This window comes from Diadema antillarum, unplaced genomic scaffold, assembly GCF_040938485.1.
Source record: "Diadema antillarum isolate AM-2024a unplaced genomic scaffold, OU_Dant_1.0 seq00000105_RagTag, whole genome shotgun sequence".
Taxonomy (NCBI): Eukaryota; Metazoa; Echinodermata; class Echinoidea; order Diadematoida; family Diadematidae; genus Diadema; species Diadema antillarum.
This window is the reverse complement of record NW_027271191.1, coordinates 845951-990129: the sequence shown is the minus strand read 5'-3', so window position 1 is coordinate 990129 and position 144179 is coordinate 845951. Positions and strand designations below refer to the sequence as shown.

The 144179-nt window shown below is 38.3% G+C and overlaps 3 protein-coding genes across 3 annotated transcripts; all 3 read right to left on the bottom strand.

Moving 5' to 3' along the window:
• Positions 1 to 48801: 48801 nt before the first annotated feature.
• LOC139726951 (scavenger receptor cysteine-rich domain-containing group B protein-like) lies at positions 48802 to 69008 on the bottom strand. Its single transcript, XM_071637938.1, has 7 exons — positions 68835 to 69008; positions 65933 to 66244; positions 61714 to 62034; positions 60319 to 60636; positions 58929 to 59249; positions 56510 to 56827; positions 48802 to 50892 (listed from the first exon to the last, which is right to left on the bottom strand). The coding sequence occupies exons 1-7, from the start codon at positions 68926 to 68928 to the stop codon at positions 50369 to 50371; spliced, it is 2208 nt and encodes a 735-aa protein (XP_071494039.1). The 5' UTR covers positions 68929 to 69008; the 3' UTR covers positions 48802 to 50368.
• Positions 69009 to 81539: 12531 nt separating this feature from the next.
• LOC139726952 (galactokinase-like) lies at positions 81540 to 104556 on the bottom strand. Its single transcript, XM_071637939.1, has 8 exons — positions 104381 to 104556; positions 95556 to 95745; positions 95427 to 95429; positions 93455 to 93710; positions 89200 to 89381; positions 86138 to 86288; positions 83515 to 83677; positions 81540 to 82560 (listed from the first exon to the last, which is right to left on the bottom strand). The coding sequence occupies exons 1-8, from the start codon at positions 104552 to 104554 to the stop codon at positions 82489 to 82491; spliced, it is 1191 nt and encodes a 396-aa protein (XP_071494040.1). The 5' UTR covers positions 104555 to 104556; the 3' UTR covers positions 81540 to 82488.
• A 12452-nt stretch (positions 104557 to 117008) lies between these two features.
• On the bottom strand, positions 117009 to 140981 carry LOC139726950 (scavenger receptor cysteine-rich domain-containing protein DMBT1-like). Its single transcript, XM_071637937.1, has 9 exons — positions 140617 to 140981; positions 134604 to 134924; positions 130125 to 130445; positions 129282 to 129611; positions 126668 to 126780; positions 125470 to 125671; positions 123008 to 123331; positions 120398 to 120715; positions 117009 to 118700 (listed from the first exon to the last, which is right to left on the bottom strand). Exons 1-9 carry the CDS (start codon positions 140687 to 140689, stop codon positions 117964 to 117966), a joined length of 2739 nt encoding a protein of 912 aa, XP_071494038.1. The 5' UTR covers positions 140690 to 140981; the 3' UTR covers positions 117009 to 117963.
• Positions 140982 to 144179: the final 3198 nt, after the last annotated feature.

The following is a 144179-nucleotide window of genomic DNA, read 5'->3' as shown; positions in this document are numbered from 1 at the left end:
TTGCTCGTGAATTGTTCTCGAAAGTGTCTTTAAAGCCTCGTCATACGCGCAAGACCTTCGCAAGACACGCGCGATGTTCGCAAAATGTTCGTGAAACTCGAAACAGACTCCGAAACTGTGGAGAATGTCTCGCGTATGTTACGCGAAATCTACGACGTAATCGCAAACTGTTCGCGTACCTTTTGAGACATTCTCGCGAACGTTTAGCGCACGTTTGGGGATGTATGACCTATACGTTTTCTACGAATAAAAATCGTAGCATACATCTAAACATCAAACAATTATTAACAACTATAGTAACAAAAGAAATTGAAGATTAGCAAAGAGAAAGAAATGTTTGATATACAAAAAAAAAATCGCAGAATACACTTAAAATTAATCTAAAGTATGTAAAATTTCATTAGAACTATAGAGATTATGTGTTGGAGGAACTGCAAAAAAAAATCAAATGCTTTCCTAGTGGAGATAGGTCCTAGAAAAAAAAATGTAGGCAAGCACACGATAGAGGAATGAGAGAAAAGAAAGGAGAAATAGAGGAAAGAAAAAAAAATCAACTCAAGACAGCTTCCACCTCTCCTTGGGTACATTTTCTCCCATGGTTAATGAAAATTTTTCGTTGTTCGCATTTCCGTCGCGTGTTCTTCGTGTACGTAACATGCTGTACTTTAGCAATGATACACACGACATTCGCACATATTATGTCGTGAAAACTTCGCACAAATTGCGCAATAGAAGAAGAATATAGTTTTCGGCTTCATTGTCGGAACACATTCGGAGAAAAACTTTTCCGAATGTTGGATTTTGTCATTCGCGTCCTTCGCAAATCGTTCGCGTGCTCCGTGAAATCCCACCCTTAAAGCCCAGCTCACACCTTTGCGGTTTTAGCTGCGTAGAGCTGCGTCAGCCGAACGCAGCCTTAAAGCAGCCTAACGCAGCACTCCGCGGCAAAATATTTTGTAGCAGTCACATTGTTGCGTTGTAGCTCGTATATTTTTTACAAAATGATTGCCTACGGTTGCCTTAGGTTGCTTTTCACCTCGCTCCAGCTCGCTTTTGCTCGTAACAGTACGATTCAATACGAAGATTGCTCGCCCCGTTGCGCGAGTACCTCGTTCGCCACTCGTTTGTTGCTCGCTAGCATCTCGCACTAGCTCGCTAGCAGCTCGCATTAACTCGTTTCTCCTCGTTTCACTGCTCATCCACTCGACTGTTGCTCGTTTCGGCTCGATCCGCTGCGTATCAGTTCGCCCTGCTGCGTATAAGCTCGTAGAGAGTTGCACTGGTATATAAATTTTTGACATTTTACAGTTAGGGGGGGGGGGGCACAAAGGACTTTTTGGTTCAAATTCTTCCAAAAGCACCAAATTTGGTACACATGTTGCCAAAACCATTTATTTCAAATTTTGATGGGCGCCAAGAAGGGCGCCCTCCGGCCATATTGGCCAAATCCAATATGGCCGCCATCTGAAATTCAAAAGTCACTTGTATCGTTTAAAAAGCTAAACATTTCACAATCATTTTCAAAAATCTATATCATAGGTCTTCTGGGTCAATAAAATCGATTCTGATGTTGTTTTCATTGTCTGAAGTCAACTTTTCCTATAGGGTCACCCTAAATGTCGATTTGGGTCAAGACATTATTTTCATTACAGGTTATTTCAAAATGGCTTGCCTATGGTCAGTATAGCAGGAATGACAACCTTGCTAATTACCTGCAGTTGTTTAGGACTGAACAGAGCATATTACTGTGTGTGTGTGTGTTCTTTGATTACTTTTCAGCGATATACATTGTGTGGTAATACAATTCGAGAAAAAAAAAAGATTCTCCACAAAACCTACAAAAACAGCTGGAAACTCAGTTTGAGGTGTTTTTAAAACTGATATGTTTGGATCTGATGTTGCTGAAAGAATACAATCATTACAAAAGCTTCATGATTTGATAAGCTATTTGTGTTTCTTACGTCAACTAAATTTATATCAATTAGATCTAACTAGATTTTGTTTTCACAGATGTATACGCAGTCATAGCGAGCTGAAGCGAGCAGCATCGAACAGGAACGAGGAGGAACGAGGGGGAGCGAGCGACGGACGAGCTAGATTCGCAATGTAGCGAGCTACATCCGCAATGGTCCTTGCTAATGCGAGCAGAGTACCAGAAATAGCGTGTGGTGATGCGAGCTAAAGCGAGGTAATGCGAACTAAAGCGAGGCTATGCGAGGTGAAGCGAGCAGGTATCGCAACCATACGCAGTGAAACGCAATTCAAAGTAAAACTGCGTTGGCCTGCGTTAAGCACCACGTTGTCGCTCGTACCTTGCTCGTCCTTGCTCGCATTTGCTGGTTGCCCCTCGTCTTAGCTCGTACGGATTTTGATCTTGCGTTCAGTTGCGGATGTTTGAAAAAATTTCAAAGCTAGAACGCAAAGCCTCTGCGTTAGTCTGCGTATTGACCTCGTATTAGCTCGTTTCATTGCGTAGTGCTGCGTTGGGCTGCGTAAGACTGCGTTCGGGCAGTACGCAGCTGAACGCAAGCTCGAAACGCAAAGGTGTGAGCTCGGCTTAAGGATTGTCGCCCCGTCAAGATTGTCGCCCCCGGCTCGGGGTGGTTGCTTCGGTGGGATGGGTATGACTGGTAAGATATGCGTATGTGTGTGTGTGTGTGTGTGTGTTTGTTTGTTTGTTGTGAGCTGCATGGTATGTGCTGTGTATGATTTATAGGTGCATACAATAAGTGACTCGTGTATGAGTTTCCGTATAGCTGTGTGTGTGTGTGTGTGTGTGTGTGTGTGTGTGTGTTTGGAGTATAATAACACAATATGTAGAACTGTGCATGTGTGGTGGTTGTATAGTGGTAGTGGTTTGTATGTCTGTGTGTATACGTGTGCCTGTATGCGTACGTGCGTATGTGGGTATAGTGGCGTATGTGTATATCAAAGGGTATGTGATGGTGCGTGTTTGTGGGCGCAGTTTTGTGCCTGCATGAGTATCTGAGGGTTTGGTGTTCGTGGGCTACGTAGGCTCTACGTATTTGTGTTGTGTGTGAGCGTTCGTGTGAGCGTTCGTAAGGCCCCAGTCACATAATGCTCTGCGTCCGGCGTTACGTCCAAATAAGTCATTTTTTTCTGCGGACTCCCGCAGATCCCTTGAGTCACCAGAACATTTTTACAAAACATACGAGAAAAATATGCGGGCGATACGGAGAGATACTACCAAATGCGAATACTTGCGTCCACTTGCGGATATTCTTACGAATTGGCACGTAATTTTGTTCTTCCAACTTGCATAAACTTCCGAATAGTTCGGAACACTTGCGGAGAGTTGCAAAAAAGTTACAAATGGCAATTCGAAACACAAACAAATCCATTTGTCAATTCATACTACAAATAATCTCACTTCAACATAGATAACTCTATTATAGACCAACCCTACTTACTACTAACAATTTCTTCACGAGAAAGTTTGGACATGTAGGGCCCTGCCAAACCTATATCCCTTGAATATATTGGTTTGGATCATGTAACCACCTTCTTACTTACAAGGGCATATACATAAAAAACCCCACAAATACAGTATACAAATCTAGAATGAAATCAGTCATAAAAAACCGACCAACTCCCCCCCCCCCCAAAAAAAAAAGGAAACAAATCTAGGGTCTACATCTATCCTAAATATTAAATCCTACCAAAATCTGTCATACCATTTATAACTATCCTTCTTCAAATCCAATCCCCAACCCGCCAACCCTTGATTAACCAAAACCTATCATCCCACATCCACATTCACCAACCCATATACATACACACACCCACACACACACACACATATATATATATATATATATATATATATATATACACACACACACACACGAAGGTTCGTTATTCCGAAGGTTCATTTATCCGAAACACACAATTCCCTATACCTAGAGGTTCGTTAGTCCGAAAATGAAAAAGGGTTCGTTCATCCGAACGTTTGTGGCGTTATTCCGAAGGTTCGTTGATCCAAAAATGAAATTCGGAATAACGAACCATCGGAATAAAGAACCTTCGGACTAAAGAGCCTTCAGAATAACGAACTTTTGCAATAACGAAATGTAACCCCCCTCCCCACATACACACACACACACCCGAACCAATACCACCTTCCTTCAAGTTCCTGATGAAACGACTTCCCAATGTCGATACATAAGACATAATGGACCGTCTGCATAAAAGCAGCATCCGCCCGCACGCAAGCACCACTCCGAATTCATATACAAATCCGTCAAACAAACTCATCAAAGTCAAAGCTGCTGATAAAATCAATATCAACGTTTATGCCAGCAACAGCTTATTAGGTATTCCTCCCCACGCGCAGCCAAAACACATACGCAAAAAGCTGACATAATAAACACATACACACACACACACACACACACACGCACAAACGGACACTAAATTATCTGGCGCGTGCGCACATACACACTTCCTTGAAACCTCACCATGACTTTTTACATGGCATGTTTGCATGGATGTAGCCATGTAAGTTATGTGTTGGTATTTCAATGACTATGTCAAGAACGACATTACCCAGCAAAATGTGCTTCGAGGGCGGGCGACAATGCTTGCCGCCAGCCCTCGTCACGGATTGTCGCCAGACGACAATCTTTGACGGGGCGACAATCCTTGACGCCAACTCCGTCAAGGATTGTCGCCCCCGAGCCGGGGGCGACAGTCCTTGTCGGGGCGACAATCCGTGTCGCAACACCGTTCATCATTAACAGAGTTAGATTTTTATAGTGGCCTGACTACTAAAATCACATACAGAAATGGCAAGTAAACTGGTCCAATGATATACATTGCATAGGTATATGCTTGCCTTGGTGTGCATTTGACATTGAGCTTTTGAGGATGTGTTTTACGGGGTGTTTTAGCTAATTTTGCTGCTGTGTGGTGTGTGTGATTAGTATTTTCATTAATGTTTCATTATAGGCGCACGTTGTGAAGAGATTGCAGTCATGTCGTTATAAGGTATAGTAGAGAGAGGATGACTGTTGCCCTTGTTGAAGGACGGATGAAGTAGACCAAGAGATAGATCAAGATCGCACAATAGTACACTGTACCAAGACTTGATATTTTGCGATCCTGCCAAATAGAAGCATTCATCCATTCATTTATTGCAGAACTAGATATATCGCTATGGCCTCTGATATGCCTCCGCCATAATGCATGGTTCTCCTAATAGGTCTATAGTACAATGTCTTGACAATGTGTGATGACAGTTTCACACAATTGGCAAAATATCAAAATGACAGGTTTGACACAAATGTGATGAATGTTCACTTTCCTAGAACTAGGTTCAATTGGATGAATGATTAAAATGTCAGAGTGCAGGTATTTGGGGAACTGATGATTTTAACTTGACTTTTGACCCTTTTATAAGTTTATGCATTGAGTAATTTTCAAGGTATTGAGAAAAAGTATAATTTCAGTATCAAATGGGAAAATAGCATTATCTAAACCTGGCCTTTGACCTTTGACCTCACAGTTCCAAAGAGAATCCCTGTTAGGTTGAACATGCATAAATATGTAAGTTTCAAGATGATACCTTGAGTTACTTTAGAGATATGGAGGAAAAAGTGCAATTTAGCACTTTCACTTGACCTTTTACCTTTTGACCTTTGACCTTTTGGCAAGAAACTTCCCCAAAAATATATATTGGGTAATACATGCCATACATCAAGTTAAAAAAAAAACCTTCAGGCATATTGCATTCTAAGGAAAGTAGTGATATTTTGAAGAGTTGACCTTGACCTTTGACCCCTGACCTTTGACCCATGACCCCCAACTTCCCTAGATAATCACTGCCCATCGGTACAAGCATATATACTAAGTTCCATGAAGATACCTTGAACCATTTGCGAGATATGGAGAAAAACATGAAATTTCAATTTTTTTTCACAAAATAACCTGTGACCTTTGACCTTTGACCCTGTGACCCTAAAATCCACACAAAGTATTATCCCCCAAGGATATACCCTCATACCAAGTTTGATGTAAAACCACCACACGGTTCTTGAGATATCGACAAAAACAAAACGGGACGGACGGACGTACGGACGTACGGACGGACGGACGGACGGACGGACGGACGGACGGACGGACGGACGACCCGAAAACATAATGCCTCCGGCCACTTCGTTGCGGAGGCATAAAAATGGACACATTTAGTGCTCATATTACATTACACTAACACTGAGTCCATTTCACGATAGATTATTAACGCCTTTTATTGTCACAGCTTGGCGCATCAAACTACAATGGGTACAGACATCGAACAGCGTCTCTCTAGATCCATGAATTGGAATACCACACGCTTGCTGAAAATGCACGTAGAATATTGTTTCCAACTGTTGTTCGAACAATTTGTGCTCTTACATTTTCACTTGATTAGTTGCATTTCGTGATTCATAGTACCATTCATTTGCCTGAAATCCATCGTTGAATCAAGATGGCAGGCTAGGCTTTCTTCCAACCCTTTCATCTATTCCGCAATCGGCGTAGTAACGCATTATTTATAAAGCAGTGGTTTCTTCTTTCTCGATGATGACGATAAAGCCAACAAAGAAGGTCACAAGATATTTATCTTATCTACAAACAATTGGAACTGATTTTCTACATTATGATAAAACAAAAACATAAAAATATTTTAAAGCTGCAAATCTTATAACGGAAAGATGGCTTTCAATAAGGTTGATTATGCTAATGAACAACTTTCATACAGAACTCACAATCTAAAATGTAGATTAGCCTAGAGTTCACGGCCCAGCGAGCAACCACTGTAAGCACGAAGTATTAGGTGGGGATGACCGAATCATTTCTCGCACCGCAGTTGTATAAGCGAGAGTAGGCGTGCATAGGCTTATACCTTGGTACACGTGAAATTCACACACATTATGTTGATTCTGAAAATGCCGATTGAAAGCGTCTAATCACCCTCTTTATCTAATCCGAACGCATAATTATCTTGACAGGATATACTGAGGCCGATGGATGAAAACGCAGAGATCAGGAGATGATCGTATAATAAAAGAGACTTTATGGAACTTTGTTCGCTCTAAGCCTATGGTGGAAAATTGATTTTGAGCATGCAGTTTGACGAACATGTACTTCAATATTGACCAGTATCCCCAGTAAACTGTGAAATACTTTATTTTATGACTGTGGTATATGCGTATACATTGTTAGTAGCCATTTCCAGATTTCCTTCAGATTTCCTTCAGATTACAAGAAAGTAAAATCAAACGAATTTATACATTTTCTGCTTGATATTAACCATGAGTTGTTGACAAAGCTTTGGTAAGTTTTGTAAGTCTTCATATCTGTTCATACACTTTCAGTCCTTTGCAGATAAGTTCAAGGGGAGTTTTTTTTTTTAGGTGTAGGCCTACACACTAAAACAATAGTCTCGTATTCAGATAAGATCCTTTTTAAGCGTGACATTGTTTTCTCACTTGTTTTTATTAACCCGCTTAGGATGAGTCCCGAGTATACTCGGGCAGGTGTCTTAATTATATGGGAAATGCGTGTTGTAGCAAAATCCGTCCTCAATGGGTTAAGCAGTTATGCATGTGAAAATTTTGAAATCAAGTTAAAATCTGCTCTTGCTTTACAGCAATCAATATCAGATTGATAACAAGGCTAAAGCATGGCGCGACTTCTCAGCAGTCATATAGTATATATATATATATATATATATATATATATATATATATATACTATGCAGGACAGCGATGGCCCGGTGGGTTTCCAAAAAGTGACCCGATCCTGCAGGTGAAGATTTAAAATGAATTCTTATGCTATCCCTTTATGTCGGGCCACTACATTTCTTTTTCGGGCCATCAAAATTTCAAATTCAAAGACGGGCCACGGTCTGTGTCGAACACTGAATGCCCCCCCCCCCCCGGCAATCTAGATTTGTGTGTGTGCAGCAACTAAAATACTGCTGTACATGGGGTTGATTACGTACCAGAGAGCTTAGTCCCGGTTTAGATGATTGGATTGAAGTCCTTCCTATACTATGCATTCACGTGAGACACCAATTTATGCGAACTCGCTGCAATGTCATAGCAAGTATGACAAAAGCTGCTGTTGACTCTAGGGAGCTTCCGTAATCTGCTCTAGGTCGCTTGCTACCTTTCAGCAATTTTTGTTCAATCCCCACACTGTTGTCTCGTCGTGCCATATTTTGAAAGCACACATATGTTTTCCAAGTATGTTAGAGAAATGATTTTTTACTTTCTTTCAATTCCCTCGGGGTTTTTTTTTCTCTCTTTTTTTTTCTGCTCCGTACGACACAGATCATTGCAATATCATCAGGAATGTCAGGCGAACAGCCAGAATGCAAGTCAGAGTATAAGCTCTCTGTGTTTTCATTTTCTGTTGTATTAAGAACAATGCACATTACACTGGTTAGAGTATAAAAGACATCAATGTCATTAGATTATTATGGTACAAGTAAGACATAAAATTAATGATGACAACTCAAAGAGGAAAAACACGTCACAGGTACCCAATATTGTACATCTTTGTGCCTGGCTCGTTCAGGAAACTCTATTTTGATGAACATCTGTAGAGCGATTATAATATGTAAATTATTGATGGCAACCGAAGATATAGATACAAAGGCAGAGGCACAGGCTACCGTGTGTACATATTGCTCGTATAGGCCGAATGGATTCACGACGCTCTCTTGTCTGTTGCTCCTTCGAACCCAAGCTAGCAGGCATGCATGGATGTTCATTAGATGATTAAAGGGGAAACCGTTGCACTCCGCTTTCTTTTATATCAACTGAGGGTGTATCTCGTTACATGGGTGATAAACACCAGTCGATATCATGTCTAGCCTCCCCTTCCGTGTATTGCTATCACTCGGTACATAAAGCTTTTTTCCAATGCTGACAACGCTCTGTTGGCTCCTTTTCTTTCTGCTGGATTTTTTTAATACATGTGGCTGAAATCATAAACATGGGTGTATGAACGGGTGCTGTTCGTTATTCCGAAGGTTCGCTATTCCGAAGGTTCGTTATTCCGAAGGGACGTTAATCCGAAACACGCAAATTCCCTATACCTACAGGTTCGTTAATCCGAAAATGAAAAAGGGTTCGTTAATCCGAAAATTTGTGGCGTTATTCCGAAGGTTCGTTATTCCGAAGATTGGTCAATCCGAAAATGAAATTCGGAACAACGAACCTTCGGAATAACGAATCTTAGGAATAAAGAGCCTTCGGAATATCGAACCTTCGAAATAACGAGCTGTAACCGTATGAACACCTTGTTATATACTGGTGTGAACTTGAAATCTGCTTTAGTCATGCAGGATAAGCAGTATATAGACCTATATTTTGATGATCTAACCTCATTTCTTAAATACTTTCTTCAGTTGTTTTGACCATTTGTGTCCAAATTTCTATAAAACGAGTGGAGAGGTATTATACACCTATACAGAGTGAGTTTTCCAAATTACGCATATGATCAGTTTACACTTAATCGATGACGAAACGTTTTGTCACAACACAAGGATTATACGTTAACTTACTTGCCCATTAGAGTCTATATAAAAAACGAAAAAAACATAACAAACAACTGATTGACAATAAAACTCTGCCAGTCATTTATGTAAGATGATGCTGTGAAAGTTTTACTCCATCTACACTGTAAGGATCAATATAGATGCATGTTTGGAATTTAAGATATTGTGTATGTGTTTCCAGCCACATTTAAAATGAATTACTCCACTTTGTTACGAACCGGATATTTCAAAATCTGTGCGATATGCTATGTTCGGACTACGTACCACCAATCCATTTTTATTTACCACAGCCATACATTACAGTTTATTGTTTTATATTAGATTACATTGAATGGATACCTGAAAATATTGCGCTTATCTCTAGGCTCGTGCAAGGTATAATCGACCCTTTAACATGTGTTACATTTTATGGGAACTCCACGATGAATTCTTTTTCCCTCTTTAACCGTCTACATCCCATTCTTCACTGTTCAGCGATGCAAATCACCAGCTGTTTCTTGGTGTGTGAAAGTACGCGTTGAAATGTACATGCTTTAGCCAGGGTTGCATGCGAAAATGCAAGGACGTCCTCACTGCATTCACTGCATGTTGCTGAGCTGTTTTGCAGCGAAGTGGCCACCATGAAAGTAGGCCTACATTCTTTTGTGCACGTATGCGCACTTGAAGCTACTCAAATGATGCAGAAAATGCTGTAATATTGGACGCCAAATACGCGGAGGATGTACATTAGGGAAGAAGGCATGCAGGATGCAGACAAGCCGAAGAATCAAAACATGGATTTGTATAATGACTATCAAATGGGCTATATAAATATTACCAAATGAAGTAATCTTACATGGAAGGATTCAACTCAATAATTCGTATAAAGTTATGAAATATGCAAGTCATCTGAAGGAGCCGAATAATGATCATTGTTAGAGGGCTATAGGATGTAGTCTGACCGATTTATGTATGTACACGGATGTATTAATTTATTTTTTTTTATTTAATTTTTCTGCATTTCCCTAATCTTAGTCTGGATCATCAATTTCGTTAAACAAAGCATTTATCAATTGATCATGATTCTAAACAATGCATTTTGCATTAATTACCAACTCAGAACTTTGGAATTGTGGGCCTGCAGCAAAATGATTAGCATTAGCATCAGCGCTTGGAGCTTTCAATTTCTTTTTTACCCGAGCATGCTACCCTATTATTTTCCCGTTTTTCATATCTTTAGATTAAGTGTTTTCTAGGTCGTACAGCTTCTCCGTCACCGGCGACTATAACTGTTGTTGTTGTTGTTGTTGTTGTTGTTGTTGTTGTTCTTCTTCTTCTTCTTCTTCTTCTTCTTCTTTTTCTTCTTGTTCTTCTTCTGGTTAAGTCTGCCTCCTTCAATAAGCGGAAGATTCTTGCAGACAATTTATATATAGGCCTCGTATCAGTTTGAGTTCCTGACTTGTACAATATATTCAGCAATTTCCCTGACCTCTTCAATTAATCCTTTTTAACATTACAATAAAAACAAATACACTGAAATAAGTACATTGTTCGCAGTTATAGTCATCAAATAGATAAATACAATTATTACATAAATTGTCATTTTGGGTCATACTGACTTGGACGACATATGATCTAACCTCTGACAGGCATTACGAACAACTTTCCACTTTTTCTTGTCTTGAGTATTTCATGCCTCTTATCATAAGTTTTCAATATCAATTCCAACATCTATCACTTCACTGAAGCGTAACGTAATTCATTATAGTAATATAGACTTTAAGAATTTTGATATACTTCTCTTTAAAGTATTGTTCTTTAAGGCAAACCCGTTGAAAGTTATTGACATGGTCTGGATTGTATTGTAAGTATTTGATCTATTATAACATTTTTAAAAATATATACATTACATCACTTTGTGGTCGTGTATTTCAGACAACTATTATACAAAAAGTATATCCGCAGACTTTTTAAAACCCATATCTTATATAGGAAATTTATCATTGTCTATGCAAAATATATGAGAATACTATACGGTACAAAGGTTCAAAAAATACACTAAAAGAAAAGATAAGAATTGAAGAGATGTTACATCGCACATTATTGTTGGATTTCACAGTATTTAACATAGGTGGAAAAAGTACGATAATGTACATTTTAGAAACATACAATGCGAATATAACATGAGATCAAGCCTATAGAGTATACAACCTAAAAGCATATCTAAACAGATGTGATGTTGTTCGATTACGTATTGAGAACAGTATTATTGATAATAAAAGAACAATTTCGAGATGCCACTAAAATTGAGTAATGAAATGTACGTTTTGAAGTAGTTCAAAAGGGTTGAGCATAGTTTCAAGCGTATCATCACCAGCTTTACGCGCGCAGCATATTTTGTTATCTCAAAACGCATTAGAAGTTTCGTCAATAATTGATTTTACAAATCCTTCATATTTTGTACAAGTGGTAAATGGTAAAAATTCATGTCTAGAGACAATTGCCTACTCTGTTGTTTATTGTAAAATCCACCATGACCTCTATTGTAAAGCCTTTTAACAATATCTTGTAATCAATCAGAAAAAAAATTAGGCTATCCTCCTTCATAAAGCTAAATGGGCTATAGTCATTGAGATATGACAAATTGATGCCCAGCTTATGACAAATTTGTACGTAATATACATACCTTGACCTCTAATTCTTGTTTTCAGAAATTCTGAAAGGATTGTGCTATGCAGTGTTTTATATCAAATATTCTTCCACAATGGCTTTCGCAGAGGTTGCTTTAGAAAATCTGTTTTGATATCTATGACAGAATGCGTATTCATATAGATTATAACCTAAACAAGCATACTCTCATTTCTCTGGACTTACCAAACACATTTAATGATCTGTCTTATGAAATTGTATCAGTTGCAGGTGCAAGCTAGGAATTAGAAGCGCCCCCTTACATCGGTTTCGAAATTAGCTTGCTGATGATGCATCTTAGTTCATGGTCATAATAAAGAATGCAAAATTGTGTCTCATGCAGTATCACAGGTCTGAACCTTATGGCCCCTATGTTGCCTTACGCATGTTGAGTAAGTGCAAGTCTACTGACATTGTAAAAAAAATGCAATAAAATCTTTGAACTTGACAATATTGTAATATTGTAATATTGTTGTTGATTCTCAACTTTTTAACGAACTTTGGCATATCATCTCAGCACGTTTTAAATGTAATATGAATGTCGAGTAACGGAACTGAATATCTTTTAACTGTAATAGACATGACGATTTCGTTGCGAAATATGATAATGCAGAATACCGTTTAAAGGCCTACGTGTAATCATAATAATGTACATGTGAGGTGGTGGAACTTGATCAGTCACATTCACGTGGTTCAGTCAAATTGAACATTCTGAAAATCATTGGCAAGTGCGAGTTTTTGTTGTGCTCCTATAGAAGAATTCGATGGACATGTTGATAATTGATATTGTTGCTAAGCACGTATGTTTGACATTTTGCATGACAGTGATATCCGACAGGGCAGGTTTAGAATACATCATTTCCTTGCACCTTGGAAAGCGCAGAAGGTGCTCCGCTTTGTGATTATAAGTTATTTCTACTCAGATCCCAAGCGGCGAACTGCGAGTAGTAGACGGCTGGATTATCGATTAGACTTGTAGTGCAGCGAAGTGCACGCAGGCATCGGCGATGTTTACCTTCTAGTGCTTCCCTATTTATCAAATCTTGTAAAGGTCAGAGCCGATCTTGCGTTTGCATTCCACGGCATTAATTTTGTGCAGGAAAAGATGGCGCGTAATTCCATTGCTGCTTGGCATGCAATTTCGTCGCAATGTATTGTTCGGTCTTCTTGATTCGGAAGTTGATGAGAAATGCGAATTTCATTTCATGCTCGAGACAAAACTAGGATTAAAGCGACATAGGTATGTGTGATGGCGAATACAACTAGCTGGTGGGTCACCTTTATGCCAAAGCCCTGGTGTTGCTCTTCATCGGAGAGGGGGAGATGATTCATTTGCTGTGTTTGAGACCATAAAGAGGTAAAGAGAGTTAAGGTAATCTGAACAAAATTTGTAGAACACATGGGGCATTACAACAGGTACAGTCCTGTATCAAGATCAGTTTTATACTGTCACATATCATGCTAAATATTAATAGGTGTTTTGGGTGGTTTTTTTTCCCGCAAGAACGATGACTCAATATTATAAGGACGCTGACCACGTGTGGTTGTGATAGTATTATACTGACAAATCAGTCGGATACTGATAACACCGTGGCACAGAGAAAATGTCTCGTAATCACGTACAAGCATCAGGAGGAAAGGAAGAGGGGTTTGAGCGTTCTTCAACACAAGAATGTATACAAAGCTGTGGGAAAGGTTTCGGTCATTGATAAGCTGCTTCATACATTTCGTGTCAAATTCATGCCAAATAACCAGTAATTTAAGAAGAGAAGGTATCAATTCTCCATCTGTGGTAACAGTTCGTTATTCCGATCGAAGGTTCGCTAATCCGAAAATTGAAATAAGGTTCGTTATTCCGAATATTCGTTAATGCGAAAACGTATGAATATTTGCTAGTTCCGACTTTTCTTTCATTTTGTGATTAACGAACTTTGTCATTTTCGGATAAACGAACCCTCAGAGTAACGCCACAAAATGTTCGGAATAACGAACCCTACTTCATTTTCGAGTTAACGAACATCCACGTTTATATATAGGCACCTACGAAATTCGTGTGTCGGAATTACATACTTTCGGAATGATGGACCTTCGGAATAACGAACCTTGGGAGTGACTAACATTGCCCACATCGATCAAAATGATGCCATCGCTCTGCAGGGTAGCGGAAGATTTATGTTTCCGGTTGTCCATCAGTCTGTCCGTCCGTCCCACATCTCGTCGCGATTTCAGAAAAAAACAAAACAAAACCAGCTCAATCGAGTTTCCAGGCCAAGGTATGCTACTTAAAATGTAGATATGTTGATTACACTTATCCTCTACTTCAACGGTCAAAAGTCACAAAATATTGGCTAAATGGCATTATGAATGCCTAAAAGTGTAACGTCAGGGTCTACGGTCACTACTTTTGCCAAAATGTATCTACCTGCGTCGTTACTTCAGCTAGGAATGTCCAATGGTGATATTAGTTGATGAGCAGGAAAGAGTTCAATTGACATCTACTTGCATGAACATGGTAGTAGTAGACCAAAATTCAAGGTAAAAAATCACTGTACGTTCATCAAAATGTCATTTTCTATTCATACTTTCAATTGATATTTCCTAAGGTAGACATCAACTAGGACCTTGACATTTTCCCTACAGACGATGAGATGAGGAAGGTATAATTATAGTCAAGCAATCACTCTCCTGTGTCAAATCTTAATTATGCCATACAACACTTGCTTAGGCATACGGAGCAAGTACAGGTTTACCATAATGCCAAATTTAACTCAACCCTTCAAGTCCATGTCACCCGCATGTGGAGCGGGGTGATGTTCGTTATTCCGAAGATTCGTAAATGCGGAAATGAAATAAGGTATGTAACTCCCAAGGTTAGTTAGTCTACATGTACCTAGATGTTCGTTAATCCCTGCATTTGTGGCGTCATTCCAAATGTTCGTTAAACCGAAAATAAAATAGGGTTCGTTATACCGAAGGTTCGGTAGTTGTTATGAAATAGCATTCTTTCATCCAAAAATAAAAAGGTGCGTACTAACGAACCTTTGGAAGTACGATTCTCATTTTGTTTTCCTATCAACGAACCTTGATAGCGAACCTTATTTCATTTTCGGATTAACGAACATCTGACATAACGAAGTGCAAGAGTGGAATGAGGGTTAGGTCAGACGACAAAATAATGAAAGATGCCAGCATACCCACACGATTACAGACGGCAGGAGACATCTCCCCCAGCCCTTGTCCGTTGCTATAGCAAGATTGCTGTATACCTGAACAGCTCAGTCGCCTGTCCCAACACATTGAGCAAGTTCTTTTCTGCAGAGGTAATCTTTTGCTGCAACACAAGCTCTAGAAATATGGCAAGAACAACATCCACGTGACATCTTACTGATGTCATCACGATCTGACCAATGTCTCCAACACAGTCAGCAGAGAAGGGTCGTGAGGATCTTTGGCGATCAAAGCAAATTTATTTTGTCTGGCTATTCTATGACAGCATAATGGTGAAAGTTCTAGCTGTCAGTGATGGGTCAGAGGCCTTTCCAGTAACATCTGGACTTTAAGCAAGGCCGCCTTCTCTCATGTCTCTCCCGACTCTGCACAATATGGTCGTCCTTGGATGGTAACAGATGCCTTCCGTGGACTGTCTACAGTAGGTACGTCAAACATCTCAGCCATTTCCAACTGAGCTGTCTCCGCAGACTACTCGTCATCATTGTGGCAGGACGGAGTATCCGACACGGAGGTCCTAAAAAGAGCATCGACGTCCTCCTGCAGAAAACCCAAGCCGGGTAGGCTGGACATGTCAAAATGCCGATAGTCGACTGCCCAAGCAATAGCTGATACTGACAACTGTAACAGGGCAAGCGCTCTGTTTGAGGGTAGGGGAAAAGCTACAAGGTGTGCCTGAAAACATCCCTTAAAGACGCTAGCATTGAAAATGGAAGACATTTGCTCTCGACCGTTGCAAGCTGCAACCAGGCACATCACCAAGGCGCAAGGAAAGAGTATATGCGCAAGGCTCGAGCAGCACCTATCCACATGAGTTCCACATTGTGGACGAGCCCTCAAGACCCGGTTTGGTCCCCTAGTTACCTCCAGACTCACACAACCACCGATGGTTATTACTGACAACAACAATATCGAGGTTTGAATTTTCTTCAGTTTGTCTCCCTCTAACAAATGAAATTTGTACCATCAGCAGTTGCGATCTTACAAATTTCATTTGTTAGAGGGAGACAAACTGAAGAAAATTCAAACCTCAACCTTCACCTCTGTACTTAATAATTCTCAGCAACAGTATCCACCGTTAACATGATCTGGCAAGAAGAACAGAATGGAATTCACAATTAGCTGCCTGAAATAACAGGATAATCGTTTTGGGTTCTTTAGTACTAAGTGAAAATGTCAGTTTGTGGCTATAAACTTAAATTTTGTATCACTGGTCGAGTCCAATAATATTGTTGGAATATTGATACAGGAAACAATTCCTTTGTGCGGAGAGAGTCAAATATCAGTTCGTGGTAAGTGGCAAACACGGCTGAACTTCATCAAAATGTAAATAAAGGGATACGTACTTATGGCACACACACACACAAAAAGGGTTGCGTAAAAAGTGGGGGTATCCGAGTCGACTGCGTGGTAGACGAATCCCTGTAGTCATTGATTTGATTTTCAGTCTTGTCGGATACTTCTGGCATTTAGTAATTCCTCCTTTTGTTTTGCCCCCCCCCCCCCCTCCGACCACGGCTTATTACATGTTTCCTGAGCTATACTTCAGAAGATACCGGTCTTATGATGTGGAGAGATGTTTTCAAATACTGGCAGATATGATCAACGTCAAGTAGCACTGTGTGTAAAAGTTGTATTACACTTATCATTTTACCACATTCAATAATACATACACGATACTTATAAATCATTTGTCAGAGAACTTGTAAGTTGTGAATAGAGTTTGGTCATTGATATACATAGTACTAGTATATAAAAGGAATGAATTGGCAGGGAGGTAAATAATGATGATTATTAATGATCTATGAGCAAGCAAACATGGCACGATTATCTAATGATAATAGAAACCGGTGATGACTATAGACAATGGATAGGAGTGTGACAGATACTCATTCATATCTTCGTAGCATTGTATTCACAGCATTCAGAGCTTTAACTTCTAGGGGAAAGAACGACCGAGAAAGGCCTTTAGGGAGACCAATGTCAACTTGGACTGAAAACATTTAGTACATAGTTACGCGGCTGCATCATTTAGGACATTCACAAAAAGGGAAGGTTGGCCTGAACTCATCCATGTCTTTGGTGGTTATGAGATTACGTCATCATTTTTTTTGGTGAAGACTATACGCAATGTGTGCGTACTTATAGTATTAGTGCTTCCCATTAAAAGTATAATCCCTGCTCATCAGCCGTATCCACCATTGTCCACCCGGCGCTGTACTAAACATCATCTTCTCTCATGTCGCTGCACATCAAACAAAAAATATAATGATTCGTACACACTGTAAAACGAGGAGTAATTTGGTGTGGAATGAAATTATGAGCTAAGTGAGTTGCTAATGAACGTCAATGTCTCAACAAACACTTGAGCGAATTCCTTATGATTTATTTCATTATCGTCCAGGGATTCCCAAGTCGCCAGGCCATGACATAAAACGGGCTGATGACTGTTTAGAATGTTGCCTATCCTAGGACCTTATGGCACAGTTGCCTTCGACTAGCACAGTATTCCAGTTTGATTTTGGAGAAAACAGTTTTTTCCCCCGAAAGGTGCGCTGAAATAAAAGGTAGCCCTAAATCGTACACACACACACACACACACACACACAAAAAACACATTTTGGGGTTGTTTTTCCAGAAAAAAAGAGCCGGAAATAACACAAAGGGTTCGCTACTATAGTCATGTAAAGAAGTAAAGTGAAATACCATTATTTCCACTATACGTCACTATTATGAATGATGTCATTATATGCTTCAATTATGTAATAATGAAATGAATTTAATCTTATTTCTCATATTTCATAACAACCAAATATAAGACACATCACTAGACCAAACAATATCAAAATCGTCAAAATCCAATTCAAAACACAGAATCTAGTTACAAAAATAATTGCAGTGATATAATTTATGAACAAATAGATAATACAAGGCTATGCTTAAATAAATAACGGAACCCATGCATGTTAGGTCCATAACAAACAGGAGTGTAAAATATGACGGACCAACTAAAAGCAGTGTTTGTAAGTACATGTAGTACAGTACAGTAGTCATTTCCTTCGGTCGAATGCGTCTTGAATTTTTACACAATAAAGAACAAAAAGTTGAGACATAATCATCCGCGAGGATAAAGATATATTGAGTTTATGCTTGGTATTGATGATAAACAACAAGAAGATCCCGGGGGAAAATATGAAAAAAAGGTAAAAACATGGACCTGCTACACATGGACATACATCGCTCGTTAATTAATTCAAACACCTGTTTCTACCAAAAGCGTCACAATAACATTTTAAACATGCTTTCCTGCTTTGATCTCATCACGACCGCCGACTGTCAGCCTGGATAAAAACAAAATGGCGCATTGAGAAATATAAGAATTGCATGCGCAGAAGATAATAACTCTCTAAAATCAAGAAAAGTGCATGTGCAGTTGTAGTGTGAATTGGGAAATCGTCGCTCAGCCAATTTCATTTGCGAATTGCACGTACTTTACGAGAAGCAAATATTTTGGCAGGTTGTTTGTGCTTTGCAATCTAATTTTTCCCGTCTTTCGCACATTGTTTCAAAGAAAACATGGACAGTATACGGTAGATAACATGTCCACTTCCGTATTACTCATTTTGTGACACAAACGTTCACATATTTTGAGGTTTGCTGCTCCCCGTCATTCACAGGGTGTTTATTTAAGGGCAGTAGAGTCTGAAAAGGCAATGAGGCCGAATCGAGGGAATCGGTTCTTTTGTTAGTGACAATGGACATCTAAATGTACTCATTAAGATGTACATAATCGGGTGGCGGCGGTGATGACGGGATCATTAGACTTCTGTTCATAGTCCTTATGTGTAGTAGGTCCATGCTTTAATATTCGTTATTCCGAAGGTTCGTTTATTCCGAAGATTCTTTAGTCCAAAGATTCGTTATTCCGAAGGTTCGTTAATCCGAAAATGTGATAAGGTTTGTTATTCTGAAGGTTCATTAATCCGAAAATGAAATAAGGTTCGTTATTCCGAAGGTTCGTTAATCCGAAAATGAAACAAAGCTCGTTATTCCGAAGGTTCGATCGTTACGGACCCTATTTCATTTTCGGATGAACGAGCCTTCGGAATAACGAACCCTATTTCATTTTCGGATTAACGAACCTTTGGAATAACGGACCTTCGGAATAACGAACAGCAACCCTTTAATGAACGCCTCTTTACATTTAGGGTTAAGGAAAAAAGAATATCAGAAATGACAAACGGAATCTCATTCTGCATGAACACCGTGGGACAACATTCTTGTTATCAACATGTAGCGGATGAAATGGTTTTGCTGTCGCACCTTTTTAACAATAAAGATTTTAGTCTGCTGTTGAATATGGGAAGAGAAGGGCTTATAGTGACGTTATCATGGAGGTCATTTCAGACTTTTGGACCATTGTACTAGATTGTTTTCGGGGAAAAACTGTTCCGGTTAGTAGTACATGTCGTGTTAAAAGCATGAAATTCCTATTCATATATTTCTTTTGACTATGGTATACACCAAAGAGAGGGTTAGTGGAAAATTTTGAATACTCTTTATTGAAAATGCTCTTTTTTAAATCAAAGGAAAATTAAATGCAAAGTATTCTTGTTATTTCTAGTGGCACGTTTCTTGATGAGAAGAATCTTATCAAGAAGAGTTTTTAGTGATGCTCTATTTCCCCACGATACACATTTAAGGGTAAATTACAGTACCTCACTGTGTGAGGTACTAATCTATATGTTAATATGAAAAATCTTTGTGAGTTTGTGAAAAATTTCCCTTATTTCTTGAAAGTAATTGTGGGGTTGCCAAGAGAGTTCATCATTGATGTATAGACGAAGAAATCAAATACAATCAATGTGCTGCAGATTAAAATTATTGCTTGTGATGTGACCAAGAAGGGTATTTATTTGATTGCTGTTATTGAATACGAAGTATTGAAAATTCTCGATTTTTAGAGATTTTTACTTGCTTGTACGTAATCATGACTGTATCAATGAATTGAAATTCTTGGACGAATTTCAATTCATTGTTTACAGCTTCTAGGAGCATCTTAGGAATAACGATGGGAAAAGAATATGTTAGAGTCATCTGCAAAGAGGATAAAAGAAAAATCAGATCGGACAATATTAGTTCGGGAAATCAACTAATATAGAGTACAAAAGAAGTGGGCCGATTATCAGGAACCTTGTGGAACACTCCACTATTTCGACGTCTAGATTCATGTTCATTAATAGCAACAATTGTTTTCCGTTTGACAAATAGCTTTGATCAAGTCCAAGGCCAGAAAACGGATTCAATAATGGCAAAGATGTTATGACAAAATATGATTTATCGTCTCAAAGGCCTTGGACAGCACCAACATGACCAACAAAATGCGAAAGTGTAAGATTGATCGTCGATTGCATTGGCGATCTTATCCATGAACGTTGGTAAAGCATGTGTGGGAGAATGTTTCTTTCCTCCAAACTGGGAATTGGTAAAAATCTACCTTATTTTCATTAAAAATCTCAATTATCGTGAGTACACTATTCTTTCAAGTATATCAGACACAAAACATGTTAACAGAGATATTAGACAAATATTATTGCTCAAATATTCTCAATTATCCTTCTTGAACGCAAGAATACCTTCAGCAATTACGATGCTGCTGGTACAATGCCTTGCAGTTATAAGGATATAGTAATGATAATGTCCAAAATACATGTTAAAGACAAGAGGATTTCATTGACAAAGCTTTAAGATTTTTTTTTCTACCGTCAAAATAAATATAAAAAAAATCTCGTATTTAAACTGTCTGTTATTTTCTTTACTTCTTCTTCCAAGACTGAAGAGAAGAATAACGACGATGAATTTGTTTAAACGACAACCAAAATGTTTTTTTTAGGTTGCACTATATTATTGGCAAGATCTGGGCATATTTTTAACAAATAAGTCGTTGACAGCTTCCGACATCTTACTCGGCTCTTGTAATTGTATATTGTGTACACAAACAACCGATCAAATGATTTCCCTTTGGATTTATCGTATTTTTTATTACTTCCCGGATGTTTTAGCATGATGTTTACAAATTCAAAGCTGTTTAGCAAAAATACTTTACAGGATGTTGCGATAACGCGTCTATCTCTGTTTCGATTAAGCAGTGGGGTTATGTTTGTACTTGTTAAAATACATTTTTACAATAAATGCACGTAAAAAGGGAGATATACTTATCGACGTCTGCGGCAATATCAATTATTTTTGTGATCCCATTAATCGATTCAAACTGCTGCTTTACAAAGGGAAAAAACCCTAAACTAACTACAAAGGTAAGAAACACAACTAACTTCATGGCAGGATAAAGGGGGAAAATGGGGAACACCTCTATTATAGCAAGGAGGGTGCTTTCTTAATGACAACTTTTTTTTTTCTGTCATTGAAATATAAGTAACGTCTGTCCCAGATATTGTCAAGTAATATTGTTGAGATGTGAAAGTAATCCTTCCTGTCAGCACAATTGTACAATGTTGTAGTAACTAATTCATTGGGATTCTGATCGAGAGATCGTTCTTTCTTCCTTATACGATAGGGTTATAAAAAAAATCCCCACCCCCTATAGAGACGCTATTGAAACCTCTTGAATGGTGAAACATTTGTCGGTGTATGAATGTCACTCACGGCTAGTCAGTAGGCCTAAAATACTTACTATACTCTAGATCAATATCATAGTGTAATACCGTGTTATTGTGACGTCACAACCTGGAGTAGTCTAATCATACAGCAATAGCTGCACCGAAAATTCAAAAATTCATAACTCTTTTTGTCCGGTTTTCCTTCGAATTTCACTGATGTTTTCTACTAATATTGCTGCCTTCACTTAATCCACATGTATATTTGGTCTTCAGTTCCTTTGATAAAGATCGTGTGCGTATCAATCACCAATATCGGGTTTGCAGCATGCATTCACGACGTACAGATTGAAGGCACAGATCCCGCTCTGCATGTTCTTTAAACATGTCCTGTGTACTCTCTTGAATTGTGCGTCAACAGTGCAATCGGCTCTAGGCTTTTAACCAGCCTTTCATGCTTGCATTTCGTTTTTACATGATAGAGTGGCAGGACCAGTATAGTCTGAGTAAAACGTTTCCGGCACTTAAATTACTATAAATTATAATGTTTATTGCATGAAGAAGATTAATGGAGAAATGACAATGGATAACTCTGAATTACGTTTCTATATGCCAAATATGTTTCTTGTTTTTGCTTTCTTTTAATTTTTTAGCATGATGGAATACTAGTAACTAATGACAGGCGTTTATTCTGCGCCGACTTGTTCTCTGATTTGTGTTGTTTTTGTGATATAAACATCAAAGCCATCCTCCTGTCGTGATGGTAATAGCTCATTGGTCTTCACCATACAATCATATTATCCATATCTTTACTATTTAATGAAATTGAAAAAGGTTAATAAAAAGTACGACTCAAGGTTGGAATGTGACTATAAAGTTTACGATAGGAATCAATATATAAACTAACTATACAAATTGTATAATCTTGAATTCGATATAATTTTCTGTGTGTTTACAGCACATTATGATTATAGAATTGTTGTGTAATCATCCCACCCCTTTTCTTTTGTTTTTATCAGATAGAGTGAAGGTATAATTTGGGTTAGGTTCTAAAATGACGATTGGATAATTTGGGGGTATTTTTTCATTAATATCCTGTATTTTAATATGATATTTTTTATTGTTGGTCTGTTTTGATAATAATGTGTATTTTATAGGTCCATTGTATATGTTTACATTAATACATTAGGGCTCACATGCCTAAGGGCAACAGTATAAAATAATTACTTTTGTGAGCCCCAGCCCATGTATTGCTTCCCTGTTCATTTTGTGTTATACGTCAACTGTGTATGTGTTATATAATATGTCAACTGAGCCATTTCCAAGTGAATGTACGCTATTGTCATTTTCATTTGGCTGAATAAATAGTAATTATAATGAATATCAAGGAAAGAAGCGACGAGATGACAACCACAAAGCTGGTCACCGTACAGCAACAGGTAGACAGCTCTAACTTCTCAGAATTACATCTAATAATTATAGGTCGTCCGAATCCACTGACGTAACATTATGCGCCATAAAGTCATACGCACGAATGGGGTTTGGAAAGCTCTATTTGTGACGCCACTTGGAACCGGTTCAGCGGTCATCATACGCTTGGGATGGACAAACTTATGATATGGCAAAGCTAATCCCATCCTGTCCGATCCGAACCGTTTGTGTGTGTGTGTGTGTGTGTGTGTGTGTGTGTTTTAATTACCAGTACAGAGGATGTGATTTAGCGTCTGTTCGATTTGTTTCAGGCTAAATTTTATCAACATGCCGCACAATGGAAGCGGCTTGACGAAAGGCTGCTTGTTGACCCCAGTGCTTACGTTTCAGTCACATGGCGTGGTATATACTCGTGCAAAAGCTGAAATGTTAACCCCACTGACATGGCCATCTGAATATTTTGCTTGCTGACGTACCGTTGAATCTAGTGTTTTGTTGTTGTTGTTGTTGTTTTTTACAAAGCTTTAGGCTAAAGAGAAACAATAATATCAGCTGAAGGACACCAGCCACAAAGCTTTTTCTCGCTTGCCTCATAAATATTCATGTACACTCTATACAACTTGAAATATCAATCATGATACAAAAAAAAATCTGATTAATAGTTAGATATGATTACACGGTTCCTAAGTCATAGAAATGAAGCTCACGTGATCACAAATAGCATGTTACAGCATGTATAGTATCCCCTCCCACACGAGGGAGCTTGTACATTTTTATTGCAAATGAAACGAACTACTCACTTCAGGTGGAATATCTAGAAAATTTTCAATACAAATAGTTTGTTTTGTAGGTATAAGTCTTTGGAGGTGGACGGGGGCGGGATATAGGATGTGGGATGCGTAACCTACTCCTTTTATGATGGAGCTGTTGCATGTTAGAATTGAAATTGAACGATGTGGTGAACACTTCTTGTGGAATACATGTATTTAGATTTTTTTTTTTGTTTTTAATCCCCACGACGTGCATGAAGTGCACTAAGTGTATGGAGGTGGACTGAGCGGAGGAGCTTTTGCATAATTAGAATTTGAATTCAAACATCAGGTGCACACTTTTTGTGAAATGAAATGTTTGAAAAATCTTTAATCAAAAAGTAAGAGAAGTAGGTTCAAAGTAAATGTGAATGGCTAAAATCACAGCATCTCTCACCTCTTGTTCCGTGTGTCCTCCTTCACTGTTATGTGGACAAAGTCTGTCTGAGGTGGACGGGAGCGAGAGGGTGTTGGAGGGGGCACCACCTCCCTCAGTAGGGAACTTTGGCTTTAGGACTCGAAATAACACGGTCTGGTGCACTCTGTCGGTGTAATAGTTGGTAAATTATAAAGCATTTAATACGTTTAGATAGCTAAATGCAGCTCTCTAAATTCCTTGGATTTAGATGAAGGACAAATCCAAAATTAGATTGAAAATCTCAATCTGATAGAGTTAGAAGTCAATCTAATTTTTAAGTCTAATTTTGGATTTGTCCCTAACCACAATCTCATACAGTGTTATATAGATTGATTTCCAATCTAAGGAATTTAGAGAGAACGTTTGCTTACAATTTGTCATTGATGTTTTAGCAGTCTACCTGTATTATCGGGTTTCTTTTTTGCACTTTCCCGGAATTACGGGGGGGGGGGGGGGGGAGCTGCCCCCAACATTTGCCCCCAACATTAACACTAGCGGGAAACTGCCCCCATCCCTCCTCCGGATCGACGCCCCCGTATAGTGCAATGCCCACCTCAAATGCGTATAGCTAGTCTTTCAAACCCGAAAACTTATTGCTTCTGCGCATGCTCTGTGATTGAAATCTATAAAAAGTAGACCAATAGACATCAACCATGTCGATCAATCCTTCTAAAGAAACGGGCGCAATAACAGCTGCCTGCTGATATACAGGTATTTTCAGGATTCATTTAGATTAAGAACCAAATATCTTAATTCATCAATGATGCATATTGAGTAAGAAAAAATTTACCTTAGGTTCAGGAAAAGGCATAAAGCACTCAATCGTTATCTAAATACTGTCATGTAGAGGGTCTCTTTGGATTTAAAAAAAAATGTTCCACTTGCCCCGAGGAACATTATGTTCCAAAGAAGATATTTCGTATTACAGATTGCAGTGATTACCCTTTTTAGCCCTGGGCATTGGGCATGACGAGGACTACGCATGGCGCACAATGGACACCGGACTACGATGATCGCAGTATCTCATAGCTTATGCAATGGACCCTGATGTGGCTCAGTAGTGAGATAAATGGAACTACATGATGAGAGATACTGTGATCACTTACAACATTTGAATACATGTAGTCAACTGGCAAAATAGCAATTTTACCAGCGCTCTTAGTTGCAGGGGATACTGGTTATCGGGGCAACAAGCAGAAACAACAGAAATGAAAACAACAACAACAATAACAACAACAACAGCAACCCAAAAAAGAGAACAAAAAACAACAACAACAAAACAGAGCGTGCACACAGCAATATTAACGGACTGAAACCCGGTTTACAGCGCTAACGCGGGTAAGTTTTGGATACATGCGTAAAGCTTATATTCACTGGAAATACATAGCCCGGGTGATTCCACCCCCCCCCCCCCCCCCCCCATCAATAAACAATAAAGAAACAAAGAAGGTAAAATTACAGTAATCACACATGATAATAGATTCACACGTACACACTGAGCTGGATGTTGGGCAATGGATTTTGTGTGTGTGTGTGTGTGTGTGTGTGTGTGTTTGTGAGAAAATGAGAAACATCTTATGAAAGATCATGTAATTCTTAGAGGAATTCAGTTTGTTTGATGAAAATGGCTGAGATATCCAAAAAAGCAATACTAATAAAAAGTGACAGGCCACGACTTTAGGATCTCTTTGTTTTACCTTGTTTTTGGATATCCCAGTCATTTCAAAACCGATTTTCATCAAATAAACTTTCAATTCCCCTTAGAATTGTAGGTTCTTTAACATTTCATAGAGTGGTTTCTATCTCGCAAAACGTTAAAAGCTGAATCATCACCTCAACCAGAACTATATCATCCCTTTAATCTTAACTCTTCTTTTCATTGCCTTGTATAGTATAGTGTGAGTTTCGTGAGTGATACGGGAACCGAAGTATATACCAGCCTCTCGCGTTGGTAATTCTAAGTGTTGACTGAAACAAAAGAGTACTCGTCAGTTCCGTCGAATTCGAAATAAGAGAAAAGGAAATGAACACCAAGCAATTACAAAACAATATTGATGGTTACAGATGGCTGACAACAGGAATAATGATATCTAACATAATTAAACAAGTCAGAGATAAATGGAACATTTTAGTGGTTGATTTAACATAGGCCTACAATATGCATTGCGAACGTGAAGACAAATGACAGCGCTGATTTTTTATTAACATTTCTTTTTAATCTCCAATTACTGAGTACTGAAATGAGTATCCTTTACCTGCGATTAAATACAACCATTATTTTCATCAGCCTTCCTTGTTATTGTTCTATAGGAGGGTAAGAGGGGAGGACACGAAGATGCTGTCTTGAGATAAGGTCGGCACGTGCTCTTCACAATGGTTTTAGAGTGCTCGGCATCCGCTATGAAGTCATCGTGCAGATAACGAAATACTTATATCCCAATTCCCATTATACTGTGATCTAGCATAACTTCTACGTTCAATGTGAACTATCCTTTTTATTCTCATTGACGCTTTTGGCAAAAAAAAAAAAAAAAGAAGGAAAAGAAACATATAGAATATGCACAAATTGGAGACTCGCTCCATAACTATTTCACGAAGGTTAAGTATAATGTAATATTCTTTCACCCTAAAATTGCAAGATGTACCCCTGTTTCATTCGACATGTTGGTGAATAGGACGGCAGGTGAATTGCTTGTCACGTGGACGATACGGGCGCCCCATTAACCTCTGTTTAAGTCGCCCTGCAGGTGTGTATTAAAGGACAACATCACCCTCATAGACGTGTGGGTTGAGTGAATGCAGCAATTTTATAGTAGAACACATCAGTGAGAGTTTGAGCAAAATCGGACAATCCGTTAAAAAGTTATGAATTTTTGAAGTTTCTACTCAGTCACGGCTGGATGAAAAGACTACCATTGGGTAGCTTGTGATATCACATGAGTACAATGATATAAAGAAAGAATAAAGAAAATTCAACATATCTCCATTTTTCTCGCATAACAAAAGAACACTGGACTTCTCTCTTTCAGAAGGCAGGGGGAATAATATTACCCTTAACATACGTCAGTAGCAAGTCGAAGAAATGTGCACTTTATTCAAAAAGTAAAGTTTTGTGAAATTCTCTTTTTATTTTCCTTATATAGTTGTACGCATGTGACATCATACAATGTAGTAGTCTTCTCTTCCAGCAGTGACTGTGCAGATGCTTAAAATATTCGTAACTTTTGAACGGATTGTCCAATTTTCCTCAAACTTTCACTGATGTATTCTACTAATATTCCTGCATTCTCTCAATCCTTATTATGAAGGTGGAGTTGTCCCTTAATTGTATATGCCTCAGGTATATAAGCTGCATCAGAACATGGACCTGTATATCAGTAGTGGGAAGCCCTGACCGAGACTGCTTGAATGTTCCTGCATGTTTCACACATGAAAAATGCCCCAAGTGGTCTTCATGCCTTTATTATACAGGTCTATACCCATGTCTGTATTCTATGGCGGATATACAATTTAAAAATTATGGATAATCACATCTTCATGAGAAAAATCGGAATGTTATGAATAAACTAGAAATCCTACATTTTGAAACTAACGTGTACATGTACCGCATTACTTATTATTCGTACATACAGTACATCCCCCGGATACATAAATACGTATGCATTAGGCCTACATTATCCATTCACGCTATTGAATAGTTGTCATTCAAACGTGAGATAATGTTCAGTCAAATTTGCCGTCATGGAGAAATCAAAAATCAAAAACCACCGCTTCACAGTAATTCCTTCTACTAATATTTCGACCATAACACTAGAGTGTACATTTTTCGTTTATTTGTGTCTATGTGTATTCTTTTAGGTATTTCCTTTTTTCCTTCTCACTTCAATGAATTCATGTGCACATAATCTTGAGTGAAATCTGAAGTGTTAATACTCTTTAAGCTCAGTCTGCAATTCCAAGGAAAACGGACACACAAGTACGCCGTATACTGCAAATTGAGTTCTTCATTAGAGGCAAAACAAAACAAAACAAAATGCAGGCACTCACCAATATACTTGTAGTAGTCTTTCAGTAGCGACACGAACGGCTGAATTATCCTTCCTTCGCTGCCCAAACTGAATGAGATATCCCCAACAAACTAATGCATTAAAGAAAAGCTACCAAGCCTCAACACCGCCTTGTTAAGTTGTTTACCGCCGAATCTGTCTGTAGGAGCTCTTCCTATCCACTGTAGATTGCAAAACACCGCTCCTCCACCACCGGTAAATTGGGCCTGGGTATGTACACTCTGAAGAACGAAATTCAACGGAGTACTGTCTCCAGCAGCTCATGTCATTGGCAGTGTCCTTACAAAGTGAGAAACCCGGGAAGCGCCGCGAAGGTATGTTATGGGCAGTTGGGGTAATGATATGAACGAACAACAAAATCAACCCATGTGAAGGATTATCGTCGTCAGCCCTCGTGTGTTGTGGGGTTTACGCTTGCTGGTGTTGACGTTGCATCGTGTGTTACGGAGTAGAGCGTAAAAAATAAAACCCGAGCCTGAGGACTCTACGCGCTCTGCCAGCCCTGCGTGTGCTTTCTAATTCTCACAGCATACTGGCTAATGCATCGTGATTTGAATCCCATCTGCAACGGTGGTGTGCGGATGCATTTTACGCTATGTTAAAAAATACATTTACTATGCACAGAACGCATTGATTTTAACAAATTTCGTATCCCACATTCTTCTTCATGTAGATTTCACTCTTCCATGTTGCCTTTGATTTTTTTTTTTTAGATTTGCATTTTTTGCTACTTTGATATAGGTACCTTCTCTTGTCGAATAAATGTTGCTTCACATAAGGCTTGACTAATTTCACTTTCTATTCATATCACGATTCATATCTCGATCTAAAACAGTGTATCCCGAACCACGAATTTCAGAAGAGCACACGCGAATATCAAAATGGACATCTGTCTTTATTGTCCTTTACCTGTTCCAAAGTGAGAAGCCGCCCCTCCCCCATTATTGTGTGTGCCGTCTGTTTGGTGGGCAGTGTGACACGTGTGACCTAATTATGGCATGGAAATTCAAGAGCAGGAGTTCCAAGTGGTTATGATTATTCAAGCAGCTGTCAATTTTGTATGGATGGTCAAAAGAATTTAACAGGTGTATTATTGTGCCTTTCATGATCGTAGTTTAAAGCCGCCGTCTTTCTTAGCAATCTGAAGATTGATTTTGAACTCTGACATAATGTTGGATGTTTTTGCCTTAATATTTTATGTGATGAATCACATGAAATGAAATTTGAACCATATCAAACAAAAATTCATCCCATCCAGAAATGACGTGGAAGTGTTTGAAACTGTCCCCCCGTGGAAAGCCAATCACTTTTCCGCTTCATTCCTCAAATTAAACTGACATGTTGTAATCTTCAGATATGAGTCTTTGTAAATCAGATATGTCAGATTAATGCCTGGACACGCCCAGTCGAATAATTTAGATTTTCATTTCATCAATCTTTATCCTACCCAATAATTCTCTTCGCACATTCCCGTGTCAATGACATTATGTATTGCTTAAGGTAAAAATGACGAAAAGTAAACATGGCATAATTCATCTTTAGAGAGTGGCTGATGGTTATATATACAATGCAATGCAATGAGACATGAATCAATTAATATCTTGTCTTCCTATTCATTACTCTGTGAAGCAGATCCAGTTTTGCACATGGCGGCTTCGAACATGGTCAAATTAATTCATACTGTGACCCCACCCGTCTCTGAAATTTCCTTGATTTTATGTAGTAAAGTTTCCTTTGCTGTCGACATTATAATGGCTTTATCTATATGATATAAAAAGCAAACAAACAAAAAGCAGCTGATGGCGTAAGTTCATCACTAAATTTGTCGGTAAAATTGTTTGAAGTTAAGCGCCAGAAGGAAGTATGTAAGGGGGAAAAGTAATACAAAAAACACGACCTAAACATCAGTCCAATCATTGTTGACTTATAATTTTCCCATCTGCATTTTCGCTAACCCGGCACTAGTTTTTAAGACCAGTACACTACCGAATCAACCGCTGATTTCTACTATACATACATGTGGTAGGGCCTATGTACCTCTGTCATTACACCTGTGACAGTTTGACCTCTGGTATTTTTGTAATAGTTGGATACTCTGCATGACCATTGACTATGTATGCAATCAAGCCAATTAATGTAGTTTAAATTGCATACCGTGTTCGCTCTATCCGCCCCCCCCCCCCCCCCCACAATGTCCATCTCCACATACTCCATGCAGTAGTTTTATTTCATGAAGAGACAACAGACTGGCAAGGAGGCGAGAGAGACGTATATCACACTTAGGTGTACAAACATTGTCTATTCGTGTTTTCTCTTGCTTTTTCCCCCTCGAGATATGTGCTCGGGCCTACGTCACTGTCAGAGCACATTTTCTTCGTTTTTAATACATATAGATAATTCAAATAGAAAAAAGGTATTCCAACAAGCAGTAAACACCCGACAGGGCTATTGTCAATTTGCGATGCAACAATCCCATTGCAATCCGCCCCGTGGTTGTACAGCTTGTGAATTCTATTTGCGGATTGCAAACGCTAAAAATAGATTTCGCGGCGACATAACCCGGGTCTCCAGCGCACTTCACGGTGGAGCACTCAATTAGTCTGATTACACAGACCTCATGAGCGACCATTATTTTTCATCATTACATTTTTTATTTCTATGATTCTTTTTTTTTTTTTGGGGGGGGAGGGGCATGGAGGCATAACGGGGTTATTTTAAGATGCATTTTGTGCTTAGACGGTACGATGCTTCAAGAGGAAAAAACAATACAAAAACGTTAACTGTTCTCAGTGTGACGGGACAGGAAAGTACGGTAATGTATACATTTCTGGATTTGCTGATTATATTTTTGTGTGTGTTCTTAAAGAGTCATTTATGTATTTGTATGTCGACCCTCCAAACAGGAAATACATCCCTATCTTTACAAATACTGAAAGAAAAAAGGGCGTGATTCAGATATCCTGAAATGCATCTTGTTTATGTTTTCTATCGTGTTGTTACCCTTCCATGTGAGAAATAGTCGTCAAGTAATGCCGTGTGTTTACACATGTTATAAGTAAATCTATGTGATTTCTCATCAAATTTAAGATTTGTATATAATATTGTGGTAAAACGGTGGTCACACCTCTACGCATATATGCGCTTGAGACGAGACAACATAATGATCTAATATGCTACACTCGTACGGTGGTCGGTGGGGTAGGCAGCAATACTAATACAGGCTATGCAGCACACACACGTCGCAGCACCACATTTTATCAATAATTAAAAAGCCCGACATTAAGTAATCAAATGCAACTGCTATCAATATTCCACTATATCATTTAACATAGAATGCTCATTCTGTGCACACATAATGACATTGATTGTGCATGAAAGTCTATATCTACTAAAAAGAATAGCTATTAGTATGAACAATCGAATGGCTGAATCCCCAAAATATAATGCAGGGGCGGATCCAGGAATTCTGTGAAAAAAAAAGGTGGGGGCGTGACTAATAGTTCTGGTGCCACTTCCGGGTTTCATTTCATTTCAGTGTTCTTTTTATTTCTTTCGTTTTTAACGAAAAATAAAGTGGGGGGGGGGGGGAGGGGCGTGCGCCGGTTGCGCCCCCTCTGGATCCGCTACTGTAATGTGTTGCTTTACATTATGTTCCAGTTGCTCGAGGTGCTGTAATCATTTCAGACTGAAGAGTTCTCTTATAGAGAAATACGACGTATGGATACCGAACATTTCTTATGTGTCTGAATGCTCGTGTATTGATACGTTGTATGGATATATGTCGAAAGGATTGTTTGAATATCGTTTCGATAATTATAGGTATATAATAGGCTCATATCCATACGCAAGGTTGATAAGCAGGACTCATTCGCGGAGCTCGGTAGGGTTAGCGCGAATTATTTTGGATGAGTAATTTTATCCCGAAGGGATTGGTTGATAGAGCTTCACTTGATTACATGCATTATACAAATACTAGTACTCTGCCCTGATATTTTCTGGGCAGAGGTGACTCCAAAATAGTACTCACTGAGGGGTGCAGCCCCAGAGTGAGCACTATTTTGGAGTCACCAGAAACTCATAATCAGGCAGAGTATATTTGCGTTGTATTTGGGATCGAACATTTTAAAAAGGATGGTATAGTATTGATGGATATGATTAAACAAAAGAAGAGGGAAATGTGGGGAGAGAGGTCGTGTGGTGGATGTGATGTTGTGGAGGGATTCTACAGTGACCGTATGAAGCAGAGCACGATGTCACTATTTTTATTTTAGCATTTCACAACGTGACCGGGGAGGTGAGAGTCACACCTCCCTGACGTGACCGACGAAGCAGCACGCGATGTCAGAATTGCTTTGTGATGTCACGATTGCTTTGTTAAAAATTGTTCATTTCACAGTGTGACCTTACGAAGCAGCGTGTGATGTTTGTGAAATGATGTCACAATGCAATTCTGGCATTCGCAGCTTCGTAAGGTCACACTGTGAATTGCTTTGTGACATCATTTCACAAATATAGTGCACTGTTTTGAAAATGCCGTCATAAGCTGTGACGTCATTTTCCAAATATTATAAAATCGAGTTTCAAACGATCCAACATTCTAAAGTATAGTTGAAAACACAAATTATAATTCAATGTGGTTAACCAATCACCTATAGAGGATCAATATTTGATCCCAAATATAATTTCAACCATGATAGAATGTTGGTCTGTTTAACACCTCATGATATATTTGGAAAATCACGTCACTTTTTATGTTGACATTTTCCAAACAGTTCATAATTTGTGAAATTATGTCACAAAGCAATATATGACATCGCGCGCTGCTTACTGTCACTGAAGAATCCATCCAGAACATCGCATCCGCCACAAGATTTCTTGCCCCATTTTTCCCTTTGACTTTGTAGGCCTATAATGTTTTTATCCAAAAACATAAAGCAAATATTCTCTGCTTTATTTCGAGTTTCTGATTAACTGTGTGCATCGGTGCCTCCAATAATATTCAATTCGGGACTGCTCCCCTCACCGAAAAGAATTATTTTGAGTTACCTCCGCTCATAGTTTGAACCATAGTTTTCTCAAGGGAGAATATATTTGTATACTACCAGATAAATTTACCGCAAAACATAAATACAATGCGCAAAGCCCGTGCTAAGTTCGTAATGCGCAAGGGAGAGACCCGAATACATATTCATGAGCTTCGCGTGAAACATGGGGGACATGACAGTAACATTTTGCTCCTGCTACAGTTGCTCCGGTCTCCCCCCCCCCCCCCCCCCCCACCCCCGGACTTAAGGTGAATTGGGTTAGGGTTGTGATTAGGTCTTAGGTTTAGTTTGATGTGAGGATAAGGATTAGGGTCAGGGTTATGTTTGTGGGTAGAATTTATGTTTGGTTTAGCGTGCTGATGATCTTGGGAGCACTTGTCGCAGGAGAAAATGTCATGGAACCCGATACATGACAGTGCGCGAGATCTATGCTGCCATACGATTAACATTATGTCGGGACGTTATGTCCGCAAGTTAGGTATTATATATATACGTCACGATATCCATTCTTCGTATATGAATACACTATACTACAACGAGGAATGTGCATTTTGATTTCGCGAATTTCGCGAAAGCCAAGATTCTCTAAATTAAAATGCACTCGAAAGTTCTTGTCTACACTACATGCATTGAATGCCAGTGGCAATTTGCGAAAATTTCATGCCGCGAAAAAGATCATCGGCTCATAATGTAATGATACATAATGTCCAGCTTGGATATACAATAGCAAAATTACTAACATTTTGGATAGAACATGGCGGTCGATGTGTCAGAGTTTCGATCAATAAGTAAAAATGCTGCAGAGAAATACGATGGAACATAATGGGCCTACTGAAAGCGAACTTGTTGAGCATAGGTCCCATCAGTAGCCTTATAGTGTAAAGAACAAGATAAGAAGCACGGATACAACTTGAAACCAAACTAAGGAAAAAGACCATGTACCCGGGGTACAGAAGATTCTTCTGGAATACAATCACAGAAGAACAGATACCCACCTGCTGCATGCACACAAATTACAGCGGTTGCTATGGAAAAAGAAAGAAAGAAAAACAAAGGCAGCAAGTGCCCTGCCCCGAAATCTTAAAGTAGAAGGAAAACACTGGTACGCTGGAATTCGAGAGTGCAAGCAACTATGTTCAAGTCTGCTCACATGGCAACAATCGAGCAGCACTAGAACATCCATATTATTTAAAGCATAATAGAAAAGAATGAAGTGCACTTGTGTGGTGTAACTATAGGTTTTCCCATTCATTTCGCACTTTTATCATTCAATTTCAAAGACTTATTATTCAATTTCGTCCCGAAAAGCAGGCGGAACGCATATCCTAACTTCAATTTCGTCAATAATTGTCATTGCAATTCGTTTTTCGTCAAACATTTTCGAAGACAATTGAATATGCATTCAGAATCGTCAATTCTCATTCAAATTCATCCCTCCCGATGACGGATCGCAGAATGTGAAGATCAAATTCGTTTTTGTTCACACAATTTCATGAATTTTCCTCATTCAAATTAGTCAGATGTTGTCGATTCTTTATTTTGATGGTGAACCAACTTTAAGCCGACATGTTTTTACTTTCTCTCGTAAATGGTATCGTTACACATTATTCCCTTTAACCATTTGCTTAGACAATACACACGACAAACATGACTGCCAACCAAAATTGATTGAAGGATAAACGACAGTCAAAGTCATAACCAAGGACAGTATGTCAGTGACACATTTCAGGTTTTCGCATCATAATGCATGAAGCAAACTTTTAATTTTGTACCCTGGAAAGCAGCAAACATAATCATGTTATCCATTCTGCACTTAGATTTTGTCTTTAATCATGTTTGCCTTGAAATCGTTTGTCAGTGTTTTCGTTTGCGAGACGGTACGTCTGTTTGTATCAGTGTGTACTCGGATTGCATGTGTGACTGCAAAAAGTCCGGTGTTAAATAGTTAACACCGAGCTGGTGTTAAATTTTCGGTGCTCATTTCTGGTGTTAAATTAACACCTCCGGGTGTCATTTCCAAATTTTAAACTGTTTTTTGTAGAGTTTCTTAGTAACTGCACTTCTTGTTAATTTTCAATTTAAACAAGACGATCAAGAATTTTACATTAAGATACTAGATTTTTGAAAAATGTGAAAATAAATTTACACCACAGTAACACCAGCTGGTGTGGTCACTTATTGAAGTTGGACGGGTGTTAAACCATTGATATTAACACCAACAAATATCAAATGAACACCATGTGGTGGTGTGTGTGTCTGTATCTATGGTTCTGTGTGTGTGTGTGCGGGGGGGCACTTGTGTGTATGTTAACTCCTTAACGTAAAATATGAACGGTTAGAGAAAAAAAAATACATGAATGACTGGAAAATCACACCGGATAGAGATATGAGACGAATATGAATGAAAGTTTAACGTAAATGATTGACAAAAGACGAAATCGATCCTGCTGTTTTGAGTGCTGCGAGTGAGACTGACGAATTTGAATTGTAAATGACGAAAATGTATGCCAAATGACTAAATTGAATGTACTTTTTTTTTTAAATTGAACGACAAAAGAAGAATTTGAAAGTAAGATTGGCCTATTCCCGACATCCTGCGACGAAATTGAAGTAAAAAATTGTGAAATTGAGATGGGGGTGGGCTCACTCAGTGTTCCCTCTAACACATGTTAACAGCAATTTACCCCAAACATAATTATGTGGATTCAGTGAATGCAGAAATCAGTGAAGTTTCAGGAAAGTCGGTCAATGCGTTGAAATCGTTCAAATGTTACAAAGTTTTGGTTAAATCGATGAACATAAACATGTACATATAGGCCTACAAACCCACATAGTTGTATATATATATATATATATATATATATATATATATATATACATGTATATACAAACAAACCCTTGAAAAATACCTGCAAGTAGGTCGAAAGATTGAGAGAATTAAAGGCAACTAAAAATTGATGACGGGCCACCAAGTTTCTGATTGGGCACTTCAGAGTCAATATTGATTGAGATGTTTCTATTATTTGTTTCGGGCCACTACATTAATTTCTCGGACTACCAAAATTTCAGATTTAAAGATTCTAATGGCCTGCACTGGCCACCAGATTAGGAATTAGTATCGAAATCTGATATATTATATACTATATTTGGGGCAAATTTCCAGTCGTTTCTATAGGTGCTATAGTAGCTATATAGTATAGAAAGCAAATCTTTCATTGGTGGATTTAATACACAATATACATTTTGAGCGATAACACACACTTTTCATGCTCACATAGTATTGCTTGGCAGTGCTCTTGGAATTTGACTTATTTTATGATCATACCCAATACCACCATAATGACCGACATCGGAAATTAAGGTGGATACATAGAGGAAGACTTTCGTATCGGCGCCTATAGACAGCACTGCTTTACAACGAATTATACATGACTGCTGGAGGCATGATGCACATTTATTTTTCATATGTCAATTTCGCCTATTGGGATTCGCTGATTGCAAAACCATTTTCAGACTGCCTACATCGTGCTTTCCAAAACCGCCGCAATCAATAGTATGCCACTTCATAATGATTACTGAAAAAAAAAAAGCTCTGTAAGTTTCCCCACTGCAATTGCTATGTTTCGTTCCTTTTCAGAATACCAATGAGAGAATCCCCTTGTAGTGAAGAAAAACTGAGGAAAAAGTCAAACTATGCCAATGGGCAATTCCATGGGAATGTGGACATGGCACTAAAATTTCAACTTTATCATATTGCAAAAGAATTACTCATTATGTATTACCCATATATTGAAGTTAAAGAAACTCAAAGAATTATATCAATCGGTCAAATATTTCCCGAGAAACAGCTACAAATGTTGAAGACAATTTTCAGTCATCGAAATTGCTAAAATGCATGCTTAACTTGATATAATTTGTTTTAATAGAAAAATTCTGCTAGCACTTCAATCAATTTATTTTAAAGAAGCAAATTGGTTCTACTTCAGTCTTCCATGAGGAAATTTTTATGCCACCTTCACAAAATTCTAATCACCACATAAAAGTTCAGCCCTTGAGCCATGTAACGCGAGTTACCGAAACAAGAAATATTTTTCATTCTGAAGGAAGCAGTGGAGGTAATTTGTTGGGAATCATAATTTTCTAAATTCATCACACCCTGATACTGTACACAGGATGTTGACTTGAATAAACACTGTTATCACATTAAAAAATGTCAATGAAAAGTGTAACGCGAGTTACCATGTAACGCGAGTTACCGGCATGTAACGCGAGTTACCAACTATAAACACAAGTTTCCCCCAACATAAGCAAATTTTAGCACTTAATTGAGCTAGATTGTGGTGAAAACAATCAAAATAATGCAGTGCTATACACACTATGCTGGACTGAAACAAAGGAGGGCAGCCTAATAAACTGTGATTAGCATCAAGGCCACTGATTACATGCCACATTGAAGAGTCTAGCCTGGCTTTCACTGCATACTGTACATGTATCCAGCAGTGAATGAGACCATAAGATTTATCTGTTGAATTTCCTGCATCAGTATTACAGAATTTTTATTACAGAATGCTATAAAGCACAGCAAGTGTTGGTTCTAATCCTTGTTCGGTGGTCTACTGAAGATGACACCTGTCCGGAGATCAAGAGGTTGTGGGTTCGAATCCTGCTCAAGTATGTATGCCCATGATTTTTTATCATGGCTACTAATAAAACACTGATAAATTCAGTGAGCTTATTAACGTTGATGTAGGGCAATTTGTCAATCAGTTGCAATGAAAACATCTCAACGGAAGAATTTCATGAATTTGAATAATTACGCAGTACCCACTGCATGTTATAAGGATTAGAACCAGCACTTGCTGTCGGGCGAAAGCACGGTGGTCTAGTGGAGATGACACCTGTCCGGTGATCAGGAGGTCGTAAGTTTGAATACTGCTTGAGTATGTACGCCCATGACTTTTTTATCATGGCTACTACTAAAACACTGATCAATTCAGTGCTTATTTACGTCGATATAGGGTAATAAGCCAGTTCGTATACACTGTAGCTCATGTACACATTGGTACAAATGACCTTTCTTTTTTCTCAGTTGGTTCGGCACTTCACTTGTTTTCAAAGCAGCATAATGCATAAGCTTGCATGACATAACAATTTATGGAACTTCTGTTCAAAAAAAGAATGAACTTGCATTTAGATCAGGGGATCAGAATACTCCCATCAGTTTATAATTTAGCAGGCATCCATTTCATTGTTTTGTATTGAATGCAGTAACAGCTTTTATTTCCGTTTATATTGCAAAATACCATTCTTGCTGTCAGGTGGATGTGCTGGCAAGCATCATTTAGATAAGGATCGCATGAATAATCGTCGCATCACAGATGCTTATGTCAGTGAATTTACAAACCAAAATGCCTGTTCGTACAAATGATCTTTTTTTGTTCATGCACAAAGTGGAATTACGAACTGGTCTTTTTGTCAATCAGTTGCAAAGAAATGTACTAGTTTTCACTCCTCACAAAGATAGGATTTGAATTTTTGAAAGATTGTAAGCTGTTTCGTAAACTTGTAGATAGGGTTTGATACTTTTATGTTTTGTTTTAAAAAGACTTTCAACATTTTTCATCTTTACACTCTGAAACTTACAATGTAATAATACACCTATATCATCTAGTATATACAAACATATTCAAGGTCTCTATGAGGAGTGAAGCTCTTATTAGTCTTAAACACACTCTTCTATTGGGTTTATTAGTAAAATATTTGTTTAACATTTATTCGTTTTACTATCTACACAAATAAGCATCTCTCAGATTATTCAACACAAAATTCAGTGCCATCAGAACAATTGTATGTCATCAATTTGTGTCACCCTGTGTTAGTGGACATAATGTAACGCGAGTTACCGTAACGCGAGTTACCGACATAAAGGCTCCCTACATTTTTCCAGGTCATTGTTACTCAACTTTGATATTGTTAATTTATGAGTCCTAACCCACTATCAATTCAAGGTAGGAAAACTTTTATCAAGATTGTCTAGTATGTCTACTTAACCCATGATGAAAAAAAGTAACTTGTAGATCCTTCCAATTACAAAGATATTGGCACATTATCCCAAAAATGTACCCATTATTTGTAACGCGAGTTACCGTGGAATTGCCCCAATAGAATATTCTCACAAGTTAAATTAGTACATCTTCGTTGTATCTAAGTCATTTGATTATAGTGATCGAACGTTAAAGCTGTCCTGGCCCTAGTAAGCCAATGGAAATACATCCAGAAATGAAGAGTATGCATAGTATATCAATAGTCGGTATACATAGCAACTTTATAATTTCAACGAGACAACGTGTTTTTAGAGAAGATGAAAATGTACGTTAAGTACGCCTCTTACGTTTACGGACGATGCATGACGGATGAAAGCAGGATGGATGAAAAGTGTTTGCAATAGCTCTCCTGACTCATGTTTGTCTTTATGATTAAAACACATGATGGATCAACGTAAATATATTACGCATAGGTACAGTACTAGTACTACACTATAACATGCTCGTGATTGACGCCTCCGAGATCTGCTCCCCTCCTTGATTTTCTCAGTACTTCGAATGCTTACTTATATACAACGAAGAATGTCTGTCAGACTTGCATATTATTACGTCTAACCGATGCATGCAAACTCTTTCCTGGTACAACTGTATCAACATCGTATCCCGTATAGAACCAGGATATTATATCGGTTTACTTTTGTAATATAATACACAGATTTTACTTTCCTTCGGATCCATGAATAATCTACATGTATACTGTATTTATCTTACATGCATTTACTTTAAATACACTAAAATGAAATCTCACACGATATCCAGATCGCTCATATTAGATGTTGCTATGTCGGGGAAAGATCAGACATACATTGTATTACATACGACGACTTGAATCATGTTTGCACACCGGTATATCGAGTTGGTCATCCAACGTTCTCAGAAGGGAAAATAATACAGACATATTATTAGATCAGTTTTGATGGTTACCGTTCCAAGTTATCAATGTGGCCATTTTACTATGGCAGAAACACAGACACCAGAATTCTTCCCTTCTACTGACCTTTTTTTCCCCATGCTATATAAAGTGGATTGTATATGCACCAATGCAGAAGGCCAATACTATAGTATTTGCAGAATTCTAATCAATTCTTTGTCTGAATACAGCTGTCCTCGCAAAATAATTATTGACCGTAAACTGTAATCACATTGGAGAACACCATCTCATAATTTCATAAAGATGTCGTAATCTGCCTACAAGCAGAAATGTCACTCGATACAAAGCCAGTCAATCAAATACACATACCTGTGCAGGAGTTGTTCTTTTTAAATCATCATTCTGTTTATTGGTCATTTCCACACCGCATTTAAATTTGATGTCCTGATAACCTCCAAATAATGAGAGAATACAGGGAATTAACAGAGAAAATAATGCATCATATCACATCACACAGTAAATGTCACATTTTGGAACAACTAAAAAGAGAGGAGCAAGTAACTTCTATATTTCAACTGGGTACGTCATTGTGTTCGAATAAAATAACCAGCAACCCGCATAGAGAGGGAGGGATAGGGAAGGGAGGGAAAGCACCTTCGATTTCTTCTTTTTTGACATTTATGGCGCCATACAAATGCTGTGAATTATCATCATCACTAAAATGTCGGAGAAGTACTGTAAGAAAGTCTAACCACCCCTTGCCTTCCTCCTTTCATTTTGTTAACTAAATGACATGAAAATTATAATCCATCAATCAGTCTCTAAACCAGAAATACAAGAAAAAAAAAAAGACCTTCACCTTCTTTACCCCATTTCTGTCTTCCCAACACAACACCACCTCAGCTTTTAATCCCAGCCATCATACACCCTCTATAAAACTGCTCATATAATCGTTTATCCACTAAGAGCACGAAAGAATGGAATGTTGAAATTTTTCATGTTTTCAAAAAATAGTCAAATCGGTCACAATCATTGTGCAATGAGGTGATGATGATTAACTCGGGACTACTCGAGAAATTCTGTCGAAAGACAGCATAACCGCATATATCCTGTGCATATCTACAACGGATATCATTAAGATGCAGAAGAGGTACCCAAAACAATTCCTGCTAATTTTTCAGACGTCAAATCAAGAATGTCATCCCAATGTAAGAAAGTAAAATATGAAATACGAAATACATGTACATGTATTTGTTATTTTTCGGTCGTAAAATCTAGTGTTCATGAATCTACATGAGCATGCTCTTGTTAATATCTGATTAATTCATTTGACTATTCACACAAGTGTATGATACTGAACATCACCAATGTTAGTCCAAAGGCTATGATGCATAAACTCAATTGCAGTTGTTTATTTTACATTTACCTCATTGAAAGTACATGTCTCAATAAAAACACAATCAAATGCCCTTTTTTATATCAGAGTTCGAAACTAGTCATTTGTTAATGAATAAGAATCGAAAGATTCATAAAACAATGAACCTGTCGCAATTGCCTTTCCAACATCCACTTTGGAAAAACTACTTCCTGAGCTACTTTCAGTCTCAATAGCGCTACAACTTTACTTGTCAATGTATTGTGAAATGTTTAATGCTGGACTCAATATAAAACAATGTGATACCACTGATGAAATTCTCAATTTCACTGAACCCCCTAGGGTACATATATTCTATTTGCAAAAAAGATAAAAATAAAAAATAAATGAAAATAAATGAAAATAAAATTGATAAATAAGCAGCAGTAGTGCATTTTGTGGTAGTATGTGAAAAGTCAGTCTTGGCATTGAAGGCTGTGTGTAAATTGTCTATATTGACTGCTTCACCCATGCTCTTTTGATCCAAAACTAGGGGTATGCAACTAGAAGCAGTCATTAAATGAAGAGCATTAAAAACAAGAGCAATTGGAGGATAGACACTCCAAGAATAAGCCAACCTCACCCTCTAGTACCCCTTCAGGTACCTTACATCAATGAATACATAGTCTTTACAATGTAAAGTACTGTATAGTGTATCTCCACATGAGACATGCCCTTCAGCAAAGCACTTTGTCCACATAGCTGCTCTTTACCCAGGAGTATAAATGGGTACCCCGTAGGATGAGTATTGGTTGATCAGAATGTGTGCGCCTGTAAGATGGCGACTGGCTGGAATGCTCCCCAGGGAGTGGAGAGTGAGCACTGTCAGTGCTGGTTGGGAATAATGCATGCCTATCCAGTGACTGGGGTAATAATGGTATGCACACACCTTGGGCACTTTACAGAGTGGATGCAGTGCAAAATGACACATATATGTATTTATTATTATTATTATTATTATTATTATTATTATTATTATTATTATTATCATTATTATTAATATCATTATTATTGTTATTATTATTATTATTATTATTATTATTATTATTATTATTATCATTATTATTATTATTATCATAATCATTATGATTATTATTATCCTCATCATCATTATTACTATTATCATTATTATTCTACCTGTTCTACCATATAGAAAGATGACTGAAATTTTACAGTGTTCAGGCCCTCAGTAGCTCTGCTTGTAGGCTCCCTTGGCTCTACATGTAACTTTTAACAACTATGTATTTTCTTATATTATACGGGGCTCCACACTAACTTTTATTTTTGGTGCCCCAAAGGCAAACGTCCGACCTTTTTGGGTGGCCAGATTAGGCCACCACATTCTTCATTTCTGAAATTTTGGTGACCCGATGTGCATTTTTGGTGGCCCTGGGCCACTGGGCCACCGTTAGTGTCGAGCCCTGTATTATATCAATTGTTCAATATTTCACATTTCATACAATTTCACATTGTATTTTATTTCAACACAGACGCACAAGACAAAACAGTCAATTTGAGATGGAAATAAACAAATACACATGTATACAAATATGAATGTCATATAATATTTGGAACTTACTAAAATGCAGAAGCTTGTAGAATGTACACTCAATATAGTAATGATTTGAGAGTTTAGTACTATATCAATGAAGAAACATGATCAAACTATAATGGAATTACTTAATGCAGAAAAACACACACAAAATATAAGGTTCATGATTAAACCTAAAATAGCAAAAGCTTCGTAGCAATTTTTTTTCCAAATAAATTTTGTCTTAACTATGCATTCCATACGTCTAAGGGTGACTTGTGTTAATTCTACACAGAATATACACTGTATCTTTAAACAAATGACAGGATGATGATATTTTTCCATCACTGAGACCACTTCACTACTAAAAATATCTCAATCTTTCCTATAAATACGTACATGTACCCAATGTCATCAGAGTTCCCTACTTCATCATTAGATGTTATCCTTTATCACTTCTCTGTACTTAAGAGCAATGCTTTGAGGCCATGTACAAATTTGGGTACCACCTCAGAATGCTACTTGAACCACTTGATCAACTAACTGTTCCCTATCTCTGGCCTCATAGGGGCCAACTCATCAACAGGACAGGTTGAGCAGTTTTACATCCCATATTCCTTGTATGTTCCAAACGGGCTACCACGGCTATTCTATCACTAGAAACAAATAAACAAACAAACAAATATATATATATATATATATATATATATATATATATATATATATCTTTAGAGCACGTAAATGCAATATCAAATGTTGATACTATTTGTGGTTTGCAGATTTTTTTTACCCTTTTTTCCAGTTTACTCAGTTTTGAGTCATTTTAGGTCCTATTACATTCTTGATGTCAATGGCATTCATTCCAGTCATTGCACAATTTCAAATTCCTTGCCTCTTGCAAGAATTCCTGCCAAGTTTGGTTACATTTGGACCATTGCTTCGACAGAAAATAAAACTGTACAAAGTTTGTGGAATTTGCTGAAAGACTTTTGGTCCTACATACTTAGGAGCTTGTGAGTAGTACATAAACCAAGTCATAAACATGGCTTTACACATAATGAACATCATTATACAGAAACTTAATTTGTTCTTTCATTTAACTGACCAAGTCAACTGTATTGCTATTAATGTAGAGATATTTCATATTGAGATAATCACAGTTGAATTTGCATTTATCAATACAAACCTGCAAAAAAAAGATTACACAGCTTTCTTCCCACCACATACAATAAATCAAAGAAGCTATTGTGAACTGAAATACTTGCCTGAAACAGTAAACACATTGGTTTTACAGCACAAAGTAATCATATGCAGGACATAATGAATGATGTCACTATGGATATGTGGCAACCAGAACAGATGAATTAAGAAGAAATTAAGACACAGAAAGGTGCATCCACAGAACAATTGTCACATTACATTGTACTTCATAGACTGACTGGAAATATTTATTCAAACACAAACTTAGGTCCACTAACCTTGAAGTCTGTGTCTAAATGTGTCTAGAAGTGTCTAAATCTGAAGTCAAAAGGTGTGTAATACACATCTTTATACACACAGCAAGAATGAAAATTCAATTACACAGCTGTAAGTCATTGGATTTTCTCTGCTCCTTACCATTCATTCAAACTCAGCATGTATCACACATACTCAGCTAATTTCAGCAATAAATGTAACACCTTCAAGGTTCTTGATTTTATCAGAGGCAACAGTGACTCAGTGGACAGTTATGAGGCTTACTATACAAGTGGGTGTGTGCTGCCTCAAAAAAAGTATTGGAGTACAAAACAGCCATGTAATAAAGCCATGGCTTGAAAGACATAGAAAAAAGACAGCATAGCATCATGATTGATATGGGCATAATTGACAGAAGTACTCAAAACATGCAGTAGACTTAAACAAATAATGTCACTACTGTTTTTCGCTCTTAACAATCTCAGATTTCTTTAACTGTAAGCCATGTTATAAATGTTATGACAATTGTGATTGAAGCAAAGGCAAATTGTCTTTGGTTAATTGTCTGAAGTATTCAGTATTCAATTTGATAATTCCATTAAAATTATCAAACTTGTCTCATATATTTGGACGGAATGTCGCCACTGCTTCGACATGGTCAATATACACATTCCACAATATACATCTGTTCTACTGCTGTCTGTCTATTCATGATATACTTTTTCTGAACTGCTAAAGTAATAACATGAAGGCAGGAAGCTGCATTATAATACATACATTTATCATTCTAAATATATTTATCTGCAAAAAATTGAAATATAAATCATGATTTCACACACCAAATATGCAGGCTGGCAAAAAAATAGTGACAAACTAGACATAATTATACTGCATATGTACTTTGCATTTGATTTTGGCCATTTTACACCATATTTCCGATACACCCGAGTACCTTTAATTTTCCTTTTTCCTTTAAACTTACGAAGCCCTGAATCTACAATAAGATTTTTTAAAATGAAATGCTTGTGAACAAAGATTACACTTACACAAAATGAAACTAATCAAGCATTGAGAATTAACATAAAAGAGACATCTACATCACATAGATCACTTCTTTCACTTGGATATGTTTTCTGTTACTCTGACTTTATATATGCATATAGACTAAACTATCATTTTTTGAATAAATTTCATGAAGAATATATGTGCAATATCTGCTGGTATGAAAGCAAATAATGCCTTGGTTATATTAAAGAAAATAACAAAAAAAAAGACTAAATCAATTCAAGAATAAATCTTTGGTAATTCAGGCACTATCAATAATAAAGCATCTTTTCAATTTTGTGATGTCTAAAAGTCTTGTGAAGAAGCCACCTTCAATTTAGTCAGGTGAGGTACGAGCTCACTGCCATTCTAACTAGAATTTTCTCCCAAGAAATGCTTTCCTTATCAAAGTGATGCATACTACAGAAGGGACGATCTATTATTCAGTTTACTGGGGGTTACACATGAATGAAATTTTCACATCTAATCAAAACTAACAATATCACGATATGGCATGTGAACAAAGCTTTCTCTGTATCTATGCCTCTAGACACCTTTCATGACTTTTTTCTTTCAAGTCTCCCGCATCTTTTGACACCAAATTTGCGACGCCCGGGCGCGCGGTTCCGAAGTTACGCATAAATATGTACATGCATGTCAGACCAAAAATTGCTCAAAAACGTGAATTCGTGTACAATTTCAATGCAAACTGTGCTTACAGGCAAATTTCATGAAAGCATGATTATTTTGGTGTTTTATTGATTAAAATCAATGAATAACATATTTTCTTGTTCGGAGTGATGTCGCGGACAAATTTCATCGAAAAAACAATGAAAAACATAAAGTCGAAAAAACAAAGAAATACATAAGAAATTCAAAAAATAATAAAATATTTAAGAATTTTTTCTGATATCACAATTCTTTGTTATTACATTTGCTTAGGACACTAAAAAGAATATTTACACAAAAAATGTGCCTGTTTTGAGCTTTACTTTGTGATTTATACCAAATAGTCTGATTTCATGCATCATTATGCATAAATTAGCATAATTTAGCATAAATGATGGTTTTTTAAAAATTTAACTTCAAGGAATTTTAGATTACATCATAGGCAACGTGTGTGTCAATTTTCTTCGCGATCGCGCGGTCGACGGCCGAGATCTGGAGGGGGGGCCTGGGAGGCGTATATATACAAACTTCAGTCTTAACATGAAATTTCTGTCTAAAATATACATGCACACATGCATGTCCTATTCAAAATAAAAACGAGAGAAGGAAAAGTCATGATTTGCAAACATTTTTGTCCCTCTCTTTTATAATCATAATCATGTCAGCTATGATCAAATTGTTTCTTGTTCGGTGGTAAGAAATAGAAATTCTCATACTGTATAAGCTCTCGTATCTTTTACTCATGGAATCAAAAAGATTGCTGAAATTTACAAATGATATATCTCCAAATTCCCTCATGTTAAGGGGATGGTACAGTATTCAATTGGTAGAGATGAGAATTTGGCTTAACTTTTTGCAAGATACTATGAAAACACTCATGAAATAGTACAGAGCATACCATTCTAAGAGGAATTCAAAGTTTATTTTATGAAAAACGGGTTTGGAATGACTGAAACATCCAACAACTAAGTAAAACAAAGCAATTGTAAAAAGTGTGGGTCCCACACTTTATTAGAATTGCACTGTTTTGGATATCTCACCCATTTCAAAACCAATTTTCATCAAATAAACGTTAAATTCCTCATGGAATTACATGCTCTTTCATATTTCATAAGAGGTTCTCATTATCTCACCAAAAAATGTTAGAAACCTGAAATTAGGTCTCAACCAAAACTATACGATCCCTTTAAGGTATTTGACGAAGAGCAACTGCATTACACTTCACCGACAAATTCAGAACCTGCCCCATGTGAACTGCAGATGGCATAACATGTGTCAACATGAGATATTGATTACTCTCATTCATCCCTGATGTTGGTTCTTCTTTCCTAACTGTCATCAAGTACTGTAAACGTGGAAATTTTCGCGGTACATTAATTTTCGCGGATTTCGCGCTACGTTCGGCTAGCGCGAATTCAAAAACGCGCGAATATATCTTCACAATTTTCTATGCACATTTTGAACGGGATGAATTGTGTGCGCTTCATCGATGATACTGCTACGTAGTACAATGTACAGGCATGTTTACGCTACTAGTACTGTGCGAAGAGACGATAGATTGCTGTGTACTGTAGCATGCAGTGTGCACCGCGCGCACCGATGCTACATTCCCCCGTGACTACGGTACTACAGTCACAGCTGTACTACGTATTTGAGTGCTTGTACTCGCAGTCGAGCCGCTCGCTACGTCGCTTGTCGTACGCTGGCATAGCAAGCTATGTAGCAGAGGCTTTGGATGAAAGCAGTGAATGTGTACTACAGTAAAGTAACCTGCTGCGGAGCGCGAATTTAAGAACCCGCGAATACGTTTTCGAGCCGCTCAGCGCGAAAAATTAATCGCGCGAAAATATTGACGTTTACAGTACATTGGAAACAAATTAATACACATTTGACACCCTCATCAATTTATCACATAACTTTAGCAATAGGCCTACATGATCAAAAACCTAGAATAATACTAAGATACATAGACATTATATAATCACACATTTTGGATGATGCTGACTACGATATCTAAAAATGTTGCTTGGGCTATTAAGGCAAAATAACAAGTTGTGCAAGAAATGGCCCTTGTCAGGGCAATATATTCGAGAATGATGTGAAAGAAAGCCATTCCTTTCAGTTTATATCTCCAGACTGAACAACTAACCCCTCTGTTTGAATTTTGTCTGATTCTTCATAGTTCAGCAATGGAAGCCATGAGCTGGTGAATATGCACAGAGCAACCATTGCTCACACCATGCAGTGAGTCTGTACATGCCACAATTTAATATTTGTGCTTTCTCATTAAATTGTGCAGATTCATAGTGACAATTGACAAGTGTTCATAGCGACATATGAAACGTTTTTGTGCCTATGCACTTCACAAGTTATGTTCTACTATTGAATACCTAAAGAGGAATTCCAGTTTAGTTATAAGTGAATCAGTGATAACAAAAAGTAAAATCTTACAAAATATGTTACAGTGAAAACTTAATCAAAATCGGACAAAAATTACAGAAATATGAAATTGTGAAGATCTGCTCATTTCTGCAGTTCTGCCGTTCTTGTACAGCTGATATGATCACCGATGGGTGTGCTAATGCTGTCATCATCTCACAATTTTCCGTTCATCATGTACAAAAAAACTGACAAAAGTTCAATGTATCTGTTATCAAAGTGTAAAATATGATGTAAGACCTATTCCTGTTTGAATAACTTCAGAATAGTGCTCAGTTAGATAAATCAGGATTTGAAACTGGGGTGTAATTTTGTTTGAATGAAAAACTGGAAATTTCAACATTCTATGTACAACATAAAGGGCATGTTGTGAGGGGATGATATTATCATTTCAATATTTGCATATCAACACTGAGTGCTCAGGAACTATTTCTTTAAAAAAATATCAAAACTTCAAAATAAAATAACTTACTAATGTTTCATCTGATTTTGGTGAAATTTTCATTGTTTTGCAAAAAAAAAAGTTTACTCCTTCTTTCCAGACTAATTTTCAACTGCACTGGAATTCCCCTTGAATGCAATACATGGTCTTTGGGGAAAAACAGCATGGTAATACAGCACATATTATAAAATGCAACATCCAAATTCAAATTAATATAAATAATGATTAACAATCAGTACAATCAATCAATAAGCCACCCTCTCTCACTCTCTCTCTCTCTCTCTCTCTCTCTATTACATTTACATGTATCCATATATATATATATCTATGATATGTACATGTATTGTGTAAAAATTAGAATGCTGTAGAAGCTGATAAAGAAAGAAATACTCTACATATAAAGAGATGCTATTTACAGAATAGGTACTCAAAAATAATTCTTAGAAGTGTTAAACACTCACTGTATTGACAAAAATATTTTACACCTATCATTCATAAATAGCAAGTACAAAGTTTGTTAAACCCTATGTCCCTCTTGGCACTCACAGTTGTCTATGTATTGATGGGAGCTAAGGCAGAGGGTGAGGTAGGATATGGTGCCTGGTCTGGAGTATGGTAGGTATAAGGAATGCTGAGGGGAGGAGGTGGGGGAACAAACTCCCCACCTGTAGAAGTACAAGTATATGGTGGTGGCTCCATCGGTGGCTCTGTTGGGGCATTATAACCCACAGTGGGTGTCACCCCAACGAGTGGGGAGACTGTATACTTTGAGATCGAGTCGTACGAGGGTGGTGGCACATCAGGAATATCATTTTGTGGCATGGGCATATGAACAGCATTGTTGGCTGTGGTAAACCCAATCCCACCACTCAATGAAAATACAGGTTGAGAATTCCCGTGCTGAGGTGGAGGTTGTGCCGTATTTGGGGAGACAGCAGCGGTAGGAACGGTGTTGCTGGATGTGACCTCATCCTTATTCTGCTCCTTGCAGTGCTTACAAATGTAATAGAGCACTACCACACCCAGCAGAGATCCAATGACTATACCAGCAATTTCTCCTGCAGTGAGTCCACCACCTGTGTGAAGAAAAGGATCAAGTATGAACACACAAATTGGAAATTACACACAAACGACACCTGTGATCAAACTTGCTCACTGCAGGATAACAATCACTACAGAAGCATCATCCTTCAATAACAGCAAAAAGTGAAGTCTGCAATACATTTCACAGCTTTCCTATGGATTTGATGTACTTTTTCTCCTGAGTGGTCAATAATTTGGAGAACACAATCTCTGGTATTTCCATAAGGAATCAGATATGTAACTATGAGAAAAAAGAACTAGAATCATCTCTGAAGGGGATTGATACACAACCCAATACATTGCTGTGTTAGAAGGGTGTTGGTGAATAACATGCATCTGCATTGCCACTCCACCATACTGATTAGTTACTGGGTTGGTGGCCAGTCTCACTGCAATCAATTGGTCCTAACAGCAGAGTGGGGGGGGGGGGGGGGGGGGTTGTCTTGTAGGGACAAAATCCTTTTTTACTGGGTGTGTGAGCAGTCAACAAGTCAACAATACATAAAGAACAAGGAAAAGTAGAAATTACGCGGTGCGTAAAACATGTCCCCGCCGGAAGTGGCATTTAGTAGCAAAATGTACAATATCGGTAAAAAATCAAGGTCAAAGGTCAAAGAAGTCAAAGGTCAAAATTCTGTGTAGAAGTTTTGAAGCCCTCACCTAGTGCCATCACAAAAAGCAAACGGAATCGAAATCGGGTTAGAAATGGCAAAGGAGTAGCATTTTGTAGCCAATGTACAATATAGGTAAAAAATCAAGGTCAAAGGTCAAAGAAGTCAATGGTCAAAATTCTGTGTAGAAGTTTTGAAGCCCTCACCTAGTGCCATCACAAAAAGCAAACGGAATCGAAATCGGGTTAGAACGGGCGAAGGAGTAGCATTTTGTAGCCAATGTACAATATAGGTCAAAAATCAAGGTCAAAGGTCAGAGAAGTCAAAGGTCAAAATTCTGTGTAGAAGTTTAGAAGCCCTCACCTAGTGCCATCACATAAAGAAAACGGAATCGAAATCGGGTTAGAAATGGCAAAGGAGGAGCATTTTGTAGCCAATGTACAACATAGGTCAAAAATCAAGGTCAAAGGTCAAAGAAGTCAAGGGTCAAAATTCTGTGTAGAAGTTTTGAAGCCCTCACCTACAGACTGTAGTGCCATCACATAAAGCAAACGGAAATGAAATTGGGTTAGAAATGGCAAAGGAGTAGCATTTTGTAGCAAAATGTACAATGCAGGTCAAAAATCAAGGTCAAAGGTCAAAGAAGTCAAAGGTCAAAATTCTGTGTAGAAGTTTTGAAGCCCTCACCTAGTGCCATCACATAAAGCAAACGGAATCGAAATCGGGTTAGAAATGGCGAAGGAGTAGCATTTTGCAACTGATTGACAAATTGCCCTACATCGACGTAAATAAGCACTGAATTGATCAGTGTTTTAGTAGTAGCCATGATAAAAAATCATGGGCGTACATACTCGAGCAGGATTCGAACCTACGACCTCCTGATCACCGGACAGGCGTCAACATCTCGACGGAAGAAATTCATGAATTTGGAGTAGCATTTTGTAGCCAATGTACAATAAAGGTAAAAAATCAAGGTCAAAGGTCAAAGAAGTCAAAGGTCAAAATTCTGTGTAGAAGTTTTGAAGCCCTCACCTAGTGCCATCACATAAAGCAAACAGAATCGAAATCGGGTTAGAAATGGCGAAGGAGTAGCATTTTGAAGCAAAATGTACAATATAGGTCAAAGGTCAAGGTCAAAGGTCACAACTGAAATTCTGTGTACAAGTTTCAAAGCTCCCATGTAGTGCTATCATATAAAGCAAACAGAATCAAAATTGGCTCATAAATGACAGAGAAGTAGCAAATTGAACATTTTGATCACACACGGACGCACAGACAGACAGACGGACAGACAGACACACGGACACACGGACACACACACGTACGGAGCCCGTTTCATAGTCCCCTGCTCGAACTCGTTCGGCGGGGACAATAATATCCAAATTGTTTATATTGTGCTGTAAATTCTACCTCATAGTGTCACCAGCAAGTCAGAAGTACAACATTTTGGAGAAACTTCATAACGTGATTAAAATGGCAAGTTTTTAAATATGGTTAGTGCAATATTTTACTTTCTAATTTTGCAGCCAAACATGACCCATACATACTAACTCTTTTAAAAACATGTGTTTTCTCACTGTCATATCATATCTGAATTTAATTATGTGTTCTCATTTAGACTTATCAAACCATGGCATGAAGCAACAGGAACATTAACATTGTTCCTGGGCCTGGGGGTGAGGCGTGGGTTTTGCTTGTTAGCGGATTAACCCTGGAAATTGTATCATAAATTTACACTGAAGGCCTTTTATTCATTTATTTTTACTCATTTTTTTCTTTTTGCTTGCCAGCTGATGGAACCATGAAGTGGCAGCAGAAATATAAACTGCCCCCCCCCCCCACTTTTACCCTGTTGAGGATGGGCTGATTTTGCTACAACACATATTTCCCATAGACTCCTGCCCCAGTATACTCAGGACTCGTCCTCAACGAGTTAAAAATGCGGTGCCAGCCCTGTGTGCAATGCAGAAATTGTAGCAGTATTTGTCATGGGCAAGTACTGTGCATTCAGCAAATGTCACTGTCAACAATCTTCCCACAGTCCTGCTCCGCCATACATTGCTCCTAACTATTAGGTAAGAATGCTAAAAATGTTAGCACGGAGCATGGAACCTCAAAGAGAGTACCGGTATCACGGGCACTGCCAATTGCCCCTCATTATGATTATTTGTGCTCCAGTGCTGAGAAAGAGCTATCATACACCAGTGCATAGTTGCAATGCCAATGGCACATTTAAAGGAAAACTATTGGGCTAATTTCAGACTTTTACATCTGAACAACTATGACCCCGTTTACAGTGCGGGGCTCAATTGCGGGGCTCAGCCCCGCAATTTTGTCCGTTTACACTGCCGGGCTCGGTCGCGCTTTTAATTTAAACCTTTCAATATTTTGTTGTAGTGGCGCTCTGCTTGTAAACAAACGCAATTTGGTATAGTCTGGTTTTCAGACCCTTTGCCAACTGGATTCTGTGGCGACGAAGTCGCCGTTCAGGCAAAGGCCTTTGCCGAAGGAAAAATCCTTTGCAGGACAAAACCACCTTAAACTATACTAGTTTTTGACGTTGAGGGGGTTAATATCCTGAATAACGAAATAGTACTGGGAGAGGGTTTGGAAGCCAGACTAAAATTGGCCACGCATTTGGCCCGAATGTGCCCAAAAGGCCCAAAAGGCCCAAAATGCCCAAAATGCCGGGCTCGGCCACGGCCGAGCCACGGCCGAGCCTCGCACTGTAAACGGGGTCTATAAAAGTGGTTATACTGGGAACAGACTTTCAGAATTTATATTGATTGGGAGAAGGAATAAGAATGTTTTCAGAATTTATGACAAATTACAATTATACGAACAAGGATGATGACATATGGCAGCCTCACCATAAGAATGCATGAGTGGGGGCTCAAGGAAGAAGAAACTAGAAATGTCGCTACAGCGACTGGTTATACCCCCGCCAAACAACATTTCATAAGCTTTGGTCAAAACAACATTTCATAAGCTTTGGTCAAAAAACTGAGGAAGTAGTTAAATCCGCAAGATCTTTCCTTGATCTTCTGCCATTAATATGCCGTTACCATGGCAACGTACTTTTGGGTACTGTCAAAAAATGCGTCTTGCACATCTACAACCCAAGGCACACATCTGTGCCAAGTTTTATGGGAATCGGTTGAAAACTGAGGAAGTAGTTCGCGACGCAAGATTTGCAACTGACCGACCGCCCGACCGCCCGACCGCCCGACCGTCCGCTGATTCCTATATACCCCTTCAAACTTCGTTTTGCGGGGGTATAAAAAAGGAAGAAAACATGCATAAATTCTACACAGGCGGCCTTGTTAAGCAAGCAATATTGTAATGGAATTATACTGCTACATTTCTGGAATATCTGAGCCCTCCTACTTGTGCATTCTTATGGTGAAGCTTTTAACATGTCATCATCCTTGTTCAGTGTAATGTGTTTTGGGTTTTTCAGAGTGTTGGACCCCGTTTACAGTGCGGGGCTGGGCCGAGCTGCGGCCGAGCCCCGCAATTTTGTCCGTTTACACTGCCGGGCTCGGCCGCGCCTTTAATTAAAACCTTTCAATATTTTGTCATAGTGGCACTCTGCTTGTAAACAAACGCAATTTAGTATAGTCTGGTTTTCAGACCCTTTGCCAACTGGATTCCGTGGCGACGAAGTCGCTGTTCGGGCAAAGGCCTTTGCTGAAGGAAAAATCCTTTGCAGGACAAAAACCACCTTAAACTATACTAGTTTTTGACGTTGAGGGGGTTAATATCCTGAATAACGAAATAGTACGGGCCGCGCATTTGGCCCAGATTGCGTTTACACTGAGAAAAGGCCGGGCTCGGCCGCGGCCGAGACCACCTCCAGAGCATGGCCAAATGCGCGGCCAATTTGGGCTTCGCATTTGGCCTTTTGCGCGTTTACACTGAAATGAAGGCGGGCTCCACCGCGGCAGAGCCTCGCACTGTAAACGGGGTCTTAGTATCCCTGGTCGCTCAAGGACCACAATTAATTCCACAAATCTTAAGCCGTTGAGGACGGTTTGATTTTGCTACAACGCGCATTTCCCATAGACACTTGCCTGAGTATACTCACAACTAGTCCTCAACGGGTTTAAAACATGGAGCTGTCGATTAATGTACTACAGGATGTGGAAGTATGACTTCCCCGTTAACCCATATCTGCCAATCTACGGGATATCCCATACTTCATGCAAATGCTGCGAATGACAATCTACGGGATATAAATCTGTAGCAGAAATGGCTTGGATAATGACATCATTTATATAGCTTATTATAGCCTGTGAACTCTGACCTGATATCTCACAGTCCTTTGCATCACTTCCTGTTACTGATATTTTCATTTGGATTTGTATTCAATTTTGATGTTTACAGCAGGCTGCTGACAGAATAGGTCTATATCTATGTGAGATTGAACACTGCTGTATGTGTACGTATTGGCCTACTTCACTGTAGTCCTATTCATAGCACTTATCAGTTTGTAGACCACATTAGTCCACAGAGCACTGGTCAATGAGTTATTATTCGATATTTCTTCATATTTGTAAGCATTATACCCTACGAGTTATATACCATCGGAAAGCTTACATTATGAAGATTTCAAAATTGATAGCTGTTTTCTGCATAAAGTTATGGAACGATTTTTCATTAGTGGTTTCTTTTGAATAAGCGATATGATTATTCATAAATATGTAAATCATACAAAAATATCAAAATCATATGACATCACGTAATTCATGATATAACACTGGCTTACATCTTATATGAAAGGCCATTTCTGTCTCTTTCAATTGATCTATAGTTTTCTATAGTTTTCTTTTTTCTTTTCATAAGTGTCGGTGACATCACCTTGAATTTGAGACGGTACAGTTTAGAACGTACATGAAATAGCCTCCAGCAATGACAGCTTCTGAACTGCATTATGCGATCAGCGGATATGGGTTAATGAAAGAGGCATTAAAAGAGGAAGGCACATTGTTAAACTCACTGCTGCATCGCACACCGACATCCTCACTATGAGAGCAATCATTGATGCCCCAACCATTGTGGGTGCAGTAAATAAGAGAGCTCTCATCTCCAACACAGTTGACATTGTCCAGCCAGATGGTCCCTGACGAGGCCTCAAAGCCATCTACATCAGCTGCTGCCACAGAGCTGAAGCCAAGATTGTTGCAGACCACTTTCGCCTCATTGACTGACCAGTCATCATCACACACTGTTCCCCACTCGCTGTTGTGGTAGATCTCCACACGCCCCTCATGGCTGCCACTGCCCCCACTGAGTCGTATGTCACCCTCTGACACACCTTGTTGGAAGAAGAGAAAGATGCATCATGGACTATGAGATTACTGATCTTTGCAGTCAGAATTGCAAAATTGTCATAGTAATCAGTCATTTGGTTGTGTAACATTGCAATGAAGGATATGTAAGGCTGCATTTCAAATAAATTCAGTTAAATTCAAATTTTATTTCACTTTTTTGGTAACAGAGAATAAGGTTTCATAAGCAAAACAAAGTAAACTGAGAAGAGTATACAATAATTATGGAACCTAATTATAATTTTACATTGTCATGAAAACTGAAGTGATGAAATTAAATAATACGCAAATTTCAAAAAATGGAGGGACCAACTAGTGGGTCCCTCAGGTACAGAATGTCAATAAAAAAATAAATTTGTGCACAAAGGACAAAAAAGCAAAATGTCTAGGAAAAAAAAAGGTCTGGAATCCCACTACGAAGACAGAGTAACAAACAGACACACATACACACATGTGAATGAATATAAAACTAGACTGGAACAACAATGAAACTATACATGTAATAAAGGAAGACTAAGAGACAGGACAAAATGAGACAAGACTAACATGAGAGGAAGAAAACATATCGGACAAAATGGCACAACAGATCCAGCAATCCTCAACAGAAGTATATCAAAACTAGAAATGTCGCTATGGCGACTGGTATGCCTCCGCAATAATGCATGATTCTCCTAATAGGTCTATAGTACATGTGGACAATGTGTGATAACATTTTCACAAAATTGGGAAAATATTAAAATGACATGTTTGTCACAAATGTATTGAATGTTTACTTCCTTGACCTATGTTTAATTGGATGAATAGGAGAGCATGTATTTGGGGATTTAAGAACTTTAACTTGACTTTGACCCTTTCATAAGTTTATGCACTGAGAAATTTTCAAGGTGTGGAGAAAAAGTGCAATTTCTGTATTGAACAGTAAATTGTTATCATTTTCATCTGGCCTTTGATTTATAAGAGAATCACTGTCAGGCAGAACATACATAGATATGTACTAAGTTTCAAGATAACGTGAGCCACTCCGAGATATAGAGAAAGAAGTAAGTTCAGCACTTTCACTTGATCTTTGACCTTTTGACCTTTGACCTTCTTGGCAAAAAAAAAATCCCAGAGAATCTCTATTGGGTTATACATGCATACATCAAGTAAAAAAAAAAATCATCCTGCATTGCATAAATATAAGGAAAATAGTAAAATTTTGAAGTATTGCCCTTGACCTTTGACCCCTGACCTTTGACCCATGAACCCTAAATTCCCTAGATAACCACTGCCAGTCAGTACATGCATATATACTATGTTCCATAAAGATACCTTGAACAATTTCCAAAATACAGAGAAAAAGTGAAATTTTAACATTTTACTTGACCTTTTGACCTTTGACCTTTTGACCTCATGACCCCAAACTTTCACCACAGAATCTTAATTTGGTAATACATGTATACACTCAGTTTCAAGAAAATATCTTCAGGCATTGCATAGATATGGGGGAAATAGTGAAATTTTAAGCATTTGACCTTGACCTTTTGACCTTTGACCTTAAGCATGTGCTTCCAAAAGTTGATAGGCACAACTTCACCCCCTAATACACATACATGCCAAGTTTCATTAGGATACCTCAAAAGGTTTTGGTAGTTACCCTGTCCACAAAATTCATTACGGACGGACGGACGGACGGACGGAAGGACGGACGGACGGATGGACGGACAACCCGAAAACATAATGCCTCCGGCACCACTTCGTGGCGGAGGCATAAAAATAATGAGACGTGTGATAAGGACACAGAAATATAGAGAAATAGATGCAGAATAGATGCAGATGCATTTTATCTTTAAGCTGAAGTCATGATTGGGAAATAAGAGTTCAGAGACCTGCTATTAAGATTTCATTTGAGTAATCTGCTATACAATCTTACTTTATCAGTATCAATTTCTTAGATAATTTCAAAATGAATAAATATTGATTATGCCACAGTAAATGTTTAATGTTTAACCATAAGACAATCTTTCAGATAAATCAAAATGCTTTTTATGCATTTACTCTCCTTACAATGTTGCAGAAATTGCAGCTGATACTTTGAATTAAACTTACCAACTGATGAACAAGAAACACCAGCATCTTCACCATGCCCGCAGTTGTGGTTCCCCCAGCCATTGTGTGAACAGTACTCCAGCCTGGACTCCCCACCCTGACAGTCCACATTGTCCAGCCAGATAGTTCCCGTCCCAGCGCCAAAGTGTGCATTGCTATGAGAGTTGTCCACACCCGGGAAGCCGAGCTCTCTGCACACTACCTCAGCATCACGTGTGTCCCAGTCGTCATCACACACTGTTCCCCAGATACCGTTGTGGTAGATCTCCACTCGCCCTTCCCTGCTGGTGCTCCCATCTACCAACCGAAGCTGAGACTCCCCTTTGATTATTATAAAAGGTAACATATAGAAGCTATGTAAGCCCCAAGTTTCACAAGCAAATCTGTTTCACAGGAAGGCCATTGCATTACCAATTACAAAGATTATGGTATCCCTATGCATTATGACATAAAGTTTGATAAGAATGCACACTGACATAGGAAGTTTATAAGCTGATTGCATTAAACAAAGTGCAGAGTTGCACTATTTAAGAACTTTTTTTCTCAGTGATCATAAAAATTTTAATTTGTATGCAATCTTCAATGCATGACCTAGAAAATCAAACATTACTCATGAATGTTCATCTACACATAAAACAAGGATATATTGTAATGCATATTATATACATATTTATATATAAATACATGTACATGTATGTATTACATATATCATATATATTTTATATATATACATGTATGTAAACATTTTATTAGATCCACATATTGGCAGTAATAGTAATAGAAATAGTAAAGTCACGATAGAAGAATGCAGTAAATGCCAGTTGGTTTTAATTCAAAATCCAAATTTTGGGGGGCTTCCCCCTTCATCAGGGATGCAACTGCTTATGAATTTTCACACTGATATCAACAGCATGGCATTAATATCCTATTAGCGTATTCGATGCAATTTCTATACATGTATATACAGTACCACTAGTATAAATAGGCACTATTATAAAAATTTGCGTGAATAATTTTGGCTGAGTAAAATGAATTTCGCATGTTTTTAATTCCATGGAATGAAGACAATACAAAGTGGCACATATAACCAGCAAAAATATTTACATGCTTTTGTTTTTGCACTAGTTTCTAGTTGCCTGAAATGCGCAAAAAATTTCCACAGTGCGAAAATTTCCATATTTGCAGTACTACAATTTTGCTCATGAGTCTATATTGTGCTAGAAAGTCTATTCGAAATCATATCATTACAAACAGCTTCTTTTCTAGATTTTTTTTCTTCACACTTTTGGGAACATATTTGCATTCGCACAATTATATTTTCATAAATGCTAGTCCTTTAGAGTTAAACAGGCTATTCCTGGCAACTGCCAATCATTACCACTGTACTTACTTGCAGCATTGGAACACCTCACACCAGCATCCTCTGAATGCCTGCAATTGTGATTATTCCAGCCACTATGGACACAGTTTGAAAGACTGGACTCTGAACCTGTGCACTGCAAGTCATCCAACCAGATTCTGCCAGAGCCTTCCCCAAAGGATGATACATAATCCGCTGTGGCAAAACCAAGCTGTCGGCAAGCCACTTGGGCATCAACGATATCCCAAGAGTCATCACATACTGTGCCCCACTCATTCTGGTAGTACACCTCCACACGTCCCTCGTAACTGTCACCTCCACCCACCAGTCGGATGTTATCATCAGATCCTAATGTGTATTCAGATCAAGAAAGAACAAACACTCATATCTCACATCAAGCGCTGTATAACTAAATGCAAAGTACCTATAAAATCAAATTCCTTGCCTTTACGTACATGTAACTGTGTCCAGCTCACTGCAGTCTTCTACTGATGAAGCCTCATGAACATAATATACTAGATAAAAATTTACTTTGTGCGGGGAAACAAAACTAGAAAGTTGGACAGAGTAAAGTTTCTCAGTTCCTTGAAATAGCACGTAACATGGTGTAACATAGACATATCAATGCTGCTATTGCTGTTAAGTATTGTTTGCCTCTGACCCAATGTCATACTACCAAGATGAAATAGATGTGCAGGACTTTTGTATTGACAAATCAGATTCATTTCTTCAATTGACTCTCTGACACTCCCTGCTCCTATAGAACATCTTGATGTTCACAAGAGACACAAGCTACAGTAACTTCCATTTAAAGTGATTTTCCTGACAAAATGAACCTCTTGACCATACACTGTCACTTGGCTACAAATGGGGGAAATCTATCTATTGACCATTAACTGACATCTGGGTTGACCCCTCCATACATAATCACCATGCATTATCAGGGCAATATAGCAGTTCACAATTAATCCCATGTTGGTGCTCAATAGATTCTGCAGAACTTGTAGGCCTACTCAAAGTGCAGCAGCACCACGGAATACCTGCAACACAGAATTCCCCTTGCACTAGAAAGGATCGACGATTGTTTGTAATATTCAAACATATAATATACAATTCATATCACCTGATCTAACATATCAAGAATTTAATCTTATCAATGTCACCTAAGCAAGCAATGATGTCAGCATAGTGCTTAAGTTCTCAAATCATTATTTGTATGTGAGAGTCAAGAAAATAAAACAAACAACAAAGAGCATGCAATGTTTATATCCCCTATGATAGATGTGTAATCAATTGTACTGAACCCCAACTATCAATCAAGCACTGTATTTGCACTTGCCATGTCATGGCTTTATCTCACAATTTCACTACCAAGTTTAAAAGAAGATATTGCAATTTTGCCATCTCCCAATATGTCATCCTTACCTGATATACACTTCACACCAGCATCTTCCGAGTGTCCACAGTTGTGCACACCATATCCAGAATGGCTGCACTGACTAATGGCTGTTTCACTTCCAACACACTCCACATTGTCCAACCAAATATTCCCTGATCCTTGGCCGAAGAATGCACTATCGTATGCGGCTTGTGCTGCTGTGTAACCGAGTTGCCGACAGACAACATCTGCATCAGTGACATCCCAAAGGTCATCACAGACTGTTCCCCATGAGCCAGAGTAAAACAGTTCCACACGACCCTCGTGTGCTACACTGCCTCCTACCAGACGCACTTCACCACTGACACCTGAGAGTGCTAAACAAAAAGAAATAGGGTATGATTTCTTTGATATCCATCAAAACAAAGTTATTGATTAATCAATCATACAATTGTAAAGTGTATCCTCTCTCCTGATAATTGTCTGTCCTCCTCATTTTGCAGGTTCCAAACAAAGAATGAAATTTAGTTCAGACCAGGGCCCCGTTTTACCAAAAAATATAATCGATTTTAAATTTCCTTACCACACAGGCTGCCAGAGATTTACCATAGAAATCAACTATAATCATTTATTTAAACTCTTCATAAAACAGGGTCAATGTGACCAGAACAGTACATCAGTTGACATTTTAGCAGGCATCCATTTCATTGCTTTGTACTGAATGCAATAATAACCTTTTTTTCTCTGGATATTGCCAAATACCAGGCTTGCTGTCAGGACCTGGTGGATGGGCTGGCAAGCACCATTTACCCTGTGTTCACATTGGTCCCCGCGACGCAGGGAAAGTCCCGAGCTGTTGGACTTTCTCCTCCAAAATCATAATGTGAACGCTCACTGGGACTTGTCCCCCCGTCCCCGCCAAGCAAGTCGGGTACGGGGACAAGATTTGGAAGGGAGAGTGACCTTGGGGCGAAATTGATAGCGTCCAGCTGTGGTCATCAAATGGGCGCATGCGCTATGTCTGGCAGAGCTCGCCCCAAGCCCCAATTGCCCCCACAGCTCGGGGACAGATGAGCTACCAATGTGAACAGTCAGTCATAAAAAAGATAAGATCTCTTGTGGCTGTCCCCGCGTTGCGGGGACGAATGTGAACGCGGGGTTAGATAAAGATCACTGTGAATAATCATTACATCACAGATGCTTATCTCAGTGAATTAACAAACCAAACTGCCTGTTGCTAGTACAAATGACTTTTTTCTGCTCATGAATGCACAAAGTGGAATTACACTTAGGTACTGTATGAGCTGGTCTATAGAGTGAATGCAGCAATATGAATCAAAATCATACATCTGTAAGTGAAGTTTGAGGAAAATCAGACAGTCCACTCAAAAGTTATGAATTTGTACAGATTTGGTGCTGCCATCCCTGGATACATATTAAAAGACTACAAAACTTTGCGATGTCACTTAAAAAAGAAGAAGATATTAAGAAAATAATTACACAAAATTCTATAACATGATAAATATATACATAATAAATATAAACATAAATAATAGATATATGAATTATAATATATAATAAATATATATATATATATTGTATGTTAAGGAAACTATCATTCACCCTTGCTTTTTGAAAGTTGCAAGTCAGTTGCCCTTTCATTATACTAGAAAAAAAAAATTCGGAATTGTTTATATTTTCTCTATATCCTTATTCAATATTCTGCAGTAACGTCACTAAATGCAGTCTTGTCATCATGGGATGGTGGCACCTAAACTGTTAAAAATTCATTACTTTGAAACAGACTGCTCACTTTTCCTCCAGCTTCACTGATTACAGCATAATTACTAAATCCACATGTACATACGTAGGCCCACAGTATATTGGGGGAAACTTCCCCTTTACAGACATGTACATCAACACACCTCATACATTGTACCCAATACAAAGTGACAGAGATAAGGAATATATATTAAATTCTCACTGACAACTCTACATGAAAATATAATAACCATACAAAATTTGAGTCAAATCCAGGACCCACTCACTTCTGGCATACAGTATTCTGGTTGTACACGTAGATTGCGCTCAAGTTTAGTCTATTGTACATGTACATCGCACAGTGTAGTAACTTTACTTGGATGCAAAAGTTTTGGTTAACCCTTTAGCAACTGAAGATTCTGTACATAATGGCCTATTGTTCCCTGGAAGGTACAGCAATATTATAACTCTCATTTTGACAATTTTCTAAATTATGCAAAATAGATCACTGCATGTTTAATTTTGTCTATTAAGTATTATGTATGTTTACTTGAAAGCCCATCAAGACTTTACCAAGAGACTTGTGTGTCACAGAAATAATTTTGACATACTTTTGTTGACCTTTGACTTCTTTCAAATTACATAATTATATTCTATATAAAAACAATAAAAATAGTAAAGCATAAAACTAGAAAAAAAAAAGTGGATGGGCGGGTTTGGACGGTTTATGGAGTAATCTCATGGGTGGTTTCGGGAGGTTCAGTTACAAACAAGTTAAAATTAGAATGCTTACAGTCACCACATTTTTTCGTAACACTTTTGCCAGCACACCACAGCTGACTCTAAATGCAACTTTCACACAAACTGTCAGGGGTCATCTGAACCATTGTTTATAACAACTTTCCGTCAAATTTTCGATTTTCAGATTTTCAGTCATTTTGATAGTGGACATTCCACTGAACATACTGTGAAATTTTCAGCTTCCAACTGAATGAAATTTTTGTGTAATCACCACTTTTATAGAGTGTTGTCATTTTATTTTGTTCATTTCCCCATAACTGTGCTTGCTAAAAATCAGCAATATACCATCCTCTCCTATACATGTACATGACCGTTTGGATGACCGAAAACACAGCGCAGGAGGTCAGCCAAACATCGAGTTCATTGACTTTGTGCAAAATATGAGTGTATACGACAGTTCGGTGACTGCAAGTACTATGCACAAGGTCAACAAAACAAGTCATTTACATGGTACTGTATGGTTTTTGCAAATAAAAAAATAAAACATACATGTAGCTATCTTGCGATTTCTTGCATATAGATAGATATATTTCCAAACAATGCTATTCGACGAAAACATTATACATTTAGAGTAAGAATTATAGCCTGAGGTTTTACACAAATATAATTGGAAATTCCACATATCAAATGTTGCAATCATGACTGAAAAATGGGTAAACATCAAACGTGATTACCTTGAATTATCATTCCTACGTACATAAAATACACAAAAACTGCATAAATGACAGATCGCACGACCACCGACGATATACATGTATTCCATGACTATCCCTCATTTGAAGAGGTATCTCAATCTGTCATGAACTTGACTGAGCTGGCAGCTTTGAAAGGTGCAGATGTGTACCAGCCCATCAAGCCACCTGACCAGGAAGAGTTGGTCAGGAAGTGATGGTGAATATCCCCCAATGACGGAAGAATAGTCAAGGACCTGAACAGAAAGCTAGTGACATACAACACTGATCTCAAGTGCCTTCTAAAATATCATGCGCTGTTGTATTTGCTTTTCTCTCTAAAGAGTGTGGATGGATTAAGCAGCATAACAAAGAGTGAATAAATGAAAAGACGAAAGTACATAGGTTATAGAGGAGATTCAAGATAAGAGGCAGTAGATCTGGAGATGGTCTCATTTGAATGTTCATGATGCTACTTTGCCAGTGTGTGGTGTGGGGTGTGCACATTTTGGACTCTTTACTTCTTGAAGTGAGTGGGTCCCAAGAGCTATAAAAAAAATAATGCATAGAGCAAAGAAATTGACATAATTTTACACTAGAATTCATGGCGAGATTTTCTTTACCTGTCTACAAAAGAAAAGACTTTATATACAGCATGACCAGATGTGATATACAAGTGTAGTGTATATATATATATATACATACAAACAAATGTGTATGTTATACTGGCTACACATTATGAAAACTTTTTTTTAAGCACTAGGAGAGTTTAGAACCTTAAGATTATATCAATTTGACTGCTATGCCATCATGTAAGTGTTACTTTCCTACATTTTTTTAAACAGGTCCACCTTAAAATTCACATAAAATCTTATTACACATAAGTTTCCAAATGTCCATGCAATCTTTCTCCATCACTGAATGTATGGTAGCAAAACAAATCAACAGGCCACATTTCCAACCATAAAAAGAAATAATTTTAATATTGTGGGTTTTCATTAAATCAGTTAATGAATTGCACTTTTAGACTCACCAGAATTGGAGCATGTAACACCAGCATCTTCATGGTGGCCACAGTTGTGCTCTCCCACTCCATTGTGTGAGCAATCATAGAGTCTGTTCTCACTTCCAGTACAGGCAACATTATCCAGCCAGATGAATCCTGTCGCCTCACCAAAGTAGGCATTGCTGTGTGCCTGTGTTGCCCCACTGTATCCCAACTGTCTGCAGACTACTTCTGCATCATTCAGGTCCCAGGAGTCATCACATACTGTGCCCCAATATCCGCTGAGGAAGATCTCAACACGTCCTTCCCACTCGTTGATCCCACCACGTAGCCTTACATCTGTATAATATATTGAAAACCACAGAAAATAAATCACAATCAACCTGGCAATTTGTCTCAGTGTCGTGTTTTGTTTTCAGCACTGTCTGCCTTTGCTTTCCTCGAACGAAGTTGAATGAGAATCTTTTTTTTTCTTCTTGCAGAGAGAGAGAGAGAGAGAGAGTTCACTGATCCTATTCAAGACTTTTTACACAATCTTTCTAAGAATCTACACTTACATCATATATTTCTTTGAGTCTCATCTGAGGTTCAAGACAAAATTAATCTTACTGTATATCAAGATCACTAGATGGTGTTTTATATCACCACATGTAGGTCATCAACTACATTTTTTAAGTTCAACCCTTCAAATTAGATCTCTTTCATATGCTGGTAAAGTAGTTAATTTAGACTTTTCCTCAGAATAATAAAACTGGAAACTTCTTTATGATGGAGAGGGAATAAATACCACAGATCAACACTTTAAATTCCTTTGATTGAAACTTTCAATCCAATTTTGGATTGGTCCCTGCATGCGATCTATTAGATTGACTTTCAATCTACAGAATTTAGAAAGTATGGTCAATTCATAAGAATGCCAACAAATTCCAACCATTATTCTTTGTACATAAGAGGAGCATAGTCTCTAGTTACAAGGGATAAGTTTTTCATTTTTTCTCTTTAAACTCTGAGGTGTATCTTTACTTTAGATCTTATAATGATCAACAACTTAAAACTACTAATGCTGTGACTATTCTTATCGGAATTGTCGAAGTCACACAGTGAACTACAAGTAACTGAAAAAAGAAGAAGAAAGAATTGTACATCCACATAAATAAGTACTGTCATAAGCATTTCAGTGCATTGTGTTTGAGTTCAATTAACTTTTTACTCTTTAATCAAGAAACAAAACAGTTAACAGCATTTTTGTAAGTATTGATCAGTCACACAAATGGTCATATTTCATCGTATTCTGCTTTTTAAAAAGATACGTATACATATAATCAATTGCCTTTCACACATACCTTGCATTCACACATAAAAAGAAATACATTGTAGCTTTAAAAGTACCTTGTGCAATGTGTGGCAGAAACTAGAACCAGAGGCCACAAATACACAGGTTTTGAACTTTCTGAAGTTATAAAAAGAAAAAAAAAATAAAAGACTGGGCCTACCAGATGTATGCCATCAATCTAATTACTTTAAATTCCTTCACTTACAGTTGCCCTGACACCAAGTCCCTGCTGTCCTTACTGACTTAATGACAGGCAGTTTACTCGTACCAAGTTGAGTTATTTCTACTGTAGTATTACCAGACCACAGTGCTTCCGCTTTCCACATGTTGATGATGTAGCTTATGCTGTCATTAATTCAACCCATAACATATATCACACTTGGTGAACATTAAAGTGAAATACCACAATTAGAAGCGAAATCAAATAATCAAGTTTCTCTCCAACAGTAGCTCTTTGTACTGCACAATGACAAAGAGATTATAAGTGAATTTTTGTATTCCTGGAAGGATATTTTTCACAGTCAACAGTCCTTGTATAATCATACACCCCAACAGAGTGACATAAGTAAATGATTTGAGGTACATATACCTACCTAGTCACATCAAATCATTACGTACACCACACAAAAGTGGAGCAAAATGGCTCTGACGCTGCGATAGTGAAGCCCCTCCAATCTCCACTAGGCTGTTTTACTGTCATACAAGATTCCCCTCAATTAAAGTGTGTTTAGAAGAGCATGTTCTCCTCTTTCTTTATTTGGCATATGTACCATGCAGGATGTAACTTATTACACCTATAAACCTTGTAAACTTAACTTGTATTTTTGTATGGCCTTGCTTGCCATAGGTACTGTTTACGTTTGACAGCAAGGATTTAAAAAAATGTTCGAGTTATCACATTTTATGCATATATTGTGTAGGTCAGTTATATGACAAAATATCCTACCATATAACAATTTTGCAATAAAGCCTAAAATATAAAGAGATAGACTATGTGATATATATCACTGCTTTTCTCAATAAACTTTCAAACAAGCTGCATGTAATTTTAAACCATTGTAGACAGTTTAGTCTGGAAACATTTTTACTATAGCCATTGTTCAAATTTTGTATATTTCACAATAGTTAACATTGACTATACTGATCCAATATTTACATTGCTTTTCATTGCCTGACAATGATTGTTTCTATACCTAACTAACATTTTAGAAAGTTCAATATCGAAACACTAATGCTGGGTTTTTGTTTCATCTGCTCATACAAGAAAGGCCACACAAGGTAGTAGTAGATGTACAGCCCTTAATGCTCCGTAAACCTCCTGACCTGGTCCGTAAATTTGTTAGTATGTTACCTTTTGTGGCTTTGGAAAATACATGGTGTATGTAAAGCTAAAAGTTCCTATATGATCGAATGTCACGTACAGCGCAATAGTACAACACGCTACACGCTCTCTCTCTCTTGGGCAATTGTGCACTCTTGCGAATGGTATCGTCACTCCAGTTCCACCAGCACCATTCACCACCTCACCACCTGACAGGTACAGTGTATCTTCCTCTTTTGGTGTGGTCTTCTAGGATCTCATCTACCAGTACTTACCTTGGGCGAAAACGATGCAAAACAGATTGACAAAAAATAACGACGCCAATGTGGGTAGTGGCTGTAATACGCTGAATAACGAAGTTTCGCCCATGTCTCGACACAGTTCGTCTATCCCTTTTCCAGTTCTAAACCTTGACCACCAGTCAATATGAAAAGTGGTCACGTTCTACGATGTTCATCAACGCACCTCTGCCCTATCATACCGCAGTACCGCTTGGTATCAGTGAACACTGCACTTTTCGTGCATATAATTATGACGTATGTTGTATTTTCCGCGATGCGGATTTCAGTGGTCTAGTGCGTACGTCGCGTCTTGTCGTACGTAGTAACGGCGATGACGTAATTCTGTTGTAGTTTCCCCAATTCAGGCAGCCTGTGCTCTCCCACTTCGCATCATACGGACCGCGATGGAAAAAGTTGAACCATCCTCCTTGTGCTCGTTGTTGCTGTTGTTCTCCCTAATTTTATGACATTGCCATTTCATTTGATTATTTGTTACTAGGACTTACGACATTTGATAATGGTAGCCAAATATGTTTGTGGTATATTCCAACAATTTTTTTTATAATACTTCTCTTTTTGCCATCAAAATCGTTATACGGCTACAATCATGCTGTGTGTGTGTGTGTGTGTGTGTGTGTGTGTGTGTGTGTGTGTGTGTGTGTGTGTGTGTGTGTGTGTGTGTGTGTGTGTGGTTAAAAGGGAAGTTTCTCCAAACTTTGTGCATGCGGAATGAGTGAGCAATATTAATAGAACACATTAAAAATGTTTCAGGAAAATCGGACACCCCGTTAAAAAAAAAAAACAGAAAAAAAAATGAATTTGTCATGGTGCCACAGTCACTGCTTGAGAAGACGATACAAGAGATCGTGACATCACAGCAGAACACTTTATATAAAGAAAACGTATTTCATAAAAAAAGAGACATTCCTTCGATTTGTTACTGATACCAAAAGGGCAAGACTCTCTTATTATGTTCTCTGAAAGAGGTAAGTTAATCGCTCTATACTGGATAAATGAAAATGTGTTCCATTCTCTTTAGGTTTCTTCATTATTATCTTTGTTTTGTGGTGATGTCACGATCTGTAGTATCTCCTCATCCAGCGATGGTGGCACCGGAACTTTGATTAATTAATAACTTTGGACAGCGATTGTCAGATTTACTTCAATCGTCAATGATGTGTTTTATCAACATTTGTGCATTTTCTCAAGCCACATGTATATTTTGTATATATCATAAATTTCCCATTAATTTCTTATTCAGACAGAAATTGGCGATAAAGGCTTGACCGATAAAAAAACCTAACAAACAAACAAACAAAATACAATCAATTGAATCCTCCAACCAGGGCGACTCGATAGTCCAGTAGAAGGTGTCATAGACCATATACATGACCTGGAAAAATTGTTAAGTTCAAGGTTTGTTGTTGTCGTTGTTGATTTGTGTTCTAGGGGGGTATTGAAGTAAATGTAGCTTGGTTGCCAACTTGACAACCTTGGGTAACTTTTTTTTTATTAACTCAATTAGCATAATCACTCAATAAGCATATCGTGGACTATATGTAAAATATTGCTAATTTTAATGCAGGAACTTCTATAACAAGGAATTCACAACGCCATTTGCCGATTTTCAAACGATGCAAGTGTCTTGAATATCGTAAGTAGCATAATAAGCTATAATTTGCGTAATAACAGGGAATTAGATGGTAACACAACATATTACATTACATGACAAAGTTGTTGAGTACTATATATATTTTTTTTTTGTCGATTCATATTCTAGATGGGTACTGAAGTAAATTATGCTTGGTTGCCACCTTGGCGACTTAAGCATTGACATTTGTTAATCTCATTAGCATACATATCAGTTAATTAGCGCATTTTATGTAATATATTGTTAATATAACCTCAGGAAGCCAGAAAACACAAATGATACAACTACCTTTTCACTGGTTTTCAATGACTAGGAGTCCAATTATAACACCAGTTTGTACTTTCAAATAATAGAAATGTCTTATATATCATAATTGACATAATGAGCTAATTAGCATACAATGTTTGTATAGTGCAATAGTCCAGTAAATGGTTTGGGTACTGTATTATGACCTTGAAAATTTGGTATGCAAAATATTTTGTTTTTGTTATTTTGATTTATGTTTTAGATGGGATCTTAGCAATACAGTAAACTAAACTTGGTTGCCACCTTCTTAACCTTGTGCAATTATCCTTGATTAGTCTAACAAGCATCTAATTCTGATCAGCTAATAAGAGTAAAATGTACGTTATCAATCTTAATCCAAGAAGCGTGGATATTGCTAATTTTGATACAGGAACCCTACAAAAAAACAGGAAAATACGCCTCTGGAGGGTATTCTAAATGATATAAAGAGGAATAAATCTGTGAAGCCGCTTTCAATTCATGAATATAATTGGTTCACGTGAATATCAAATGGGTGGGTTCAGTTCCTGCTTTCGACTAATGTATGTACCCAATACAACATACGACCAAAGAATGGAAAGAACCATTGTAGTACAATAAACTTTATAGATGCTCGTCTCCAATATACTCCTGGTTCCCGCACTTGGCAGTCGCTTATGGCGATTGTGCCTTCTCTGTTCATGCCCCTATGAACTTTGGAAGCATTTGCGCAATTCCACGTCACTCGCAAGCATATCCTGTTTTAACTCCCCTGACTTATGAATTGTTTCTCCCTCTTTAGGTTATTTGCAATAAGTAAATCTTTTTCTATTTACTTTTTTATGCTCGTTCACGTTGGTATAAAGAACATTTTTATGACTGCATTCTGATTTATTTACACGTTTATTATACTGTTATGTTGTATCATCAAAACGATTAATGTTAGATTTAATTTAGATACTTATAGTGTATGTATTTTATGCGGTTGCGCAAAGCGCTTAGAAACTTTTTCTTTTTCATGGAAGTGCAATATAAATGTAATTTATTTTTATCATTGTTATTATTGTAAACATTTGGGCCGACATAGTGTTATCAGAAGTATTCTATTCAGTAGATTTCAGTAGACTGCATGGTACTCCCCCCCCCCCCAACAACAAAAAAAAAAACCACGTATGAATATTCCTTGAAGCTTATTCGCCTTCTCGCATCTTCGTTACCAGCAATGGTTAAAATGCCTTTTCATATACAAATCAATATTATTCATGACTAATTGATTTAGGCCGCTGTGTATTTTAAGTATACCACCTTTTTGTAGAGAACAATCTTTGTAGCTCAAACATTTCTTTACCATTAATTAGTGGTCTGTATGGAATCCATTAAAATTGAAGAAAAAAAAAACATGCCCTTAAGTTGCGTGGTAATAATGTCTGAAGTTCACACACGTTTCGTCGGTTCTTCTCTCTCTCTCTCTCTCTCTCTCTTTTGCATTTTATGGCCTACAATGAATCATAATGTTACAACACCAGAATGCAAATTGGAGTTGTTGTTTTCTTTTTTATTTCTTTCAGCAAATTCAGGGCTACAATTTTTTACTGTAAATTGGGCTCTATGCATGTATATATTCTTAGGAAAAAAAATAAATGCATATGTATACAGATACTTCTCATCCATTTAAGCTATCTGGATGAATGTTGTTGGCTTGTTTGCTTGTTTTGTTTGTATAATATATATATATATATATATATATATATATATATATATATATATATATATATTCACAACAATATAAAAACTCCTTAAGAGACGTAGTTTTGACGAATTTTCGCCCATCCAGTATATAGGGCTTTGTCAAATAAATTTGACGTATACGAATTATTATTTTTATCATTATTATTATTATTATTATTATTATTATTATTAATGTCAATACATTTGAATTTTAACTACTTTTGTGAATCTATACTTTCTTAGGACTCCGAGCAGAAACTATTTGCTGTTATATATACAGTGTATATGTATATTTCCATATTCCACGTTTTACAAGTAAACCGCAATAACAAGAAAGTGAATGGTTTATTGTCGAATGCAATGTAACATATGAGGAATCTAGAAACAATGCTTATAATAGGGAACTTATTGTGTGGTTTAACATTTCTAAACTCGTTTCAAAACCCATTTTGGCTTGATAGTCTATAGCCTACTTGCATTTTATTTTCTTGCAGTGATAGGTCAAGTATATGCGTTTTGATTGCATCACGTGATCGCGTAACAATTTCTGTATTACTAGTTGGCCGGCCGGGCACGGCCGATCTAGTCGAGCCTAGACGTACGGAAAATGCATGAAGATCGAGTGGCCCATTTAGTATAGAACTGTACAATTAGTGCATGCACTGGACTAACTCCAAATCATTATACTAAATCATCCCTCGAGCAATTCTACTTCAATTCGGCCCGCGGCTTCGGTAAAACAAAAAGGCACATGGGATAATGTAGTGTAGAAAATTATGTCCGGTCGTTCTATAATCCAGTATAGTGCATGATAGAGCATGTGTTATTATATAGGGGAAAGTGGGGTGAACTGGGGCGCGGGAGAAATGGGATGCCTCTCATATCTCAAAAAGTTTTGAACTAATCGAATTTCAAGTCTTATTGCCTATAGGCTTTGGGTATCAGAGTACAAGTGCATGGGAACTGCTCTGCAGCAACTCTGCCGGAAATTTTGAATTATTCTTTCGGATTTTTGTTTGTTTGTAGTTTTTTGCATTCAATGTGAAATGCTTTCTGAATTCATCGTACGGTTTTAGCGGGCACTTAGCATGCTAAGTGTAGGCTTTATGAGTTCCAATAATTTGCATTAAAAGATTTTGGAAAAATTTGCTAAATTGTGATGTTAGCCGCCATTTTGGATATTTGGGGGTGCTGGGATGAACTGGGACAGCATCACTGTCCCAAGTTATGAAAAAAAAAAAATATCAAAGATTTTCTTAAGTTCTGGATGATTTTAATGTAACTTTCTCTGATGGACCATAATGGGTTAATCATGTTTTGCGATGAAACTCTTCATGTGTAAATATTCAAACACACACTCATAGGGCCTTCGCGCACACACACACACACACACACACACACAAAACATATACACACACACTCACACACACATTATTATATGATATGCTTCTAACATTGTTCAGCCTATAGTTACTGTTTGTCCTACTTCACCCCAACCAATGTCCCACTTCTCCCAGAGGGTGGCCAACTTCTTCCCGTTCAGAAGGCTTTTTAGAATCAATTATGACACAAATATTAGACTTTTAGGAATATAAAGTACCGGTAACAACCCATCAGGTGGCACAGCATTAGTTGTCTTTGGGTCCGAGACATAAGTACCCCATTCTAAATATCAGAAAAGTTGTACTAGAAAATTCATCAAATCAAAAATTTTTATCCCACTTCTCCCCACTGTCTCCTAATGGTAGCAAACTCAGTTGAAGCTTCTGGTGTCTGTAGAAGTGTAACGTCCTTCAATCGAATGACTTATTCCCATTTATCCTTTCTTTTCGTAACATCCGTTTTGAGAGGGTTTTCCCCTCATACATCAGAAGTAATACAATACTGTCAACAATACTTTAGTTCATTCGTTAAAGGGGAAGGTATCTCGAGTCAAATACATTTACATGTAGATTCAGTGAATGCAGAGATATTGTAGAACACATTATTGAAGTTACCCACACATCGCGTTCATATTATGTTTTTACTTTTCTAGAATAAATGAATGGGTAAAGCATTGTGACAGAAAGTATTGGTTAAAACCATGTGTCGTCATTGCTAGATATACGAATACTGCAACAATAACTTGTGATGTCACAGTATGGCATCGATGTGAATGAAATATACAGGTTTCTTTTTTAATGAAAAGTACACATTCCTTCTATTTGTTATACTGACATATTAAGGGAAATACATGTATCATTCCTCTGTCTTCTGAAAGAAGTACAAAGTCAAGCGTTCTTTTTTTTTTTAATTTCCTTAAACTTCACATGTATGTAGGCCCACTATATATACTCGTTGTATACTTCTGCATTAACTGAATCTGAATTACATTTGAGAAAAATTCCACTGTAACTTTCGGAGGATATTTATACTTAATGCGCTTCCTATATAAGGTCAACGCTCATCCTTTCGCAAGTCACTGGACCTTTCACCCACTTTCTCGGATCTTCTGTACTTGGTGATGTGCCAAATCTTCCACCAGAACATACCGAGAGGGATTGATATTGAACAGTATTCAAAATATGTTTAAAGGAAACCGAAAGCTAAATATAAGTTCGGATTGAGTGAAGGCATTCAGCAATATTAGTAGAACCATGGATCTACAGGTTCCGTTGTAGGCTCATGGCAGTACACATCAGTGAAAGTTTGAGGGAAATCGGACAATCTCAGTTCGAATAATCATAATGATCTTAAAAGTTCTGGTCAAAGCCATGTGCCGTCTTCAGTTGACATGATATAGCTAGCACAACGATGTAAAGAGTGTGTATTAGGGATTTCAACAGTTTTATTTTCTCAGATAATGAAAGCGCACTTGACTGATATCTTTTTCAGAAGTAACATGTTCAGTATTGATAGATACACTGTATCTATGTCAGTATCAAGTCCTATTTTTTATTGAATAACTTGTGAAATTCTCTTTATATATTCTTTATATCGCTGTCCTGTGACATGAACAGATGTATAGCCTTCTTACCCACGTGAGCGATGCGTAACCGATACAATTCTAAACTTTTGAACAGATTGTCCGATTCTTCTTTATTCACTGATGTGTTCTATGATGCTACATCCATTGAATTCACACAGCAGGGGCGTCACCAGCTTTTTTTCAAGGGGGTGCGTTTTGACACTAAATGATTACGAGATTTTTTTGACAGACATTTGGAATATAGGAAGCTCTCAATCCCTAGACTTTTACTGTTTTTTGAGGGAAGCTGGGATTTCATCTTTGGGGGGGGGGGGGGGGGGGGGTTAGTATGCGAGGGAGCGAGCAAGGGTGGGGGGAGGGTGTGGAAGTGCCGGAGAGGGTTATACCCCTTATTAATGTATTATGGAATGACGGTGTGAAACGACAAATTACTGGCAGCGATATCAGGGGAATGGCATCACGACTACATTCGAGCGAGCGGAGCGAGCGAGCTTGAAAATTTTGACATTTTACAGTCCCCAAACTGCCGTTTGTAGCCATATTTTTTGCTTTGTAAATTAAGGGGGGCTCAACGGGCGCAACTGCTGGCAATTACTGGCAGCAACATCAGGTGAATGGCATAATAATTAAATGCGAGCGAGCAATGAGAGCGAGCTTGGAAATTTTGACATTTTACAGTCCAAAAACTGCCATTTGGAGCCATATTTTTTCGCTTTGGAAATAAAGGAGGGGTGGGGGCGCAACGTGCGCAACTGCTGGTAATTACTGGCAGCAACATCAGGACAATTGCATAACAATTAAATGCGAGCGAGCGAGCGAGCTTGAAAATTTTGACATTTTACAGTCCAAAAACTGCCTTTTGTAGCCATATTTTTTTTGCTTTGGAAATTAAGGGGGGTGGGGGTCGCACCGGGCGCAACTGCTGGCAATTACTGGCAGCAACATCAGGGGAATGGCATAACAATTAAATGCGAGCGAGCGAAGAGAGCGAGCTTGGAAATTTTGACATTTTACAGTCCAAAAACTGCCATTTGGAGCCATATTTTTTCGCTTTGGAGATAAAGGAGGGGTGGGGGCGCAACGTGCGCAACTGCCGGTAATTAGTGGCAGTAACATCGGGAGAATTGCATAACAATTAAATGTGAGCGAGTGAGCGAGTGAGCTTGAAAATTTTGACATTTTACAGTCCCAAAACTGCCTTTTGTAGCCGTATCTTTTTTTTTTTTTTTTTTTGCTTTGGAAATTAAGGGGGGCGCACCGGGCGCATCTTACTGCTGGAAATTACTGGCAGCAACATCAGGTGAATGGCATAACAATTAAATGCGAGCGAGCGAAGAGAGCGAGCTTGAAAATTTTGACATTTTACAGTCCCAAAACTGCCATTTGGAGCCATATTTTTTCGCTTTGGGAATAAAGGAGGTGGGGGGAGGGGGGGAGGGGCGCACCAGGCGCAACTGCCGGCAATTACTGGCAGCAACATCAGGAGAATTGCGTATGTAATGCGAGCGAGCGAGCGAGCGAGCGAGCTTGAAAATTTTGACATTTTACTGTAAAAAAAAACCAAACAAACAAGCTGCCGTTTGTAGCTATATTTCTTCGCTTTAGAATTTAAGGGGGCGCATCGGGCGCAACTGCTGGCAAATACTGGCAGCAATATCAGGAGAGCATAATGATTACATTCGAGCGAGCGGAACGAGCGAGCTTGAAAATATTACATTTTACAGTCCACAAACTGCCGTTCTTTTCTTAGCCATATTTTTTCGCTTTGGAAATTAAGGGGGGGAGGGGCACCGGGCGGAACTGCTGGCAATTACTGGCAGCAACACTAGGTGAATTGCATAACGATTAAATGCGAGCGAGCGAAGAGAGCGAGCTTGAAAATTTTACATTTTACAGTCCCAAAACTGCCGTTCTTAGCCATATTTTTTCGCTTTGGAAGTTAAGGGGGGGGGGGGCGCACCGGGCGCACCTGCAGGCAATTACTGGCAGCAACATCAGAAGAATGGCATAAAGATTAAATGCGAGCGAACGGAGCGAGCGATCTTGAAAATTTTGACATTTTACAGTCCCCAAATTGCCGTTTGTAGCTATATTTTATATATTTTATATTAGCACCCCCCCCCCTCCGTAGTTACGCCACTGCTTTTGGGTGAACAGATTTCTTGAATTCTAACAAAAAAGCAAGAAAATCTTTTCAACGCGGGAATTATGATTATGTGGGATGGGGCAAACGTGTATAAGTGCTCCGTATCGTACGGACGTACAGTACGGTCGATAGATAGTAAACACTGTAGAATACTAATAGATATGTACAAAATCAGTGCTGCCAGAACCAGGGGTGCGAATTATTATTATTTTTGTGTGTTTGTGCGTGTGTGTATATGTGTGTGTGTGTGTGTGTGTCCCTGGTGCAAAATATAAAAACAAATTAGAAAAGAGTAATTATTTAGCGTCCGGCGTTGAGGTCGCTCGCAGACTGATTTTTTTTTTTTTTTTTTTTTTAAGGATCTGAAGGGGGGTGCGTTCGCACCCAACGCACCCCCCCTGGTGACGCCCATGCACAGTATATATATTGGCCTGTAGTATTTGTGGGTAATCTTCCCCTTGATTATATGATAAAGTATAACACATGTACAGGTAATTTCGTATAATTTGAGTTATATATCTTTTGTCATTACTCGATTGCGATAAAAAATTAATGACACATTGTAGAGCGTTGATTTATACAGGGTGAGTAAAAAAAAGAAAATGGTCATTTATTCTAAAAACTAGCCATGAACGAATGACTATCATGCATGGTTTGAAAGAGTTTTATCACGAATCATTATAGGCATCGTTTTTGTGTGGTATGTGCTCACGCTTGGATGAACAGGAGGCAGTAGTTGCGTGAGTGCAAAAATGGACTTGCGCCAACGTATTGTTTATTAAATAATATGAATGGGGAGCTTTAGATTTGCGACGCGGACGTTTAAAATGACGATTGCATTGTTGGCCATTCTCCTCTCTCCCTGCTTTAGATTACGCGAGCTATGAAAAGTGGAACAGCGCCCCCATATGATCAGTGCATGAAGAAGCTCTTCTGCGTATTGGACGCAAAGTTTCCCAGAACTGGAGATTATATAACACTAGTAGCGCTAGCTTCTATACTCTGACGTAAACACAGATGACGCGATATCGGTTTTTATAAGCAAATTAGCGCATGTGCAGAACATTTTTTTTTTTTCTGAACATCATCGTTGTGAAAATCTAAAGCTCCTTATCACATAAAGTGAGGGAACAAATTTAATGTAGGACCTCATCTAAGACCCCGTTTACACCGCCTGACCACTTTTAGGCCAGCCCAGGGCCGGCCCAAATTACGGTACTCGGTGTGCGTTTACACCGAGAATTTGGGCCGGCCTATATATAAATATTCTGATGGTAGCGGCGCTCTGCATGTAAACAATGATTTCATTGGAGCGTGCCCGCGGGAAATGTGTATTGTGTACGTATGCAATTCTGTGAACGTGTTTGAACCTCTATCGTATCGATTTGGATCTGGGTACAGCATGGATAAGTTTTACTTACTGGTCTTTTGACGAAGAATTACGATGGATAAATATCAGACCTCCGTCTCCGAATATCATCGTTTGAGAAGAAGCAGGATGTAAGCACTCATAACATTACACAATTACTAGTACGTCACGATCGCTGCGGAAAGGAAGCGGGACTCGCATTTGGTACCGCATTTGGGCCAGCGTGCGTTTACACTGAGAATAGGTCGGCCCAGGGCTGGCCCGAGACAACCTCCAGAGCTTGTCCAAATGCGGGTCCAAATTTGGTACCGCATTTGGGCCAGCGTGCGTTTACACCAATTTTTAGGCTGGCCCAGGGCCGGCCCAAAAGTCGGCGTAAACGGGCTAAAAATGAAATACATGTACATCGCATATACATGTACAGTACTTTTTTTTTTTTTTTTTAAAAAGTAAACTTGCGCGCGCACACATCATATAGCACATTAAGATGAAAACTAACTGGGTTATTCGGGGATCATGTTGTGAGGCACTGGGAAGTACTGTAAAACATGATATATTCACTGCATGAAATTTTCTCGACTTGGAGCATGAAATTTTCGCGAATTGCCAGTGGCATTCAATGTATATAGTGAGACGAAAACTTTTGTGTGCATTCTAATTTCGCGAATCATGGCGCTCGCGAAATTTGCGAAATTAAAATGCATGCGAACATTCCTCATTTTACAGTGCACTGTATATAGTGTGCCTCATATTTAACCATGGGTTTTAAAGAGAAAAAAAAAGAAAGAATATTTATGGATAAAGGATGGTACAAAAAAAAAAGTAGTCTCAATATCTCACATCGAGAGCTAGGAGAGAAAAATGCTTATGAAAGTTATGGTGCACGAACACGCACACACACACACACACACACACACATACACACACATCTGCACAACAAAGGAATTAACAAGAGTTACTTTAATAACTGACACAGTTCATGACACCTCTGGCACATGTAGGGATTTCTGCACAGCCTTTGTTGTACATTAGCACTAAAAAAGGAGGCAGATATGCATTTTAGTGTACAGGTAGTTCATCATGTGGAATGAGAATAAATCTGTGGATTCTATTACAAATCATCTACCATTGTCTCTGTGACCATACATAAGATATGGTTTAAAATTTCCAACTTCAATGATCATCACCAGAAGCACTATTGTGACGGTCATGCCATCTGTCAATGTCAGTTTTCACTCATAATGGATATAAAATTGTCCTTGATTAAAAAAAAAAAAAAAAATGTTCGAGGACTACAGGAAGTTAAAGTCACGGTTTAACACCATTGCTGAAAAAAAAATACTGAAAAACAGAAATTGAATTATTAACTCAGATTCATGTATGAGAATTAAATTTTGGCACAATTATTTTCAGAGTTTACCAAGTTCTCTCCATTTGAATCCATTCCTATAACAACCAATGTCTGCCAATAAAGTGTTACAAAGTGTACTGTGGCTTTTTAATGGTTGCCATCTTCAAGTTTTTCTGTTCATCATTCAATTTGTCATGAAATACATCAAAAATGCAGCTGTTCGTCTTAATGAGAACCATCAACTTCATTCAGCCATTCAAGTCATTATTCAGATGCAATAATTAACAAGCAAAATCCTGTTTTTCTAAATCTTTTCCTTTGCCAGAAAGAGAAATGAAACTCATGTATGGTGAGAAAGCATGAGAGATACAGGTGTATTACTAAAAAAAGTTAATCACATTGAGTTTGCTATTTAGAATGCAGCACAAACTTTGTGTTTGTGTAATTTCAAACCCAAAGATTCACCTCTTTGTAATACCAGGACACAGCAACTAAGATTAGCTGCCTCACAGTACATGCATTAAAATGCCTTCACCGACCTCATATCAGACTGCTAATACAAACAAAACAATGTAATAATAATACTCTTGGTATGACTTGAATAAACGGAAAGAAATACATCTAATAGCACAGCAAAGCATGAGATAAGTTATACCAAAAAAAAAAAAAAAAAAAAAAGAAGCTGAGAAATAAATAAAAAGCAATCAGGTCAAACATGACTTAGAAATTCCCTCCTGGGATAACGGCTAATAACAGCTGCTGGTATTACTGAATCAATTCAAGGTCTAATTATTTTCATCTCATGTTCAGCCAGGTTGAGCTATTACAATCTCACCATAAATTACATTATACACTGTGCTCCAAGTATGGTTGCTATGTAAAAGCAACCATTATTGCTAAAGGTTATCTATTCAGTCTCCTTGTCAAATTTTCCACAAATGTCTTTTTGGTTTTGTTCAGAGTTGAAGTGCTACCAAGTACTGTACCACATGCACACATAAGGTTAACACATAATTAACTTCAGTTCACATAATTTGATGTGATCAGAAAGTCATTAATTTTGTTTCTATTTCTTTCCATTTTGTTGACTTCTGAATATTACTAAAGATAACATTCACATATAAGTTAATAGATTTTTCCAGTACCATGTGTGTTGACTCATTTGTGGTTTACTGTTATTTTTATTTCAAAAATACATCCCCATTACATGGTACCTTTAAAGTAAGTTCTGATGACATGAATATTCATGTTTCATTATCAGCCTACATAAAGGACGGGTGAACAGATACTTTTGTTAGAGAATACTGCACAGACATACATATATATAGAGACACATATATATGACATGGTACTCCAGAGTTGTAATAGACAGATTTCTACAATCATGTCTGCAGGTGCCTCACAAAAACAGATTTTTTTATGACACACCAAAAATCTTATTTCTATCAAATTTCACATGACCCTATAACACCATGGAAGCACTATACCAAATCAGTATAAGTTATAGATGTACCTCATCAACATGATTGGAGAAATTGCAAAGGGTCCTGAGGTCAGGAATTACATCACCAGATACAGCAACTGTCACTCAATAACAATGTCGATTTACAGCAACCCCTACAGTCCCATTCCATTTGCAAGCCCAAAAATGACTAAAATTCAAATAAAAGTTATGATATAGTTGATAGACAAACATATCCAGACATTTCAACCACTGACCCTGAAGAAATAAGTCCAAATTCAGCTAAAACTTGTCACCACAGTCCATGCTTGTATAAAATTCATATGGATTCTAACCATGACTGAAGCCTTTCTTCCACTAGAGTAAAACTCTATCTGTACACACATCTCCATCTTACCACAATTAAAAACAAAACATCACAGTTTCGCCCATTTGACAATCTGTATTCAGCATATTGATTTCACAATGACTTCCTCCATCAAATTGTTATTGCAGTAAGACAATAATGTACAAATGACATACATCTCAAAGAATACTTTACAGGATAGCAAGGTGAGTATCAACTATCTTTACCTGACAGAATCTGGACCCTGTAGAAAATTTGCACCATGACCAGAAATATCTTTCAACCGTTAAAACTACGCCATCATTTTAAAGTATGCATTGGCTGTATTAGCCGTTCCTCTACAAAACCATCAGGATGGACACTCTAGAGCTTCAGTCCTCTGGCTCCGTCTGAGGCCACAGACAGGTAAAATGATGCATTACCATTGTACTTCTCCTGTTGTATGAATGCAGAGAAAGTGAACACAACACATATAAGGAGTCAGTGATGAGGTAACAACAGCCCAGGAAATTCTGTCCCCAAAAAACATGAATCATTGTGATCCACAAGAACCATATTAGCATTAAACATTTAACAATATGCTTGACACTCTGCTGGTCAATTGCACTGTTTGTTGCAGTACAACTGAAACTTGATAAATAACAAACACAGATTATAATGAGATAAGAGACGTAATGATGACATTTCCTCAACAAGAAGTTTTCTTCTTTTAAACCAATGTACCACAATTCCCTGATAATGAGATCGGCTATGTCAAAACAACTGCTATGAGTCGATTCTTGTAGCACACAAACAAAAAATACACAATTAAGTAAATCTGGAAAAGAAACCCATCCAACTGCCTGCATAACCATAAAATAAGACCAAGAGCCAACATTCTAAGCACATTATCAACTTGGCCACATTGTCATTCACAATGGGGTACTCATGGTGACTCCTGTTTGACCTGATATGACCTCGGACCATGGACCTCTTTGTGCTTTTATCATTCTGGTATATACTACGGACCTTGGAGGGAGGTGATCTCCATTGATTGGATACCTTAACCCATCGAGGATGAGTCCCGAGTATACTCCGACAGGTGTCTATGGGAAATATGTGTTGTAGCAAAATCAGTCTGTCCTCAATGGGTTAAGAGGAGTGTCATTTTTTTTTCTCTCTCTCTTAGAGAACAATCTTATTGGCTACACATTGCTTTTTAGGCTCAAATGTTACATCAAGCATACTGCATATCATTGATTCTGCCAAATTAAACCATCACCTACACATGTCATTAAATTGTATAGGGGGGAAAAGGTTTCTACGGCTAATCCTCTACTAGTATTACACTATGTATTTGCTGAGATACACAGATAATGGTTTTTGTGTGTCTGGGTGTGTCATCATTACCTGCATTGTGCCCACAGCTCTAGTTACTGCCTCCTTCTTGACCAGAGTGACCGTGCAGCCCCCAAATCCACCTCCTGTCATGCGTGAGCCATAAACACCTTCAACAGTCATGGCTGCCTCAACCAGTTCATCTAACTCTGCACAACTCACTTCATAATCATCACTGGAAAACAAAAGAACAAAGCAGAACATGTAGCAAAATCTGCCCAGGGATGCCAAGTTCAAATCTTTTTTGTGAGCGAGATTTTCATGACTCAGCATCTTGGCGAGCAAATGTGCGCGCAAGCGAGGGTGCGGGAGGGTTTTTTCCCCCCTGTGGCCTCCCACGGTAGGGAGCTTTTTCAATTTTTAGCTCTTAATGGTGCGATCAGGTGCATACTTAAGTGACTATTTTCACTTATTTTGAAAGACAATAGGAAAATATACCTTCAATTGTAACTATCACCAATTGATCACTTTAATCCTTTGAGCTATATGCTCCTTATTATAGGCCCAAACTGCAGACTTCGCCCGATGTGTGAGAAAAATGGGTGCCATGAGTGAGATCGTGAGACGGCCCCTAAATGCTTGAGTCTCACTCAGAATGTGTGAGACTTGGTAGCTCTGATATGCCAGGAGACTGAATTGAAAGCCATTGTATGATGACTAGGGTATTTGTGGTTTTGGCAATGTATGAAAACATATCATGCATAGTACAAGCTGGTGAAAAGTAATCTCTGGTTCCTATTGTTGTATGTCATAGACTAACAAAGTAAATGTTACAAAAGTTTAATGTTTTACAAATCAAGTCCCAGTGACTATTCTGGATTATTGTAGTTTCCTCCCCTTGTAAGTTCTATGATATTTGGATGGTAGTGTGTAAAGATAAATGCACTTTGTGATGAGCTTCACCAGTATTTGCTGCACACACACTTCAGATATCTACAATATTTACTAGTAAATACTGTACTGTACATGTATCCGCATAATCTATACCACTTGACTGACGTACAGGCTGAACAAACAGTGATGATACATGATATATCTACCTGATAATCAAGAGGGCATTTAGGTCTAAAAGGGATAGAAATTTTCCTATTAAATATGATCAATCTTCATAATGTTCCACAGAAAGTCTTAAAATGAAATAAATTTTGAAGAAACTATGAGATGCTGAGAGGCAAAGAGAGCACCAGCACTCACACACTCTTCAAGCTACACACAGACGCACTCATCATTTCTTGTGTGTAGCCAGATCTTACAAAAAAGAAGGCAAGAGTATGTGCACTTGTAGCAAAGGTTCGCGCACTAAGCAAGATTTTGCACACTTAGTAGGAGACGCCTATTGGCTAGAAAACAATATGTCCAGTACTTTTGTCATGCATCCAGTAATTCCTGGATGCATGGCTTTCGTTGATGGCAGGCCAAAAGGAAATGCATCCAGTAAATTTGCTATTGGGTAATATGATTAAAATATAGATTTCTGGCAAGAAAATTGTCTCCCATTTTATAAAACAGATAATGCACATGACTTTTCAGGTGTCAGTTAAAATAGTGTGCATGCCGTAACTATGGAATACATTTAGCCTAAACCCACTTGGCTTTGCCTCTTGGGTTAAGCATTCCATAGTTAACTTATGCACACAATTCAGACTGATGCACTCATCAGACCTGTGCATATTTGTAAACTGTCCTATGCATTGTTAACCCACTGAGGACGGGATGATTTCGCTATAACACACATTTCCCATAGACACCTGCCCTAGAATAATCGGGACTCATCCTCAACGAGTTAATAAGAGATTACAATAAATGACTATACAAAAGCTGCATAAAAGACCCATGGACAAATTTACTTATTGCATACATCTCCTGCCTATTAATAAATAATTACTGGAAGCTCATTCAACTTGTCTCACTCATTCAAACTGATAACTAGTGTTCATGTGTCTATGCTATTACAATAATACACTTATCAATCCCTGTGTGTAACAAAGTAAGATCTGTGCCATTAGTCACAGCTATCACGAAGGTAGATGTACAGAAGAGATTATAGCACTGAGTATGTTAGTGGGTTAAGCCTTCAAAATGACTCATTCTATTTTAACCCCGTTGAAGACCAGTCTTGAATATACTCGCACAGGTGTCTCTGAGACAGCAAAATTAACTATGCACAGCCCTGTCGCTGTACAGAAATTGTGCTTTGCATAGTGCCTGGTCGACTATAGCAAAATCAGATTGTTCTTAAAGGGTTCATGATCACAGCACAAAAATATTTGTTGCCATTAATCATCTTGTTTGCTGGGACAGTCATCAAATAAACTCACTGTTGAAAGAATGAATCGCACATCACACATATAGGCCTGACAACCTCCAAGCATGACGCTTTCTTTGTTGACCACAAAGAAACTTCGAAGCAAATTCTAAATTTTATGTGTGCAGCAAATATTTTGGTGGGTGTATCTATATGACATCATATCATGGTCTTTGTAGTAAAAAAAAGAACTGATGGAAGCAAAATATTCTCTCTTCACCTTGATTACCTACTTCTTAACAAATTTGATGTGATTTTTTTTTTTACCAATTTTTTATTTTTTTAAACTCAAATCTTTGGCAGAACTTCTTTATTTCAGATGCCTCTCACCTCAGTGACTTGTGACTCTCCAGCATCAGTTTGCCAAACAGGTCATAGTCTCCCTTCTGCAATGCTGCTGCTCCTTCCACAGTCCTTTTGATTTCACCAATTACATGGCGTGCCCTCTTGAAGACCGCTGGCTCCATACTGTCCTTGTGTGCTATAATGCCATTGATAATTCAATGAAATGGTCATTCCTTGTCTCATCACTATGGACTTCAAGTTATAATGTCAGAAAAGAACAAGATAATTGAGAAATCATCATAGAAAACTATTAACCATTGAATATGGTCTTCTCGTGATGAAGAAATCAAATTTAAGTTTACTTACTGTAATGAACTGTTCATGCAAGATAAATTCTCACATAACAGTTTTGCTGTATTCATAATCATTTGTGACCCGCTACTACAAAATGATCCTAAAGTCGGGCGAGGTCGATTATTTGAAAATTGCATGACATAATCCCCTAATCTTTCTGCTTTAAATTGATATATAACACATTTTATAAAAATAATCGGCTGCGGAGATATCGATGTTTAAAGGGGAGCATGTCGAGACGTCTGGAAAATCACTGTTTCGAGAAAAGCGCCCTAAAAGTCTTCCTTTCGACGCAATCGCGATCAAGGGACACACAAGTCAGTTTTCACCTCTGGACAATAGAAGGTAAGCCCTAGCAACCCCCGAAGAGTTCATTCAAGCACATCAGCGTCGGCGGTCTCCTCACCAGCCAATCAGTGACCAGGATGTGAGAAGCGGCTGAGCATAGCGCACCCTGCCCGCACGCACCAGTCGACTGGGCAGTGTGCGAGCTTCACGCTTCGGTTAGCAGCAAGCAGCAAACTGACCAATGAGATCACTCTGGTCATTGTTAGGGACGGAACCTATCTGTGGTGCTCAATCCACATTTTCGAACTAGTTTCTGCTTCGTTGAAACGCCAAAAAACATGGCTCAGAAAAACGCTATTTTTTATCTTTCCTTTGATTATTTTGCTTCAAAATTTCGACAGATGATAGAAGACATGTTAGACTCCAATAATATATCAAAATCAGAAAATCGTAAGTTTTGATCAATTTTAATGCTCTGACTTCAAACTCGATTTTCACGGCTTCGACAGTGCGCGACTTTAGGACCTTTTTGTTGTAGCGGGTCACATTTAATTTATTCACTTTATTATTATCATCATCATCATCATTATTAGTAGTAGCATTAGTAGTAGTAGTAGTAGTAGTAGTAGTAGTAGTAGTAGTAGTAGTAGTATCATTATTATAATTATCATTAGTAGTAGCAGTAGTAGCAGAGGTAGTAGTAGTAGTAGTAGTAGTGGTAGTAGAAGTAGTATTATCATAATTATTATCATTATTATTATTATCATTATCATTATCATTATCATTATTATTATTATTATTATCATTATTATTGTTGTTATTATCATTATTATTAGTAGTAGTAGTAGTAGTAGTAGTAGTAGTAGAAGTAGTAGTAGTAGTAGTAGTATTAGTAGTAGTGGAGGTAGTACTAGTAGTAGTAGTAGTATCATTTTTTTCTTTTTCTTCTGCACTGTGAAGGAGTCTAGAGACATTGGACAGCTGCACAGAGTCAGGCTGGATGCCTGAACTTCTCATGCAATCTCTGAACCTGCCAAAAGTTTATGACCTGTCATCTATATACATTGTGATGAATTTCACTGATCTCAACCCAAGGCCAAGGGGATGGCTTCTAACCCTTTCTGAGCTCAGTCGACTTACCTAGTGAAAGCGATGGCTGGAATATGACATTTTTACTTAAATCCAGTGACTGTTCACATGTCACTTCACATGGCTTTACATGGTCTATTCATTTCTATCCTTCTAAAAGATACTAAGTACTGTTATTCATACCGAGCTCAAGTTGGGGATGGAGAATTGCATTCTTTTAAAACAAACTAAAAGTTCATTTCTTACTACTCTTCAAACCAACACTACATTACCAATGGATATTCCAAGCTGAACATCTGATTTCAAATTACATTTGGGTGCAAAAGTACAGTGACTTTTGCCCCTTACCTTTAACCACCATCACTGTAGGTAAATAAATATCCGCATACTTCTGTCCTTTCTACTAACTCATATTACTACTGGACATTCTTAGATAAAGTCACAGCTGAATGATGACATTTTTGTCAGAGTACGGTGACCTTTGACTTACAACTTACATGGATTTTGACAAAAAAAAAAATGTAAATATATCTAAATCTCCTGTAGGATACCTGGGCAATGTCACATGAAATTTTTTTTTTTTGGAATTCTTTTTTTGTAATTGCGAAAATTACATTTGGAACAGTGAATGGACGGATAGATGGATGGATAGGTGGACAGATGGTTAGATAACCTAAAATAAAAAAATCCTGCACCATTTTGGGTGAAAACACATCAATAAGAGTGTTGATCTTTTGTCAAAGGCCCCACCACAACCTTCTACCCCCTTTAGGTATTGGTAAAGTAGAAATTTTCAAAGTTACTTTTCACGTCCAGCCAGGTAAAATGAATTTCCATGTTTTGAATTTCAACGACTGTCAAAACAATCAAGTGAACATTTCAAATAGCTCACCACTGCTATACTGCAGAAAAAGGTAGCTGGTCAGCATTACAACAGCAAATTCATTCTTGCTAAAGAACTAGCAAACATAAAAAAAAAAACCCAGATAAATAACATAATACTACCCTACAATATGCCAACCTTTAACTAAAAGATTTATGTATAATACATAAAACAAGCAAAGAATTAGCACACTTTTGAATTTCTTTTTTTTTTTTCTTACAGTGGTTTGGTGTGCCAGTTTTGTAGGTCAAGTTGTTCGCAAGGTTAGATTTCCAGGTGAGCTACCCGGAAGTCTTTTGGTGTGGGGTTGGAGCTGGGATTGGGGGGATCAAAGTTGTCTGGCCAGCATTCATCAACACCTATTAAAAATGTCTGGCAGACACCAGTTACATAACTTTTGATTTTTTCTGCACATTTTCCTCTTTGTTCGTGAGCTACTCTCCAAACAGAGCTAGTGCAAAGGGAAGTTGCAAACATATGACTGTAGACCTACCTAATAATTCTTCAAAAGTAGCGTCACGAAGACTCTTCTTTCCCAGACATGCCGCAGCTTCCTCACATTGTCGTCGACGGGTGGGATATTCACTGCCTGTCAACTCATGCTTGACATTCGAGTTGGTCACCAAGATGACAACGTTAGGGTCATTCAAAGGAATCTGAGTAGCTTCCATGGTCCTAGCATTGACAAAAAGAAAAGAAAAAAAAAACATGAATAGATTGTGTAAGGAAAAGAAGAGAGGATACAGCAATTTGATGGCTGAACAGAGTCAATAAGGATACTGTCACACATAATTACTATATTCCACTGAAAGACTGGCCCGTTGCTGTCAATCTGCAAGTAGCATATACTTACTATTTTTCCATCTCTCCGAAGCATTTCTGAACTACAACAGTAATTCACTAGAAATGTCACTATGGCGACTGGTATGCCTCCGCCATAATGAATGATTCTCCTGGTAATAGGTCCATAGTACTAGTAAGTATTGACAATGTGTGATGACAGTTTCATCTAGCTGGCAAAATATTAAAAATGACATGTTTTAATGTGTTGAGTGTTCATTTTCCTTGAACTGTATTGTATTTGGGGATTTTAAGACTTATACTTGAGTTTTGACACTTCAATAAGTCTATGCATTGAGTAATTTTCAAGGTACATGTATACAGAAAAAGTGTAATTTCCGTATTAAATCATAAATTGATTTTTACCTGGCCTTTAACCCTATGACCTTAAAATTCCTAAGAGAATCCTGAGAGAATCACTGTCAGGCACAACATGCATAAATATTAGTTTCATGATGATACCTTGAGCCACTTCCAAGAAATGGAGGAAGAAGAGAAATTTGGCACTTTCACTTGACCTTTGATCTGTTGACATTTGACTGTTTTGGTCAAAAATTTCCTAGAGAATCTCTAATGGGTAATACATGTATTCACCAAGTTTCAAGAAAAATCCTGCACGCATTGCATAAATATGATGGAAAAAGTGAAATTTAATGAGTTGACCTTGACCTTTGACCCCTGATATTTTACCTCATGACCCCCAAATTTCCTAGGTAATCAATGTCAGTCTGTACATGCATATGTACTATGTTCCATAAAGATATTTTGAACCATTTCCGAGATATGGGGAAAAAAGTTAAAGTTTAACATTTTCAATTGACCTTTGACCTTTGAACTTTGACCTCATGACTCCAAACTCTCACTACAGAATTTTATTAGGTATTACATGTATACACTAAGTTTCAAGAAAACACCTTCAGGCATTGCATAGATATGGGGGAAATAGTGAAATTTTGTGCATTCGACCTTGACCTTTGACCTTGAGCATCTGCATTCAAAAGTTGATAGGCACAACTTCACCCCCTCATACATATACCTGCCAAGTTTCATTCGGATACCTCAAACGGTTGTTGGGTTATGCTGTCCACAAAATTCATTACGGACGGATGGAAGGATGGAAGGACGGACAACCCGAAAAAATAATGCCTCTGGCGACACTTCGTGGTGGAGGCATAAAACATCTCAGTCTATGTAAATGTTATAGGAATACCAGTTTCAGCATTCTTCCTAGTGTGACAGCTCACTGCATCAAATACTCATGGATAATTTCTAAACAAGCAATACCCCACTAACTCCCATTTTAGCATACTTTGAGAAGACATTAAGTAGGACTTCTAAAAACAGTATACAGAATGGAAAAATGCTGCAAACCAAAATGAATAGATAAACACATGAAAGCGTAAAAAATTGTAAGAAACATAATGGGAACAATGCTAATTACTCTGATTTGTGGGTACTTCTGTTTCCCTCTTTCCCCTTCAGCATTCGACCGGATGGTGAGATTTTGTGAAGAAACTATCATTTGCCATGCCTGGGCAGCTATGTCAAGCATTCTTTCTATGCACTAGAAAATGAGAGCTTGCAAAACTATGCAATGTTTTCTTTATACTAATCTGCTACCATAACATTACAAATTGTTAGGCACCTTCATGGATCCAAACAATTTCTTGTCATGACACTACAGTTTTATCTTTGTGATCAAAACAAAGCAGAGGAGCTTGAAATCATTTATCCTACTTTTGCCCAACTTACTTAAAGGGTACTGTACATAATGGACAACAGTTGCACTACCATCTCTTTGTAAAGTGAAAAGTAATACCTGGTTTTTAAAGTTTGCTCACATTCATAAACATCACGCGACTGTGTCATTCCAAAATTTTGACAACAAATGTGCACAAAAAAATTATACATGTATACGCCCACTCGTCATGCAGCCCAGGTAGCAACACCATTCCATCACATCATCCTCCTCCCCAAAAGAACCAAGGACATGCAGAGACTCCTACCCCAAGCACCTTCTGATCTGCAGATTCTCCTGCCTGAAACCCCTAGCAAACTGAAAACTCCAACTTATGTGTGCGAAGCGCACAGTACGTACAACCTACGTACAACGTGAGATTATAAAAGCTCATGGAGGCACCATATTGATCTCCTTCTATGATGTATACAGTGCACTCCTGTTATAACGAAGACTGTTATAATGAAATTCTGGTTATAACAAAGGAAAATTTAGGCTGCAACGTTATCTATTCTATGTATTTTAATCATTTATTTGTTCGGTTATAAAATTTTTTTGATATAACGAAACAAAACTGACGGTCCCGAGGACTTTGTTAAAATGGGAGTCTACTGTAGTTTATTGTAGAACACATAAGCGGGAGACACAGAGCCAGGGTGGGAGAAATTAAATCTCAAGCGGGAAAACGGGGAGATTTTGCGAAAATGGGCTTCCAGCGGGAGATAGCTCATCGAAAACGGGAGAGTTAAAGTCTCTGGACATGTCTGTGCCATTGATCAGAAAATATACAAGTACAGTTTGACCTCGATTATCCGGCCATGTCGGGACTGGCGCTCATCCAGATAAGTGAAATGGCCGGATATGGGAGACACAATGTTAATTGTATATAGCTGCAGGTCACATGCACTGGCAAAGTTTATGACGTGACAATGCTGTGTGTTGTGTCTGCACTCCTAATTTTTCTGTTAGCTTTCTCAATGACCGATCGCAATATGGCCTCGACTGCGCCGTGATTTACTGACAAGTTTTCCATCCATGTTCTTATGGTGAATTTATAGATCATGACTGTTTACTTTTACGACGATAATGTGGTGTGAATTTATGTTAGTTCTGTCGGGAATATTGTAGGTAAATCGTGTGAGTTTTGTAGAAATTTTAATTGAGTTCAAAGTCACTGTTTTTTTCTATTTTTGGATTTAAAAAAAGTTCTTCACTGCGTGAACGCGTCCGGATAATAGATATTTCCAGATAAAAGGAGGCCAGATAACCGAGGTCGAACTGTACTATCAGAGAGATAAATGTGTATCTCACATGTGATATGACTATTAAACATATATCTCTGCACATAGAATTCACTTTTGATTTTTAGGCAAGTCTGCGCTTCTTGTAAACCATTTCCAGTGAAAGCTGTGCTGCTGAAAAAAGGTAGATACACATGATCAATCCAAAGCACCACTGTAGGATTGTGTATTTCAAAATAACACTAACACCTTCAGTTGGAGGGGATTGTATTTCATTCTGTACACTGTATAGACATAGCAAAGAGCACTCATCACTTATTTAGAAATAATTTGCTTGTGGAAACCATGTGTGTAATCTAAGAACTCTATCAGGAATTGCAATATCTTGAAGGTAACAAGCAGCAATATTTGCGATTAGCAATTCAGTAGAAGAAACTTCCCATGACTAATACTAGGGAGCTTTAGATTTTCGCAACGGGGACGTTCAGAGGGAAAAACATGTTCTCAGCATGCACAAAAACGCACGTCAAGTTGATCTATTTATGGCTTGCGTCGTCCGAGGTTTTCATTACGCCCTCTAGGCTATTTTTATGTCTGCTCAATTCACGACGTAGAGAGTTTCTTCATGCACCGATCATATGGGGGCGCCATTTTATTTCTAATAGGTTGCGTCCTAGTTTAAAGCTACTTTTTAGCATGACACAGGGAAGAGGAGAATGTCCAATGCAAGCGTCGCCTTAAACGTTTGCGCTGCAAATCTAAAGCTCCCTATTCCCTCTTTGAGACAACCCTACTGATGGTAAAGTCTCTTGAACTTTCCTTCTCAAGCCCTAAGATTCCAATTACAGATACAAATGGATAGAGTAACATAACATGATAGGCGTTATCCAATCACACCATACACTATCCCACACTCTCAATGACCATACCGACAATCCAGCAGCAGAGCATTTCCCTCCTGGGCCATGACGGAGATAAACTGGTCCATGATGCCGCATGGCATCTTAGGAAAGTCATGTTCAGCCTTCTGGCAGGCCAAAGCCTTCTGCTTGAGATCTGTGGCTTTACATCCAGTAAGTTCCTCCAGAAATGTATAGGTGGCAACCTCCAGGGAGGCAGAGCTTGAGACCCCACCCCCAAGAGGAACTGATGTCACAACAACAGCATCAAAGGAGCACAATGATCCTGCAGAAATGATTTGATAAAACAGACACAATTTTCAAAATCTTGTTAAAAATTCCTTCTTACCTCTTAAATGTACCATTTACTTGATAAGCCTCGTGCAAGAAACTCTGCTACGTACCATAATGACAACTAAATGCACAGATATAATTACATGGATTTCTCTCTCTTAACCCTAACCAGGCCGGGCTTTTTTGGGTGTTCTGTGGCCGGGGAGGGGTTGATTCAAACCCCCCCCCCCCCCGAGATCTCGGCCGTCGATCGCGCAATCGCCATGAAATTTGGCACGTGCATTACCTGTGGCGTAATCTACCAAGCTATACAAAAAGAAATGGAAATTTTCGTCATAATAATTAATTATGCTAATATATGCATAAAATCATACATTTTGCTCTAAATCAGAAATTAAAGCTCCTAGAATCCTAATTTTTGGTGAAAACATTCTTTGTAGCATTCCTAACAATGTACTTGAAAAAAAATTTGGTATCAAAATCAATTTCTTATGTATTTCATTGTTTTATGAATTTCTTATGTATTTCTTTGTTTTTTCGACCTTTTGTTTTACAATTTTTTTTCCGCAAAATTTATGACAGAACCTATATCAAGCATAATTATGCTAAAATTAATTAGTTTCAGCCGATAAAAGTGAAAATAATCATATCTTTATGAATAAGAAGAGAAAACTCAATTTGCATAGACTTTACACCCAAAATCACGTTTTTGAGCCATTATCGGTCTGACAGGCATGTATAAAACATTATGCAGCGTCGTAACGGTATGCACCATTTTCGCGAAAATGGTGTCAAAAGATGCGCGAGACTTGAAAGTAAAAAGTCAGCGAACGGCGCGGTCAAAAAATTTCGCGCGGCGGAGTAGTCGCGAAAAATGTCGAGGGGGGGTTGATTCAACCCCCCCCCCCCCCCCCCCGGCCTTTTTAGGGTTAACAGAATGATTGTTTTTCTAGCCAATCTTAGGCAGATTCTGTAGACTGCACAGTCTAAACATTGCCTTTGGACAGTAGGACATAGTTTGTGGGACTACGCGGTAGGTTGGCACTGTGGTAGCAGTCCATCGAGTGCTGTCAGCTTCTACTCATGTGCACATACTTCAGTGTACGTACAGTGCAACTATGGAGAGTCACCTTTACCTGTGTGCATCTGTGCGTGTACTGAGTGTGTACGTTGTGTGTGTGACAGACAGAAGGTAAAAGGAATTGATCAGAAATATATGTATATAATATATGCATACAGGTATATATGTATATAGAATGTGTTTGTTGCAAAGTTTGACAGTGTACATGTTATTTAAATGAACAATGTACCGTGGTAACAAATAAGTCCAAGTTAGCAGCACTGCCTATTTCTCAGTATTGATGGGGTAATAGACATGGTGACTTGATATGTATCGCGAACTCTGACAAGGACTAAGAAATTGTAAATGAATAAGGTTGATCCAGTGATGAAGTTTTTCAAACTTTGAGACTGCTGTATCATTTTCTCTTGCCATTTTGTCTCTGGGTGATACAGTGTACTCAGTGTGCATTTGTTGCTGGGGATATCACATAATGTAGAAACTATGCATGGCTAGAGCTGTGTATTGCTCATATACTAGGTTTCCCATGGGTGATTGACAAGGTCCCATAGCTGCTACTGCTTTAAAAAGTGAGAGCTTAATGAAAGTTGTTTCCCAACGCTCCTGATTAACTGGGGATCACTGTACTAGCTATATGATACATTAATATTACCATTTCATTTTTAGCATGTGCATAAACAAACCTGTGAAAGCAAGGGACTTTTTAGACAACACAATTGTTTTCTACTTTAGCTTTAAAATACTGTAGGTCTTCACCTTTGAAATTTTGTACAACCCCCTTCACATAGTTGGCCCACTTTGGGAGACCAGGCATGAGAGGCTTTTCAGATGTTGGTAGAGGAAACTCAGTAAGCTTGGGTTCATCGGCAGCATCAGATGTCGTCATGACTCTGCAAATGCCAGAGGATGTCTTTCTGCCAACGAGGATGGTGACTTGTGGTAAGGCCTGTCAAATATATCAAACAATAAACCAAGTGTTGACAGACAAATATAAAATATGCCTTCTTAATGTACATCACTGGCAGTTGATAGAGCATACAAATAAGTTGATTTCAACACTGCACACCATGGTGCATTTGTGGGGGTAAAATACTGCATGTTCCTTCACTATGGATTATACATTTTGCACATAATGTAAAACAACAAAGTTCAAATGCTGTATTAATTAATCATTAGTGTCGTAGAACATTGAAATAAATGTTCTGTTTTGTTGTTGCATAACTTACTATCTAAAATGTTTCTTATTACCGTATGTAAATGAAATACAATGTATATAATATACGGTATGTGAATTCATCCGAACATCAAGCTACTTTCTTTGTGCTTCTACAAATAGTTATGAGTCGTATGCCTGCTATGTCCCACCTCATGGACATGGCTCTATTTTCAGCACATACGCCCTTAGTGTTTTGGCCATTTGATCTACCTCCAACTGTTGCCAGGTATCTCAAATTCTAGTACCACCAGCACTGGCCATCTTTTCCCCTGTCACTGCACTATTCAGCACTCAAATCTTATATTATCATATGGTCATGTTTGCCCATTATCTCACACCATCTGTCCTTCGTCAAGAATATTGCATAACCACACAGTGACCATTGTCTGCGAACATGCACTTTGAGACTTGTGTTTGATTTAGTTACTTATCTGAATGTCTTATATAAATCACATTTTTGACACATGCACCTGCAATGTGAGGAACTGAAAATATTGAAAATGGAAAAATTAATTACACTGAGATCCTTCATAATAACAGACAGGTTTCTATTAATGTTATTCTACAGTCAACTTTGCATGAGTCCAACCTATTTCCCCAGAAAGTAAAATCAAACTTGAATTTTTCATGTCAAATATTAAAAGCAATGACAACTAAAAGCAAGGGTTAATATTGCTGACATGCTTTTCGTGATATTTGCGTATTTTTAGTTTAATTTTCCTTCAGCTCAGATAAAGTTTCAGCAAACTTGACTGCTGCATTTAAGAGTGTATAAAACGAGTTAACACTTCTTCACAAGTGTATCAAATCAAGTGGAATTTGATGACCACTTTCAAATGACACAAAGCCCGATATGATGACTGTATAGTATTCCATGCATAACCTCTGTGCATGCAGCATATGGGGGTGGGTGAGAAGTAGCAGGGTATCAGTGGTAGTATATCAGGTGGTCATCTACACCTTAGATGGTTAAAGGCATTATTTACCATTTGCAGATGAAACAAAATCTAGCTTTAGTGCTTCCAAATAGTTCTAAAATGTAAGTTAGGGATAGACACATTCAATGTAAAAATGTTAATCAGTATAATCAATAGTAAATATTGTTAAATATATGAAATGTGAACAATAGTCGTAATAGAAATGTTTCTAGAATAAACAATCTACATTTATGGTTTATTGAGAAAAATAGTGATATCCCCTAATATTTTGGTCTTTATTGTGAAATTTCTAATTGGGTAGGATGTTTTGTGATACAACTGACCTACACATGTGCATCAAATGTGATAACTCGAACATATAATATTTTTTAAAAATCACTGCTCCCAATGGTAAACAATACCTTTAAAGAGGCAGCAGTATAAAGTGACCATGGCTGCACTCTAGTTTGGCTGCATGCCCTAATTGGACTCAGTACAGAAGTAAGTTAGCTTGGCATTAGTGCATAATCACTTTGCACCACACAATGTTTCTCTACATAGCTGAAAGTGGACCAGCTTTCTTTCTTTTCTTTTTATAAACTGTACCTTTACATCAGCTTTCTCATCAAATGCATTAAACTTACCACCCGGGAGTTGAAGTCACATGAGCTGAATATTGCCCTATTGTGCTCAAAGCCAATAACAGATGTCCAGACCTTTCCCTATACATTCATGGAAACATATTTTCAGCTGAATGTAAGTTACTATAAACAACAGCTATATTTCTCGAGGATTTCATTTTTGTGAATTTTACGAGTAGGGTGCTATTCGGGAATTTAAAGACACACAAAAAATATTACTGTATACGTGGAATTTTTCGCAAGGTTTTTATTTTCGCGAATTTTGCGAGTTAGCTGCTACTCGCGAAATTAAAACCACGCGATAATATTGACTCTGATGCCGATATGAATGTAACATATGCGCATACATTTCTCCGTTCAGTACCAGGACTCCACGATCGCGAATTTAACCACTTGCGAAATTGTCGGGAAGTCCCGATTCGCGAAAATTCAAACTCGTGAAATATATGGCGTATACAGTAATTCTGATCCCGACATGAATGAGATGTGCACAAATACGATTCTCCATTCAGTACTCTACTTCGCAAACGTGAATCTAACCACTTACAAAATTGTTGGGAAATCCTGATGCACAAAAATTAGACTTACTAAATATATGGTGTATACAGTACATATTCAATTTATCAGATAAGTTGCATGGACAAGTTTGTGTCATGAAAGGTAGGACCCACTTTTCATTTGGACCACTTTCTTTACATTGTTTTAGGATATTTCAGCCATTTCGAAATTGATCTTCATCACTCTTTAATATTTCAAATAAGTGATTTCTAATTGTCTCGCAAAAAGTTAATTTAATCTAAATCCCCATCTCAACCAAAACTATAATAAAATCCCTTTAAAATAATCACTATTCCAATAACCTCAGAGAAGTTCCAACCCTGAGTTCTCCCTTGCTCCTAAACCCCCCTCCCCATCCCCCACCCCCCCCCCCCCCGAAAAAAAACCCCCCAAAAACCACCAAACCAACAAATAAATGTTCAGCATCCTCCTGGCATGTACCACATATGGACTGTGCTGCTCAAAATCAAAGTTTAAGAAACTCATTAAAAGCCAATATACATAACAAAGATCTATGATTAAATGTTAGCAAACAAACAAAAACAACAACAACAAACCAACAAAGAAATCCCTCCGCCTGGTAGGGCATTAACTACAAGTATAAAACTATTCCCAAGCCGTTATACACAAGTGGGACATAATTTCCACAGGTATACTTTGTAGCATGCACCCTGGAGTCTGTGTGACATACAAAGCTTTCATAATGACAAACCTCAAGTTATTATTATCATCATGCTTACCATCTTAAACAAGATATTTTTACCCACAATGTCTCTCTCGACCCACATGTAAAAATGGGTACCTTGAAACACTAGGTAATAGTACTGGCAGGGTCCTCTGGTAGAACAGTGGCAACACTGAAGAGGCGACCCTGGATAAAGAAGCCCTTATTATTATTGGCTCAATTTTGAAAAATAAAATCCCTCACATATTGTATCAAAATGTACAAAACAGGGATGTGATGAATGACTGTAATACCCAGGCCCACAAAATCATCACAGCATTAGCACATCACCAAAGTCCCACTAACAAATTTCTGAGTTAATATTCAAGGATTTGCTTTCAGTTGACTGAGACTAACAAGTGTGTTGACTGTTGTATCACTGAATACGACAGCTAGGAAATCGTAAAGGCAGCATAGTTTTCTCAAAACTATAGTACAAATACTCACAGTATGTACTCATACAATTTTAAAATGTGTTGCATTATCTTTGAGATTTTGCTTGTTTGGATTTAGGCTTGCCTTCAATGTTTAATTTGTAACACTTTACATTTTGTAATTAATGCATATTGCAATAAATTGACAGCTGTGTTTGACTTTTGCTTTTGATCCAAGTTGCAATGAGCTGAGAAATTTACGTTACAAGGTCAAAGTATTACAGGCCATCAAGTAACTGTGATGTACAAATCTTTTCTGAACAAACTGTAAAAGGTGTGGACTCAACAAACATTGCCCAGTCAATATGATTTAAGCTCAACAGACTACACGTGTCTGTATTTACATACGAACAATTCTCCTTGCAGCTGGTGAAAAAAAATGCAATTCATTGCCGAAATAGTACTGTCTGCAGGTTTCCATACAGATTTTGCCTAGTCTTAGTACTCAAAGGAGATAATGCCAGATTAGCTGAAGTTCATATGCATGGTATCAATAGTGGTTAGCCCGTAGCAACCGGTATACTTCTTTGTTTATTTGGTCTTTTTTTTTTTTTGGGGGGGGGGGGGGTGGGGGGATTAGAGACCTACATGTATGTGACGGTATTAGGCCTAATTTGTATAGGGTTAAAGAAAGCACAACAAAACTGGCAATATACACAATACTTGAATTTGTTTGGTGTTGTTTTTGTTTGCTACTTCAAATGCTCTCTATGATAACCAGTGCCCACTAATGTACGGTTGACCAACTACTTGTATTATGTATTAAATCTACATTTTTGCAAATAGTAATTTTAACCATAATTTTTACTGAATGGTATTAATATTTGCACCCCTGTCTGTACTCAATACATGTAGTACAGTTTGGTTCCCTGGAAACCTAATCCAACTAAGATAGAGGAAATATTAGGGCAGAAGATCATTTTCTTGCTCTCGCTGTACCTGGGCATGACTGCATGATTTTCTCATGTGAACCAAACAGTGCCTGGCATTAGATACAGTGTAAGGTATTGTGGGGTCTGAACACAGAAACAAACCTTAAATTTTCTTGATTAATCTGAGGAGGGATGGGTACCAACCCTGTTTATCCATCACTAGTCATGTCATTTACACATAGACAAAGTCACATTTTCTTGTAAAACACTTTTGGCTGTATTTATCAACTTTCCCATGTCTGAAATACATTTCAATACCCCCTATCAAAACGTGTTTGTTAACGTCTTCTGGATCGCATTTCTCAAGTTGTTGCATTTACTACCTCTGTCTGGGAGGCCTTGTCATTGTACAGAGCTCTCCATTGCAAAGTTTGAACTGAGGAGCGAAGATGTGTGGTTGGTAGTGGTTGGCTTGGGCAGGATCAAGCTATAAATGCATTACAAAACAAATTTCTGTTAATCACCTCTTCAAAAGCATGTTTCTGGCTCAAACTGTTTGTGATCGCACTTTTATGTCAGAAACACATTTCTAACCCCATAATCAAAAAGTGTCTCAAACTCACTGAAAGTTGTTTGGAATCCTTAATTCTGCACCAGAAGTGAGTCGATAAATGCACCCTTTATCAACTACCAAAGTCAGTGAAGTATCTTGCATATCGTGCAAGATACTTCACTGACTTTGGTAGTTTTTCCAATAAGTAAAATTTGGAGAAATTCTCTTCATAATTTCCTTATATTGTTCTACTAATGTGACATCATCAAGGGCGCCGGAAGCAGGGGGTGGGGGTGAGGGGCAGGATGGCACTAGCCTGGAACATTTTTTTTTTTTTTTTTTTTTTTTTTGGGGGGGGGGGGGGGGAGGGGCAAAACGAGTTTTTGCCCCTCCAAAGTGCCCCCTGTGACAAATAATTAATCAATTATTTATTGAAATGAACAATAAAGGCACTTTTCTCATCTATAAGTTGTAAGTTTCATAACTGAAAATGCAAAATTTTCGCCCCTAATGGCACGAAAAATCATAATTAATATATTAAGCAAATAATCAGTGTTGGTGAAGGTGATGGGACAACCTATCACTTTCGAGGCAATCTGGATGTAGCTACAATGTATCTTTCCGAAGCGCAGCTGAGGAAAGATAGTGTACACATTCAGATCGTCGAGGAAGTGATAGTTTGTCTCATTGGCTGAAACCAAAAGTTGATTATTTGCTTTATATTCCACATCTAGGGTCCTAGATATTCCCATTTTATTCGACATCTAAAACCCTTTTAGCTGTCTTAAAGTATCATCAGGGCACCGAAATAAAAGTGCGTTGCACTGTGGTCTATCACTTGACCCAGGTAAAATGATAGACCACAGTGCAACGCACTTTTATTTTGTGCAGTACTCAAAATTGTACCCCCCCCCCCCCACTCGGTCACTTCCCTCCCTCGCCAAGAATCTCACACCGTCACATAAATGTACCCGCGTATGTTATAATCATAATCCTTCGCACTAATTTTTTCACAGTTTAAATTTCCTAGAAATTTGCTTTTAAATGCTCTATAAATGTGACTTTTGCACTCTGGTTTTACAAAAAGTCCCTAAGGGTACTGATGACTGCTATGTACAAAGATCTATCTGTACCACAACAACATAATAAGAAAACAAATTGTAGCCAAACAGAGTTGGGGGGGGGGGGGGGGGGGGGGTAGAGGAGAGAGGTAAGGGGGGGGGGGTAGGAAGGGGAAGGGGGTAGGGAGGAAGAGATCTGACACAATAGATCAACATAAACCAGCAGAGTTTGTATGGGATGAATACCTCCCATAGACTTGTGTGCATTGCATGCATCCTTTATAGGGCTCACACCCATAAATATTTCCCCATAGGGATGTGTGTTAAAAATCAAATTTCAAAAAATTCTGTAAAATAGCTGGGAGAAATGAGGTGTTTCAGCTTCACTAACCTGGATAAGTTAGATATACCCTTTCATCCATCAAATTCTCAGGGTGGATAATTCAGTTCAAATTCTGTCCAGACTACCAGTTCTTGTCACTCAAAATATCACCCATTTTCCGTACAAGTACCCAATGAAATATAGTCCCCTCAAATTCCACCAGAAAAGCTTTCATCTTCCAACCAAAATGCAATTTGTAGAGGAATTCATACTCAATATCTACAGCTATTCAGTTTTTTGCCAAACTACATCATTGATTTTTAATTAATTTTTTTCTTCATTTATTTTGGTATCTTTGGTACGAATTTGTGAAGGGGTCTGGGACGGTCCATTGTATTTACGGGTGTGAGCCCTACAGTATAGTGGAGGTCATATTTCTCATTTGACTTTTTAACATCATAAATGTGTTTTTGATGATATTTGCACTTACATCATATGGGAAATTACACATTCAAGGGTTATAAAGCTTCTCAAAGGGACACTTTTGAATCTCATGCCCTTTGAGGTTTTTAAAAAAAATAAAAATGTAGTGTTGATCAGTTCTTCACAAGATGAATACCTAGATGCAGGCAGTAATCTTTGATTATGGGGGTGTCATCATCACATTATTGCCTACAAAATACTTGAAAAGAATTTGTTCTGTCAAACAGACTAACTTTATGAATTTTGACCTGTTTCAGTGGTAGCCAAACAAAGAAATACCGGTACATTAAAATAACACAGTCATTCAAAGTTGTGTGGTACCGGTACCGTGGGAGGGGGGTATCCCCGCCTCCCACACCCTCCCCCTGCTTGGTTGCTTCACACCATCACATAATGTGCCCCCATCAAGATTTTGCCCCCAAAAAACTAAAAGTGTTCCAGTGGACATCATGCACTGTAGTCTTCTCATCCAGCAGTAACTGCGCAGATCACTTTAAAAGTTCATAACTTTTGAACAGATTTTCCGATTTCCCCCTAACTTTCTCTGATGTGTTCTGCTAACATCGTACGTTGAATTCACTACATCCACATGTATATGAAGGTAGACTTGTCCTTTTACACCAGCCAAGATTCAAACTCCGGCTACATGTAGTCACTAGAGACCTACACAAAGTTTTTGGCACGGGACGTCGAACCTTTTAAGGTGGCACTCTGAAATGGTGTTTAATAGGTACTGTAGGCCCTGAAACATCTGATATTTTTCCTTTGATAATAGCCCAACTGTGCACCGACAGGTACTGTACTTGTCAGTCAGGGAAACCCGCTCATGAGGACCGCTCCCGTGTACGAGGACTGCCCCGCCTCATGAGGACCGCCCCCACGCCTCATGAGGACCCGGGGGGGGGCCCGGGGGGGAACGCCCCATGAGGCCCCCTATTCACTTCTATTCATCTCACATCTGACGTATAAATTGTCGCAACTTTGCACGGTGATTTTCTGTTACACACACATGTCCACTGCCACTATCCATGATGAAAAGAAGAAAAAATCCTGTTTTTTTTTTTCAACTCATGAAAATTTCATGCCGCAAAAAGACCGTCGGCCCGATTTGCGATAATATTGTGTTTTACAGTAACGTTGAAGTTTACCTTTGAATTGACACAGCTTGTAGGTAGTAGACAATATCATATATTATGTTAAATGTACGTCGTTAGATCCCAGAGAGTCTAACACTAGTAAACAGTTATAGTCTAAGGTACACTGTAGCCCGACCAGACGCTGTACGCTATGTATCATGTACAACGACTGGGGCTGGGCTGTGTATAGTTAAGTCTAAGGTTAAGTAAAGTTTACCTGGTACTGAGTATACAATTGACCAGCTGACCCAAAGAAAGCCCTAACGTTAATTATAATGTTAGACCCAGGCCAAGTCCAGTGAAAATCTGAATGAACATCCATTTCAATTCTTAAAAGTTTACATTACAATTAAATCTAACCATTCTTTCTGCTACTAAAATCACAGCAGTGTAATACGTGCGGCTGGATGGCAGGCGGGATCCGGCCTTGTCTGCTACTAGTGTAATTTCAGGCGGGATCCGGCCTTGTCTGCTATTTGCTCAAGTCTAGTTCTATTTACACTGATTATAATGTTGCAAACATACTAGAGCACGAGGCTCTATGCCCTTTTAGCCACACCCTCGCCACACCTGCCATTGATTGGAGAATCAACGACAGTAAATACACACCCACGTCATCAATCATCACGACCAAGGCAGAGCCCGGCCAAGTTGTAAAATTTACCATGGGAAATACGAAGCCATCGTTGTAATCTGTGTGCTCGCCAATTAGATTCACGCGACCAGGAGCGCAGCCGGCGACTACTGGCACTTCTCCGAATTTCTCCTCAAACACACTTGATGCTTTTGACACTAATTCGGCAATGGTTGCCACGGTTGCCAGCGTGCTATTTTCCATAACTGCCTGAATAATGTGCTATTATGGCAATCGGTATCTGGTCGAAAGGTCTGCACCAGGTACCCAAGCTGAGTCGCATGCACCAATGCAGATTCGATGAGGCCGAGATTGGTCGGTCAGCGACGTACGACAGGACGCGGCTGAAGTTACAGCACCGGCACATGCACAGGTACAAAAGCAAATGCTAGCGTTCCCCGATGCTGATCAAAACGTGTGAAGAAGATCCTGCTTGCATATTATTGCGCTGGCGCCCGCGCTTTCACCACTTACCAAGTGCACTCAACCACACAAACAGCTCCCAGTTGCGGTGCGGTCAGTGTTTACGTGAAGCTAGCTTACGTGCACGTGTCTGGGATGGACACGGCTGTTGTTTTGTTTTTCTCTACTTTTCTGCTACCTCCGCCAAAGCAGGATGTACAACATGTTTGCATCGGCGTTGATATGTAAATAGCACCAGTCTGCAAGAATCTTCAGTCTATTGAAGGAGGCAGACTTAATCAGAAGAAGAAGAAGAAAAAAAAAAAAAGTTTTGAACGCATTTGAACGAAGCTTGCAGGAGAAGTTGGTAACGCGACACAAGGAACAGACTGGGAATTTTCATGGAATTTTGAAGGATTAAAAAAAGATTCAGACAGGGGCAATGAACCCAGAGTTCAAGCCGCGCGAAGTTCAGGCTTGCATCTCAAGAAAGGATCATATTAAATATACACTCAGCAAAAAAACAAAACAAAACAAAGAAATAAAAAATACACAATTTTTCAAGTTCACATTTTTCATGGGAAGTTCATAATTTTCATAGAAGATTTTGATGAAAATCGATGTATCATGTAGGACTACTATATTAAAGATAATGTAATCGGCTATCAACCTACTAGGTCAATATAAAGGGAAATTTTACGCATCAGTGAACGGTATTCGTTTTTGTCCTCCAAGGCACAAAAGTAAAAATTGCAAAAATTGACATGTTCTTGTATATTTACAAATGCCCTTCAAGATAAGGATGATAACAAAAGACCAGAATAAGAGACATGAATGAAATAGCAAAAATAAATTTCCGTCCTCTTTATTTCTTTAAGACATCAAACGAAAACATAGTTTGAAACTAAAGGGGGAAAATAAGAATTTTATATCAACTCAAATTTCACATGACATAGGGAGGAAGGGAACAAAGATGATTACATGAACAGAATACCTTTATTAAATTCTTTTATAATTTAGTCATTTAAGAATTCATGAGACAAATTCAACAACCAAATATTTACAATTTTCCTAATTTGAGAAATCAATTCCAATTCCTACCATTATTAATACTGATTCTTCTCATTTCATTTGAATTTGGATTTGATAGAAGATTCTTCATTTTCTGCCATTATATAGCCTCTTTTGATCTTTTGGGCTCCAAAGATATTATAAAGGTCAAATGTTTATTTTTGCAGCTTAATTCATGTTTTAATTATGATAAATTTATATTTAGTTCTTATCATTTCATGGAGAGCACTTACGCATGAATGACAACTTGTTCATTTTTGCAATTCTTACTTTTGTGTCTTGGAAGAGAAAAACAAAGGTGCTTACTAATGCGTACAGTTTCCATTTTAATTGACAAGGTTGATAGCCAATTAAATTACCTTTCATATGGTAGTACATTAACTTTTTGCCAAATATTCTATGAGAAATTTAAACTTGAAAAAGTGTTTACTTTCTTCTTTTTTTTTTTGCTGAGTCTATTGATGTTTGAGATGGAACAAGGAAAAGTAGAAATTACGTGGTGCGTAATATATGTCCCCGCCGGAAGTAGCATTTTGTAGCAAAATGTAGGTCTATATAGGTCAGAAATCAAGGTCAGAGGTCAGAGAAGTCAAAGGTCAAAATTCTGTGTAGAAGTTTTGAAGCCCTCACCTAGTGCCATCACATAAAGCAAACGGAATCGAAATTGGGTTAGAAATGGCAAAGGAGTAGCATTTTGTAGCAAAATGTACAATACAGGTAAAAAATCAAGGTCAAAGGTCAAAGAAGTCAAAGGTCAAAATTCTGCGAAGAGGTTTGAAGCCCTCACCTAGAGCCATCACATAAAGCAAACGGAATCAAAATCGGGTTAGAAATGGCGAAGGAGTAGCATTTTGTAGTCAATGTACTATTTAGGTCAAAAATCAAGGTCAAAGGTCAAAGAAGTCAAAGGTCAAAATTCTGTGTAGAAGCTTTGAAGCCCTCACCTAGTGCCATCACATAAAGCAAACGGAATCGGAATCGGGTTAGAAATGGCGAAGGAGTAGCATTTTGTAGCAAAGTGTACAATATAGGTCAAAGGTCAAGGTCAAAGGTCAAAGAAGTCAAAGGTCAAAATTCTGTGTAGAAGTTTTGAAGCCTTTACCTAGTGCCATCACATAAAGCAACCGGAATCGAAATCGGGTTAGAAATGGCGAAGGAGTAGCATTTTGTGGCAAAATGTACTATTTAGGTAAAAAATCAAGGTCAAAGGTCACAACTGAAATTCTGTGTACAAGTTTCAAAGCTCCCATGTAGTGCTATCATATAAAGCAAACAGAATCAAAATTGGCTCATAAATGACAGAGAAGTAGCAAATTGAAGATTTTGATCACACACGGACGCACACACGGACAGACAGACAGACGGACAGACACACACACGTACCGAGCCCGTTTCATACTCCCCTGCTCGAACTCTTTTGGTGGGGACAAAAATAAACAAATCAATTAAATAAAAATGCAGTATTACCAAAAAAAAAAGTGTTCAAACGATAAAAAGAAAGTTTTGATCAAAATGAAATACTGTAAACACAAGAGATACCAGTTAGGGAAGAGTGGGTTGAAGTGGGACAAACTGTGATCAGATGAATTTTCTCGTACAACTTTTCTGATATTTAGAATGGGGGTACTTGAATGTCTCGGACCCGAAGACTATAGATGTTAGGCCACATGATGGATTATTACTTCATATTCCTACAAGTCTCATATTTGTGTTATGACTGATTAAAAAAAAAAAAATCTGAACAGTCTGAATTAGGCCACCCCCTCCACTGGGAGAAGTGGGACATTGATTGGGGTAAAGTGGGACAAATAGACTAGCTACAAGCATATCATAACGTGTGTGTACCGGTGTGTGTATGCCTAGGCCCTATTACAATGTGTGTGAGTGTGTGAATATTTACACATGAAGGGTTTCATCGCAAAACGTGATATATCCATTATATGGTTCATCAGAGAAAATGACAATTACAGTGCCTGAAATTAAAAAAAGAGGAAAATCTGTGATATTTCTATCATAGCTTCAAATAAAGGGAGAAGTGGGATGGTGATGTCCCATTTTACCCTAGCACCTCCAAAAACTCAATATGGCAGCTACCACCACTGTGCACAATTTTACAAAATCTTTTAATGCAAATTATTGGAATTCACAGGGCCTACATAGAGCATGCTAAGTGCCTGTAGAGCTTTGCAATGAAAAGCACTTCACACTGAATGCAAAAATTACACAAAAGTGTTAGAAAAAAGAATTAAAAATTAAAATTCCAGCAGGGTTGTTGCAGAGCTGTTACCATGTGTTTGTACTCTGATGCCAGATGCCTAATACGGGATAAGACCTAAAAGCTGATTAGTTAAAAACTTTCTGAGATAAGGGAGGTGTCCCACGTCTCCCTTGACCCTTTCAAAGATAGATTGCGCAAGGCAGTGCCAAAAAAAAAAAACCCAGCATTCCAACCATTCTACACATCTACACAAAATTTGCTTCCAAAGCACATGAATGCAGATTTTCAAAATCTATCCTTTTGCCAGAAGTAAAGAAACTGAAAAATGTTGTCAAAAAAAGTCAAAGGATGGTGAATTGTTCCATGATACACACAACAGTCTACATCGCACGATTGTACAAAATCCATCAAGAGAATTTGAATGTGGTGACCCATGGATATACAAATGCATGAAATATTTCCTTAGCAAGGAAAAACTTGTGTATAGCTATACGGTGTGTATCATACCTAAGATCATGTTCTACGGTTTAGCTTATGGCTAATTTATGAGTGGGAGTGCTTTGGCTTTTACATTTGGCTACATGTGTGTCATGATAAGTGGTGTGTTTGCATGTGTGGGTTGTTTCTGCAATGACCGAGAATTATGTGAAAGTGTAGAAGCATCCTATCTAACCTTGTTGTATTTGGACAAAGCAGCGGTAATGACTTGAATAAATACCGGTACCAAGAAGAAGAACACATTCAGGGCCGGCGGAGCGTTTTCAAAAGTGTGGGGGCCCACTTCCGGGTTTCATGAGCTAACAAGCAAAAAAGATAAAAAAATAAAAAGGTCCTCAGCTCATCTCTCCCTTTCCATTTCCATTTTATTTTCAGCTGACAAAAAAAAAAAAAAAAAAAAAGGTCTTCTGTGGGCTCCATGATTTCCATCTATTTCTATTTAGTACCACTTACGTACTTCCGGGTTAAAAAAAGTGTGGGGGCCCGAGCCCCCACAGCCCCCACGGTTTCGCCGGCCATGACATTGAATATAGCAACTGATCAACAAATTGCCCGACATCGACGTAAATAAGCACTGAATTGATCAATGTTTTAGTAGTAGCCATGATAAAAAAATCATGGGCATACGTACTCAAGCAGGATTCGAACCTACAACCTCCTAATCTCTGGACAGGCATCATCTCCACTAGAACACTGAGCTTCCGCGCGACAGCGAGTGTTGGTTCTAATCCTTGTAGCATGCAGTGGGTACTGCATAATTATTCAAATTCAGGAAATTCTTCCCTCAAGATGTTTTCATTGCATGTTTTCATTGTTTTCTTCTCGACGGAATGATTCCTTTTATCATGGCTACTACTAAAAACGCTGATCAATCCAATGCTTATTTATGCTGATGTAGGGCAATTTGGCAATCAGTTGCAATGAAAACATCTCGATGGAAGAATTTCCTGATTTTGACCATTGGATATAGATCTAGATATCACATTCATCACAGACATTATCTTTGACAGTACTTTAATAAATCGATTAACATGGCTGATGAATTATTGCAGCTCAATACCAAAAATGGGGAAAAAAGAATCTCTCAAATGTGAAACTTAAAAGTTGATACAAATATCTAATGCATGTGTATAAGCTCCAAAATAAGTTTCAGCAAAATCATAATTGCTGAGCAATGCCATATATGGCTATCTCACAATGTCACAGCATTAACATGGTAAGGGATTACAGAATGAGCTGAAGCTTGTCATGTACATTTTTGGTTTGAAACACTAACAGATCTTCAGATTCATAGTAAGGCAAAAGTTAACTGTATGAACAAAGTGTACAAACTGCAAAGAAGTGTGCCAATATAAAACATCATGCCCATCTTTATTCTGATCATGCATATGGCACATGTAAGTACATTGTATGTTACACATTGTTCTGGAGGCAAGCAAGCAACAAGCAAAGCTAGATGTAGACAAGGAAGATAACCAAAACATGTTGCAAAATAAGGCATAATAATAGACTGCATTCTACAGGCTAAACAACAAAAAATATACAAATTAAAACAAAACAAACTTCAGCCAGACATATTTGAATACAAAATACAGTACACCATTGTACTACCAAATTTGGTAACACAAACTATTTCAACTTGGTTAATAAAACTGTAATACAGATGGCTATTAACATGGCAGTCAACTTTCTCAAACTAAAAGATTGTAATGCTTGCACATTTCCCTTTGACATTTGTGATCAAAATGTCTAAGCTGTATGTTTCCATTTCTCATTTTTCATAATCAGTTCATTTAAAAGTTACTTACTATGATTTCTGTACTTCCGCTGTCCTTTTATTTTTTACAACTGTGTATTCTGTAATTCAAATAGTAGAAATACCATGAACCTGTTTTCATTGACATTTCATTTATGTTGAAAAGTCAAATAGATTTTGTTTTTGTGACAAAAAGCTTACATGCCAAATCAAGTATTACATTTGAATCACACACCTACACACATAATAATGTGATAAATTCAATAAAGAGTGATCTCTACAGACACATCTAATATACATTCAAGAGCCCTAATAGGCTTGATGCTCACCTGAGCTTCAAGACAGATCAACCTAGATGCAATCCCCATGGTGTTGTTATGTCATATAAGATGGATTTTGAATTTAGCTGAAGTTACTTTCCATCAGGGTCTGCACAAACAGTAACATGATGAGCATTCAAATTGGCAGCAAAAAGTTCAGATTCTCACACATTGTACAACCTTTCAATGCAAATGCTGCAAAAACCCAAAAATACAAAACCCCAAATCCCCCCCCCCCCCCAATCATGAAAAGAAATGCCACAAAAGCTTTTGTTAGGAAACATTTTTTTTTTCCCTGATGTAAATGATGTATTTCTTTGATAGTTTAACTACATGTGAACATTGCTGGTTTTCAGTGGTCTCACAAACAATTGCAATGTATTATCATTGGCCTATTAGAATATGTACAGACAATACACATCGTCTGTCTGAATGAATGAAGAGCCACTGACTGAACTTAAAATGATTCAGCCTCCAGCATCCCTGAGCTATTATGCAACATCTAAAGAGAATGTAGCTATCTGATTGGGTGATTGCTCATCACGTGTCATGCAGTTAAAGGCACCATTACACACTGTCGCTGTCAGCCATGCAATTTTGTGTGAGCAAAAATGGATATTGCATGGCTGACATTATCAATTTTCTTTGACTCCCGTGTTAAACTCATGATTGACTCGAAGTTTTTGTTCCATTGCATGGCTCTGATTTCACAATGAAGTAACATTTGCTGCTAGCACTCAGCAATTACAAACACACTCACAAGTGCGCATTTTGTCACTCATGTTACCATTGACGTCTATAACCCATTGGTTTGCATACGCACGTACGTATATACACGTACGACTATAACAAACTGTGACTGTGCTACTCATTCACCTTTCACAACAAATGGTTGCCATTTCTGTGCTAAATTCAAGAATCATCTGCGTGGACCATATCTGCTGACATCTGAGGTGTAATATAAAACAAACAGCATATGGTCTTTACTTGTGAAGTGGAACAAGATTTTGCACTCAGGGAAAGATGAGGTGCACAATTTAACTCTGCTTTGTCTGGTTGAATAGAGCATTTCTATCTTTCACCTTGTGCGAAATCTTGTACCATTGCACTTGTGACCCTTCACTATTTGTATAAAGGCCTCCGTGGGGACAACATGCATCTTTGAAAATTAGAACTGAATTTCTGACCCCTAAGGATGGCTCTTGCTAATCTGATGACAATGCACTGTAAAAGACATGATAGCATTAATTTCATTGATGGGAATCTATTGATGTTTTTGCCTTATGACACACACAATATTACAGTTCACAAACATATATCACATCTATTATATTACAACTCTTCATCTCCAAAATCTTACCAACTCCACAAAAGGACAATATTTGAGCAGCCTTTTGCCAGATTGACCCCAGTAATGATGAATTATTCAATGCAATTAATATTACGTAGAGTGATATATGTGGCCCCGTACAACGAAAGGATCCTAAAGTCGCTGATGGCTAAGCCGAGAAAATTGAGTTTGAAGTGAGATCATCAAAATCAGTCAAAACCATTGGATTTCTGTTTTTGGCATAAATTTGTAGGCTAATGTTTTGTCTCTCATCTGCCAAAATTTCGAAGCTAAATGATCAAAGGAAAGGCAAGAAATTAGCGTTTTTCTGGGGCATGATTTTTCGACTTTCAACGTAGCAGATACGTGTCCGAAGATTTTGATTTAGCACCACAGCCACACTCCACCCCTAGCAATGAGGGAGTGATCTTATTGGTCAGTGTGTGGCATCTTGATTACTGATTGGTTGTGCGTAGACAGCTGGTGCTGAGCTTGAATGAACATCGCGGAGGTCGCTAGGAGCATACCTTTTATTGTCAAGCGGGGAAAATTGTCTCGCCTCCCCTTGATCATGATAGCGTCAGAAGGATAACTTTGAAGGTGTTTTTCTCGAAACTCTCTATTTCCTCAACCACTTGACATGCGCTAATAAAATCGATATCTCCGCAACCGAGTACTTTCATGACTTGTGCTATATATGAAATTAAAGTAAAAGAGTAAGGGAATAATGTCATGCCATTTTCAGAAAATTGTCCTCCCCCGACTTTCAGATCCTTTTGTTGTAGCGGGTCACATATGGTCCCTGCATGCACACAGCTGCAACTTCTGCATATGCATGCTTGATAAATCAGCTTGTTTATATGGACTGTACATGCATATAATTATGTGGTTCATACTTAACTATTATCAATAAAGCAAACCTGATAATCAAGAAGCAATAAACACTACTCATACACGTACATCATGGAATTTTTGTACTTCACAACTTCCATACATGCCATCAATTATTCTTTGGGTTACTCTTCACAGAAATTAAAGCCATGCTACAGATATTTCATTGGCACACATTTTTGACACTACACGGTAATCGTGCTGTGGATGAGCAGATGGACAAACAATCTGAATACACATGTAATGCCTCCACAGACATTCAAGGGTGGAGGCATGAAAAAAGGTTTTGTGCTTAAAAATTATTCTCTGAGGATATAAAACACAATGCAGCAAATGAGCATATATGAGAGATACTATTTACAGACTACTTGGCCAAATAGAAATCTAGTACTGTTCTAGCTTACTTCTCTTACTCTCGAGCAACATGGAAGCCCATGAAAACATATATTTCGAAGGTTCCAGAGTTACTACATCCACCAAGTTAATGTCAGAGCTTGCAGTATATAATGCAAATTAGCCGGGGGGTTGACACTCACAGCAAGCTAAGAGACAAATTAAATATTGATAGAACTTGTGTGTAGTGCCCTGAAGGGTTCATCATGATTTGCATTACAGCTCCCTCTTGTTCCTTCCGCAATTCTCTAAGTGTCTTTAATGTCCCCAAACAAGATTCTTTTTGCCTCATCGACAGAAAATGGACAGGTTGGTAACCCACCTGTGCGAAAGCAGTCAAGCGGGACATGTATCCCCTTTCCATGGTCAACTACATGTGCCATCGAACAATGAAAATATCGATTGAGTGCGATGTACGAATAGAGCGTGCGCTGATGTGCTCACAGACTCTTTTGTTCTACACAAAACCAGGCACCTGAATGGGATGACTGGTGTCAGGAAACACACAAATCTTCTGAGCTCAGCTTTGATCACTATGTACATGTTCATATGAGTTTTATAGCAGAACAAGCGAAAACTAAATCAGAAAAATGGCAAATAATCCTTTGATATATGCATTTTTCCAACAAAAAGATAACAAATGCTGATAGAATAATTATCTTTTTATCAAACCCATTTTTCTGGGCATTATAACACAAAGAAACATGAATTTAGGCCATGAAAGCAGGCACTCTTGACTTCATCCTGGGAACCTGGTATACCAGGTTCCCGTAAATACCAGGTTTCCGTAAGGAGCGGGTTAACGGGTCTTACAAATGATTAAATGCATTATTCTTTACCAAATGATCAAAAAATGGAATTCTGGAAAAAAAAAATGTCCCCTTCTATAAAACATGTGTTTTGGTCAGTAGGAATAGTGTGTATGTGGTAACTACGGAATTAGTCCTAAACCCACTTAGCTTCACTTCATGGGTTAAGCATTCCACAGTTACCTCAGGTACACGATTGTTTCATTTATGCACTCAGACCATTGGTATAATGTATAAACACAGGTACAGTATACAGATCATGTTTTTATCTGGCTCTATTGCTGGTGTATAAGTATCAGAGTATGAGCTCAGCTCCATTCAATATATGACAAGATCTGGCCCATAAATTCCTAAACATACCCCACATACTCTCCCATGTATATATGGAATAATGCCTATCTTACATTTATTCACGTGATCATTTCTTTTTCTACTGTTTCTTCTTGATTTGCATTTCTACATTTAAAGATGATCCAATCAAACATCATATTAGTACTTTGTAAATACACTACTAGAATACATTCTGCTTTGGCTTTGGCTTTTCTGTGCATATGAATATCATGAAAGATTTAAAAAATACCACAGGTAATGCATCCTGAACAAATTGTTCCACCATAAAGAAAAAAAAATGAGGAAAAGAAGGACATTTAAATCACATTTTATGTTGACAGATATACATGTAAATGATATTTGATAAATTTTCCCCAAGACTTCAACATAGCTTAACTTTGAACACATCATGCCATACTTACAAAGTTATTTTCAAGATCATTCAATCTATTTCTATATATGGAATACATATTGGAAATAGTACTGTATTGGAAAGGTACACTGCAAATATAGAGGTACATTGTACCTGCACCTCATCAGGGGCTCTAGAGGTGCCATCCTTCACAAAATGGCTACAAGCATACTGAACAGAAATGCACCCAGGGGACTGTGTGCAGTGTGCAGTATGCTTGGAACATCTTTTCAAGCAATGCTTACAATGGTGGCCCTCTGCATTATCGGTTCTTAAATATAATATTGTTATTGTAATCCCTGCTGCATAGACATGCACACTGTAATATTATATCATTAAAGGACAAGTTCACCTTCATAGACATGTGGGTTGAGTGAATGCAGTAATTTTAGTAGAACACATCAATAAGAGTTTGAGGAAAATCGGGCAATCAAAAGTTATGAATTTTTGAAGTTTCTGCTCAGTCACGGCTGGATGAGAAGACTATTATAGCTTGTGATGTCATATGAGTACAACTACATAAAGAGAGTATAAAGAAAATTCAAGATATTCTCACTTTTCTCACATAATAAAAGAACACTCGACTTCTCTCTTTCAGAAGTCAGGGGAAATAATATTACCCCTAACATAAGTCAGTAACATGTCGAAGAAATGTGCACTTTATTCAAAAAGTCAAGTTTTGTGAAATTCTCTTATTTTCTTTATATTGTTGTACGCATGTGACATCATACACTGTAGTAGTCTTCTCCTCCAGCAGTGATTGCACAGATACTTTAAAAATTCATAACTTTTGAATGGATTTTCAGATTTTCCCCAAGCTTTCACTGATGTGTTCTACTAATATTGTTGCCTTCACTCAAGCCACATGTATATGAAGGTGAACTTGTCCTTTAATTTCCTTTACATCACTGTCTATGCAAGTCAAACGACTCTGTTTTAAATATACTTTGTATTGTTTCCCAGGTTCCTGATTATGTAATTTATGTATATTGATTTGCAGAAATAAAGTATCTATCAGACAATCAAATATCAAACAACATTGCAGGGTTCCCACAATCAAGCAAACTGACGAGAAAACAGGTCATTTTAAAAAAAAAATCTTAACCCGTTGAAGACGAGTCCCGAGTATACTCAGGCAGGTGTCCATGGGAAACACGTTTTGTAGTAAAATCAGTCCGTCCTCAAGGGGTTAAATCTATGTATTAGACATAAAGAAATATATGTTGTGGAGATCACGGTGCTCTGCGGGGTGGCTAGGTGCGGGCCCTATTTTGAGCGCACGACTAAATGACATCATGCATGATTCACAAAGACAGCTACAAAATTCGGCATCAATTGCTGAAGTTTTTACGTTAGAATCTGTGGCATTTTTCCTTGATGTGAGAAGAATTTCATAGAATTTCAGTGATATAGTGTGTACAAAATATGCACAAAACTTATAACTATGGTGATGTACAGGATAATCAAATATACATTGTATGCAGCATTCAAGTTGAAAATGGATATTTACTGTAGTTATAAAAACTACCACAGTAACTTGAAGACACACTGGCAGAGCAAACATTTAATATCTCAGCGTGTAATTAACTAGAAAATTATCATGTTACCACTTTTAAAGTACGCTACAGTGAATTCAGTTCATAAAGGTCATGTTTTATGAAACTGAAAAGAGAAAGAGGGAAAAAAATAATAAAGTGAAAGATAGCAACGTATACAACAAAGTAAGACTTACATCTCAGTCCTATGATACATGTACCTCATATCAATAGCTGATGCCAATGAGACAATTCTGATACTCGAATTAATTGTGACCTCTATTAATTGTTGGCTATCAAATTCAGCCCTGTGCCTCTGCATGGTATCTGGTAGGTAGATTCAGTTTAGCTAGAGCTGCTCTAGGCTCTAATAGTAAGAAGAGAATATCTTTCACTGTCTTAAAGAAGTATGAAAAAGATCATGTTACATTAACAGTCAGCCATTAGAATCACTCTACAACCATTTTTTTTTTTCAATTGGATTTGAAAAAGTTTCTTGAAGAACGAGACAAAACAAATACAAAATAAGAGATTCATGGGTCTTGCGCTCTTAACCGGAGTATTGCAAATTCACCTTCCATGTATTCTTTCAGGCTACTTCCTGAAAACATTAAAAACTTGGGGGGGGGGGGGGGGGGGTTGGGAAACAGCTTTGACGGCTTCTATGGGAGCACGGTGTCCCATTTGCATATTCCATCACACTGGTAAAAATACCTGCCAAGTAGACTCTATTTAGAAAATCTGACTATGCAGTCTTAAAAAAAAAAACAAGACTTCAATGTGAAAACTGCCTCCCCTTCCCAATTTGATTCCTGCCCAAACCTTGGATCGATGTATTATATATAACCTTGAAAGTGTATTTACTAATTAAAATACTCACAATATTTCTGGTATTACACAACATTTCTTCTTTTTGTAAAAGTTTGAAATGGGGGTTACGGGGTCCCTGAATTAAGAAAGTATGTAAATTGTCACTCTAGTGATCATGCACTTGGTTTGGTGACAAATTTGCCCATGCGTTTTTGGGAAAGAAGAAAATGTGTTGGCTGGATAATGCATGCCGGATGATGAGTGATCGCTTGGACCTTTGGCTCAGGTGAGCTACAATCTGTAACTAGAATTGCCCTATTCAAAATAAACTTCTCTTTGACTGTGTTTTGTAGGGTACAATCCTCGAGTCACTGTATACTACATTCCTGTAATTTTAATTATGCTCCTCTATCTACAATCATGAATGTATGAGTCTTTGTATATAAGAGGTTTCTCTCACATGAAATTCTCTTTTATCAAACTTATGCCTTGGCTACAGCATATCTTTTATCATACAGCACAGTTGAGTCAGTATCTTACTGTCTCTGCAATCAAGACAGAAAAAAAGGAAAGGATGAAATAAACCGAAAGAAGCAGATGGAATGGTCTCGTGATTAATACAAGAGTTCAATTGTTCAGTGATCGGGATTATATAGTATACCTTTATAGCATCAACAATCAGTACAATACAGCTGCTACAATAGCTATGCTGTACAAATTGATCTCTAAGGTTACATCTGATATGAGCAATGAAACAAACAAGCAAATGAACACTTAACAAACACAGCTCATCATCATCAGAGAGTCACAGTAATGGCCTGCTTCAGGAGAGCCCAGGCTACAGTTCCATGGAAGACTCACTGGATTGGTCTTGTTCTGAGTCATGCACAAAGCTGGGATTTGTAAAGGCACTGTCCATTGCGCTGCTTCTTGCTGAATTCTGTATGTTGCCTGTAGGATTGTCTGGCAGTGACATTGATAACTCATAGTGGGGCGGGTCTTTAGGCAGGGGATGACCTCCAGAGGAGATGACATCTGGAAATGGTGAGGTTAGGTTGTCAGGCTTGAATGAAGGAGATGGTACATGGGCACCTGGTGATAAGGGAACCGTTTGAATGGATGGGGTGACATTAGTACCAGAGGTGCTAGGCTGGCTGCCATCACGGGAGTAAGGGGGAGCTGCCTCAGGATGTGGTGTTATAGGTCCCAGTGTGGGACACTGCTGATACGAATGAGGAGTGTAGCCAGATATGGTGTCGTACGAGGGAGGAGGTTCAGCAGGCGGGGTAAATGGGGGAGGTGGGTACATTAAGGAGGATCCCGGACTTGGGGCATTAATGTGCAGAGTCTGGCCATAGCTGTTGTAGTACACACTCTGGTTGATGGAGATAGGGGTGGGTCCAGCAGTAGATGGTGCTGCAGATGATCCTACAGCAGCTGAAGAGTTGGCTGTTGTAGGCTGCTGTTTCCTTGCACGGCGATAGCAACAATACCTCAGGAGCAAGATCATTAAAGATAGCGTCAAGATGATTCCTCCCATAATACCTGCGATGGCACCTCGAGAAAGTGATTGCTCTACAAAGGAATGGAAGAAAAAACATTATTATGTTAACATCTCTCATGTCACACACACACACACACACACACACAAAACAAACAATAAAGTCAACGAGTATTATTTCAAAAGTTATGTCTATATGAAATGAGATTTTCATTATCTTTAAACAAGTTTGAAATTCTGTGTGCCTGCTCATGCCTGCTCAAGCAGACAGCCAGCTAAATGGCTGAAACATGTATTGAAGTAACCCTTATATTTGACTATTATATGTAAGACGATGATGTGATAGGGACAGCCACACTTTAGATCTTTATGTAATGTCGTAATCCGGCTTTCACGTGGGACGGTAAAACCACTACACTTTCACTCTAATGTAGAATATAACTGAAATAGCTGAATTTACAATTTCACAACAACTAAATCTGGATCAAAACTTGTAACACAAAGACTTAGACAAAGACTGCAATAAATACTGTATTGACGACTGTCAAACACGTGAACCGCTATTAAAACACTGTGGTAAAGTCTGTTTCGAAGACTGCAATGGACCGCTTGAACACTATGGTAAACACGTTGACCTCTAAAAGAGACCACGTCCACTAAAGGAGATGATCCTCTACACAAGAAAAGAGATCTTGTCCTTAAAAGAGAGACTGGATAAGAGACGATCTTACAAGAGACCCCCAACTGTCTCCTCATCGCTCTGGTTTTCCAACCAGCTGAGTGAGTAACCCAAGTCCTTTATTCAGCTCTCCTGAGCTCCTGGGAGGTTCCACCTCTCAGTACTTGGCTACTCCTGAAGCTCTCCCAGTGTTCCATATTACTCCACAGAGTGAACAGTTCATCTTGTACAATTAAACTTCTTTGCATTGTACTCTAAAACTCCACTGTTTCATATAAACTCTGTAATATAAATCAACTATTATATACCGATGAATCATTGTTTACAAAACAATAATTCTACAAACTTATGAACACACAACCAAAGAACTTAGTTTTTGTGATGTATGAACATTTATGTGCACACTTGAATGACTACCCTGGGAGTCATGCATATTCATGAGGATGATGAATATTCATGCATTTCATATTATCACACAAATTCAGTAGTCAACTGATATAGGTGTAGAAATGAAGAGCACACTATGCTTCCACTAACATGAATACTACTCGCAATTATATCTTCCCCAGGATATAACCAACATTTCTCCTTAATGAGAGAAACAAATTTGTCATTCTGTTACTTGTGCTCCTGGATGGCAAAATCAATCAACCATTCATGAAATTGTCTTGTAAAGATTTGTGAAAATCATTCACATTACCACAGTAATCTTCTGGAAGGTTACCTGAGGACATGCCACATCAATCTATACTTACATATTCATTTTGGCTATTAATTTCAGCAGCATTTGACTCTACTAAACAAATGTGTACATACATTTCATAGTTTTGGTGGAGACTAAATGTGACCACACATCTTGAAAATAACAAAAAGTTGTACAGAAAGGTTTCCTTCATGTCAATCTGAATTCTGGAAGCATATAATGAAGCACAAGTACCATCAATTTTCATATTTGGTGAACTATTCTGTACTGTATCGTAAAGCACAAAGCCTCGTACAGTAATATTTATTTAATGTGAAGTTAACATACATATATACAAACACTAGAATATGACTAGCACAAAATGTAGAACCTCTGCCATCCCCATGTACCTGCATCATCAGCACAGATGAGTCCAACATCCTCACTGTGGTCACAATTGTGCTGGCCCCACCCATTGTGGTCGCAGTACTTGATGGAAGTTTCTTCACCCTGGCACTCCAAGTTATCCAGCCAGATAGGGCCACTGCCTGGAGGGTAGTCTGCCTTGTGTACCTCTACATGCTGGAAACCAAGCTCACGGCATGCTACTGTGGCATCCTGCTCATCCCATACATCATCACACACAGTCCCCCAGCTGCCCTCAAAATAGACCTCCAGACGACCATGTCTGGAGTCACTCCCGTCTACAAGCCGGATCTCGGAAGACCCTGGTTTTTGCCAAAAAATCAGGAAATCAGTAACCATTTGCAGCTTTTCAATTTTAGAAATCTAGATGTAATTTTTTCAAATTTAATCATAAAGCTGATATTAAACCAAGAATCAGGAGAGCAAATAAAAGGAAAAAGATGGCAGTTACTCAATGCTTGAAACAATGGTTTAAAATACAATAGACAAAATAAAGGGAATAAATCATTTCACACACATATAAATTTATATTTGATAATTGATATGAACTGCAAATCATAATTGAGTGAATGGTTACTACGAAACATGGAATTCTTTTATTATCTCAAATTCCTTGTCTTTGAAAAGTGACAGATTTTTCTGATATAATATTGATATATCATCAACTCTTGAACAAACAAGGAAAAGTAGAAATTACGCGGTGCGTAACATATGTCCCCGCCGGAAGTAGCATTTTGTAACAAAATGTGCAATATAGGTAAAAAATCAAGGTCAAAGGTCAAAGAAGTCAAAGGTCAAAATTCTGTGTAGAAGTTTTGAAGCCCTCACCTAGTGCCATCACATAAAGCAAATGGAATCGAAATTGGGTTAGAAATGGCGAAGGAGTAGCATTTTGTAGCCAATGTACAATATAGGTCAAAAATCAAGGTCAAAGGTCAAAGAAGTCAAAGGTCAAAATTCTGTGTAGATGTTTTGAAGCCCTCACCTAGTGCTATCACATAAAGCAAACGGAATCGAAATCGGGTTAGAAATGGCGAAGGAGTAGCATTCTGTAGCAAAATGCACAATATAGGTCAAAAATCAAGGTCAAAGGTCAAAGAAGTCAAAGGTCAAAATTCTGTGTAGAAGTTTTGAAGCCCTCAACTAGTGCCATCATATAAAGCAAACGGAATCGAAATCGGGTTAAAAATGGCGAAGGAGTAGCATTTCGTAGCAAAATGTACAATATAGGTCAAAAATCAAGGTCAAAGGTCAAAGAAGTCAAAGGTCAAAATTCTGTGTAGAAGTTTTGAAGCCCTCACCTAGTGCCATCACATAAAGCAAACGGAATCGAAATCGGGTTAGAAATGGCGAAGGAGTAGCATTTTGTAGCAAAATGTACAATATAGGTCAAAAAATCAAGGTCAAAGGTCAAAGAAGTCAAAGGTCAAAATTCTGTGTAGAAGTTTTGAAGCCCTCACCTAGTGCCATCACATACAGCAAACGGAATCGAAATCGGGTTAGAAATGGCGAAGGAGTAGCATTTTGTAGCAAAATGTACAATACAGGTCAAAAATCAAGGTCAAAGGTCAAAGAAGTCAAAGGTCAAAATTCTGTGTAGAAGTTTTGAAGCCCTCACCTAGTGCCATCACATAAAGCAAACGGAATCGAAATCGGGTTAGAAATGGCGAAGGAGTAGCATTTTGTAGCAAAATGTACAATATAGGTCAAAGGTCAAGGTCAAAGGTCACGACTGAAATTCTGTGTAGAAGTTTCAAAGCTCCCATGTAGTGCTATCATATAAAGCAAACAGAATCAAAATTGGCTCATAAATGACAGAGAAGTAGCAAATTGAAGATTTTGATCACACACGGACGCACACACGGACACACGGACGGACGGACGGACGGACGGACGGACGGACAGACGGACACACACACGTACGGAGCCCGTTTCATAGTCCCTTGCTCGAACTCGTTCGGCGGGGACAATAAACTGCTGTATAGAGAATCTGAAGTAAGCGACACATCTTCCTTCATATGTCACGGATGCTGAAGGTAGTTTCATCGTGCAGTGACACGTGAAGAGAATGGAACACTGCTAGACACTTAAAGGAATGTGACTGAATCTCTTAATGTGAAAGACATTTTTTCTTTTTTTCATTTTCAGTTCTTGTTGAGGTGAGGATTTAGCTTTTAACATTTTGCAAGATATTCAGAAACCACTCATTGAGATGTCAAAGAGCATGCAATTCTAAGGGGTATCATAAGTTTATTTGATGAAAATCGGTTTTGAAATGGCTGAGATATCCAAAAACAAGGTAAAACAAAGAGATCCTAATAAAAGGCATGGCCTGTCGCCTTTTATTATTATCACTTTTTTTGATATCTCAGCCATTTGAAAACCATTTTTCATCAAATAAACATTGAATCCTTCTTAAAATTACATGCTCTTTCATATTTCATAAGAGGTTTCTCATTATCTCACTTAGGAATGTTCAAAACATGAATCCCCACCTCAACCAGTACTGTACAGTCCCTTTAAAGCGCATTACACGGTAGTGATATGCGCTATATAAGCACTGTATTATTTTCAAAGACGAGCATGATTCTCACCATCATTGCGGCAGACCACTCCAGCATCCTCAATGTGTGCACAATTGTGGCTGCCCCATCCATTGTGCTGGCACTGAAAGATGGAAGATTCTGTTCCCAAGCAATTCACGTTATCAAGCCAGATCCGCCCCGAGCCTCCCCCAAAATATGCAGATGCTGTAAAGCGTTCAGCATTGGTGTAACCAAGCTGACGGCACACAACTTCGGCATCATCAATGTCCCAGTTGTCATCGCAAACTGTTCCCCACTCGCCCTTGTAGAAGATTTCGACACGACCTTCCGAAGCCACACTGCCCCCAGCCAGGCGTAGTGTATAGGTGTTATCTTGAATAAAGAAACAAGGAGACTCTTGGAATTGTATGCTTTTTAACATTTTGTGAAGTGGTTTCTAAGTATTTTGCAAAAAGTTAAAAGCTGAATCCTCACCTCAACCAATACTATACTATCCTTTCATGGCACATACCACTTGATAGATTAAACTAATGTCAAAAACACATAGAAGATTTTCATGGTAAAGCAATCATCATTTCCTTTTCTTGATCTGTTCACTAGGAGACTGAAAGAAAGGGGAGATGGACTTCCCAATGCAAGCTAGGAGGATTCACAACCAGGCACATATCTTGTACAAATTAACACACACACACACACACACACACACACACATCTACACACGGTGTGTATTGCAAGCTCATAAAAACAAACAAGAACTGGATTGGTAACACTTGATGTGCAGTGTACAAACCTCGCACTTCACTCAAGTAGCGTATGTTATTTGTCAATTAATATTGAGTGTTATTTTAACTCAAGAGGGTGTGACTAATTATGTAGCTAAGATAAGTGGATACTTTCACTAGGGTATGGATGGTTGGAACCCATGTTAGAAAGCTTGTCAGTGGAAGCAGGTTGAATATAATGTACCCTCCCCTATGTCTACACTGGTAGATCAAAAAATATCTGATTAATAAGTATTCAGAAATAACAGTCTGGTGGTTCAATAGGGAAATAGGAAAGCAGGAAGTAGGAAATAGTGAAATTTTGAGAATTTGACCTTGACCATATGCACCCAAAAGTTGATAGGCACAACTTCGTCTTATCATACATACACATACCAAATTTTATCAGAATACCTTGAATGGTTTTTATGTTATGCTATTATGTTATTCATTATGGACGGAAGGACAAAAGGATGGAAGGACGGACAGACAACCAGGAAACATTCTGCCTTCAGCAACACTTCCGTGGCAGAGGCATAAAAAGTATTCTCGCCTACACATAGGGCATAGGTGTAGCCACATTCTGCAGTCCTAAATGTGTATAATTGCATGTAGCAACCTTCGGGTATGCATGTTAACAAGACTTTGCTAACGAATAGGTAAAATCTTGTGGTCATACACATCTCATCATGGCAGGGTTTGCCTGTAGTAGAAGTAGCAGCAGTTGTGAACATAAAAGCTATTATATTTTGGATCAAAATTTATTCTCTGGTGACTGGTTGAAAGAGCTTCATGTGATTATAGGTATTTTCAGCTATGTCAGAAATTTGACACTCCATAAAGTATTATTTGCAAAATGACGTCACTTCTATGACAACATTTTGCAAATAGTATACTATTTGCGAAATGTCGTCACAAAGCAATTCTGAAATTGTGCAGAGCTTTGTACCCGTCACTCTGTATAATGTAACATTTTTTAACAAACAATTGTGACATCACAAAGCAAATCTGACATTGCGCACTGCTCGTACGGTACAGAGTGATGGTACGAGTCTTACCGTCACTCTGTGAAATGTATCAATTTCTAACAAAATGATTGTGACATCATAAAACAATTCTGACATTGCGCATTGCTTCGCACCGTGCGCCGTGCTTGCGAAATGTAACTGTCTTTTTCTTTTCTTTTTTTACAAACATCACAAAGCAGTTCTGACATCGTGTGTTGCTGCATGCTTCTTTTGGTCAGTGTAGGATCCCTTCACAACATCGTATCCAGGGGCGGATCCAGGAATTGCTTAAAGACGGGGCGCGTTTACAAAATTAAAGGGGGGGGGCGCACGCACCCCTCCCCCCATTTTTTTCTTTTTATTTCTTTTGTTTCAACAAGAAATAAAGAGGGGGCGTGCGCCGGTTGGGGTCCTCCCTGGATCCGCCCCTGGTATCCACCATACGACGGCCCGATTGCTTTGCATTTCCTCCATATCCCCTTCTTTTGTTTAAATTTTTGATCCAAAATATAAAACAAATATACTTTGCCTAATTTTGAGTTTCTTGTTCAAACTTTAGGTCTCAGAGCCTCCAAAAGAACTATTCACTTTGGGGCTGCACCTCTCAATGAATAGTCTTTTTGGAGTCACCTCTGCCCATAGTTTTAACAAGAAACTCTCAAGGCAAAGTATATTTGTATACAATTCATCTAAACATATTACAAGTAACTGAAAGAAGCTGAAATAGTTTTTTTTTTTCTACCTGAAATCTGGCAGATGACCCCAGCATCCTCATGGTGGCCACAATTGTTAACTTCAAAACCATCATGGAGACACTCTGTCAGGTTTTCTTCAAACCCTGTACACAAGACATTATCTAAGACAATGCTCCCAGTGCCCTCGCCGTACTCTGCAGATAACTTGGCCTCCAGGGCATCACTGTAACCCAGCTGCCTACACACAACCTGAAGAAAGGGAAAGGGGGGAGAGGAATCCCAGTTTAAATATTCAAGCATGATACATCAACGCCATCACTTTATCTGCCATCATAAAATTTCAATGTCACTCAACTTGTATGGGTCCCCTTCACTGAAAAGAATGCACAGCACCAAACTCGTGGACCTGTTTTCATGCCAACATTCATGAATAAATATAACAACAGCATAATGTCCATAAATCACATTGAGCAAATATTGAACGCAAGAAACCAATCTGTTGAGCAATGGTTTCTTGAAATGGCTGATGGATAATAAACTTCTAAAAACTCTCATCTTCTCTGCAATGCAAGATCTGTTTATTAGAAGGGAGAGATTTTGGTATTTCCTTTAAATAACTCCTAAAGAAATGCACCAAAGTTCACACAACAATGTCTGTCATTGACCCTTATAGTTTGAAAAACAAAATCGACAAGCATGTATCAATTCTATAATCTGTTTCTTCACACGAGTATGTGGCAGTAATTTGCACTCATATGTATCTCACATATTCCATCAATAGTTCAATTTAGCCTGTGTTTCCAATCATGCACTTTCATGAATGACTGTGTTTTTTAATAAAACCATTAGTGAGCTGAGCTAATCTAAATGTACATCAGCTGGTTAAGAACGAGCCCCCAGAGTTTCCAGACGTGTAAGTTTTAAGAAATACTAAAACCAACCAGCCTTATATTTACCTTTAATATAAATATCATAAAAGATAAATTAAAACCATGTGGACAGGAAAGTGTCCTGAGCAGACGTCTTTAGGATGCAAAACACAAATATTCATTGTGCATCTCATGAGAGCTTTTCTGGTGTAATGTGTAGTAATGTATTGAATAACACGCAGTTATCTTTACTTACTCAGATCACACTGTTAACACTTCAAATAAAAATAAAAAATCTAAACCCTGCAGATATTATGTGGTTATGGAACATGCATTATCATGAAACTGCCTTGAAGTCATGACAAGGAGAACTCACCCTTGCATCAGACAGGTCCCACAAGTCATCACAGACAGTTCCCCACTCTCCATTAAAGAACACTTCAACTCTCCCCGACTGGGGAGTATCTCCATCTACAAGACGCACATTCACTATAGCATAAAGACAGGACAAATAGGTTGACAGATTGTATTCTCATTTTCGATAGAATTTGTATAGTTACAATGGAAGAATATCTTGAATATTCTTCAAACAGTACATAGGAGACTACTCCCAGTACAGCACAGAGGGGACTATATCTATGTGGTGTAAAACACCACAATGACAATGACAACACACTAATTTCAATGCTGATGATGATCATGATAACATTAACAGCCAAGCGATGTATCAAAATATTTAATTCCATCGATGTACTGTCACCTTCACTGTCATTGTTAAGATATATGACATATAATGTGCTACTATTCAACAGCATGATTTCAAACAAGAAGCCACTAGACGAAGGCAAAACTTTTGTTTACATTCAATAAACTATTCTGCAGCACTACAGTTTATCAGTTCAAATCCTTCACCTTGGACAAGTCAACAAGCAAATATTTACTATCTAAACATATTAAGTGTAATACATACAAAGGTCAAGCAGATTGTCACACATCGTGTTTGATCTTATCAAACATGTTGAGGTGAGTGTAAAAGGTAGGAATATCTTCATGTCATCTGCCTATCCTCAAAATTGAAATTTACATCAAAGACACAAAGCACCTCATATAAAGCCATTTGAATAACTTTACTATCCCCTACAACTACAACAGAATGATTACTGCCAAGTTTGGGGTAAATCTGGTCAGGCATTTCAATAAAAAGATGGATAATTCCATCTCCTGGGTCTCATTAAACTTGTCACCCCTATGGTGTTAAAACAGGCTTATATGACTACCACTACCCTACAGGAACTATGCATTATAAGTACAGAGCTTTTTTAGTATTAACTAGAAATGTCGCTATGGCGACTGGTATGCCTCCGCCATAATGCATGATTCTCCTAATAGGTCTATAGTACATGTGGACAATGTGTGATTACATTTTCACAAAATTGGCAAAATATTAAAATGACATGTTTGTCACAAATGTATTGAATGTTTACCTTCCTTGACCTATGTTTAATTGGATGAATAGGAGAGCATGTATTTGGGGATTTAAGAACTTTAACTTGACTTTGACCATTTCATAAGTTTATGCACTGAGTAATTTTCAAGGTATGGAGAAAAAGCGCAATTTCTGTATTGAACAGTAAATTGTTATCATTTTCATCTGGCCTTTGATTTATAAGAGAAGCACTGTCAGGCAGAACATACATAAATTCAGCATGTACTAAGTTTCAAGATAACTTGAGCCACTTCCGAGATATGGAGAAAAAAGTAAGTTCAGCACTTTCACTTGATCTTTGACCTTTTGATCTTTGACCTTCTTGGCAAAAAAAAAATCCCAGAGAATCTCTATTGGGTTAGACATGCATACATCAAGTTTGAAAAAAATATATATCCTGCTGGCATTGCATAAATATAAGGAAAATAGTAAGATTTTGAAGTATTGCCCTTGACCTTTGACCCCTGACCTTTGACCCCATGAACCCTAAATTCCCTAGATAACCACTGCCAGTTAGTAGATGCATATACACTATGTTCCATGAAGATACCTTGAACAATTTCCAAGATACATGTACAGAGAAAAAAGTGAAATTTTAACATTTTACTTGACCTTTTGATCTTTGACCTTTTGACCTCATGACCCCAAACTTTCACCAGAGAATCTTAATTGGGTAGTACATGTATACCAAGAAAATATCTTCAGGCATTGCATAGATATGGGGGAAATAGTAAAATTTTAAGCATTTGACCTTGACCTTTTGACCTTTGACCTTGAGCATGTGCACCCAAAAGTTGATAGGCACAACTTCACCCCCTAATACACATACATGCCAAGTTTCATTAGGATACCTCAAAAGGTTTTGGTAGTTACCCTGTCCACAAAATTCATTACGGACGGACGGACAACCCGAAAACATAATGCCTCCGGCGGACGGAAGGACGGATGGACGGACGGACAACCCGAAAACATAATGCCTCCGGCACCACTTCGTGGCGGAGGCATAAAAAGCATGTAAAAAATAGCAAAGTGATCATGTACATTGGATCACCACACAAAAGCAGTAATTTCTTTGCTACATGTATAATTCAAAATTTTTAATTTCATTAAAAAATGAGGTTTAAATTTCTAAATCAATCAATTCTTGTACAAACATACTTTTGTGCATTTAAAAAATGATTGAAAAAAGAACAAAAATGAAAAATTCATGTTACAAAAACCATGTTCCATAAACTGACAAACTCATGTCTAGGCCTATGTGAGTATGAATAGAGTGAGATGCTATGTTCAGAATATTACTTGGTAGCTACAAGAAGAATGGAACACATTTTCATCATGTTATATACACGTTTGTGTGAAAAGGATAAAAAATTGTCTGAAGGTCTCCTTTCATGTCATATGAAATTGGGTCGCATTATATAGCACACTATCCATGGATCAAGGAAAATTAATTACAAATGAGAAAAGGACTAGACTTCAACTACAAAAAAAAAAATGCACTTACATTCAGTTTGGTTGGCACAGACGACAGATGCATCATTGCCATGGTTACACTGGTCATCCACAGATCCCCAAGTACCATGGTAACAGTCATTCAGCTCTCTCTCATTACCCTCACATCGTACATCATCCAGGGCAATGACTCCTATCCCAGCACCATAGTGTGCCCCTCTTGGTGCATTAGTGGCCCCTATGTAACCTAGCTGGCGACAAACCACATTGGCATCCTTGGTGTCCCAGCCAAGGTCACAAATGGTGGACCAGTTGCCATTGAGTATAACCTCAACTCGACCCTCATTGGGACCTCCTCCATCTACCAGTCGTACCATGTGATCTGTAAAGGCCAGATATTCAGACACTCAAGTTACTTCAAAATACTTCAAGTTACTGTTGTGAGTTTTCATCCTGTCCCCTCCAGTAAGAGGCAAAACACTCCGTCAGATACTAGAGCAGGACATAAAATGGAGGTTCTGTGTGTGAGAGAGTCACAACTCATGCACATGAAAGATCCCACTTCATTCAATCATTCATTGCAAAGAGCTGGCTCCATATAACTCATTTTTTAGATGGAATTGAAACAAACTTCTTGGGCTTGTGTAACTCTGCATGGGAAATTCTAGTCTAAACATCTGCAGATGTAACAAAGCTACAATGTATTCTTGCTTGATTTCATCGAGATACACACACTCTCTCTTATAAGCAAACACCATAGCAGTAAATAATAGATTTGATGACATCATGAACTTTGTAGAATGCCTATGAGGAACAAGGAAAAGAGACGATAATGGGTGTGCCAAATGTCATACCATATTTTCCCCCTTATCCTCACAAAAAGATAGTGACTTACTCTCTATATCACACTTTAGGCTGGCATCTTCAGAATGGCCACAGTCATGCATCCGCCATCCAAGATGAGGGCACATGTCCAGTGAGGCTTCTTGACCATCACAGTTGAGGTCATCAAGCATGATGGTCCCGTCCCCTGGTCCAAAAGCTGACGCTCCTAAGGCCTCAAGTGCCCCTGTAAAGCCCAGCTGCTTGCATACCACAGTGGCCTCATTGATGTCCCATGAGTCATCACAGATAGTGCCCCAAGCACCCAGGTAGTTGATTTCTACTCGCCCTTCATGGTATGTACTGCCCCCAACCAGACGCACTTTGTACTGATCTACAATGAGAGTCCAAAGAAGTGAGATGATATGATATTGTATCTTAGTTTTCATAGCAAATTCTAAGTGTACAAAGAAAAAACAAATACATGATTGTATCTCCCACTGATACACAAACACAAAAGTAAATTGAAAACATCACTTGCTAATCCTTTAAAGGGGAAGTCCGGACAATTATCAGCCATTTCCCGTGTAAAGAACAATATTTCATGAACCTATTACCCTTTTCCTGACGAGAAAAGACCATCAGATACATTTACTATGATTTTTTTTAAAAATAAGGTAATTCTTCATGTTCGAATCCGTCGCGAGCAGCCCTTCGTACTATCTGTCCCAGGATGCATTGCGCGTGACGCATCAGGCTCAGTTTCCTAGGCTGAGAGCACTGTGGGTGCAGGGCCCCAGGGGCCTGTCTTATAAAGACTTGTGATAGAAATCAATCGCAAGTTTTTTGAGAGCTTCAATGCAAGTTGCGATTGATTTGGGGACTTGGGATTGATTTGAAGGCTTTATAAGACAGGGCCAGCTACGCATCGATCTCCCATTGCACTGCTGACTGCGGCGCGGTATCTGCATGCCTGCCTAGGTCTGCCTAGTTGGCGCTACTGCAGGAGTCCGTTCACTGTTTTACGAGTGCTGTTGCCAAATGTTGTATTCCTTTATTCAAATGATCTTCGATATATATCTACAATGTATATAAAATCCATCAAAGACTAATGTAAAATAGTTGCAATGTTATAACATTTTCATTTTATTGAAATATTATATGTATTGTAATACTGCCGGACTTATTAGTGTCCACCACATCATTTACAATTCATTGGCTATTGTTGTCATCAGAGTGATCAGGCATATTACATTTCCGTCTGTTGCTGCCAAATGCTATCACAATCCGCGATCGTTTTTTTTCGACTTGTGAGTGTGAACAATCTGAAATCAGTTTGTCAATTTCAGAATTATTGCCTCTCTTGTTGTCCGAGACTGTTGACTATGTCTGACGGTGGTAAATTACGACAGTACTGTAACTTGAACCGCGGAAGAAATGCCAGCACCAGCTTCATCATAGTACCGCTGCCGGTAACTGCCACCAGCAGCCCCATACACCTAGCGTAATGGAACTGCGTACTGTAGCATTCCGGATCATGATAAGGTAGCATCGCGGATAAATATCAACTTAAAATCAAAATATTTCCTCAATTTGAAGACTTAACAGTAAAGTTAAAGTATTGACAACAGGCTTCGGGTATCGTTTGGTTCTGCCAATAGTCCCTTTCTGTTCAAATTGATGACTTAATGTGACTCGATCAAGAGGAACCTTGGAGAGCTACAACACTGAATTATTGCCAGCACAGGCGCACACATCACACGCGCACAATCAAATCCATTGACGATCGGTTATGCGCTGGCCGTCAATTCAGTGTAGTTCTCCAAGGTTCCTCTGGACCGAGTCACATTAAGTCATTAACTAGAAAAGAAAGGGACTACTGGGTATTGGCAGAACCAAGCATTGCCCGAAGCCTGTAGTCAATACTTCAACTTCACTGGTAAGTCTTCAAATTGAAGAAATTTTTCAATTTTAAGTTGATATTTATCCGCGATACTACCTTGTCATGATCCTGAATGCTACAGTGCGCAGCCCCATTAAGCTATGCCTATGGGGCTGCTGCTCGCAGTTACGCCACCGATGGGGAGTATGACGAGGCTGCATCGAGTAGTATTTGTAAGTTTTGACGACAAACTTGTCAATCAAAATATTGGAGAGCCATCTTGCGCGCCTTTCCCACTCATTTTCTGGGTTCGGAATGGCAAAAAAAACAACAACAACAACTCTTCTTCTGGCCATCCCCCGGTTGATTAGAACACCCAAATGCTTCACACATCGGCATTTTCGAAGTGAAGCAATAGATAATGCCGCATGCATCCGCTGTGTGGCCGAAACCACGAGGAACGCTACCGCTTGCTCGGCCCGTATCGCCGTTGCTCAAGCAGGGCTCCCCGAGCCAGCTGACCCTCCAAACAAAAAGCAATGTGAGGCTAATACGTCATGCCATCACGTGATCTTTCTCGCCGGCGTTCAGAAATTGAACAGTTACAATTCAAAATAAGTGATGCTAAAAAATCAATTGTGACGAGTTGGGAGGGTATTTTTCAATGAAACTTACTCATTATGGTCCTTGATTTAAGTAGATTATGGTGAAATTTATTCAAAATCGTCCGGACTTCTCCTTTAAACACATTTCTCTTCTTAAATGAGCCATTCTTAAGAAAGCATTTTCACTGGCATGATTGTAATGTGCAGGAAATTTTCTGTAATAAGTCTGATTTCTTATTATAAATCTAGAGAAAAAAAAACAACACAAGATGAAATTTTGCAAAGGCAACCTGTTTTGAGAGCTTTAATAGGAGGAACTAATTCCAATGAGGAAATGCTTCAAACGAAATCAAGTGAGTCACAATCCAAATATCATAGCTACAGCACTAACTCAACTCTTCATGTGGGGGGGGGGGGGGGGGGGAAGAGACAATCTACATAGTAAGACAAAATGTCATGGTACAATAAATTCACCCACATTTGCAGTTTTCAGACAGAATGTAAACAAGAAGCGCTTGCAGTTTTGAACTCTTTACAAACATTGAGCCAGCAACCTATTGTGCAGTGTAAGCAATCAGCCTTGAGAAGCTAGCCTCACAAAAAAGGAATGTCAATATCACAAATGTCATAAATCGAGATCGATATTATCTGTTTGAGTAAATAGAGAAGAATATCAACCAATAATTAACTTGACATATTTTGCACATAGTAGGGATAATCAGTTCATATTTCAATTACAGCATACAATCATAATGGAAGTAATTATGAAATTGCATGTCTGAAAGCAAATTACATGCAAAGAGATCACAAAAGCCCATTTTTACAATATTGATCATGTCACAAGTGTGTATTGTGCATAGTATATGATTAGGTACTTGTTTCATTTGCATACACATACATGTCAAAAGCCTGTTGTTAAGAGTTGCTGTGGCACACAGCTGTACGATGTTCACTTGCATGCATACACTTTTGCCAAATTCACTACTAGACAAATGTGTTTGATGCTAACTCCCAGATTTGAATATTACTACCAGGATGATAGAAATTTATGTGTTTGATGCTACTCCCTGATTTGAATAGTACTGCCAGGATGATCTCGGAAGGGTGTTAGTGTAATTGTATTCATTTTATTCATTTATTATTATTTTTATACTGGGAACTTCTGCAAATGCAATAAAAATATGGTATATGACCACAATATATCACAAAAGAAAAAGGAGTGTTTCTTCTGTCTTATGAAATACTTGATAATGTAAGATAGATATATGATAAAATGATGTAGTGCAAAATAACAGATAAATGTATGTGGTTTCTGGTGCTCTGCAATAATTATGGCCAAGTTTGGTGGACCTCTGATCATAGGACCCCGTTTACAGTGCGGGGCTGGGCCGAGCCGCGGCCGAGCCCAGCCGCAATTGCGAGGCCGGGCCCCGCAATTTTGTCCGTTTACACTACCGGGCTCGGCCGTGCTTTTGATTCAAACCTTCCAATATTTTGTCGTAGTGGCGCTCTGCTTGTAAACAACGCAATTTGGTATTGTCTGGTTTTCAGACCCTTTGCCAAATGAATTCCGCGGCGACAAAGTCACCGTTCGGGCAAAGGCCTATGCCGAAGGAAAAAATCTTTTGCAGGACAAAACCACTTTAAACTATACTAGTTTTCGACGTTGAGGAGGTTAATATCCTGAATAGCGAAAGATACAGGCAGAGGGTTTGGAAGCCAGACTAAAATTGGCTGCGCATTTGGCCCAGTTTGCGTTTACACCGAGAAAAGGCCGGGCTCGGAAAGAATGAATGTTAATGTGGTTCAGTTCTTGAGAATGGTATCTACATACCAAATTGGTAGTAATTACTTTTGGAGTTAGAAGGGAGTGTGAAATGTATACCCTTAGTTAGCCATAAGGGACCCCATCCCTTGCTTGGCATAATAAATGCTTTCTGCACAAGTTTTGGTATAAATTATAAATGAATATAGGCAGATCTCACCCCCATCCTCCCCCCAAAAACCTCCTCTTCTCACCATCTTTGTTAATCAGATTCATCAACTACTTTTCAACTCCACTTACCACTGGTGTAGCAGGACACACCCACATCTTCATTGTGCTTGCAGTTATGATGCCGCCATCCACCATGGTTGCAGGAAACCAGTGATTCCTCCTGCCCAGTACATTGCACATCATCAAGCCATATGTTTCCAGTGCCAGCTCCAAAGTGTGCCCTCTGGAAGAATTCAACTGCACCAACATAGCCCAGCTGACGACATACAACTTGGGCTTCATTCATGCCAAATTCATCATCACAGACTGTGCCCCATGACGTGGAGTAGTAGATCTCAACACGCCCCTCGGCCTCCAGTGCGCCACCAACAAGACGGAGGTCATAGTGATCTGACAAATCAATGAAAGAAAGATTAACCAGAGTTACAAGAGTGCCATTTTCATTGAAAAAAAAATTCTGAAATTTGGGTTGGACCTTTGTGTCACAATTAAGTGCGAAGAGCTTACCTGCACATACTGTGAATGATATGCTTAAATACTAGTCTCCATCATAAGGCCAATTCAATATACCACATCACGCCACAGCTGGTAAAGATAGCAAGGAGCAACACCAGTGGTGCATGGTGGATATCAAATTTAAAAATGTTTTTTTTTTTTGCCATCACTATTCTCACTGCACAACTACACAATTTTTGCAAATCAAAATTACATAGTAAATATTGTGATTTGAATTGTGACCAAAATCTTGTGAAAGAACATGTTCTGTTGTTGCTGTAAAAATTCTGAAATTTTGGTCACAACCCTGACTGCGAGCTAATTACTGTGTTACTCTAAGTGCAATGAGAATGGTACAATTGTGAACATATCGGTGACACGACAATTGCTCCAATCTTATTTTATCCAAGGACTTAGGGTTAGGGTTGTGATAGGGATTTAGGTTTTGTTTGAAGTGAGGATTAGGATTAGGGATTAGGGATTAGGGTTAGGGATATGTTTGTTGGTAGAATTTATGTTTTGCTTAGTGTGCAGATATTTTATGGGAGCAACTGTCGCAGTAGCAAATGTCATGGAACCAGATCAAGGTTCTGTTACAAAAACCCAAAGCACTGACCCTTCTCTATCATCATGCATAAGTATAGAACATACACGTACCGTGGTAGTCAGTTTTACTACACTACATGTAAGTACCGGAAGTTTTCACTGTTACTTGCAACTGTCTGTTTGTTAACCAGGTCAAACCACATGCAATGGAAGCATTGTTGATGATTGCTATAAATGACACAATAGCTATTGGAATATGAGAAACCTCCATCATTCCACGTTCTGATGAAGCAACAATAATATGTAGTGCAAATATTATGATGTTGTCATGGAATGTGCGATCGATCAATTATTTTTCATTGACTGCATGTGTGTAAATTACATACAGGTGTATGTCTACTACAGTACACTGAATCATAACAGTATGACAAGAACTGGGGGGTGTTTCCTCAATTTAGTCAGTGCTGACAAGTTGTCAGCGCTGACAATTTCAGCAAAATCCTTGGTTTTGATCGGCTGAGATGCTCTGGTCATTGACTGTTACCATGGTGATTGTCAGCGACTGACAACTTGTCAGCGCTAACAACTTTCATGAAACGGTACCAAAGGACTAACAGTGACAATTATGGTGAGTGAAAACGTAAATCTTTGTATTTGACTTAGAACATTCTTATCAAGCATAGAACAAGATACATAGTTTCAAAGTACATGTACTGTATATTATATGAAAACTTGTGTACAGTCATCACCTGAACAAAAATTTGAATAAATCCATATTGTCAGCTTCTTAAATCACTTTTACAACAAGTGAAAATTTTCAGACTTTGCCCATTATCACAGTAATTGGTCACAGAAACATAGAATGGGTGAAAATAGGAAGATCACTGCACAGAAAACTTGCTGCCATCTAGGGATACAAGCTATGTACATGTTTCATACTGTGTGTATGACTAAAGAAAATAAACCCTACAGGTACTGTTTGAAGCAATGACATGGCATACCGTTAAGGTGCATATTTTTGTGCAAGTTATTTTTTTGTGCTTGGCAGGGTAAGACGAGTTTTGCATGTTTTCAATTCCGCAGAATCAAGACATTCAACCACAGAAACGTATAGCGAGCAAAAATATTTGTGTGCTTTTATTTTCCCGCTAGTTTCTGGTTGTGAAAAATGTGTGAAAAGTTCAGCACCGTGAAAATTTCCACTTTTACAGGATAAGGGTGTGCATCACAATTTGAGTGGCTTCAAAAGATAACTGTACACTGATGACTTGAAGGGTGTAATGCATTTTGTGTATAGTGTGTGCTGTAGCAAGGAGACTTGTGCTCTGTGTGAGTCATTAATCCCAATTGATCGTGTTCCATTTGAAGGGCTAACCTATTGTAAGGTGCTAACCCAATCCTTTGTGTCCACCCCTGCAGTTACTACAACAGTCCTTTCAACATCATACCTGCACAGACCACATGAAGGGAACCTCATTATATGGAATTTGTAATCATTTATTCATGAACTGGTGTCGACTTGTGAAAGCAGACTGTTTGGAGAGGTCTCCATATTGAGCACCCATGCCTACCTGACATTGATATACATGCACAAGACTTCAGTCAATTTCACTTTCAACCTCTGGTGGCAATTGATATAGACTACTAGTATCACATGCGACACATCTGCAGCTGGTCAACCATATGGCTGCATAGATATTCTCACTATTGTAGCCACTGCGATACCAACCAATTCAATGAAGCTACAGAACCCAAGCACATCCATACGACACTACACGCATATATGCTGTAGCTTGGAAAAGCACGATCAAACTGAATCAGTAAAGTTTAAAAGGCAAAAATCTTTTTTGTAATTTCTTTTTTTTTTACAGCATTTCGAGCAACCAGAAGCTACCAGTGCGAAAATAAAAGCATGCAATTTTTTTTTTTTTTTGCAGGCCATATGTGTTCCAATAATTAATGTCCTGATTCCGTTGAATTAAAAACATGCAAAATTCAGTTAACCAGCCCAGCATGAGAGAAAAAAAAAAAAAAAAAAAAAAAAACACTTTTATAGTAGGGGCCTACAAGTGTACACATACATTTGTAACTCAGCGCCCACAATGAATCTTATCACTATAGGCACACATAAAGTGCACAGACAACTCCTGTTTTAATGAAGTCCTCAAGACTGGCAGCTTTCTTACGTCATATAAAAATTGCATTATATTTGAAGGATAAATAGAAGTAGGGATGCTGGATGATAATTTTGGGAACTTACTCATTACTTTGTTGTAACAAGATTTTTGTTACAACCATGTTCCTAAAAGGAATTTATGCAATATCCATGTACAAGTGTATTTCATGCTAAAAGTATTTAGGGCAGGATGTCTTGCATGCTTTCAGCCTACTCCGAGTAATTTTTCATCTAGAACAGCAGATTTTTACAGATTTTCATACATACAACATACACTGTGTAGAATGTTCTGCAAGAAATTCATCATAACTCAATACAAGATGAAGTTGGTATTCGGTAGGCTAATGATCAATGAATGGTAATTGGAGCTGAATTGGGCTAACTCTATGTGGACAAAAGTGACCCATAGATGCAATTTTTCAAGTTGGCATCACAAGCATCAAAGGTGGTAATGCAAGAATTAAGCTATCGCTACCTGTTGAGAATTTGGGCAAGAGGTTGGGGTTTTCACCATTAAACTCAGCATATCATATAAGCCAAGAAAAGATTGACATTGTGGATGACTTCACATATCTTGGGAGTTCTATAAACAAGGAGGGTGTGATTGCAAAGGAACTTAACTGTCGTATTGGGAAGGCTTCTGTTGCCTTCAAGAAGCTGAACACAATCTGGTCAAGCAAGAAATTTTGCCTGAAAATCAAACTTCGATTCTACAACTCAAATGTCCTATCAACACTCCTTTATGGTTGTGAAACTTGGAACTTGAAAACACCTGAAGAATCCAAACTTGATGCATTCGACTCAAAATGCCTCTGAAGAATACTGCACATTAAGTGGAATGACTTCATTACCAACAAGGAAGTCAGAGAGAGAACTAATCAACTTCCAGTATCCTCCATCGTTTATAAAAGGCGGCTTAAGTGGCTTGAGCATGCTGCACGACTTCCACCTGATCGTATAGCTAACCAATCCCTCTGGTGGGTTCCTCCAGGCAGAAGGAGAAGAGGCAGACCACGAATGAACTGGCAACAGACTCATATATGAGATTAAGAACATACATTGTACGTATGACAGCCATGTCAGATAGTCCATATAATTGCTAAAAATTTTGAGAGTGTGTATAGGGAGTACAATTATAGTGAGATCAAATGCAACAAGAATAAAAGCTTTGTGTGAGCGAAATTGTGGGTTCCCAATTAACTACATGTAATTACAGCCCTGTTACAGGGGTTATCTCACCATGCAGCAAATGTTTGTGAATATAGATAATTTTAGGTTTCATCAGGTTTCGCAAACAGGTTACAATCAAATAATCAAAACGTTTTCGTTATTATAAGATATTTCTAACATGTTCAAAATTTCTTTGCAAATTTCTGTGAATTCATTTTTTTTTTCAATATAGTTGTAAGCCTTTGGAAGAGTTTAAAAGACATGTCACTGAATTCTTTTTCATTCACCAGTGCTAGTAACCATGTCACAGACGTACAGAGACATCTGAACATAAAACAATCATCATTGGGCTGTGTACAGTTGTGTACCTCAATGCAATGACAAGCTTCAGATGAAGTTATATTATTTGTCTTAGCCTCACCATAAAGGCCGTACCTAACCAATGGAGACGTCTCCACGACCTCTCCAACTTATCAGTCGCAGCAGATATCTCCAACATACATGTAAATATGGCTTGCGATCTTACCAATGAGACGTCTCTGAGATGAGTAATGTCAAGTGTCGACAAGTTTCAAATATGATGGAGCCATTGCAGGATCATCTGACTTGATCTAGGCAGGATGTCAGCACGCAGATGGGTCACGTGGTTTCTAAAGTAGGTCAAACAGCGTCAGATATAGTCGCGGAGACATCTCCGTGACCTCTCACCAGTTTTTCTGGTCTCCAGCAGGTCTCAGCGACGTCTCTGAGACATCGCGGAGACATCGTGGAGACGTCTCAGCAGTCGCGGATATAATTAGCCTCCGCAACGTCTCTGCAACTGATGGACACGTCTTGGAGACGTCACAGAGACTTCACGGAGACTGGAAAAAGTCTCCCAAAAAATCGAACATGTTTAAATTTCTTGTGACTCCTTGGAGTCTCTGTAATTTTCAGGAGACATCTCTGCAACTAGCAAAATCTGGAGTGGTGAACTAGTCGCGAACTCTTGTACAGCACCAACTCTTGTACAGGGCCCATCAATATGGTCATATGGAACGACAGCAGCCAGTTAATCATCCACTCCTCCTCATTCTCCTCTCTTTCCCATCATCTCAAAAGAAGTACTGTATCAAATTTTACTGTGAGTGTAGGCCTGTAGATACAGCCTATTGGCTATTGACCTGATTGTGACAATGAATTTGACTCATGATTGTGTGCCTGCTGAAGGGTTGGTATGGTTCTGGTTGAGATGGGGCTTCAGGTTTCCAATGTTTGATGATGATTTTTTTTTTTTTAAAGATAATGAGAAATTTCTTATGAAATATGAAAGAGAATATAATTCTAGGAGGAATTCAAAGTTTATTTGATGAAACATTGCTTTGAAATGGCTGAGATAACCAAACACAAAGCAATTGCAATGCTATTAAAGGCGAGGCCCACCTTTCATTTAAGATCGCTTTGTTTTACTTTGAGTCTTTGTTTTTGGATATCTCAGCCATCTCAAAGTCTATTGTCATCAAATAAACTTTGAATTCCTCTTAGAATTGTATGCTCTTTAACATTTCATAAAATGGTTGCTATATAAGCATTTCATTTCACAAAGCCAGGTGACAGCAGATCTAGATCTATATCTCACAAAACATTAATCCTCATCAGATGATGCACTGATGACTGTGTTAGTAACTATGCCATAAGTAATTGTAAGGATCTCACCTTGCGACAAAACGTTGGCGACGGCAAGCAGTGCAATTACTAATGAATGTAAGATGAAAGTTCCAACAGACATGTTGAGCTCTCAACCAGCAGGTTCACAGGTCGCTTACAGGTGGGGCGCTTGGCAGCTTGGCTAGTGGTATCGCCGCTGTTTCCTCTCGGTGATTAGGTAGTACTCAGTAGTAGTACGGGACTGTACCACCGCTGTGTCCTGTGAAGACTTCCACCAATACCGTCATTTAGACATTAGCAATGCCCCATGGACATGGATAAGACTTCCACGCAGTCCATTGTAACGCCCCGGTACACAGTAGCTGAGTTTACTGGCTGCCAATTTACTTGTAATAGTATTTGATTCCTGCCTACAGTTGTACAGTCTACGTAGTATATTGTTAGAGACCATTGCCAAGCAGACACGGCAGCTGATGCAGTGCAATGGATGCTGGTACGGTGCAGTGGTACATGCAGAGTAGACCGCGACTATCGACTGTGGTATACGGTAGCTACAAAAGCTATGCTAGCTGTGCAAGTGGAACCGGTGTGGTGTCATGCGCATCCACCCACTAGAGGAGGGGCGATGAAAGGGAGCAACCTCAAGGCTCTATCACCCATTGTGGAGCGCGATACGGCCACTGATGACACACCAAAGTAGGGCCTACCGTACTACCGGAGCTCAGTGATGCTACGGTACTAGTACAGTTCGAGTGACACGATTTGGTGGATGCTTCTTAGCACTGTATTGAAAAAAAAAGAACAACAACAACAACAAAAAAAAAAAAAACACACACACACACACACACACACACACACACACACACACACACACACACACACACACACACACACACAGAAACAAACAGATGCATGCTGTTTGGGGTAACTGACGTAAAACATGGAGAGTGATTGACTTCACAATTTCTGGGTAAAGTTCAGAAAGATATAATCGCGCATTCACGCAGCATACTTGGATTGAAAAAGGTCATTCCCCTTGTCTTTACAAGTACATGTATTTAGTTTTTTATACGCTGCAATAATTTGCACATCACCACTTCACTGAAATCCTGCTTGCTATAACAGAAAACAGAGAGTGTATAAATCTAGCCTGGCCTACAAAAATCGCGTTGATGTATTGGAAATAAACATACGTGGCCAAATAGTATCTCGGCTAACGATTGGACGTTTTCTGACGTTCTTCAAACATTCCAAGTTCTTTATTTGGACGTTTTGTCACAACGTTTCAGGACCGTCTTTTGGCGGAAGATTTTCGACGTTTCAAATGGACGTTAAAACCGTTTTTTAACATAAAAAACGAATAGAAGCCTTTCAAAAAGTTTAAGGACCTACTGAAAACCTTTTGGACCTTATAGACGTCAGAAAACCTTTTAAGAATATTCAAAACGTTTTGTGGACGTTCTGCGGACGTCCAGAAAACATTTAAAACCGTCTAGAACCTTCAAAAAACGTCATATGACACTTTCCAGATAATGTTAAGAGAACCCGTATCCGGCTAGAACGTCCCTAGAAAACTTTTTTTTTTGGTTTTTTTTAGAACGTCTACCGCCACGTGCATTTTTTTTTTTATTGGGCATTAAAAAAAGTATAGTTATGAGATTACACAGGCACAATCTGGGATTAATGTACCCCAATCCTATCCTCGCATGCATATTCCTCGAAATGTCTTAATCCACCGCCTTTACATCCTATACCACTGCAATGTATCTGCATTGGAACCGCTCAATGAGGAGACTACAAGAGGTTATGATGTCATGTGTGGACAACAAGAGAAAATATAAAGGGAATTCCACAAAAATTAATTGTTTCATGAAAATTACACATTCCATCAACTTGATACTGACATACATTCAGGGTAGCAAGTATATTGCTCCCTCTGCTTTCTGAAAGCGGTTAGTTAAGTGCTCTTTCATTATGCTAGAAAAGTGCTGGAATTTTTGTGGAATTCCCTTTATATTTTCTTTATTGATGTCCACACATGCTGACGCCGTATAACCTCTATAGTAGTCTCCTCATCCAGCGGTTCCAACATCTTAACAATTCATAACTTTTGCATCGATTGTCCGATTTTCCTCAAACTTTCACTGATGTGTTCTACTAATGTTGCTGCTTATACACTCAATCCCTATTTCTCTTATGGGTTTTGGTTTCCTTTAAAATATGAAAATACCTTGATTATCTTCCTGCTTCAGTATAATATACACAGGATAACAGCTCACAGGGAAACTATATACAAAAACTCCAAAATATATGCGCGAATAATTTTGAATACAAAGGATTATCTTACATCACTGCACCATCAGTTCCGTTGCCAGAAGAGGGTGTTGAATATTATGTTCTTGCATTTAAACTACAAAATAATTTAGTCCCAACTTACTAGGAACTACTGATACACAATACCAACAAACGTAGGCCCCCGACAAAAACTATCATAACATGATATAAAAAAGTGCCCCTCTGCAAATGCCCTGTCCAAGAATGTAATACCCTACATCAATCAATCAATCAATCAATCAATCAATCAATCAATCAATCAATCAATCAATCAATCAATCAATCAATGGTTATCATATCAATATAGATATAAATATGAATATATATTATATACATATACAATGTATATATATATATATGTATATATATATTATTATATATAATTATATATTCCTAGGTTAGCATTAACTAATTATGTTATAACTATTGCTCAATGCGCTCTCTTGATTGTATTTTCAAAACTGCAATCCCTTCATACTTTCAAAAAATATTGCAAAGCTTTAGAATTTCACTTGATTTGACGGGAAAGAGATGCGGACGTCCGTGTGCATTTAGAAGTGCGGATGGGTTTTGTGTTTCCTTTTTCTATTTTTCTGCGTTCGTTGAGTGTATCCGAGTATATCTGGGTTCTTTCCTCTTCAGTTGTAATGGTGGTATAGTGTATTTACTGTCCATGATAAATGTTCATGTCTAATTCACTCTACATTATTTTGTTTATCTTATAGTTTCATTTTTTTCGTAGATTCAGTGTTAAAACAATACAGTACGCCTTTGGAAAGCAGTTTTTACGATCTTATAAATGGGACGTATAATGGCTAACCCAGCAACTCTGATAAAATAAAGAAAACAAATAAGGAAATTAAATAAATACACAAACACAAGGGCGTCACCAGCTTTTTTTCAAGAGGGGTGCGTTTTGACATTTAATGTAGCGAGTTTTTTTTTGGACAGACATTTGGAATTTGATAGGAAGCTGTCAATCCCCAGACTTTTAGTGTTTTTTAAGGGAAATCAAGCGGGGAAAGGGCACCGGCGTAGGTAGGATTTCATCTTTTTTTTGGGGGGGGGGGGCCGCTGGGTGTTATACATGCGAGGGAGCGAAGCGACCGAGCCCGAGCGAGCAGAGCGAACAAGGTGGGGGGGGGGGGGGGGGCGAGGAGGGTGTGGGAGGGGATGTCCCCCTCCCACGGTGAAAACTTTTTGCATTTTGATGTTGTAAATGGTGCAATTTTGTGCATATTTTTGCTTGTTTAATCGACTTGAAACAGTCCCACTTG

Bases quoted from the DNA above. Each gene is read 5' to 3' on its own strand.
- LOC139726950 (XM_071637937.1), bottom strand. From the start codon at position 140,689: ATGTCTGTTGGAACTTTCATCTTACATTCATTAGTAATTGCACTGCTT. The intron at 130,446-134,603 runs GTAAGTGGAGTT...CTCTCATTGTAG, and splicing joins TGTGTCCTGCTACACCAGTG to ATCAGTACAAAGTGCGTCTG. The intron at 120,716-123,007 runs GTGAGAATCATG...GGCAAAAACCAG, and splicing joins AGTGGTCTGCCGCAATGATG to GGTCTTCCGAGATCCGGCTT.
- LOC139726952 (XM_071637939.1), bottom strand. From the start codon at position 104,554: ATGGAAAATAGCACGCTGGCAACCGTGGCAACCATTGCCGAATTAGTG. The intron at 95,746-104,380 runs GTAAATTTTACA...TATATTTGACAG, and splicing joins ATGGCTTCGTATTTCCCATG to GCCTTACCACAAGTCACCAT. The intron at 82,561-83,514 runs GTAATGATGACA...TTCATACAACAG, and splicing joins GAGCTGTGGGCACAATGCAG to GAGAAGTACAATGGTAATGC.
- LOC139726951 (XM_071637938.1), bottom strand. From the start codon at position 68,928: ATGGGCGAAACTTCGTTATTCAGCGTATTACAGCCACTACCCACATTG. The intron at 59,250-60,318 runs GTAAGTACAGTG...TAATAATCAAAG, and splicing joins GAGGTGTTCCAATGCTGCAA to GGGAGTCTCAGCTTCGGTTG. The intron at 56,828-58,928 runs GTAAGTTTAATT...TCTTCCAACAAG, and splicing joins TGTTTCTTGTTCATCAGTTG to GTGTGTCAGAGGGTGACATA.